Source organism: Myotis nattereri (genome assembly GCF_964212035.1).
Source record: "Myotis nattereri genome assembly, chromosome: 3".
NCBI lineage: Eukaryota > Metazoa > Chordata > Mammalia > Chiroptera > Vespertilionidae > Myotis > Myotis nattereri.
Genome location: NC_138077.1, coordinates 171,252,640 through 171,374,535, shown reverse-complemented (window position 1 = coordinate 171,374,535; position 121,896 = coordinate 171,252,640). Strand labels below are relative to the sequence as shown.

General features: G+C 44.5%; 1 protein-coding gene across 4 annotated transcripts; it reads left to right on the top strand.

Annotated features, from left to right (window-relative positions):
• Positions 1 to 2,785: 2,785 nt before the first annotated feature.
• Positions 2,786 to 59,418, top strand: PGM1 (phosphoglucomutase 1). 4 transcript variants are annotated; one of them, XR_013995664.1, is made up of 12 exons: positions 2,786 to 3,174; positions 28,784 to 28,946; positions 29,297 to 29,443; positions 30,891 to 31,016; positions 34,433 to 34,623; positions 35,737 to 35,891; positions 39,081 to 39,196; positions 49,224 to 49,359; positions 52,877 to 53,060; positions 55,585 to 55,719; positions 58,459 to 58,687; positions 59,147 to 59,367. XR_013995664.1 is itself a non-coding variant. In XM_081086286.1 (11 exons), exons 1-11 carry the CDS (start codon positions 2,929 to 2,931, stop codon positions 58,546 to 58,548), a joined length of 1,689 nt encoding a protein of 562 aa, XP_080942412.1. In that variant the 5' UTR covers positions 2,786 to 2,928; the 3' UTR covers positions 58,549 to 59,418. The 4 variants fall into 4 exon arrangements, 1 of the variants encoding a protein (XP_080942412.1); XR_013995665.1 differs by having other exon boundaries at positions 52,400 to 53,060; XR_013995666.1 differs by having other exon boundaries at positions 52,400 to 53,060; positions 58,459 to 59,367.
• Positions 59,419 to 121,896: the final 62,478 nt, after the last annotated feature.

Genomic DNA, 121,896 nt, shown 5'->3' with positions numbered 1-121,896 from the left:
GGACTGTGGTTGACAACCAGCAAAGAAACAAGGACCTCTGACCTACAACTGCACAGAAATGAATCCTGCCAACAAACTGGATGAGCTTGGGAGCAGATGCTTCCCAGAGCCCACCCTAGCTGACACCTTGATTCCTGAGCACTCAATCCAGCCAAACACACCCAGACTTCTGACCTACAGAACTGTGATAATGAGAGGGTGTTATTTTAAGCCACCAAGTCTGTGGTAATGTGTTACACAGCAAGGAAAGCATGATTACCAGGAGACAAGGATCATAGGGACCACTTGCCACAGAAGCCCAGCCAAGATCAGCAGTCTTGCCCAAATCAGCAGACCACCCAGTTAACTTTTAAAATCATGAGCAATAATAGTACATGGTGCTTGTATTAAGCCACTAAATTTAAGAGTGGTTTGTTATGTAGTTAAAATTAATTGTTACAACTTCTGAGGTGAGAGAAGTATGGAACAATTCCTCTTAAATGAAAAGCCCCATCCTGCCAGAGCTGACCAGGAGCCCCTGAACGACAGCTGAACAGATTACTCTGACACAATTTACTGTGAAAGAGCGGCTAAGGGACGGCCTGACTGAAGTGACCAGGCTGCCCTGATTGCCTGCCTCATTAGGCTTTTATTGGAATTTTTATATTTAGGTACAATCAGTAGGGTGAGTAACTTGGGAGGACACATGTGTTTACATTGTCCTCTAGGCAAGGGCATCCAGGGATTAAGCATAGGATTCCAGTAAACACCCGGGGGTCTGCACATGCACAGGCTTGTTTGGAAAGGTCAAGGAATAATTAGGGGCGCCGCCTTCAACACTCCCCTAAGTCAGAATTCTGATAAACAGAGCAGGCGGCCTTCCACACACTTCCCTTTTCTCAGAATGTCCTCCTTACAAACTTTCCAACCAAGTCTCATGTGCTCCCCAACGCCATCCTAGTTCTGAAGACAATGAAGAATGTACTAGTAGAAAGAGCATGGGATCTGACTGAGCCCACCACTCTATAATAATGAGTTACCGTTTATTGAGTACTTACTAGCACTGTGTTAGGAGCTGTATGTTCAGTAGTGATTTAACTCATACAACTCTGTGAAGTAGGTATTTCTAAGACTCAGGGATTCTATGTTATATTTTCATATTGTAGAGTTAGATACCTTTAATTACATTAACCATTTTATCAATTCTCTAGCCTATAAAATGGGTTGATTATAGAGCTTAATTCACAAGATGATACTACTCTATAAGCTTTGTGAATTTTTGTGTAAGTATTGGAAATCCTTACCAGCAGTCCAGGATTTAGTTTTCATGTTATTTGCCCGGAAAGTCATCTACGGTGACAATATAAAAATTTTTCTATATTGACAAAACAGCTACTGAGCATGTATATCAGCACTTGATTTCTGAGAGTCAGCATTCATGTGTCTGTCAGCCTCTCTGCTTGATCAAGAGATACCAGTTAACCATTACAAGGGCATAAATATAATCAAATCCACAGATTAACGATAAGTTCTAGTTTTGGAGCTGGGGTTGGAGAGCTAATATTTTTTGAGGGCCTCTATGTGTCAGATACCATTCCAGGAGATTTACTTACATCACCTGATAATGATTGGATCTGTCTGGACTGGAGCTGAAGAATGGATAGTTTATAAAGTGTATTGGGTGATTCTACTGTGTCTCCATGATCAAAAACTACTGACATACAAACCCCCAATGAGTCTCACAGCAATTCTCTAAGATAGGTTTTATATCAATTTATGGTAAAGAAATGGATGCCTACAGGTATTAACTAACTCACCCAGGTCACACCTGTAATTAGCAGGAGAAAGTCCGTTTTTTCCTACTTCACCAAGCAGAGGAGACAATCACTCTCGCCAAATCAAGGGGGTTGCTGAACTCAGGATCCCTACTCAATAAACCAGTCTCCTTCCCTGACTCTCTATCGACCATGAATCCTTTCTGGCCACCTCAATCCTCCTTGATCTCTTCACCAAATCTCTGTTACATGAATAACTGGCATGTTTTGATGATAATATACTCAGCCTTACCTTTTATTTGTACCCACATTTATCAAGGCCTCCCAGTACATTTATGTCCTGGTTGTCAAACCTGGCGAGACAGGCAGGCAAATCATGGTAAGAGCCCTGGTTTTGGAGCCACACCCACGTGAGTTGGCCTCCTCCATGTGCTTATCTCTATGGCCTTGACAAGCCATTTGTTTTTTTTTTGAATCTCAGTTTTGTAAGCATAAAACTGACCCCTGCACTTTAGCAAGGATTAGAAACATTATATTCAGTAAAACCTTACTTATTAGTATACCCACCCTAACCAATGGAAGTAAAGTGACATGGAGAGTAGGAAGAATAATTAGACCTTTAGAGTTATTTTTTAAACACGATACCCTAATATTTGGAGAGAGAATGAAAGAACGAGGAGTCAAAATCTAGTTAAGGCTGCACTTTTATCCCTCAGAACAGGTTTCCAGAAAATTATTTACTGGAAAATTATGATAATGTAGCTGAACTACAGGAAATCGTTATGCTCTGTATTTTTCTCACCTTGCCTCAAGTTTTTGTCCTATGACCTGGGCTTTGCCCTCCATTACTGGAGGAGTTGAGGATTTCATTTTAGGGTGGTTTGGTTGGGGTGGGGTGGGGAGTAGGGCAAATCTGAGAGGCTCCACCCATTTCTCTAGAGGCCGGGAGGTGTGCGCACCCCATTCCCCTCCCACTGAAATCTGCCGGGAGGTGGGCGGGCGGCGGAGGGAGGGCCCGGTCCCCTGTCCCTTTAAGGAGAAGGGCCGAGCGCGGCCGGAGAGCCGGCGTTGCCCCTACCCCGCCCGCGCCCTCACCCAGAACAGCTGCAGCCTCGGCCCCGGCCGCCCCTCGGTTCGCAGAGTCCGCTCGGGCTCCAGGCAGCCAGTCGCCAACATGGTGAAGATCGTGACAGTGAAGACCCAGGCGTACCCGGACCAGAAGCCGGGCACGAGCGGGCTGCGGAAGCGGGTGAAGGTGTTCCAGAGCAACGCCAACTACGCGGAGAATTTCATCCAGAGTATCATCTCCACGGTGGAGCCGGCGCAGCGGCAGGAGGCCACCCTGGTGGTGGGCGGGGACGGCAGGTTCTACATGAAGGAGGCCATCCAGCTCATCGTCCGCATCGCCGCCGCCAACGGGGTAAGGGACGCGCCGGCCCCCGGCGGCCAGCGCCCGGGCGCGGGGCCGTGCGCTACGTGCGGCTGGTGTCGCCCGCGCGCCCGCCCGCCCGCTGGGTGCCGGCCACTTCCGTGCGCGGCCGCCCCCGTCTCCACCCCCAGCGCCTCTGCGCTCGCTCCCGCCGGCCTGGAGGCCCGGGGAGGTCGCCGCGTGCGGGGAAGTGGCCGCTTAGCCGCGGCGCTGCTCTCCCGACTCCCGGTGGGACAGGGAGGCGCGGGCGGGGGAGCAGGGCTTGACCTTGGGGAGCCCGCCTCCGCCTCCTGCCCCTCCCATCGCTCCTCCTCCCCTCCCGGGGCCTCTGACATTTACGGGACCGTTTCCTGCGCCTAAAGATACGGTTACAGAGCGGAGTGCGGTGCCTGAGCCGGGAAAGGTTAGAGGCCGCCGCCTGGCTCAGAACCCCCTCGCTTCCAGCCCCGGTTGCCTTCTATTCTGGTCGGGGACTGGCGCTCCCGCGGGCTCCGAGCCCGATGCTGGCGGCCGGGGTGGCCCACAGGCCTGCACCGCGGAGTGAATGGTTGGCTCATTCTCCACCCGGCGGTTTGCGTTGGGACAGAGCTTTGCGCGGCCTGGTTGCTGGGACCCAGGGTTTTCAAAGGCTAGTCTTTGCCCAGTGGCGTCTCTGGGTCTTTGCCCAGTGGCGCTTCTGGGTCTGTTCCACCGAGGGGGCTGGAGCTGAATTTTCACTGGAACAGAAACTGCGTACCCAACGGCGCTCTTGTGCAAGCAGTTCAGGAAATTAATGCAACACCGTGTGCCTTCTCCGCCCCGTCCTCCCCCCCCCCCCCCCCCCCCGACGTTAACTGGTTTAACTGGGCAGGTTCACTCGGACAGGTGAAACTTTGAGAGAGACTGCAGTAAACCCGATATACGGGAAAAACGCATTCACAACATAGGTAAATCAGGGCTGATTGTTCACTCGCTTGTATAAAACGTCTTCTAACGAGTTTTTTTAAAGACCAAATTTCCTTTCTATATTTAAAATAAGATTTGACCTTTACGAACTCTTGTGAAACTCATTCCAATATTTTAATTCATTTTAGTAGTACTTTATTTATCTCATTAACATAGAGTGCCATTTTGCCAAGCACCTTGAGAAGCCCTTTACATGCAGTATCTCATTTAACCTACTGCAGCCCTGTGTGGTCGATGCCACTATGGGCATCTTCAAGTTGCCAAGGAGAAAATGGGGGCTTAGGCAGATTAAATCATTTGCAGGCTCTGTAATGGCAGCACTGAGACCGAAGCACGGAATTTGCACAGCTTCCGAGAACAAAGGGACCCTTACATCTGAAGATCTGTTTTCTAGTAGTTTCCCAACCTAAACTGGACCTAACCTACATCTGCCTCCCTGGGCCAGACCTTGTCTGGGTTTTTCTTCATGCTCACGTTTTCAGACAACCTCAGATTCTCTTGAAAGAACAAACTACTACATCCTAGGATAACCCTTCATTTAGTTAAGACTAAGAAATTATGTTCTTAAAACCTTTTCACCTTTTAGGGACTGCCCTATTGCTTTCCTCCATTATGCCAATCTTTGTAAGACATGTTTGTGTTCACCATCATTGATTTCTCACCTCCCATGCCCTCCCCACCCCACTACAGCCTGGCTTCTGCTTTCTCTATCACTCCACTAAAATTTCTCTCACCAAGGTTACTACTGACTTTCTGGTTGCTAAGTCCATTTGAACATTTTTTAGGCCAAACCCGCCAGTGTGAGGATCTCAAACACTGCAGGGAGCTCACGAGGAACCTGTCAGTTAAACTGCGCTGACTCCTGGGATAATGCCAGAACAAGCCAAGCCCAGTCAGTCCTCACCCACTTGGGACTTAGAGTCAAGAAGGTTTGTGTTGGAGGCCAGATGGGTTACAGACAGCAAACCAACAGCTGCTACAAGGTGCAGTGAGAGCTATGGAGGTGAGCAAGGCAGGCTATGCGAGCAGAAAAGAGGTGCATCTGATTCAGGCATAGAGGCAGGGAAGTGACAACTACACCCAGACTTGGAGGTGAAGAGGAGAAAAGAATATTCGAGGTGGAACCAAATGTGAGAGAGCATAGCATGTTGAAGAGGTAGGTTGGAGGCTCCCCCACCTTCCAACTCTGTACTTTTGTTTCATACTCTACAAGAATTAACTGCACTAAAAACACACCTCATGTATATTTTACAAAATACTTTCACACGCATTGCTTTATTTCCTCCCTAAAGCAGAGATTTCAGGTGTCACAGGTCACAGTCAGGAACACAGACTAGGAACGGCCCCCTCTGTTCCTAGGATGGAGAGATGTCACAGAACAGACACCCCAGGACTGGGCTCCAATTACTGGGTTCCCTCTGGAGTGGCCGAGGACACTGCCAGTCTGGGAGAAGTTTTAAGTAAGTGAGCATTTGGAGAGGAGAAGTGTGCCGACCTTGCTACTGGGGGTGAAGCCACTCGCTCGCTATTAGATTGAATTGAAACCAGTTAATGGAATCGCATGAGGCACAAGAGGCAAAATCTACATCAAGACATGACTGGTTTTCTCCCTTTGATGACTCAAATAAACAATGAAAACTGAGCCAGTAGAATATAATGCTAGGACCAGCTGGCCTCCCTGGAGCCAACGGGGGCAAGTCATCCAATGAATACTGGGAAGTCACATTTTACCCTGGGATGATGGAGTCTCAAGTTAGAGTGGAAGGTCAGACTTTAGTAGAGTCAAAGTCATCCTGAAAAAAAATCTTAGAAAAGTACCACATTGGAAAACAAAATATGCCATGCAATACTTAGGTCTTTAAATCCCAGAGGCAACTAGAAATTTTTGCCATGGACCACTCTTTGGCCATGCAGATAATCATGCCCATTCTCCTTTCCACCCATAAAACACATCACACTTTCACAGGGGAGGTGCCCGAAATCCCTTGCAATAAATATATGGAGTTATAAGTGGAGCATTCGCCAGCCATAATGTTCGCAATCCACAAAGAAAACCCTTTAGCAGAGCCACGACCTCTGCATCTGCCTGCAGACTGGCTCATCTTTGCCTGAGCTCCTTTCTGTATTGTGGCAAGAAGCAGCCACCTAACACTCCTCTCATGAATTCTCCCAACCATTTGCCTAGAGCAGTGATGGCGAACCTTTTGAGCTTGGCTTGTCAGCATTTTGAAAAACCCTAACTTAACTCTGGTGCCGTGTCACATATAGAAATTTTTTGATATTTGCAACCATAGTAAAACAAAGACATATATTTTTGATATTTATTTTATATATTTAAATGCCATTTAACAAAGAAAAATCAACCAAAAAAATGAGTTCACGTGTCACCTCTGACACGCGTGTCATAGTTTCACCATCACTGGCCTAGAGCTCCAGGTTTTGTTGGCTAGTGGTCTGCCTCCTAAGGTGGCAGTGGTAACACTTTTGCCATGGTCTAAAAAAGTATGCTGATGCCACACACTTTAGATTCTGTTTTGGTACAGAATACCAAGTTTTATTATTAGTGTGAGGATCACTGGTTGCTATAACCATTGGCTGCTATAACCGTTTCAAAACAAGTTACTTAACTAAAACAAAAGCTCATAGTAACAGAGGTCTTTCTAGGAGACTTCCCAGGACCAATATGGTGGCTTCATTGTGTAAGGGGACCCATGTTTCTTTCCTCTTGTAGCTCAGCCTTGCATAGTGACTTGCTTTTATCTGTAAGACCCAAGATGACTGTGTACCCCCATAGGGTGGGTCTGGCCAATAGGGCGGGGCAACAGAGGATCAAAGGCACTCCTTTTTCAGAGACTACATAATTTCACTTGTGTCCTGTTGGTCAAAACTTAGTCTAAGGCAGCCATGGGCAAACTACGGCCCGCGGGCCAAATCCGGCCCGTTTGAAATGAATAAAACTATTGAAAAAAAAAGACCGTACCCTTTTATGTAATGATGTTTACTTTGAATTTATATTAGTTGACACAAACACTCCATCCATGCTTTTGTTCCGGCCCTCCGGTCCAGTTTAAGAACCCATTGTGGCCCTCGAGTCAAAAAGTTTGCCCACCCCTGGTCTAAGGCCTCTTCTAGCAGCAAGGGAAGCTGGGAAATATCAGTGTTATTCTGGGTGCTATGTGTCAGGCTAAACATGGGGGTGTCAAGCTAAATGAAAGGGAGCATCGATGTTGAGGGACATCCGCCAGCCCTCACTGTCTTAAGTTTGGTGATATCACTTTCAAGTGATACTGGGGGGTGACTGTCTTCACCCCCAGTAGCAGACAGAGATGACAGAAACTTAATTTTCTATACAGAAGTAGATTTTTGGAAGAGACCTTGACTATTATTTATTCTAACCTCCATCTTAGAAAGACAACCAAAGCAACCAAGGTACAAATATTCCCATTGTGGAGGACTTTTAAAGTAAACTACTTTATTGAGATGTAATTCACATACCACACAATTCACGCATTTAAAGTGAACAATTCAATATTTTTAGTGTGTTTACAGATTTGTGCAACCATGATCATGATCTAATTTTAGAATATTTCTGTGACCCTAAAAGAAGCCCCATGTATTAGCAGTGAATCCCTCTTGCTCCCCTATGCTTTGGGACCTAACTAAGCAACCACCACCAGTCTACCCTAGGTCTCTAGAAATTCACGCGGATGGATCTTACATGTGTTCAGTTTTGGTTGCCATGCAGAAGAAGTTCATTTAGCAAGTGCAGCCCCTGGGAGCATGAGAAGCAGAGGCAGAGGGTTTGTGTCCAGAATAGAATTAGTGTTCCAGGCTCTGTCTGCACTGCCTTGTGCATGGAGACACAGAGTTGAATCTGATCCCATTCTCAAGGAATCTGAATGGGAGAAGATTGATATACACATAGAAAGGCAATCGCCACTATCTAGTATAAGAACTAATAATTAAAGGAAAAGAGATGGCTGTGGGAACTCAGGGCAGGAGCCCTTGCCCCAGCCTGAGGTGGGTCTCTGTGTCGAGGGGGTAGTGTGGCCAACGAAGGCTTTCTGCATGAGATGAGTCTGTTTTTCTCAGCAGACTCCCTGTCCAGAGCAGACAGGCTGTCAAAAAAGGAGGAGAAATTTCTCCAGGAGAATAGCTTCTTTATTTTCATGAGTGTAAGCAATCAGATTTCCTTTTTTACAAACATATTTGAACTTATATATCCACATTAGTATTGTACCCTGCCAAATCACCGTTCTGGGAACCGTACGCTTATCCCAGCGATGCGTCTAGTGCTCCTAGCATTTTGAAACTCCTCTCTGGGAATTATTGCGCAGCCAGTCGGTTTATGGGTCACCTAGGAAAACCAGTCACATTATTTTAGAGTCATGCCTCATTTTTCACCTAAAACGATGGAACAAGATTTGATCACCCACTTTATTCATTAGACACGGCTCCAACCAATTTTTGTCTCTTTCCAAAGTTCAAATCTATTCTCCAAGGATGACATTTGTTATGACTGAAGACTTTCAAAGAAAGTGCCACAGACTGTAAAGACATTTGCCCGAAAAAGAGTTCCAGAAATGTTAGTGCGATGTCAGCGTTGTTTGAACAACTACGTTGCTTCCCACGGTGATTGTGCTGAAGGAGGTAACATTAATTTAGATGAAAATACTCTGGCATATCTTTAAAATGAGTTACTGTGTTTTATGTTGTTCTAGCACACTGCCCCGTCGAGAGGGTCTTAGAAGACAGTTCATGCTGAGAGATGTTTTGGCCTCCACTTTCCTTCTGCGGTCTACCGTGGTGGCCTGGGGACACAGTTCTCTTCCATGCTGGTAAACAGCTAAACATGCTTGGGTTAGGCATTTAGAAATTGTGCACAATGGGGAGGTTTCCTAAAACAAAATGGCCCTGACCCAGGACGAGAGTCCTGTCAACTCTAAGCCACACAAACCTAGATGGTAAGCCTGTGCCCGCCTGACTCTGAGAAATTGCCCCATGGTGGCAGAGTCCAGAAAATGGAGCTGGGATGGCATAACTGGGTGGAGATAGGAAAGATCTTTGGTTTTAGTAGGAAAACTACCATGTTACACCACCTCCATGGGACTTTGAGAAATGCATTCTGTGGAGCAAATTGAAATCCACTTAAAAAAAGAAACAGAAGGGAAATACATAGGAAATTCAGGTGGAATTGGGAGTAAGCTTTGTGCCTGTCATGAAAGACAAACTGTCTCTCTGAGCAGGCTGCTTGGGTGGCGCCAAGCCCTCTGCAATCAAATCCATGAGAAAAACACCACACCATTTACCCAGTTCCCCGCATGTAGATTTGGTATAAAAAGACTAATAATAATATCTGCCTTGAAAGATTCATGTGAGGATGGAGTAAAATTTGTGAAGCACTTAGCACAGAGCCTGACATGGTGTTTAGTAAACAGCAGATTCTGATGCGTCTAGCAATTATTATGATTATTCCAAATGCTGAGGCCATCGGAGGGCAGAGGGAGGGCCTTCTGTGTCTGCCACAATCCCACCACCTAGATGTCCTGTCCTGTCTTGGTCCACACAGTATCCCTTGAAATTGTCCTGTGAGGCAGAGATCCACAGTTGCTGTAAGTCTCAGTTACAGGCCCGTTGATGTCAGACCTTCACCTCTTTGGAGCCATGAGCTAGCAGTGGGTAGTTGAAGATGGATAGCTTATGAGGATGGGCCCAGGCTGATGTCATGTTCCAGACTGGAAGCCACAAGAAATGTCTGCAGGCATTGATGCAAACCTCCAGGGCTGCATGGGTTTATTCCGTCCACAGCATTATTGAGCACCTTTGTGCACTCTTTATGCTCCAGGCACTGTGTGAGGTGGTTGGGGGTAAAAGATGAGTAAGACAGAGTCTTAGGATGCTCATGCTAGTAGAGGAGCATCCGTAGGTGGTTACAAAGATACGGCGTGAATACTAGTGTATTAGTTTCCTCTGGCTGCTGACAAATGACTGCAAACTGAGTGACTTAAAACTACAGAAGTGTATTTTCTCATAGTCATGGAGACCAGAAGTCTGAAATCAAGGCGCTGGCCTCTCGGGGGGGATGCTTCCTTGCCTCTTTCAGCTTTTGGTGACTCCAGGTGTTCTTGGCTGTGTGGCTGCCTAACTCCAGTCTCTACCTCCACCTTCACGTGGCCTTCTCTGTGCGTCTTCTCCTCTTCTGTCTCCTTTAAGGACATTTATTATTGGATTTAGGGCCAACTTAGATATTCCAGGATGGTCTCCTCACAAGATCCTTAACTTAATTCCATCTGCAAAGACCCTTTAATCAAATAAGATCACATGATCAAGTTCTGAGTGGATTATATCTTTGGTAGGTGGGTCGGGGGTGGCTACCATTCAACCCACTGCAACTAAATGAGAGGAGCTATTCAGGGAATCGTGGGGACACAGAGGAGAGACACCAGCTCCACTTTGAAGGGGAAAAGAAGAACAAGGATGTCTTCTCTTCTCAGATCAGGTGATTTTTTAGGCAAACGATAATGATAAGGAGGAATCAGAGGAAACTTGGTGAAGAGAGAAGTGAGGGTGGAGGCAAGGCCCAGCCACTAGTTTAATACATATCGCTAATACCTTTGTTGTCCTACTTAAAAGTATACCAATGGTAATAATTGGCAAGAAGATTTCAGAACTCCATGATCCACTCTTGACATAGTGCCAAATGGAAGACATGCCACTCGGGGGCTCCCTGAACATTACCAGATAACTTGAGTTCACAGTGAGGGGTTGGAATGGAAAGGTTCAAATCTCAGTTGTACAATTTACTGTGCAGTATCATGTATTTTTCTTAATTGATCTAAAACCCAGTTTTCTCACTTGTAAAATGGGATTAATTCTAATTAATATCTGCCCTACTAGAGTGTTTTATGAAAATTAAATAATGGGCATGCAAAGGTTTGGGGAATTCTAAGGTGCAACCCAAAGGTGAGTTGTTATGTTTATTTGGAAATTGCTCCAGAAAAGTAACCCCACTGGACTGATGTCAACCTCCTGCCAAAACAAATCTCAACGTGCAGTTTTTATCTGGCATCTCTCAAAGTCCAAATCTGAAGATGGCTAAAGAATAACCCAAAAGTAAAGCCATCACACCATTTTGAGGTTAGCGGGACATCAAAATAATGTCTTTTACATTAGAATTTCATTGCAGTATAACTTTGGTGTCAGACAGACTTGAGTTTGATTCCTGGATATGCTGTTGTTTATTAGCTAATTCATCTTAGGCAAACTGCCTGAACACTTTTTGTTTTTTTTCTTTACTCACTGGTAAAATTAAAATACTATGTCATAGAGGTGTGTTCAGAAAATAATAAGACAAGGCACAGGAAGTTACCTAGCCTCATGCCTCACACATAGTCATAATAAGCGGGCTGCTCCACTGGGCAGTGGGGATTTTGATGGGAAATACAGACCCTTTAAACCAGTGGTTCTCAACCTTTTGTTCCTTTAAATACATTTCCTCATGTTGTGACCCAACCATAAAATTATTTTTGTTGCTACTTCATAACTGTAATGTTGCTACTGTTATGAATCGTAATGTAAATATCTGATATGCAGGATGGTCTTAGGCGACCCCTGTGAAAGGGTCGTTCGACCGCCAAAGGGGTCGCGACCCACAGGTTGAGAACCGCTGCTTTAAACTTTTCTTTGCTGATAGCCCCCCAGCCACCTTGCACCTTCTCAGTTCCACTTTTCTTCTTCTCACCTGTGTCATGACCTGTCAAGGTGCTCCACACCTGTTAGCCTGTAAGATTCCACACAGAAGTGTCTTTTGTTTAGGGAGCGTTTCATGCACGGGGCCTCGGGTGGAGGTCTGGGACCTGTTCTGCATAACCTTAGGTTTTCAATAGTATGTTATCTGCCTGATACTTAGTGGTATCATCTCAAAAGGACACCGTGACCAGCCCCCAAATAAGCAAAATTGTCCCTGAGTAGCTTAAGTGCTAGTCAGAGTGTCTGGTGTTTGCATCCCAGGTCTGCCCACAAGGGTCTTAGGGTAGCGGTTTTAGTAAATAGTTGGTTGAATCTACCTGCTCCAGCAACTTCTCCCGAACAATATTTGAAGGGGTGCTTTCCATTCATCAGCCATAACTGAGCATTTTCTCATTTCTCTCTATTGTGCTGTGCATTTGGGGCATACACCGTGCGTGCAGTCTCCCACTCTCTGTGGAGCTTGTCACCCAGTGGGCGCTACAGTAGTGTGACAGGTGCCTCCTGGGGTGTCATTGAGAGCCCTTGGAGAGACACATGGAGAGGTGGTCAGAGGAAGTCTCCAGGGGAGATGCACTTGAGCCAAGCCCTGAAGGATAACAAAGAGGAAGCCAGGAAAAAGTGGAGACATTCTAGCAGAGGGAACAGTGCAGGCAAAACAAAGAGGCCATTGTGGGAAGTAAGGGCTTACTTACTTAGACTTTAAAACAGCACTGTCTGAGCTCCTGCATTGCAGGGAGGGAGGAAGTGGCTGCAGCATGATGAGTTATTACCACACGGTCCTTAACCCCTGAGCTCGCTTTACACAGGCCAGCCTAAGACGCAGCCTTAGTATGGGTCAAAATCCCCACTGTCCATCTTATGTCCCCCAAATGGGAAGGGAGAATCTTGGAGACTTAGCTTAGCAAATGTAAAAAGTAATTTATAAGGAGGACTGGGTCATAGTACTTGTCTGGTAATAATACATTAATGCTCTAGCAGTGTGCTGAGACTATCTTTTTAAAAAAATATTTATTTGGAGTAATATCGGTTAATAACATTATATGAATTTCAGGTGTAGAGCTTGGTAACGTGACATCTGTATACTCTATTGTGTGCTCACCACCTGAAGTCTAGTCTCCTTCTGTCACCATACATTTGACCATCTCTACCCTCTTTGTCCTCCCCAATCCCTTCCCCTCTGGTAACCACCTTCTGTTGTCTGTATCTGTGAGTTTTTTGAGGGCCAACTACTGTCTGCCACAAAACTCCAGGGAGCATGATTCTCATTGTATTCCAGATGAAGGGGCCCCCTAGCATGGTGCAATGTGTCTGGAGCCAGTTCGTGCGCCCCCTGGTGAGGCTGTGGGAATGCTTGCTTGTTTTTTCCATTTTCTACCACAAGAGGGAAACATATAACCATGAATGATTTAAAAATAAAGGAATTTTTAGGATAAACCTGATTTCACTAGGGGATTTTAAGATGTACATAGTTCTTGGTAGTATTCAGAAGAAGGAAAATATTCTGTTAGCTCCAAATGAATATTCCTAAAGGATTTAAATGAAAATTGTATTGAGGATGTTCCAAAAAGAAAACAAGATATATATGAATGTGAATGTTATATGAACCATATAAATTGCTGTTTCTATAGGTCAAAATTGTTCAGTATTGGTGATATATATATATATATATATATATATATATATATATATATATATATATATATGCAAGTGTTCCCTCAGGAGTTTGACCAGGAGACCAGGAGTTCGATCACTGTGATGATGTGTGCTGACCACCAGGGAGTGGCACAGAATGAAGGAAGGGTCCGGCAGCAGCCAGGGAAGGAAAGCCCCGGCTGGCAGCCAGAAGGCCCTGATTGGCCCTGATCGCTGGCCAGGCCTAGGGACCCTACCTGTGCACAAATTTCATGCACCAGGCCTCTAGTTTCTAATAAAATAGGAGTCCTCCTCACATGTGCATTATGTGTGAAAGGGATTATTAAGCCCTAATAGAATGATATATGTGAATTATGCCTTAGTTTTTTTAAAACTTAAATTCTTTATTGTTTAAAGTATTACATAAGTCTCCTTTTTCCCCCATTGACCTCTCCCCAGCTGCTCCCATCCCCCAGCACATGCCCTCACCTTCCTACTGTCTGTGTTCATTGGTTATGCTTATATGCATGCATACAAGTTCTTTGGTTGATCTCTGACCTTCCTCCTCCACCCACTTTCCCTCTTAGGTTGGATGACCTGTTCGATGCTTATTTTTGTTCATCAGTTTATGTTGTTAATTATATTCCACAAATGAGTGAGATCATGTGGTATTTATCTTTCTCTGACTGGCTTATTTCACTTAGCATAATGCTCTCCAGTTCCATCCATGCTGTTGCAAATGGTTAGAGTTCCTTCTTTTATACAGCAGCGTAGTATTCCATTGTGTAGATGGACCACAGTTTTTTTAATCCATTCATCTGCTGATGGGCACTTAGGCTGTTTCCAAATCTTAGCTATTGTAAATTGTGCTGTATGAACATAGGGGTGCATATATCCTGTCTGATTGGTGTTTCTGATTTCTTGGGATATATTCCTAGAAGTGTGATTACTGGGTCAAGTGGGAGTTCCATTTTTAATTTTTTGAGGAAATATACCTCAATTTTTTTCAAAATGCATCTCTTACCCAGCCTATGTGGCTAAGTGGTTGAGCATCGACCTATGAAACAGTAGGTCACAGTTTTATTCCTGGTCAGGGCACATGCCCGGGCTTGATCCTCAGTGTGGGTTATGCAGGAGACAGCCGATCAATGGTTCTCTCTCATCATTGATGTTTCTATCTCTATCTTCTCTCCCTCTCCCTTCCTCTCGAATACACACACACACACACACACACACACACACACACACATATACACAGACACATATATATATTGCATATCTTAAAGAGAGTTAAAAAAAGAAAATAGTACCTACTCCTTAGGTTTGTTGTTTACCAACAAATTAGCAAGATTGTTTTTAGATTTAACCACACAAATCCAGACTGACATTTGTAGAGAAGGGGAATACCTTCCATAGTTTCTCTCTCCTCTGAGCACTCATAGGTCCCTTGCAAGCTCACAGGTTAGCACTTTTACTCCATTTTTAAATGATTTGTTGGCTTACCTATCTCTCTTTTAAGACCAAAAGTTTTTTGAGAACTTGAGCCTGTCATCCTCCCGAGGTGCCTGGTGCCTGGTGAGATGACTGCAGGAAGTTCATGTATGCAGTATCTGTCGAGTACATGGATGGATACACAGATGGACAGCAGACTGATGGATGCTAAAGGATGTACATGCTCTGAGGCAGCTGTTTTGTTTTTAATTTCAAAATATGCTCCAGGAGTCTTTTTGAACCTGAGTTTCTGTAAAGCTCTAAGCCATCTGGCCCTTGTAATTCTTCTGGCCTTGTACCTTCTTTACGGTTGACTGTAATTTCTCCTTTTCTTTAAAGAACATTTCCTAACTCTGTTAAAATGCATATACCCACTCATAGGTATGAAGCACAGCTACATTTCTCAGGTTGATTCAGGACAGTAATAAAAGCTAACACTTATGTAGGGCTTATAAGGCCCTATAACCAGCCGGTGCGAAGCTCCTGACCTTTATTAACTCATCGTATCTCTACATAACACACCAATGCAATAGGTACTATTTTTTTAAACTGTCTTTAAGAGATGTGTTGTTTTTAAAAAAGGAAGTGTAATTCATATATATCATTCTATTAGCTTTAGGTGTACAATACAATGATTCAGTATTTGTATGTGCTATGAAATGGTTTCCACAATGAGTCTACCAGTAAGTAGGTACTATTTTCAATCCCATTTTATTTATTTATTTATTTTTTTACATTTTATTGGTTTTTTTTACAGAGAGGAGTAGAGAGTTAGAAACATCAATGAGAGAGAAACATCGATCAGCTACCTGCTGCACACTCCCTACTGGGTATGTGCTGGCAACCGAGGTACATGCCTTTCACCTGAATCGAACCTGGGACCCTTAAGTCCACAGGCTGATGCTCTATCCACTGAGCCAAACTGATTAGGGCTTCAATCCCATTTTAAAGATGAGAAAATGGGGGCACCCAGAGGTTAAGTGCCTTGCCCAAGGTCACCCACCTAGTAAGAGGTACTCTTGCCTGTCTCCTTGCTGTTGACGGGGGTTGCTCAGAGAGAAGGGGAGGGGTCTCTTCTCGTCCTCTTCTTCCCCGGGTGGGACAGCAGCGGGTGGGGCCTGACTCAGAGCTGGCAGATAGGAGCCAGCCCTACAGAGCCCCGCTCAACACAGTGACAGTGACAGAAATGCAGTGACCCACCAAGAGGACTGTATCATCAGCCCAGAGGGATGTCTCTTGAAAGCCAAGGGTGGGGTGTGCAGTTGGGCCTCACCAGAGCCTGAGATGGGAGGAACCCAGGCTGCTACTCTGCTTCATTTTCCTCTCTCTGCTGATGCACTTGGTAATATAAGTTGGTGGTTGTGTGTGTGTGTGTGTGTGTGTGTGTGTGTGAGAGAGAGAGAGAGAGAGAGAGAGAGAGAGAGAGAGAGAGAGAAAGAGAGAAAGAGAGAGAGAGAGATAATATATCTTGGTTATAAATTCATTTCTTCAAACTCCTATGAATATTTTGAGCTTATAAATACGATATGTTTATTTATTTCTTAAGTTCTTTGTCTAACAAGCAAAATTTTGAAAGTATTCAAGTCGTTTTATGTAATCTAGCAATTATAACAGCAGATACTTGTGCAGGGCATCCTATACCAGTGTGGTTTTAGGACTTTCTGTATCTTACCTCATTCAGTCATGACTGCAACAAGTGAGGTTAAGGGGAACTGTTATTCTCCATTCTTATAGATGAAGCAATAGAAGCACAGAGAGGTTTAGTAACTTGTCTGAGTTCACACAGCTAGTGACTGGCAGAGCTGGGCTTCCAAACCTGTCACTCTGGCCTTAGAGTCCATTCCCTGAAATATTACAGCAAACCATCTACATTTGCTGATTTAAACTTGTAAATAGGGTACATTCAAAGTTTTCTTGAGTGTTCCAATAATGTTTCTAATTTTGATAAAATTCTCTTACCCCCTTAAACTTAAAATCATAAGTAAAAATAAGTTACTCAACTACACATTATAAATTAGATTTACAAGACTAATCTGTTAAACTAATATCTCAGATGTGCTAATGTACTTAAAGTATACTTAGATTTTCTTCTAAACTTGTTACAAACATAATAATACTATAAGTTTGATTTATTTTTTCTGTATACTCTGAATTTGCTTTACTTCTTCTGGTCTATACTTAATTCTAAATCTTTCTATATTTAAAAATGCCCACTTCAAACCATTCTCTCACTCAAGCAATTAGTAGTTACCTTCCCATTGAATTGGAGGTGACATTGTCAGTTGGCTGGAACCACCGTAGTCCAGAACAGCAGTGCCAATTGGGAGTCCTAAGGGGCTGTGTTCAACCACATTCCCTGATTCTTATGTCTCAAGCATCTGAAAACCCTACTCTCTTGAGAAGATTCACCTAACCCAGGGGTGGGCAAACTTTTTGACTCGAGGGCCACAGTGGGTTCTTAAACTGGACCAGAGGGCCGGAACAAAAGCATGGATGGAGTGTTTGTGTGAACTAATATAAATTCAAAGTAAACATTACATAAAAGGGTACGGTCTTTTTTTTCAATAGTTTCATTCATTTCAAATGGGCTGGATCCGGCCCGCGGGCTGTAGTTTGCCCACGGCTGACCTAACCTATTTTCTTCTTGAATCTATTCTAAATTCTTTTCCAGTTCTTCCCATACATCAAGCCCAAAACTTTTAGAGATGACTAAATGATCCAGATCCTCCACATGTATCCTCATGTACTGTCCAGTCATCAGTCACAGTTCTATGGAGAGTCTCATGACACGACTGAATCTGACTAATACCCTGGTTCTAGGTTGCTAGGAGAGAAAGTATGGCTGAGCCAGCTTTGGTTAGGTGCCCACCCCTGGAGATCATGGTCTGACATCAGAGTCCTGTAGTAGCAACATGGCCCCAGGAACCTAGTCCTGTGGGCTGGGGTGGGGGGCCAGTTTTCAGAGAAGAGAGGAAATGAGTGGAAGACAGTATGTGGAGAAGGGGTCAGAGGAAAGAGAGATGTTTGGGTAGTGTCTTCATGTTAGAACAAAAGAAAACCCAACTAGGCTCAACTGGCCCAAGGACTCAGAGTTAAAGTCAGATGTAGGAGGCAGCAGAGGAGCAGCTCTGAGCAGGATCACACTGACCAGGCGAGGAAGGGATCCTTCAGAACCACCACAGCTGAGGAAGGAGCCCTTTTGCAGTCCTTGGTTAGTCCGTTTCCAGTCTCTGCTACTCTAAGCTATTCAGTGCACCTCCAGAGCCACTCAACTTTCCAAAAAAATGTATGAGTTTACATTCCTCCTGCTTAAAAATTTCCATAGCTTCCGGTGCCTACAAAATAAACTTCAGTGTGGTTCATGAGACTCTATAATCCTTACCCCAACTGTTTCTCCAGTCTCACCTCTTTTTAAAAAAAATATATTTATTGATTTTTTTACAGAGAGGAAGGGAGAGGGATAGAGAGTTAGAAACATCGATGAGAGAGAAACATCGATCAGCTGCCTCCTGCACACCTCTTACTGGGGATGTGCCCGCAACCAAGGTACAAGCCTTTGACCGGAATCGAACCTGGGACCTTTCAGTCCGCAGGCCGACGCTCTATCCACTGAGCCAAACCAGTTATGGCCAGTCTCACCTCTTGAGAGCCATAGCCCTGTACACGCACCTTTGGGGCCCTGCCAACGCCACCATGCTGTGGTGGCTCCTTTCTGGTATGATCTTCTAAGAACAAAGGTCCGTCACCTTTTTTACTATTCCCTCCCCTGCTCAGAATGTGAAAAACATTTTTTTCATATTTTACTTTGTTTTGTAGTTCACAGAGGCTTCCATAGACATTCAGTGAGGTCATTTTCACAAAAACCTTGTGAGGCAGGCATTGTTATCCCACATTAGGGGTGAAGATACTGAGAGTCGGTAGGGTGAGGGGACACACTTACTGAAAATTTGCTGTGTGCCAGACACAGTACTGAGTGTTTTCACCAATGTTTCCTGATTCGATTTTCAGAACAGCCTTGAGAGCTATCCCCATTTTACAGGCTCAGTTCAGTTGAGTAACATGCCCAAGATTGTACCTCTCATACATTTTAGAGTCAAAGGGTTGAGTCCTGCATGTGTCTGGCTCCTAAACCTATGGTCTTCCCATTATCCTGCAGTGCCTACCCTGGGGCTGGCATTTAGCACATGCTTGCTTATTGGAGAAATGAATGACTGTTTCCCAGCTTGTGTGTCCTGTCACTGGGCTCAACCAGCCCAAGCAGTCAGGGGCAGGCACCTGCAGCCAGTCACGAGCTCAGGGCCTCTGATCTGATGATTCCTACTGCTTTTAGCCCAATTAGTAGCTTTCTTTCCAGTGCTTGTGCCCAGCTACAGGGTTAGCAGTTCTATCCTCGATGCCTACTCCTGGGGCATTTGCTAAAGAAAGACTCTTGGTATGAAGAGGTGAATCTGTTTAGGCCCTGGGCTCAACCTTCGCACCAGCCCGGTGGCATGGTAGTTAGCTACCCAATAAATATTTATCGGCGGAAAGAAACAAAGAAAGATAGAATGAATAAAGGCTTGGCAAGCCCACCATGTCTGCCGTGTTCTACTTGGAAGACATCCTTGCTGATCAGAATGGGGGCTGGAGTCTTCGTGAGGCCGGGAGCGAAGGGGTTCATAACTCTGCCATTGTGAAATTGATTGGACCCAAGACCAGTATGAAAGTTCCTTGTCTGAAGGGAGTCATCCTTAAGTCCCCCATATGGTTTAAATGTAATTTGTGTCATTGTGAAGGAGTACTGGCAATGCAGGCGGATTCATTAGGCCAAATTGGGTTTGCTATGCTCGACAGTAACATTCCCGAAGATGGAGTTCAACCTTTGCTGGAGAACTCCAGCAAATGAGCTTCTTAATAGCTGCCCCACTTAGTCCGAGCGCCTGCGGGAGCTTAATGTTTTTAATGCCTCTCCTTTTTTTACCACACTTCACAGTCCATCTAACATTGCTGCTTCTGGTAATATTTTTATATGGGGTTGAGTACTTTAGTGGCCATAAAATTATGATTCAGGCCCATTCTTAGAATAGAAGCTTTTTTAGGGCAAGGCTTATGTCTTTTTTGGTCTGGGCTTGCATATTGACAAACACCAGGACAGACATAAGTAGTTGCCGAAAATGTTGCTCTCTGTTTTGGATACAGAACTCTTTCCTTGGAGCCTTAGATTGGGGTGCACTTAAATGGCTGGGTGTTCATCCACGTGTGCGAGAGCCACGAGAGATGGGAATCTTCCCCAGTCCATGCCTGGCTGTACAGCTGGCTCGTATGCAGGGAAGTGAAAATGTACCTGTGCCCACACAGATATTCCATCCAAGAGGGGAACCCTGGGTTTACCTAGTGACCTCTTTCCATAGACATATATGACCTCTCAATGCTCACACACTGTGTTAAATAATTATTTCAATATGAAGATGACCAATTGGGGTGGTACATTTAAAAATCTCGAAATGAAGAAGCAAACCAATAATGAACTCCAAGGTGACATATCAAGTATTTGGAAAGTTAAGAAATGGAATAGCGCCATTATTATTAAGTTTGCAGTAAGTGCTTTAGAAACATTATTTTAACCTTTGAAAATCAGAATATTTACATTTGGAAGACTTTCTGTATCAGTCAGTTTTCAGATTGTTAGAAACTGGCACGAGGCCCAAGCGTAGGCTTAATTCTAGAAACAGCAGTTACAATGTGAAAAGATATTTTAAGAAGCAAGTTTTGGAGCATGTGAACACACACCAAGAAGCTGAGGTATCCTGGTATCGATGTGGATAAGGTCTTCAAGGAAACAAAGCAAGCATTCACCATCCTTTGAAACAAGATCTGTTGGAGCTCATGCTGCATATGAACCCACTCTTATGTGTATATTTTTTGTGTTGAATATCTATTTTGAATTTGTACACTTACGCCTTGATTCTTCAGAATTTCTCATTTTATGGAATCAATTAACCACAAGCTATAAATGAAATAAATAAATGTGTGGAGGAAAAACCCAACAAAACGTGATTCTTTGAGCTCTACCTTCGGCAAGAGCGTCATGGGGATGGTGGCAGACCACCAGCAGAGAGCGTGCTGGAGTGTGTGGGCGGTGGGGCACCCTTGCGACCCAGTATCCCTGGACCTACCCTGGGATTTCAAGACCTCATTCAGAAAACTACCAATTATGTGGTTGGTTGTTCTGTTTTTCCCAATGAAAAGATTATTGGGTTGATATTTCATGAATCTGCATCTATTATTAAATATGTCAAGATGCATATGCTGGCTTAATCTGCAAGCCTATCTAAAAACCAGAGGAAACTGGGCACCGAACTTAAAAAATAGGAATTTAAAAAAAGGCATTGTAGTAAGTTGAAAAACAGTGGATGTGTAAACTGTTAATAGAGCAAGCTTACTTTGTAAATTAACGCCTAAAGAATTTTAGTTTTAAAAACTATAATGAGCAAAAATAAGCTACAAAAAGTCATTGTCTTTTGGCCAACTGGTCTTCAGCTGGATAGCTGTGTCTTGTGAATTGTTTAAATGTTATATCTCCAGGTCTCCCCTGCACATGGACCAGCCCCATGTGTCATTGGAAGGAAAACAGGCTCCCTTGCCGGTAGCTGCTTTCTGCTCAGGGTGCTGCTGGCTTTGCTGGTCCTGCTCAGAGCAGACCCGGACACGGGCATTCATGCCTCAGAGAGAGCAGCCTGCTGCTCTCAGCAGTAGCTCTCTTTCGGACCCTACTGAAAATCTGGAAAATACTCAGATTTTGTTTTTCAACAGATTATTCACTTTTTTTCTTGAAAACTTTGACTCCTCAGTGCATGTCAAATTCTCCAGACATGTGGTGTAACTAGTCCTGGTTTACTTTTTAAGCATCCTTAACAAGTCCACCAAAACCTTGACAGGGGAGCTTAATTCACAACTTCTGCTGAACCAGATAAAGAACGCATATGCATGCATTTAAGTAGATTATTAATACAGTCTCAGGGATCAGATGGGGTGGGATGTCAAATTTATTCAGGCAGTATGTTTCGAAACATTTTAGGTTCTTCAAATGCAAAGGACTTAAACTGTTTGACTAAAAATGTTTTCTTAAAAGTCAAGACTATTTGAAACTGAGAAAATTAAAACACAGAATTTAATCTTACGTTTGTAGTATTTTTCTAAATAATAACTTGGTCAAACCTCGTACACTCAAAACACATACTTTCCCCCCTTCTCCCCTGCTTACATTTTCAAGGGCTTGGTGCATCTTCATTCCCACTTTTCAAGGAACCGACCAAGCTGTCAGTCATTCACGGCATATTTGTAGGTGTCTGTTCTTCTAGAACTGAATACTATTTTGTTAAATCCTTTGTGGTCAGTGAATAAATGTGTTCTGTTAAATGATTTTCCCCCCTTTTAACTGGAATTGCATGTGGGAAGTAAAAAAATCACTTGGGTATCAAAGTGACAGTGATGTAAGAAGTCCAGAGGTCACTGATTCCTCACTTCCATTTTAAGATTGACCTTTAACTTGCTAGATGGCGTGGGACAGCTTTAGCTTCAGATGGCCTTCTCGGTGATGACTGCCCAGAGACGCTCTGGTTTAAGGGGTGTCAGGAGCAGCGGGAGCCACACCAGGGTGTCTTATTCACAACCTGCTTCCCGGGTCTGCACTGGCTGTCTTTGCCTGGGCTGGGAGAGTGGAGTCTGGCAGCCATCTGGTGTTTGTAACTGAAGTCTGCTGCACACAGCACCCTGCGCAGCTATCTCCACCCTAACGGGATATGAGGCAAAAATAATTGAAGGGTATTTGGCTTGGTTGTGTGGGCAGAAGTGTCCTCATCAAAACAACTTTGAAGATTGCTTTGTGTGTGGATGTGGGTGGGTGGTGGCCCTGAACTCGTTCACAAGGGGCGACCACAACAAGGAATTGAGCCCGCTTCCTCCCTGAAGCCATTGTCCAGACAGGACGGCTATTTCAGTTACTCAGAGGATACTGTTGCAGCTTCAGTTTGTACAGGACTGTTTGGGGAACGCTTCACTGCTTTCTGGATACCCTCGCTGAGCCAAGTGGTGGAAATGAAAGATGAGTGATTTTGATGACTGGATTTTTGGGAAATACAAGAAAATGGAAGAAGGTCCTCTCCCTCTGTTGACTTTTGCTACAGCTCCCTACCATGACCAGAAACCAGGAACTAGTGGATTACGGAAGAAAACCTATTGTTTCGAGGACAAGCCAGGCTACCTGGAAAATTTTATCCAGAGTATATTCTTTTCTGTAGACCTAAAAGATCGCCAGGGATCCTCACTGGTGGTTGGTGGAGATGGGCGGTATTTTAATAAATCGGCAGTAGAAACAATAGTGCAGATGGCGGCCGCCAATGGGGTTGGTATACCGTGTGTTGTTGCGTGTCTGGCTGTCCACATAACCTCTGAATTGTGCAGAAATATACAAAAGTACAAGGACTTGTTTGGGGTACGCACCTCAGTTCTACTAACATCCAGTTAAGTTTCGCTGTGACTTCAGAGATAGACCACTGTGAAAATACTGCTGAAATTACATGCCACATTGCGGTACAGGGACGTAAGTTCAACTTTTTGTGTGCTGTGCTCTGTACCTATTGCTTGGACAAGTACCTGTTGCTTATTAGACATTTAAAGCGCACCCCCAGCCACAAGCTCTCCTATGTACATTCTAACTGGTTTTGAGGTTGCTCTGTCCTTTCTCAGAAGGCTCTAACGTGCAGTGGAGAGAGGAGGATTTTGTTTTCTTTCAATGGCTTCCTTGTTGAAGTTCAGTCACTTGTCAAACAGGAAAACAAAAGCCAGGGCATGCTGTTATTGATGAATCCTGGGAGTCATGCGAATTATGAGGAGGGGATTGGAAAATGTTAGGTGTGAGCCTTCCCAGAGGACCTGTTACAGGGGAACCTGCTTATAATGACCTTGGACACAAAGAAGCCCTGTGTGCGGTGAACGTGTGCAGCCGAGTAGAGATAACTCCTGTGAGACTATACGATAAGGAGGCTCTGCTAACGCTTTGCATTGGGAGAAACCTTGTTGGCCGAATTAACCAAATCAGAAGGAATCTTGTGCCAGAAAGCACTGATCTTGATAATCTAACAGTTTGCAGAGTCCCACTGATTTATAGGAAGGTGGGCAGCAGCACATCCCTGTCTTTGCTCTGCAAATCCCTCTGTGAGACCAAACATATATATTTTTAGCGTTTTAGATTATACTTAGCAATAATTTGGAGAACAAAGTCTTTTAGTACTTGTAAATTTAAAAAATCTTTTCTACTTCCTCTCTAGAAGCGATTCTGTTACTGGGACCATAATTTAGCATTGCCATCAAATGTGTTGGGCATTCATTTTCTGTCTATTTTAATCATATGCCAAGCAGGTGTGATTGCAAAAGCCAAATTAAACAACAACAAAAACACTATTGAATTAAAATTTTAAATGTTTGTAAATCCTATTGCTTATAATGCAAAGTTTCCTTTCTACCTAGTTTCAGAATCTGAATGCCTTTCATGTAAAAATTGCTGATAAAGCACTCACATATGAAATTATTATGACACATACCCATTTTTAAGATAAAATGTGACATGCTATAAATTTCACCTTTGAGGAGAGCTGCAAAGGGAATGGAATTAAGATGCTTTTAATCTTTTGAGGGAGAATGAATGGAACATTATTTCCCCGCATATATCTGGGCTGTTGAGTGCATCTGGTACACTGTCCCCTTTGCTGTGATGTATTTGGCTTCATTTCATTTTTGTGTGGAGCTGAAGGATGTGGAAGAGGTGGTAGGAATGTGTAATTCAGGCAGACTCTATAGACTCTCTCAGTTTTACAATCTGAAGGTTTGCTCAATTATACATTTAAGTGCTAATCATTGACTAAATATGGTAACTGCCTATGGTGTGGCAACCAGCGCAAGCAATATTTTCATGCCTTTGCAAGGGCATTCTTTATTCAAAATAGCGTTGCCTTTAGAGCAGTTCTGTTACCCAAATGGATTACTTAACACATTTAGTGGGCCAATGCAGCACTTTAATCTGGTAAAGCCTCTAAAATCCTATATAATTTGATTTCTTTGTCTAACAGATCCTAAATTCGGACTATTTTAGCATCCCTTTGATTGTGGGAGGAAATCTAAAGGAAAGATAATCTTCTACCACAGAGTTCAGGAGAAGTCAATGTTCCTTCCTCGCCTTTTTCCATTCATGAGCCAGTTCTTGGGAGGACTTTTCAGCCTAGTGAGCTAAATGGAGATCATTCTTTTGTTTTTCCTTCTTCTCTTTAGTACACTTTTATCTGGTGCATTTAAGGATTATGGAATATAATTTGCATTTGTTAGTTTCCCTTTGTCTTTGTTTGCATAAAGCTGTATGCAGTTATAGGGAATTGTAATGTACAAAATAAAATATTGGTGGTGCCGCATTTCTAATCCTGATATCTCATATGGTCCCCAGAGCTTTGAACTTAGAGGTACATTTAGAAATGAGACTTGAACCCGTGCATATGACTAGCAGGGCAAAGAAAATGGATCTTGTCTTTTGTGAAACATAAGAAGACACAAGGCCCTATTTTCAATTAAAAGGAAAGTGTAAGTTTTCTCCCTGTCATGTCTGACTATAAAATATTGGGGAACAGTGAGGTATCCAGTTGGTGGTGTGACATGAGAGAGGCAGGCGGGAGTAGCAGGAGAGGAGAAGGGCAGGGAACGCTGGTGGAAGAGGGACTCTCCGTGCCAGGCTGAGGGGGTTCCCTCTGAGTCGGTAGACACTGGGACATCAGAGATCAGAGCAAGATGCATCCTTTCTTCTTCTTTATTTTTTTATGGCCAATCATACATAACAAAATTTTGCATTTTAACCATTTTTAAGTGCATGCTTCAGTGGTATTGATTACATTCAGTGTTCTGTCACCATCATCATTATCCCTTTCCAGCACTCTTTTATCATCCCATCCAAAACTCTATACCCACTAAACAATCACTCCCCCCCCCCCCCATGCTCCCTTCCCCCTAGCCCCTGGTGACCTCTGTTCTACTTTCTGCCTATGAATTTGACCACTTTAGGTACCTCATATAAGTGGAATGAGACAATATCTGTTCTTGTGTGTCTGGTTTATTTTATGTTTTTAAGGTTCATCCCTGTTGTAGCATGTATCTGAGTTTCATTCCTTTGTAAGGCTGAGTATTATTCCATTGTATATATATATACTGCATATTGTTTATCCATTAACCTGTTGATGGATATTTGGGTTGTTCCCACCTTTGGCTGTTGTGTGTAATGCTGTTATGAACATGTGTGTGTAAGTTATTTGTTTGAGTCTCTGCTTTCTTTTGTGTGGATATCTCAAAGTGTAATTTCTAGATCAAATGGTACAGGGAAGCTTTTTGAGTTGAGGAGGGACACAGGACCATAGAAAGGCGAACTAGGCAAGCCCGAGGAGGCAGGCTCAATTCGGCCAGGGTAGAGCAGCAGAGGTACAGGTGGGAGAGAAGCCGGGGAGATTAGAGTTAGGAGCTATTACAGTTCTCCAGACTTCCTTAACGGAAGGACAGTAACAGAGTGCTATTTTCCCAACATCAAGTTTACAGTTAATATTCCTGAGGGTGATGCATGGGAAAGAGTCTGCTTTGGAAGGGGATGTTTTGGCCAGCTGTGCCTCTTCTTGGACCCAGGAGAAAGAAGCTACTAAGGGCTTCCCTGCTTCTCTCTCTCAACTTTCCTTTTTACTATTACCAATTCAATTCAATCATACTTTCCATCCACATTGGGAAAAGAATATAAGTTCAGTTTAAAAGGAATTCTAACCCAATGAGAAGACTTCTATAAATTAAAATGTTTAGTCTCTCAGTCTCGGGCCATGACTGACTGTAGACATCACCATAAGGGATGGTAGGATTAAGGGGTGATTTGGGTGGCATAGATTCATATTCATTTATCAGTCTCCCCTTCCACACCAAATACATACAAAATCTAAGTAAAAGTCAGTATGCTTCAGGTGCAAATACAATTTCCAGATAACTCCACCAGCCTCTCTGGCTGATTAAGTTGCCATTTCTAAGCCTTGCCTATTGAAATCATGGAACCCCTCAACCATAGTCTTATTCTCATCAGAACCACACCTGGAAACTGCTGGACATGTGAGATGTTTCCATTCCCACTGTATTGAGTCAGGAAGTTTCAATGCTTTTGCCAGCTATTGCCACTGGATGCCATGTGACCTTGTCATGTCATCTATCCCAATGTCTACCATAGCACCTTTCCATAATTGCTTGTTGTTCTTCTGTTAGGTGGATCTAAGAATGAGCAAATGGGCACGATTGTGATAACTTTGACCTCAGCTGCTTCATCTACACAATGGGAGGAGCCCTTGTGAGAATGAAGGGGAAGTGCCGTGGGCTGTAGAAAGCTCTCAGAAGCTCAGGATAATCATAATATTGATTTCACACCATCTTCAGGTTTCTCTAGTTTATAAAGAAGCCTATTTACAGCCCCTACCCTGGTCGTTGGCACTTCCTGAGGGAGGCAGGATATAACAAAAATATTAGTATAACAGAAATTGTTCGGAGATAGACTTTCGAGCCAAGAGGTGACTGAAATTGAACCAGCTGCTTCCTGGGAGGTGGGTGGTGGTGGAAGGGTGGAATTATAAGGCAGTGACCGATGGGAGGGTGACCTCTGGGAGGATGGCAAAGGTGACAGTCACAGAGAAACTTTCCAATGGAATCTCACTGGCGTGTTCACCGTGAGAAACACACCTACTCTCAAGTTGTTTCTTCGGCCATATTTATCTCTGATGGGCCCGGAGGAAATAACAAATGGAAAATTTCAAAGCATCCCCATCCCTTTCTTGTCTCAGAAGGGAGAATGGAGGGAGGCCACAGACTCCTTACTTATAAATCTTTTTATGTGGCAGTCACATCTTCTCCAAGTATGTCAGTCTTCTCCGTGTGTGTCCAATGTGGGTCATGTTGAGACAGACATAAATGACTGTCATGTTAGTGAAGGAAGATCTAGGAGCTGTGCTGATACCATCTTTGAGAGATATGGGAAGGTGAGTTAAGGACACAACAAAACTACTACCGGTAGCCCTTTCGTGTGGGTAGTTCTGACTGGTTTACCCAGTACTAACTCTCAGCATTCCAGGCCTTGGCCCAGAGGTCACTCATACAGCACCTGACAGGCTACTGTATTAACACCTAAGCTTGACTGGAAATGTAAATTCTGAGGTACATTCTGTAATGGACTTCATATAAAGTTTGCCATTTTTTCTTTTCTAAACATTTTAATTTATAGAAGTCTTCTCATTGGGTTAGAATTCCTTTTAAACTGAACTTATATTCTTTTCCCAATGTGGATGGAAAGTATGATTGAATTGGATAAAAATGTGGGTTTTCTCACACTCTTTCAGTGTATCCAAATTATGAACCTGGTCTGGAAAGACTCTGTTTTGCATATTCTTATGTTTTCTTGCCGGAGTCTTATAGTACAGATTATACACTAAAACTGCACAGTCCCCTAAAACTACTTGAAGGAATAGCTTTGTTCAACAATAATGATTTTACTTTAATAATAGTATTATTTGTCAACAGTAATAATATTCCACTTCAAAATAATAATAACCACCCAAGCTGTAAATATTCATTAAAGAACACCTTTCCTGGTCCAATAGGATAGTTCTTGGTTCATCTGCCTGTTGTACTGGGGTTTCTGTGTAGGAGCTCTGGACTCACTGATGCGAAAGTGTGTGTTCTGGATTTCTTCTAGATTGGCCGCTTGGTTATTGGACAGAATGGAATCCTCTCCACCCCTGCTGTTTCCTGCATCATTAGAAAGATCAAAGCCCTTGGTGGGATCATCCTGACAGCCAGCCACAATCCTGGAGGGCCCAATGGAGATTTTGGAATCAAATTCAATATTTCCAATGGAGGTGAGTGTGCTGTCATTTTGAGGATGGTCAATGTTATGTTCAGTAGGATAAACCACTGATCAATGCCGTGGGAGGCCAGGGTTCTGGTTCTGGTCCTTAGTCAGGGGGCTCTTTGTTTCCTTTTGGTGGAAATGAAATGCTTCTCATTCTGCTGTCCCTGAGTGTGAGAAGCCAGGCATGAATGGTCACTAACATGGTATTTTCTTTTAGAAAACCCTGATCCTTTGCTGCCTGGATGATGAGATGAATGGCAGATGTGCGAGTGAAGAGGAATTGATGAGTTTTGTATTTTTTGTGTGTTTACATGTCAGCTGTACAAAACAACCCACTGTTTGCTATTTGGTTTCCAGGTCCTGCTCCCGAAGCAGTAACTGATAAGATTTTCCAAATCAGCAAGACAATCGAAGAATATGCAATTTGCCCTGACCTGAAAGTAGACCTTGGAGTTCTGGGAAAGCAGCAGTTTGACCTGGAAAACAAGTTCAAACCCTTCACAGGTATGTTTACCTCCCCCTTCCTCCAACCCCTCCTGCCCACTCCTAGTTCCAACTTGAGCGATTTGCCTTTCCAGGTGTTAATAATATGGGTGTTCAGCTTCAGAAAGATTGTGGTCACTGAGCCTTGCATGCATTAATTAGCAGATCTGGAATTGGGCTCTAGAGAGACCTGGGCTCTCTGGGCACTGCGGGTGATCAGCAGTGTGACCCTGGGTAAGTCATTTCCAAATCTCAGGGCCTCAGCTTCCATATCTATAAAACGAATTTAGCTAGAAGACTTGTAAGATTATATTCATAACTAACTTTTATTGAGCTTTTTTAATGTGCCAAGCGCTTACCATTTATTATTCCGCTTTATTCTTTCAGTAGCCCTGTGCGGGCAGCGCTGTCGGTATTCACTTTTTCCAGGTGAGGAGACAAAGGCTGAGAGAGCTTGAGTAACAGACTCAGCTCACACAGGGAGTGAGTGGTAAGCCAGGATTCAAACCCAGGTGTGAATGATTCCAAAGCCTGGGTTTTGATTTTTTTTTCCCCTGCCCTAATATTCAGTAAAATCAAATTACACCATTTTGGGGGCTAAATTGAAACCCCCTGTGTAGGCAGTAGTGTTAATCATTTTGTTGTTAAATATCAAGGTATTAAATTACAGTGATTGATGGAGTAAATGTGAAATTATTCATATTAATCAAATAAGGGTGAGATGGTTGGCAATGTGACTTGCATTTCAACTTTGCTCTAACATGTATTCTTCCCCCTGGACTGCATTTTTTGTTTGAACCTACCCATGGAGAGCGGACAGTTGCATCTTAACAAAGAGAAGGTGGTACTTTGCCACATCCTGAAGACCTGCTTAGGGTTTAGAAAACATTAGTAGAGGATTTCTTAAATTCTTAAAGTCTTGAAAATGTTCAGACCCCTGAAAATCCGGCAAGACTAAGTTCTTATATTTATTTTATTCCTTTAGTGGTGCATGTGAAAATGATTCATTAATAAATACTTTTTTTTTCTGCTTTTTATCATTAAATCGTGATGGCAATGGGCATGGAAAAAGGAAAGTAGGTGTCACTTTTTCTGTTATTTATGACACCAAAACACACTTCTCATGAAGATGGATAGGGAATCAGTGTGGCAGAAAAGCTTGAGTTTACCACCAGGCAAACCTCCGTCAAAAATCCCCTTTGTGCCCCATCCCAGCTGTATGGACAAGTGGTTTAACCTTACAGACCTTGCGTTTCCTTATCTACAAAATAGGATCAGATCATTTACCTTCCAGGAACATTGTTAGTGTTGAATTCGGGATCCTGTACCGTCCTGGCGTCTGGGGGCTGCTCGGTAATTGGCATTTTAACACAGCCATGGCATGTTTACAGCAATGCCATCATTGCAGAGGAGGACATTTCTAAATGTGCTTAGTGCTTCCATCTTTCAATATTGCCTCTTCCCGCAGTGGAAATTGTGGATTCGGTGGAAGCTTATGCTGCGATGCTGAGAAACATCTTTGATTTCAGTGCACTCAAAGAACTGCTGTCGGGTCCAAACCGACTGAAGATCCGCATCGATGCCATGCACGGAGGTACGGCCGCTCCCCTGCCACGCCCTTCTCCCAGACACGAAGCTGCCCTCTGCTCTGTGCATCATGATGCTTTAACAAGCCTTTTCTTAAGACTCCCCCTGGCTCTTCTCCCCTCATTTTTAATTTAAATTTATTGGGGGTAACTTTAGTTAATCACATTATATAAGTTTCCGGCATGCAACCTTATTAATACATCATCTGTATATTGCAGTGTGTTTCCACCACCTAAAGTCTCATCTCCTTCTGTCACCATATATTTGACCCCCTGTACCCTCTTCATCCACCCTCCACGCCTTTCCCCCCTGGTAACCACCATACTGTGGTCTGTGTCTATGAGTTTGTTCGTTGCTTTTTGTTTTATAGCCCTCATAGGCCGAAATCATACGGTTCTTGTATTTTTCCATCTCTGGTATTTTTTAAACAATTATTTTGCAACCATTTCAACAATACCCACAGAAATAAAAATCTGACTGTATGCAGCAGGCAGTAGAGACAGTCCCCACAGCAAGGCGGTGTGAAGGGCAGCGTCTTCACATGAAGCATCGGGTTTGTGTCATGTGCAGCCGTGTTTGTGGACTCTCCCTGCCTCTCCGAAGATACCTTACATTCTATTCTAAATACCGCTCTGTTTCCAAGGGGGCGTTTTGTCATTTACTAGATGTGGTGAACACGCTCCTGAGCCCCACAGCCCCTCTCACCTGCCCCCGCATGCTCCTTTTCTTAGAAGCGGGCAGAGCAAGCCCAGGATTAAATTCAGGGACAACAGGATGTGTGTCTCTCCCTCTTCTTCCTCTGGGGGTTGTGTGGCCAGGTCAGTAGAGACAGCAGCTGTCATTGTGAAGTGAACCCTGAGGTGTTCTTGCTTGTGGGAATACGGGAATTCCTGAGCATTTAGGCTGTGCATTTGTTTTGTAATAATTTAGAATTTTGGGAGCTTTGAGCAGCAGGATTTTCCTTGGTGCTGGAATCCAGCTGCTGGTCTGGCTGAGAAAGACGTTCTGCTGTGCTGAACCCTTTTGATGATGCTGGTGAGAGCCTCCTGTTAGCACTGCATGACCAGGGTTAGAAAGCCTTCTCCTGGAGGGCTGGATCTCCCCTCCTGGAACTCCTCCCCTTGGGCCCTAACTTGGCTTTGGAGTCCCATGAATGGGTCTACTTTTTTGTTAAACCTCACCAGAGGCCATGCTTAGAGAGATTAAGGGAGATAGATGAGAGATAGATAGATAGATGGATAGATAGATAGATAGATAGATAGATAGATAGATAGATAGAGATAGAAATAGAGGTAGAGATAGAGATAGATAGAGAGAGAGGAACATCAATGTGAGAAACACTGATCGGTTGCCTTCAGCACAGGCCCTGACTGGGAATTAAACCCGTAACCCAGGCATGTGCCCTGACCGGAAATTGAAGCAACAACTTTTTGGTGCACAGGACAGTGCTTAACCAACTGAGCCTTTCCAGCTGGGCTGGTGTACTTCTTTATTCAGACAAAAGCTTGTCTGTTTTTTCGAACCATGCGACACACATGTATTGAGCACCTACTATGTGTACGCTTGGTGGGTAGGCCTGGACTCAAAGAGCTTGCAGTGCCTGGAGTGATGAGATGGGTAAAAAACTAACATCACCAGGCCCTAGCTGGTTTGGCTCAGTGGATAGAGCACCGGCCTGCAGACTGAAGGGTCCTGGGTTTGATTCCATTCAAGGATACATGCCCAGATTGCGGGCTCGATCCCCAGCGTGTAGGAGGCAGCCAATCAATGATTCTCTCTCGTCATTGATGTTTCTATCTCTCTCTCCCTCTCTCTTCCTCCTTGTAATCAATATAAATATATATTTTTAAAAAAACAACAACACAAAAAGACTAACATCACCAGGCCAACAAAATGAGGATTAGATAGAATTTCAAGTATTCTCTTTGGGGTGTGGAACAAGGTATAGTTTGGCAAGGCAGTATTAAGCAAGGTTTCTTGGAAGAAGCGGCAACCAATTTGGCTTTTATGTAAGGCAGATCGAGGGTGGTGGAAAATCAAGTGATGGCCATTCCCAGTGAGGCAGTGGCTGTAGCAAATGCACGAAGTTTTATATTTTTAAGATGCCACATTAGACGAGTGAGGAAAAGCCTATGTTGGCTCAGGAATGGGACTTATAATGGAGTATTTGCTGAGAGGAGCTGGTCGTGAAGTAGACTTCTTTCTTCAGGCCTTTTTGTAGTTCCTCTAATGCAGTGGTTCTCAACCTTCTGGCCCTTTAAATGCAGTTCCTCATGTTGTGACCCAACCATAAAATTATTTTCGTTGCTACTTCATAACTGTAATGTTGCTACTGCTATGAATCGTAATGTAAATATCTGATATGCAGGATGGTCTTAGGCGGCCCCTGTGAAAGGGTCGTTCGACCGCCAAAGGGGTCGCGACCCACAGGTTGAGAACCGCTGCTCTAATGCCTCCGTGTCTATATCCTTTACAGCCCTGGCTGCCTAGATCTCATTCTGTGTTGTGTCAGTCGCTTCCTTAACATGTGGCTCCTAATGGGAGATACACATTCTATTCTGTTCTCATCTCTGCAACATATATTGGTGTCAGTACCTTCCGTGAGGAAAACACATTCTCAATATTTTAGAGATGAATGTTCTTGGTAGTTATGCTGGATGTCACCATAACGTATGGGACTCGTTTTTCCTGATGTTCATTGTTGTAGTTACTGTTGTTATCTGTACTCTTTGGATCAGTTTGTCAGATAGCGTGATAGACTAGAAAGGTTAGGGCTCTGAACCCCAGCTCCCACTCCTGCCGTGCAAGCTTGGGCAGACAGCTTCATATCAGAACCTCGGTTTTCTTTTCTGTAAACTGAAGGTGATAGTCATAATGCAAACATTCATACCATGTGCTGTTTTCAGTGTTTCATATTTATTAACTCTCTTAACCCTGCCAGATAGCTACTACAATTATCCTCATTATGCAGATAGAGGAGACAAAGACACAAAGGGACTAAATAACTTCCCCAGAATTTTACAGCTGGTGACTGGCAGAGCTGGGATTTGAACCTAGGCACTCCGATCCCAGAGTCCATGCTCTTAAACACTGAGTGCGCCACCCTGTGGGCCTTTTCAAGGACTGAGTGAGAAAATGGTTGAGACGTGTCTGGCACAGGTGTGTCGTAGGGCCTTCATGATGGTCAGTTCCTTCCCTTCTCCCCACTCTTTCCTTCATCAACTGTCCCCACCCTTTCCGACCTAATCTCTCATTACTCCTTTTCTTAGAACCTCCTACTCCAGCCGGGCTTATGTTTCCACTAGCTCCTGCATACAGTTTGCACATTCTCATTGTTGTGCATGCCATTTTCGACCTCATCCCCAACCCTCACGGACTTTCATAAGCGTTATTTTCTGAGTCTTCATTTCATGCTGGTCGCAGTGGTGGGACCGTATGTAAAGAAGATCCTCTGCGAAGAACTCGGCGCCCCTGCAAACTCGGCAGTCAACTGCATTCCTCTGGAGGACTTCGGAGGCCACCACCCTGACCCCAACCTCACCTACGCAGCTGACCTGGTGGAGACCATGAAGACAGGAGAGCATGACTTTGGGGCTGCCTTTGATGGAGATGGGGTGGGTATAAGTGCCTTTACGTGAACTCTGACGCAGGCTAGGCCTGATCCTACAGAGGAGGAAAAGTGGGCTGCACCTGCCAGACTCTGTGGACCTAGTGAGTGAGAGTCAAGACCTTTCATTGCACCTGGGGTCAGGGCCAAAAAATTAAAAGACCTTCTCAAACAGAAATAAGAGTCCTTGAAATTAACCCATATTTTCTTTTTTAAAAATATATTTTTATGGATCTCAGAGAGAGCAAGGGAGAAGGAGAGAGCAATAGAAACATCAATGATGAAAGATAATCATTGATCGACTGCCTCCTGCACACCCCCTCCTGGGGATGGAGTCTGCAACCTGGGCATGTGCCCTGACTGGGAATCAAACCGTGATTTCCTGGTTCACTGGTCAGCCCTCAACCACTGAGCCACAGAGGCTGGGCAACCCATATTTTTAATTTCAGACATTCATGTTTGCTAAGAGTGGCAGGATATTTAGGGCCTTGTTAGGATCTAATGACTAGTTTCTATTCTCACCTAAGCTGCTTATTCAATCTCTGGAAAGGATTTTGGAAATATAATATCCCCATTTATTCATTTACAACAGCTGAATGATGGAACTATAATGAGAGCATTAACCTTTTATTCCCTCTCTATAATTAAGATTTTTAATATCCACTCTTTTATTTACATTGGTAAACATATATCAGACAAGGAGGAAATGTGTTTTAGGTTTGTATTCTTGATATCTCAGAGATAATAGGCACTACACATGTCTACTTCATTGAAAATATGTATATTCTTTATTGTTGTTTGTTGTTCTTTGACATTAGCTAGATTTATTATTTTCCTGAAATATAAATTTTCCCAGATCAAAATTTGGGGAAGTTGAAGGGGTCCGGAGCAGACACTATTTTGCAATGCATCTTTCTGAGGCAGTGCATGATGGGAGTGGCAATGTACAGATCCATTCGAAACAAAATCCGGTATTTAGAACCCACACTGAATAAATGTATCAGTTTTAAGTTTTATAATTTAAAGTTTCATCCCCCCCCCCCCCCAGCATGTAGGATAGTTTGGTTTCTTCCACAGTTTGACTAAAAGCTCTTCCTTTGAAACCCCCTCTCTCTCAAAGGATCGAAACATGATTCTGGGCAAGCACGGCTTCTTTGTGAACCCTTCAGACTCCGTGGCCGTCATTGCTGCCAACATCTTCAGCATTCCATACTTCCAGCAAACCGGGGTCCGCGGCTTAGCACGCAGCATGCCCACCAGCGGGGCCCTGGACAGGTAGGTCTCTCCGTTCCCCTGGCCCTCCGCAGGCCCTTTTCTGTGCTTGGAACACTCTTCCTCCCCTTCCAGCCAGGGCATCTGATGCTAAATAAGTGCTTATTTTAGGAAGGAATGGGTGAAGTTTTTTCTGGGTGAGATGTCCCATCTCTGTGATCCCTTAGCACCCTGCATTTCTTCCACCCCAGCATGTACCACACTGTGTTCTGGTAGCCTGCATTCTTGACTGTAAACTTCTACAGAGAAAAGACTGACTAATTCACCATCTTAAACTCCACCTGACCATAGTGTGCCTAGCACATATATAATAGGGGATACACACACATGCACGCACACAGTTTAGAAAATGAATGATTGAATGTTAATGAATTAATGAATGGATGGCCCTCCCACTGTAGTCAAGACATTATTCTGAAGAGCCATTTCATGTGCAGAGTGTGGGGAAAGAGCAGTTTGAAGTAAGATCAGTGTTTCAAAGAAGCATTCCTCATCCCTCCCTCATCGGATACCCATGTACATACAAACACAGCAAGTGTTCACTCATCAAAAATTGAAATAAATAGAAAGCTCAAATAGTTAAAAAAAATTACATTCAGATTTTATGAGAAAGGACCCAGTGACAATAAACAGTGGATATCTGTGATTTGCTTATTTATTTATTGTATATAACCTCATTTATAAAGGCTTTAAGGTGAGTTATAAGATCACCTCTAAAATTATTGAAAACTATCAGTAATAAATAACAAATGAAGGCTAACCAGGGAGAATGTTAATTAGAACATTAGGTGCCTAGTACATGCTGAATGAGTGAATAAAGGACAACTGAATGAATAAAAGGCCATAGCAGGTAGGTAGGAAAGCAGAACACACATATCTAGGCTCTTATAATAATAACTAATATTTATTGAGCATTACCTTGTGCTAGACACTGAGTACTTGATATGCTGTAAGTCATTAATTCTCAGACCAACCCCATGGGGTAAATGCTATATAAACCCCACTTTACAAGTGGGAAAACAAGAGGGACAAAGAAGTTAAGTAGCATGCCCAAGGTCACCCAGCTAGTAAACGGCTGAGTCAGGACTTAAACCCAGAATCTTTGCTCCTAACCACTGGGCCACGTAGCAGTTTTCTATTGTGGGTTTTGTGTGCATGTGTGTTACAGAATAGTGCTGACGTCAGCTAACAAGAGAATAACGATTAATATTCATATAGTGGTTTGTGTTTTACACAGTGCTTTTTGACATTTACCATCTCCTCACAGCAATCTTTATTTTTTCTTGTTAATCCTCACCCAAGGATATTTTCCCATTGATTTTTAGAGAGAGTGGAAGGGAGTGGGAGAGACACAGAGAGAGAAACATCAATGTGAGAGAGACACATCGATTGGTTGCCTCCTGCACAAGCCCCAACCAGAGCCAGGGATTGAACCTGCAACCTAAGTACATGTCCTTGACCCTAATCGAACCCGGGACCCTGCCGTTCTCAGGGCCAACACTCTATCCACTGAGCCAAACAGGCTAGGCCAGTGATGGCGAACCTTTTGAGCTCAGCGTGTCAGCATTTTGAAAAACCCTAACTTAACTCTGGTGCCTTGTCACATATAGAAATTTTTTGATACATTGGGGCCTTGACTTACGAGTTTAATTCGTTCCGTGACGGAGCTCGTAACTCAAATTACTCGTATGTCAAATCAAAAAGTGAATGAGTGAGACACGTGATGCTGGGCTGATGTTGTGGCGTTCACTGTGACGTTCGCTGCCAACTAACGATGGGGTATCTGAAGCTGGCTCATAACCCGAATTTTAGCTCTCAACTCAAAGCAAAAAATCGGCAGAGAGACGGCTCGTATCTCGAAAAAGTTGTTAGTCGGGGCACTCGTAAGTCAAGGCCCCACTGTATTTGCAACCATAGTAAAACAAAGATTTATATTTTTGATATTTATTTTATATATTTAAATGCCATTTAACAAAGAAAAATCAACCAAAAAAATGAGTTCGCGTGTCACCTCTGACACGTGTGTCATAGGTTTGCCATCACTGGGCTAAGCCATAGCAATCCTTGTTTTTAAGAAGAAGAAACCAAAAAAGAAGTTAGCTGTCTTGTCTAGGACCCCACAGCTAAATAAGAGCTTGGATCAGAAGAACCCAGGGTTTCTGCCTCTGCATCCTCCACCTAAAGTCATGAGCTGGTGTGTGGCCACATTGTACATTAGACCTATCAGGTCCTGAAATACTTTCTGCATCATCCAAGAACAGTTTAATTCTAACTTCTGGAAAAACTGATAATCCATATATAGAACCACAATGGAAACACCTCATTACCCAGAAAAAAATTCATTGTATTTCACAGTTTTCAAAATCCTAGATTTCATTTTCCTCAAATGTTAGAATCGAAGCTCGACACTGTTTTGTTAGCATCAGGCAGGCGTTCTGGCAAGCAAACCTCACCAAAACAGTGAATGAAATGTGGTAACTTCCTGTTCAAAGGGAAAGGCATCTAAAAAGAAGTTACTTAAAGAAAGTTTCAAATAATCTAAAGAAATATAGGGAGAAGTAAAAGATGTGTTGGAGGGGACAGGGGACCATGGGTCAGTGTGGATGAAGCTGGTGCAAATAGGAGAGCCTGCTGGGCACTGTCCTTGTGGGGCCTTCTGGTGAAATGAAAGGAATATTCGACTGGCAGCTGAACAGCAGGCACTGGGCATCCTGGCTGTGTGACCTTGGGCTGATCACACAACATTCTGCGCCCTCTTTCCTTCTCTATAAAATACTGACCTCCTAGACCCCATATTCTATTATTTTGTAATTATAAGTACATCAAAACATCATTCTTTTGTTCTTTATAGAATAGTTATAGATGTTGACTATCTCCAAAACATGTGCGTTTAAATAGCCCCCCAAACAGCCTTGCACATTTTGCTCCTGTTGCTTCTTCTAAGATATTAAAGTCAGTGAGCTGAACTATTTCTTTCTCCTTCCTCTTCTACCCCCTCCTCTGAGTCCACATAGAATAGCTCATTGTGCACAAGTTTTCTCTGACGCTTTTCCACCAATCCTAGAATTGTGTCTACCTCTGAGCAGCGCTAAATGGGACCCTTGATTACAATAATGGTTGCTATTTTCCATCCCTCACATGGCTATGCTAACAGTCCTGCTGTGATGTAACTTTGATTTCATGCCTTTGAAGGGTGGCTAATGCTACAAAGATCGCTTTGTATGAGACCCCCACTGGTTGGAAGTTTTTTGGGAATTTGATGGATGCAGGCAAACTGTCCCTTTGTGGGGAGGAGAGCTTCGGGACCGGTAAGTGCACAGCCCTGCGCTATCCCTTTCTTTTCCTGTAAACACTACCTGCGGTGAAAGCTTAGACTGCTAGGGCTGCACTGAAATAGCTACGGTAGCTGATGCATCCTAAATCAGGATGCAACTTATTTCTAACAACCCTGATGAAGTGTACACGTTTGAAAAGCGGGAAGCACGTTCAGCCAAGGAGGGCTAATTTTACTTTCAGGAGGATCACATCTACTGAGACAGGAAGCTTGGGGCCCTCCTCGGCAGCCTGGTCATTGAGTCTGTGGGGACTCAACAGAGTGATAAACATATTTTTCTTCCCTCGGTGGTCAAGGAAACCTTTATAAATGTTTTTATTTCTAGGAAGAAATATGGTAGAGCGAGTCAGTTTTTCATTTTTATTTAAGGGAAGGTTTCAGCACAGCATTAAATCATTCTCTTTAATAGGCCCAGGTTTTCTATAGCAACGAGTTGTGATTTATTGAGGTTAAATGAAGGGAGACCATTAGGGTGGAACTAAGTTGCTAGGTGATCAAGAAATTAAAACTACTTTCTTAACATTGAGGATGTATGTGTACATTGTGGTATAATGAAAGAGTGGGATGTGGTATGCTTGGGGGATGCCCAAACACCCTTACACCCCACTTTCTGTGCTCTCCCTCCTCTTCCTTACCTATCCGATGTTTACCTGAAGTCCCACCTCTGTGACCTTCCCCACTACCCATCCTACCTACATCGATCTCTCTGCCTTTCCAAGCATCCATTTCGCTGTGTGGCCCTTTCCTACGCGTTAGTCTCCAGCTAGGTTGCAAGGTACTTCAGTGGCCATATTTCTTCTCCTCCTGTTCCCTCTACCCCATATTTTGAAGTAAAAGGACCAATGTTCTTTGTCCTTCAGTATTCTACTTCCATTCTTTAGCAAAGAAAAGAAGACCAAAATCTAGTGTTCTGTGAGTCTCGCCACTGAGTTGCAGTTCATTTGAGGTTAAACAGAATAGAATGCTGATTTCATTTATTATCCCACAAGTCCTGGGGTAGGGTGGAAATTTTGAGACACCTATTTATAAAATTATAAGCAATTTAATATCCTTGGGGGAGTGGCAATACTTCTTGGTATTGAATTGGCTTGATAGAATTGTAGGGTTTTAAGAAAGATGAATGAGTTGTAGCATTGAACAGTATCCACAAAGAAGGCTGGATGATTTCCCAAGGTTCTAGGTCCACTTAGGGTACCGGTCCAGTGATTCTCAACCTTCTGGCCCTTTAAATACAGTTCCTCATGTTGTGACCCAACCATAAAATTATTTTCGTTGCTACTTCATAACTGTAATGTTGCTACTGTTATGAATTGTAATGTAAATATCTGATATGCAGGATGGTCTTAGGCGACCCCTGTGAAAGGGTCGTTTGACCGCCAAAGGGGTCACGACCCACAGGTTGAGAACTGCTGGCTTAGACCTTTCCTACCTCATAAGGTATGGGTGATGCTACATTACTCCACAGGACACTAGATGAATAACCAATGAACCTGTGAGGTGGTCTCCCATGAAATTCCCCCTAGTGTTACCCAGAGCAAGCTTGGTACCAGTCACTCTTCTTTATGGATGAAGCTGTCTTTGGAGGCAAACACTATGTCTAAATCTTTGGTGTTCTAACTCTATGTACTTGTTTCAAATGAAAGAGAAAAGTCTAGAACAAGGCTTCCCAGGGTGTTTGGAAGTCTAGAACGACGTTTCCCATGAGAGGGCTCTGAGTTCAGTGATGATTGGGAAAATTGGATACACCTCTCTATCTTGGCGATTCACATTATTAGCATAGGAAGATTCCAAAACATTCCACTGTAAGAAATCCTGTCTGTATGGTTTTAGCTAAACTGAGTCAAGTGCCTGCCTCTTTTATTTGGTGATATATCCAGTAACTTCTTGCTCCACAGGCCCCTGTGGGCATCACTGGTCCAGGTGAGTCAGAGCCCTGGAGCCCACTAGGCATCCCCTGTATTGAGTGACCGGGGATAGGCTTGAAGACGGCACAGCACAAGCTGCTCCGCTTTCATGTGCCAGGCCTACAAGGACTGGAAGGCAGCCCTCAGGTTCTCTCTTCTCCAGGCCATCCTCATGTCACATTACTTATCTACCCAGCACCAGCTTCTGGGTGCTCCCAAGTTCACCAGTGCTCCTCTTAGGAAATCAGGTGCCCACTGGGCCTCCAGGGCTGACTGGTAGGTAAGAAATAGAGTGGGATGATTATTTCCAGGGAACTGGGCTCTGAACTGTGCTTGATATGACCTCCACTTATGTTAGCTTTTAGGACATTTTATAATACTGTTTGGCCCATATAATGTTATAGATAATTACACCCCTTTGAGTTTTTACTCAAGAGCATTTGGCAAGAAAAGTTTCCTATGTGACATTTGTGGAATTGATTTCTTTAAACCCAAGTATTTGACTTAAAAAAATATATATATATATATTTTTTATTGAGTTCAGAGAGGAAGGGAGAGGGAGAGAGAGAAACATCAAGGATGAGAGAATCATTGATTGGCTGCCTCCTGCATGCCCCCTACTTGGGATCAAGCCCCCAATCCGGGCATGTGCCCTGACCAGGAATGGAACCATGACCTCCTGGTTCATAGTTCAACGTTCATCCATGGAGCCACACTGGCTGGGTCCAAATATTTGACTTTAAATTTCCTGTTAATGTTTGTTCTTGTTTATTTATTTGTCAACCCACTCAACAAATACTAAGTGCCAACCATGGTTCTGTCTTCCCTTAGATATCTTTTTTATTCAAATAGAATGCATCATGAGAAGAATTCGTAAGCTCTTTCTCTCTCTCTTTGAAAAAAAGAAAATTATTTTGTAATATTTCTGAGATAAACATTTTAGAAATCAGACTGATAGCCATGGGTCTCCACTGCTGTGAATGAGTGTAGCTGAACTTACTTAACTTCTGTTCTCCTAACTTATAGAGGAGTTAATTTCTACCTTCCACATCCCTTGATGGCAAATGTTTCTAACAATTTCTTTACAGAGTTTCTCAGGGTTGATATTAGTGATTCTAAAAGCTTTGAAATATTTGAATTCTGTAGCTTAATTGAGTATAGGGTCATTGATTTCTGCATTTTCCCAGGCCAGATCAGAGGCAGTTTCTCAGAGAGCCTCCCTAACCTTCCAGAGTGGGTCACATCCCCTTGGCACCACACACTTCTCCTTTGTTGCACGTATTGCAGCTGTAATTTTTACATTTATTTATGATTACTTGATTAATGTCTTCTAGCTCCTCTAGATATAATTTCCACGAGAACAGGAGCCACATTTTGTCTGTTTTCTCCACCATATCCCCAGAGCCTCCTATACAGCCCAGCACATAATAGGTGCTCAGCAAACATTCATTGAACGAATGAGAGAATGCACTATTCATGTGGCACCCTCTTTTACAAACAGAATCCTGGTGTTAGAAAGGAAAGGACTTTAAAAGTCACCCGATGCAATGTTTTATGTGTTGCTGGAATCGTAAGTGGCCAGTCAGTGTTCTTCTGCTTAAACACCCGCCTCAGTGGAGAACCCCCACCTCACCCTTGCAGCAGTCCCCACCACCCACATTCCATAGTCCAGAGTTGGGACCAAAGGTCTTTGTGAGGAGAGATGAGCTTTTATAGAAGAAAAAGGGTACAAAGGAGTCAGACTTCAGAAGAACTGGCTCACCAAATAAAACAAACCACTAGCATTTAAAAGCCCAAGCCCTGCTATTACTAATGTTACCAACTATACATTGGTTTGTTTATGTTGGAGATACAGCAACTATCTCACTGGATTATCATAGCCAAAGAGGCTGGGACGCTCCCTCTGACGTCAGCATTACAGACACTAGGGATAAAGGTGTGTTTTTGTTACGGACTCAGACATGGGCACTAGAACTAGACAGCGTGGACCTGTTATTTTGGTTGATCTCAGGGTGCAAAGTTATTTCCCCCCCCCCAACTGTGGATGATGATGTACATGTTTATACACAATGGCAAAGGGCAAGGTGGTCAGTTCTGTTCCACCTTGAACTTATTGGGAAGGTGATCTAAAGTGAAGCCACTGAATAGAAAAGACAGTCACTACTTTGAAACTCTTCCTCAGGAAAATGGGGCCTTGGGAAAGAGGGATAGGGAGCCAGGTTGAATATCAACTTGATGTCCCATGAAACTATGCCGGTAAATTACGATCGGGCCAGGTGTAGAGGTTAGCATCATTTCCCCCTGAACCATCTTTATAAGGTCCTAGTGCCGATCCATCAGATAGGAATGATAACTTGAAGAAGTGCACCATTCGTGCTTTGCAAATTTTTTTTAATTTTACCTCCATGAAAAGACCTTCATATTTGTACTTCTTTTCATCAATTCATTCCTCAAATATGTATGGAGTTTCAACTGTACCCCAGATGCTGGGGGATGCTCTGGGGGCACAGTGTGGTCCTGGTGGAGGGCTCTGTGGAGTCCATATTTGGGGAAGGAAGTCAGATCCTGGCCAGGTAATTACAGGTGTGCAAAATGATAGAAGGCATGGGAGCTTTATTCTCAGGCACCTAACTTGTTTCTGTTGTGTAGACGATCAGATTTTCGACCTAGTTCTCTGCCTGTTCTAATCTGCAATCTCTTGAGCACATTTCCCTGTGGGTAAAAACCCACGGGAAGGTTGGCACATCCCACCTCTGAAGTTCCCAGAGATAATACCCCAATAGAATGAGGCTAATACGCTAATTATAAGAAACTCAGTTCAGTTGTTACCTGCACGTCTGTCTCCCTCACCTGTATGTCTGTGCTCATCTATGAGGGCAGGGAGCACGTCGTACTCACCTTGATATTTTCTCATGTACTTGGAGCATGAAGGCACTGATTCCTGTTTCTTGAGCATAAAATGGAGTTTGGGTTAAGACACAGTTCCTGCTCGTCAGATGCCTACTATGTTTCTCCATAGGAAACCAAGTTCCAGGGGGCAGTCCCCAGCCAGTGCGGGATTAATTACTAAGTGGAAAGTTTGGGGGTGACTGGGCGGAGCCCCTCTGGGGCTGGTGTGATCTGGAAAAGGCTTTCTGAGGAGCTTAGCTGGCCTTTCAGAGTGAAGTCCTCTGTGCAATGAAAGCCAAAGAGGACAGGACTCCTGAACCTCCTAGCCAGTCTACTGGGGTCTGACCATTGTTTGGGGAAAACCTTATTGAGAGCTGACTGTATGCCAGGCACTAGCCGGGGACCACTCACCGTCTAGGGTGGGGTAAGCAGAGACAGGCTGGGATGGAATACTGGTAATCACAAAGGCGAGAAGGAAGGCATGCTGCATTGAGTAAATTTTAAAGTAGTTGGAGAAGTTGCTAGCCAGGTACATGTGGAGTAGCAATTTCCAGGCAGAAAGAACAGCATATTTAGGAGACTGCAGGAGAGCTAGAGACGGGCAGAGAAAGAGAGAGACAGAGAGAAAGACAGAAAGACAGACCCTAGAGCTTTCACAGAACTCCGTGTGGCTCTTTTTTAACTGCCATGTCCCCATCCGCAGGCCTGTCAGTAGGAGGGGACAAGAGCCAGGCCCCTCCTGAGATGCCTAGACTAGTCAATGGAACCTAATCCCTAAACCGTTAGCTTTTGGCTCCCTCTGCAAGGGTTGACATTTTTCTTGGCTGAGGCTCAGAATGTGCCCTGACTGAGCCGAGTTTATACTTATCACAAGGTGCTGATTAGGCTGAAGTCAAGTGACAGGTGGTTGAAGATGCTGAAAGAGCAGAATCCCCATGTGCTCAGTCGGTCCCTGAGCTAGACCACGCAGGAAGAGACCTATGTGACACCCGCGGCCGCTTTGTGTCAGCGGTGCTTGCTGACAGTGCTCTCCTCCTTCTCACAGCGAAGTGAGCGCAGCTTTGCTTAGTTTATTTTAAATTTAAAGAAATCATATCAGTAAATCACATTTATAATGGGAAAATTAGATAAGGAAGAAGAGAAAAACATTGCAATCCCACTGCCAGAGAAAAGAGCATATTGAATTGTATTCTTTCATTTTCTTTTCCAAATGTACATTTAAAAACATCATTTTTGAAAACTTAATAGGGTAGTGGAAAACCATAATTTCCCCTAAGCTTTTTTTATTGGTGCCCTTATTCATAATGGTATCCTATATTTATGAAGTACTTGGCCATTTATAAAATATTTCCACTCTATCACAGTAATGCCTTAAAATTGTGTGAGAAAGGGGGCTTTATCCCCATTTTATAGTTGAAGAAACCAAGGTTCAGAAAAGTTAAGTGACTTGTCCAAATGTCAACAGTGTCTAGATAACAGTCTCAAATTTAGGTTTTCTGATTCTTACGTATAAAGCATTTCCATTGCACCACAACTGCCACAATTGTAAAAACAATAGCTTTAGGAACACCTTTTTTTTTCAGTAGTAACTTGTCATCATTCATGAGAACCTCAGGAAAATGAAATTTACCCAGACTTCCTGAGTATTAGAGTTTTGATACATCCAAAGTGATCAGTGTAATTAATCAGAACTTCCAAAGAGACTGGAGATCACACAAATAGAATAGAATATTTGTTTATGTTACCCAAGGCAGATATTTTTTGTATAACATTAAGTGTGTAATTTAGTTATCTTCAAGTAACTTGATCAGAGTTGGGCAAGATTTTTAGATTTTCTTATCATTTTCACATAAAAGAAATGTAAATTCTTTATTTTGAGCAGGAAAAGCACAAAGGAACATTGCTTCCTATACTTTCAGTTTAGCCTAAAACAAAACAAACAAAATAAAAGAAAGGAAAAAAAAAAAAGAAGGAAGGCAGAAAAGAAATCTGAAGAGTGCACAGACAAGTAATTCCAACCTATATGCTTCTGTGAATTCTTGGTATGTATAATGGGGAAGCTCCCAGGATCTTGCTTCCCAGCATGAACTATTATAAAACACTAGAGGCCTGGTGCACAAATTCATGCACCAGTTGGGGTCCCTCAGCCTGGCCTGTGGGATCGGGCTGAAACCAGCTCTCCGACATCCCCCGAGGGGTCCTGTATTGTGAGAGGATGCAGGCCAGGCCAAGAGACCTCACTGGTGCACAATCGGGGTCAGGGAGAGATGCGGGAGGTTGGCCAATGGGGAGGGACTGCAGGAGGGCTCCAGGGCATGTCCGGCCCATCTTGCCCAGTCCTGATCGGCCGGACCCCAGCAGCAAGCTAACCTACTGGTTGGAGCATCTGTCCCCTGGTGGTCAGTGCACGTCATAGCGAGCAGTTGAGTGGCCTTGGTATATCATTAGCATATTATGCTTTGATTGGTTTAATGGCAGACCAGTCGACTGGACACTTAGCATATTAGGCTTTTATTATATAGGATATCATTATTTGCAAAAGCTCTAAGAGTCAGAGAGCTAACTTTTTATTCCTTGAAATAGCAGTAAAGGCAAATAAAAGTCCATAGATAATAAAATTAGGTAAACATTTCCAAAATATGTTATACAATGCACTAAAAGTCTTACCTAATATCTCTAGATTTGCCAGCATCCAGGTTTTAAGAACTGTTATTTCTAAAAGCAGTAACTTATTAAAGAGAAAATCTTTTTTTTTATTATTATTATTAGTTAAGGTATTACAAATGTGTCCACAAAAGAGAGAATCTTTTGAAAGAAAAAAATTGTGTGTTTTTATGAGCTGAAAGAGAGAGAAAATGTTGGAGTAGATTAATTAATTGATTAATTTATTCATGCACTTCTTCACAATTAGCTATTTATACAGTGTTTCATGTGCTATGTTAATTAGCAGACTGAGTTACAAGGATAAATAAGAGATGCCTCCAAGAAATACATGGTTGGTGGGCTGAAAGATTCATAAATAGATGATTGAGGCTCAAGGAAGATGGGGCTGCACCAGATGTTTTGAGTAGGTCACTATCAGAGAAGAGAGAGAAAGTAGCTCATAACTGCCTATGGAAGCTGGGAGCTCGTCTCAGAGATGAGAGGTTACTTTGAGCTGGGTCTAAAAGGATGAAGAAGGAAGGAAACAAACCTACCACATGCCTACTACCTAGCTAGCACTGTGCTAGATACTCTGACAATTCTAAGAGGAATAAGACCCAGTGGGGAGTTGAGAAAGGCAGACAAGCCCATAAATAACTCAAGGCATGATAATATGCAAAGCACTATCAGAGAGGGATCTTATGGAGTCCTATTCAAAATCAGAAAGTAGAGATCAACATTTTTTTTAAAATATATTTTATTGATTTTTTACAGAGAGAAAGGGAGAGAGATAGAGAGTTAGAAACATCGATGGGAGAGAAACATCGATCAGCCGCCTCCTGCACATCTCCCACTGGGGATGTGCCCGCAACCCAGGTACATGCCCTTGACCGGAATCGAACCTGGCACCTTTCAGTCTGCAGGCCGACGCTCTATCCACTGAGCCAAACCGGTTTCGGCTGTTTTTTAAGAATAAGGACGTTTATGGCAAAAAAACGAGAGTCCTGTTCCACATGGGGCTCTTGGTAAAGGATTTCCATGCATATAAGCACATCCAAAGCATTCAATTTGTTATTTTGGCTAAAGATTTTAGCCAGAGACAGATGTACCATAGCTTATTTAACCAAATTCTTATTGATTAAAGAAAGATGTCTTAATATTGGAGTAGCTGGATCCACAAGTAGGTCCGTTTTTAAGGCTTTGATACTTTTTGCCAAATTGCTCTCCAGAAGGACTTTACCCCTCCCAGAAACCCCATGTTGGAGTTCTATTTCCCTCACCCCTCTCCCAATACGTGGTGTTCTCATTTTGAAATCTGTGGCCACTTGTCAAGCAAGTGGCAGTTTCTTATTGTGGTTTTAACTTTATTTTCTCAAAAACAGTGCTAGCTTTTTATTTTATTAATTGGGAACCTGTATTTTTTCTTTAGTGAGTTATGTATTTATATCCTTGGCCTGTTTTTCTATTGAGGTTTTGCTTTCTTGTTAAATATAAGAATTTTCCTATTCTGAGTATATTAAACATCTACTTTACATTGCAAATGTGTGTGTTTTTTAAAAATATTTTTATTGATTTCAGAGAGGAAGGGAAAAATATTTCTATTGATTTCATAGAAATATCAATGATGAGAGAGAATTATTGATTGGCTGCCTCCTGCATGCCCCCTACTGGGGATCGAGCCTGCAACCCGGGCATTTGCCCTGACCAGGAATCGAACCGTGAGCTCTTGGTTCATAGATCGATGCTCAACCACTGAGCAACACTGGCCAGGCTGCAAATGTGTTTTTTTAAGTTTTCAAATTACCTTTTAGTTTTATCTATAGTAGCTTTACTAATAGAAATGCTAATCTTTATGTACACTAATACATTGATTTTTTTCCCTTTATGAATTCTGAATTTACATGTATTTATTACCACCAAGGTTTTAAAAAAAGCATTTATATATTTTTATAGTATTTAAAGGTTTCCAATTTTTACATTTGAATATGCCATCTATCTATCTATCTTTTTTTTTTTTTTTAGTATGGTGTTTTATTGGGGGAAAAACTTGAATTTTTTTTTTTAACTATCTAGCTACTTAACCAAATATTATTTAAAAAGTAATCCATTTTTCTCCTACAGCCCTGAAGAGGTACCTTTCTGATATATTCAAATCTCATACAGACTTAGACCTCTTCCTAGGTGCTTTATTTTGTTCCATTAAACTATCAAATTATTTTAATTATGGAAAAATTTTAATGGTTTTATTCTCTGCTGTTTTTTTATTTATGATTTGTTTTTTTCAACACTCACATTAACACTTTATCATTACTATATCAAATTTCACCAGGTTATTCCACTGACATTTTTATTGACATTTGCATTAAATTTTTAAAATTACTTTGGGAGGCATCAACTTTTCAATATTATGTTGCTCTATTTAATATGTGATTCCTTCCGTGCACCCAAGTTTTTCAGTGAAGTTTTAATTTCTCTTTGGCTGGATCTACATGTTTACTGTTGAGTTTATTTCCAAGTATTTTGGAGAAATCATGTTTCTCAAGCTGTTTGCTCTCCCCCGACCAGGTTCTGACCACATTCGTGAGAAAGATGGTCTCTGGGCTGTCCTTGCCTGGCTCTCCATCCTAGCCACCCGCAAACAGAGTGTGGAGGACATTCTCAAAGATCACTGGCAGAAGTATGGCCGGAATTTCTTCACCAGGTAAGCCACAGCCTGGCTGGGGGGTGAGGTAGGGTGGGGAAGTGGGCAGAGGGAATTCTCCTGCATACAGATTCTTTCCTGTCTTAACCGATAATAAAACTCTAGTTCATCCAGCCTCTACCAACTGGGGATTTTAAAAATAATTCATTTGGGTCAAGATGAAGTCAGCCTTTATGTTATCCATAAAAAACGAGGCTTACAAAATTTAGTTAACATTATTCAAAAGAATAAATGTTTTTAAAGCCTTTTAAATGTACCTCTCAAGTGGACATGATAACAGTGCTGGATTTAGATTCAGAAAAATGGATTCAAATTTTATTTCTGCCCCTTAATAGATTGGGAAGTCATTTAACCTCTCTCTGTACTCAGTTTTCTCATTCGTGGGAATGGAAATAACAGTCCAGCTATTGAGTAAATTAAATGAAATATGAATCTGAAAGTGTTTTATAAACTCTGGGGCCCTAAAAGTACGGAAACTTTTTTCTGAAATTATGGAAATGACTATGCTTAGTCCAAATTAACTTTTCTAACTCATTAAAATAGGTCCCCAAAGGCTGTGTACTTGTTAATACTTCATTCATTGATTCAACATATATTGATTGTGTACCTACTTTCCACCAGGCCACTAGGGATTCAGCAGTGAACAAAATATTTAAAATACTTAGCAATTCTTCTGTAACGAGCATACTTCTATTTTTAAACACATTCACTTATTATTATTACCAGTAGTGCTTTTCATTAGTTTCAATTTCCCTTTCCCCAATATGTGTGAAGATTTAACAGAATTTCTCCTGGACCTCTAAGGAAAGGAAATATGAGAAAAAAAAGATATTAGGTAAATTATTAATCTGTGAAAAACAGTTGTAATTTCTCTGGACCTGTTTGCCTTTTCTATAAAATAGGCGAGTTAAATGAGAGAATTGAAAAAAAATATCACAGGTATGAGAGTCCGTGATCTCTGGATAATAAAAAAGAATTCAACCTTTAGCAACTTGTCCTCCTTCATCAGAATTCTTTCATCAACTTTGGACAAGTTCAATGTTCTCTTCTTCCTCCAAGTTACTCTTTTGTGGGAGGTATAAGTAATGACTGCCACACGGTAGCCTGGGAAGGCAAGGATCTCCATTCTCTAAGGACCAGAAAAACCTGGTAATTCAGAACAGTCGTCATGAACTCTCTAGAGCAGGGGTGGGCAAACTTTTTGACTCGAGGGCCACAATGGGTTCTTAAACTGGACCGGAGGGCCGGAACAAAAGCATGGATGGAGTGTTTGTGTGAACTAATATAAATTCAAAGTAAACATCATTACATAAAAGGGTACGGTCTTTTTTTTTTTTTAGTTTTATTCATTTCAAATGGGCCGGATCCGGCCCACGGGCCGTAGTTTGCCCACGGCTGCTCTAGAGCATAGAGTATCACAAAAGCAGAACCCCGTCTGTTGTCATGCTCCATGGTATCATCAAACACCTAGCTCATAGTTGACACTTGTAAGTATGCTTTGAATAGACAAATGAATGAGTTAACAAGCAAACAGTAGTCAAGGTGGAATAATGTTAGGAAGGCTTGTTTAGAGACTGGGTCCCTCTTAACTGAGTTAAAGTCTCTATCTAAAAACTATTTTAACATATTTTTATTAATGTCAAATAACTGCTAACCAAATATTGCAATAAATGTTGCAAATAAAGTTCTTAGAACCTGCACTGATTGTTAGTTAAGACGCCGTTGTAGTCCACTTTTTTTGTTGTTGTTAATCCTCACCCGAGGATATTTTTCCATTGATTTTTAGGGAGAGTGGAAGATAGAGGGAAAGACAAGAGAGAAATATCAATGTGAGAGAAACACATCGATTGGTTGCCTCCTGCAGTATCCCTGACCAGGGCCTGGGCCAGTGAGGAGCCTGTAAACAAGGTACATGCCCTTGACGGGAATTGAACCCGGGACCCTTTGATCCTCAGGCTGATGCTCTATTCGTTGAGCCAAACCAGCTAGGGCCGTTGTAGTCCACTTTTGTAGAACAAAAGTGCTAGGCACGTTTGCACACATTGCTTCATGTCAGCCACAGAACAGTTATTAATAAGGCAGCTGAGATTCTGAGAGATGAAGCAACTTGCCCATAGCTCCACAGTTAGTCACCAACAGAGTCTGGATTCATAGTTTGTTCTGTCTGATTCCAAAGCCCACATTCTTTCCATTATACCACTCTGTGCCTAGGATTTATAGAACATTTCCCCTGAACACCCAAAGGTCACAGATGTAAAGCACAAACACCTGGTTGTAATTTCTGGCTGTTTATCATTTTAACTGGGGGAAAGAGCTGACTCCAAGATGAAGGCGACTGCTGTCCTTGATTCATAGAATCCTGGAGCCAGAATAGGTTGTCCTCCATTCCCTGGTATTTCTCATGTCTCAGAGGTGTCACCTTGCGCATGTCATATTTGTTTCACTATTGCAAATAAATATAGACTCTGCTATCGTGAGCCTCTACAAAATAACTCTCTCAAGAGGGTGTGTGCCACTAGATCAAGAAAAGCATCCTCCTGAGAAAGAAGTCAGAATAGTTCTCGGAGGAAAAACAGTAGTCATAGAATTTCATTCTTGGTGCACTTTTTTTTCTTGGTTCTTTTAAAAAAATTTTAATTTAATTTTAAAAATTTATTTCTTAATCCTCACCCAAGGACATGCCTATTGATGAGAGAGAGAGAGAGAGAGAGAGAGAGAGAAGATATGAGAGAGAAACATCAATTGGCTGCCTTCCCATATGGGCCCAGACTGGGGATGGAACTCACAACCTCAGTATGTGCCCTGACCGGGAATCGAACCCTCAACCTTTCTGTGCATGGGGCAACGATCCAACCAACTGAGCCACGCAGTCAGGGATTTCTTGGTCCTTTTGCATCCACTCCAGGTCACCTCTGTCAGGGTGAACCCAAAGCAGTTTTGATTAAAATCACCTCTCACTGAAAGGACGGAGGCATTTCAGATGGAAAGAGTTGGGGTTTGGCTCCTTCATCTGGTCAATAAAAACTTGGCCCTTCTTTAGGAAGCTCCTGTGGAGACTGGAACTCTCCTTCGCCAAAGTCTCAGCAGCCTCGGGCCGGTCCCAGCCTGGGAGCAGTGCCAGCGCTGATCCCACAGAAGCTCCAAGCGTCTGGAAGAGAAGCTGCCTGAGTCACGTGCTCCTTTGTGCAGAGTTCCCGAGAGATAACAGGGCTTTTAATTCTACCTCCTCAGGATGTGATGGTTACACGTTAGATAGTATCTCTCAAAACCCTTTGAAGCTCCTTCGAGCTTTCTTCTGTGGAAAAGCTCCTAACCCTTCCCTGAAATCCTCCGATCCCTTCCTTTCATCCCTGGCCTGCTCCATCCCCGGGGACTGACAGGCTCATCTTTTTGCCAGCTTCTTCTGAAGTTAGGTGGTTTGGGAGAGGGCCAAACACATGATGAAGAAAGTGCCGATATACATTGGTGGGATCTGGAGGCAGCCCGCGGGTCTCAACTTCGTGACTTCTTCTTCCAGGTACGATTACGAGGAGGTGGAGGCCGAGGGCGCCAACAAAATGATGAAAGACCTGGAGGCCCTGATACCTGATCGCTCCTTTGCGGGGAAGCAGTTCCCAGTGGGTGACAAAGTTTACACCGTGGAGAAGGTCGATAACTTTGAATACAGTGATCCGGTGGACGGAAGCATTTCGAGAAATCAGGTAGGAACAGACTTGTGTGGGAGAAAAGCCTTAGAACGCCATCTCTGAAATCTCAAGGGAAAAACAGGAAAAGGCCTTATGGTCATTTCTCTCCTGCTGCCCTGTTATCCAGGGTAGCTCTTCTCAACTGGTTTTTGGCTGCGTCACGCGGTGTGCACATGTTCTCACAGGGGAAGTGGTTTCGCCCAGGTTGTTTGCACTCCCCTCGGCCCTCATCCTGCAGTGCTTAGCCTAGTGCTTAGCCTTGTACCTCTAGAACAGTGGTTCTCAACCTGTGGGTCGCAACCCCTTTGGGGGTCGAACGACCCTTTCACAGGGGTCGCCTAAGACCATCGGAAAACACATATATAACTACATATTGTTTTTTTGATTAATCGCTATGCTTTAGTTATGTTCAATTTGTAACAATGAAAATACATCCTGCATATCAGATATTTACATTACGATTCATAACAGTAGCAACATTACAGTTATGAAGTAGCAACGAAAATAATTTTATGGTTGGGGGTCACCACAACATGAGGAACTGTATTAAAGGGTCGCAGCATTAGGAAGGTTGAGAACCACTGCTCTAGAATCACATGCAAGATGTTGTGTTGAGCGTGTGTTCAGAGAGGAGCTCCAGGATCTAAAAACAAACAAACAAAGAACTGCAGCCTTTGGAATCAACCCTCCTCGTTTCCTTCAAGAGATTATAGCAGAGAGCCGGCGTGAGAGTCATTTTTATAGACTGATATATTCCAGTTTCTAAGAAAGAAGAGAAAGAGATAAGCCATTCACAGAAACATTCACTGTTATTATCTGCAGCACGTGACTCACAGCCAACCCTGACCTCACGCCTGCGACCTGGGCCGTGTCTGGATGGAGATAGCGCGGTTAGGGTTTCCCGCTTTGGGTGTCAGGGACCAAGGCTGCAGGCTGGGTCAGCCCTTCTCCAGGCTTCTCACAAACACTCAGGGCCCACGGTCCTCTCTCTTCTGGTTCCTCTGCCGAAACAGAATGAACGCATTTCTCATTTAGAAACAGATAACAAAGTGCCTGGGGTCTCCCTTTCTCAAAATTCTAACCCAGCAGCTTTTCTTCCCTATGCCTTTTCACCATCTGTGAGAACTTTGGGTCTAGTACAGGCGATTGTAAATTATGTCTGAGATAATTAGAATAAGAGAGGCCTGGATGGAGGAAGGGGGTGGTTACAAAAGGGAGGGTGGGGCCCAGGGGTGGAAGAGTAGAAGAGAGCAGACGTGTTTGTAGCAGAGCCTTCAGAGAGGGAAAAACAACCCCCAACCCTGCACGGCATCCAGCAGCTGTGAGGAGGGAGGAGGGGAGCGGAAGAGGGCAGGAGGGGTGTCGCCATGAACCCCGGCCCTGCTCTCTACTCTGAGGAGGAAGTCAGCAGCTCCACATTCTGTAAGAAAATCTGAGTATTTAGATGGAAGACCAGGTAGGAGGGAAAATCTGAGGTAGATGTAGCATCTGCAATCAAGTGCAAAGAATTTAGAAACTTCACGTTGAAGCTGTGGAAGAAGGAGACGGATCCTGGTGTGTTTCTAGAAAGCAAGCCCTGGTGAATGGGGATGAACTACATCTTGCCACGATGACCAACCTGGGACTGTCCTCTGTATTTCATCTGCTGTCTCCACTGCTGAATGGCAAACACTGGATGGGGTTTGGTGATGACCAGCCGGTGTGGCGTGGTGTCTTGCCTTCTGGCCAGACTTTGGCTTAAACAAACCTCTCCTGTTTATGGAAAAATTCCTAAAGACTGAAGCATCTTCAGATAACTGTCCTGCCCAGTCTCCTTACCTCAGGCTGTGCCATATCTACCCAGGAGTCCCCATCCTTTTCCTCCGAAGCAAGGAGATTATTGAGGATGAGAGATGCGTCCAGGGAGGGAAAGGCAAGGGCAGCAGAGAGAGGGGGCTGGGCTTGGCATTGCACCCACATGGACCGCTTTTAGCCCTCAGACATCGGTGGTAGACTGGCCGCTGGATCCTGCTTGATGGGTGGGGAGTAGCCTGTCTCTGCCTTGTGGGGCCTGTGGCCTCCTGTTCTCTTTTGGAGCCTCTCCATCAGTCTTTTGCAAAGAGTTCTTCCCCTGGTCCGCCTGAAACATCTGCTCAGGTTTCAGTTCATTCTGTCCATGTTTCCCCCCAGTCTGGGGGTTGACTTTTGACATTTGCTGGCTTATTTATTTATTTGCTTTATTAAGCTTCAAACTGGAATGGTTAGTCCATAAATCACAGTGGAGCAGGGAGGGAAGATGGGCCTGGCATCACCCAGCCCCCCTGGCATCAGGTCTCCTGCCCGGCCTTGCAAATGCTTCTCCCCCATGAGCTCAGCCTCCATTGCTTGGATGCAGAGACGGGTTGACTGAGGGCTCGGCTGCTGCCATTGATCAAGGATCTAATCCTCTGATTGATCAAATACCAATGAGGTTAGATCTCCAAATGCACGCCTTGTAATTTGCTAGCCTTCAATCTCCCTTCCGCATATGGGGTGGAAAATGTGTGCTTATCTTTTCCAGGGCTTGCGGCTCATTTTTGCTGATGGTTCTCGCATCATCTTTCGACTGAGTGGCACTGGGAGCGCAGGGGCCACCATTCGACTGTATATCGACAGCTATGAGAAGGACATCGCCAAGATCCACCAGGACCCCCAGGTAATGCCCAAGACCTGGACCCTGACTAGTTCTCTCTGTTGGAAGGAATGATAGTGGCTCCATTGTCAAATAGGTGCTCTCACTTTTCTACATGTCTCCTTCAGTTTGTCATCACAACAGTGACAGCTGACAATTATCTGAGCATTTGCTATTTGCCAAGCTCTGTCCTAAACCCATTACACGGGTATACTCATTTCATTCTCAAATGAGGTAGAATCTGTTATTATCCCTACTGCGGATAAGGAAACTGAGGCACGGGAAGGTTAAGCAACAATTAATAGGTTCGCACGCCTGGAAAGTGGCAGATCTGGGACAGCTAATCTTTGAATTGGCCCCTCAGCTGGTCATTTGCTGCTTTTCCTGGTCCGATTGCCTGCCCTGCAGGACACACACTGGTTCTAGATTTGCTGGTGAGTGAGTTTCATGACACAGCAAGAAATGTCTATGAAAAAGTCTGTGGACTTATAGTCTGGTTGCTTCAGTTCCCAGTTCCATCCAAAGAGTCTCCAGAGCCTGGCCAGCATGGCTCAGTGGTTGAGCCAACGTTGACCTATGAACCAGGAGGTCAGGGTTCAAATTCCAGTCAGGGCACATGCCTGTGTTTCGGGCTTGGTTCCCAGTAGGGGGCATGCTGGAGGTAGCCAATCAATGGTTCTCATCATTGGTGTTTCTATCTCTCTTCCTCTCTAAAATCAATAAAAATATATTTTTTAAAAAAACCAACAGCAAACAAAAAAAGCAAGGAGTCTCCAGAAGTATGTCAGAGTGTCGAGGGACCCTGGGAGCCAGGGACGGGACAGAGACCTTAGAGGGCAGACGCCCGGTGGGGGAGCCTAGGGGAAGCAGTGACACAGGGTACAGTGTTCCCAGGTGCAGTCCTTGTCTTGGCGGATGCTCCCCAACCAGAGCTCCGAGCTGAAAATGATTAGGACGTGCTGTGCGTTAACCCCTTTTTGGCAATTCACAACACACTGCTCTGAGAAGAGACACCTGTTCAAATAGCATTCACCGTGCTTATTTTTCCACAAAGCTTATTTTTCTTCTAACACCTAATTAAAATTCTCTGAAACTCACTTGAAAATCCCTGGCACCGTGGTTTTGAGCATACGTTTTGGAGTTAGAGAGATCGTGCTTTTCTTTTTTTTCTTTTTAATATATTTTATTGATTTTTTTACAGAGAGGAAGGGAGAGGGATAGAGAACTAGAAACATCGATAAGAGAGAAACATCGATCAGCTGCCTCCCGCACACCCCCACTGGGGACGTGCCCGCACCAAGGCACATGCCCCTGACCGGAATCGAACCTGGGACCCTTCAGTCCACAGGCCGACGCTCTATCCACTGAGCCAGTCCAGTTAGGGCGAGAGAGAGTGCTTTTCATTCAGTGTCTGCCACTTAGCTGCCTGTCCCTGGGTAAGTCGTGTCAGTGTTCTGAGCCTTGGTTCCCTTGTCTGTGAAATGCCAGAATACTGCCTGCTTCATAGAGTTCTTAGAGGGATTTAATGAAACAATGGATGCAAAATTCTGAACACTGAGTCTGGCACATAGGATTAGCTTTTGAGTGGCCCCTGTAGTTGTTTTTATTACAAAAAGAGGGCGGTGGGAGGATACTTCTCTCTACACTCTTCCCAGACTCCAGCTCAGTCATCACCAGATCTCTGCAGGCATCCCTAAAACTTAAACGAAAGGCATTGCTATCTGCATTGTAGACCCACAGAATAATGTAGACCCACAGAATAACAGAGAAAGAGAAAAAGAGGAAGGAATTGTGTTTCTTTGTCCTAATGACTGACAAAGAATGAGTGAAAGATAGATTTCTTCTGGACCATAGCCGAGAGGAGATGGGAGGGCACCGAAGGTCCAGGATGCCCACAGTGCCCAGTGTGCCACCATCCCGGCTGGGGAGATGCCTCCCCTCACTCTGGAGCTGCTGGGCCTCAGCCCCAGTACTTTGTTGGGACTGTGGGAGCCCCAAGGGGAAGTGGCAAGTGGTGTGGTCAGCATGTGGAGCCGGTTCTCTAGTTCTCACCTAGGTAGAATGAGCTGGTGGATTCAATGAGGAAAAGCAACAGTGGGCAGTAGAAAATGTGCTTCTTTGGCTCCGCCCTTGAGTAACCTGGTCAGACCTCCTCTTTGGATATCTTTTTCCTCATCTGTAAAAAGGGCTGTTCAACTAGATAAGTAGTTTTTATTTTTTATATTAAATATTTACTTAAGCAACAGGAGAATTTTTTAAAGTGAGAGGAGGGTGGGGGGGGGGTGTAGTTGCATTTTGAAAAGACCTCTTTGGGTTCAGGGTGGGAAACAAAGTGGAGGATGCAGAAGTGGATCTGGAAGCACCAGTATTCCAGGTAAGAGAGAGAACATTGATTTAGCAAGAGTTTTGGCTCTGGGATGGAGACAAATGGGTGCTGTTGAGAGATGTTTAGAAGGAAGAAAACCCACAAACTTATGCTTACTGATAGATTGGAAAAAGGTTTGTGGGAGAAGAAAGGTCAAGAATGACTCTTAGTTGTCCCTTTGCTTTATGTGATAGATTGTAGTGTTGATCCACTGCAGCAGAGAAAGCTGGTGGGGGAAGAACGGGTCTGTTTTTAGACTGGTGGAGTTCAAGGAGCCTTTGGGACACAGGCAGTCGGACAGGTGGGCCGGGAGCTCAAAGGCAAAGTCAGGGATGGAGCGAGGGGTCTGTGTCTAGAGAAAGTGATGGAAAAGGCTCTTCTTTTTCTGTCTCCCTCAGGTCATGCTGGGCCCTCTGGTTTCCATTGCTCTGAAGGTCTCCCAGCTCCAGGAAAGGACGGGGCGCACCGCACCTACCGTCATCACCTAAGAAGACAGGCCAGATGCAGTACGTCTCTCCACCCCAGGACCCTCCAGCGCATCTGATTGAAGAGCATGGATAGAAATAACATGTGTTCACCCAGGCTTTTTAGGATTTGGTTTTCCCACTAACCAGTTTCTGATGAAGGGTATGTTTGCAAAGCACTGCCAATCCAGATGCATGGTAGGAGCCATGTGGGAAAGGGGCAGCAAGGACCCAGGGCTTATGTTAATGTCAGTCCTTTTCTTTTTTGATATTTTTATTGATTTCAGAGAGGAAGGGAGAGGGAGTGAGAGGTAGAAACATCAATGATGAGAGAAATCATTGATGGGCTGCCTCCTGCATGGCCCACACTGGGGATTGAGCCCGCAACCCGGGCATGTGCCCTTGGCCGGAATCGAACAGGGGACCCTTCAGTCCGAAGGCCAATGCTCTACCCACTGAGCCAAACGGGCTAGGGCAATGTCAGTCCTTTTCATGCCCCTGCCCACTGCTGCTGTGTGGGTATTTGCCTCCTTAGCACCAAGTTCTGTTTACACTACAATGCGAGGTGGAGGTTGAGCAGAGCGTCTCAGCACTAGCTAATGAGGCCACTTTTCATCTTTAGGATGTGCCAGTGAAATGACAGTGCAACCTTCTTCTCCTTGGTGACCCTTTCCCCCCGTTTGTTGTTTACACGGAGTCCAGCAAAACGCAACTCCTGGTGCCTTCTCTCCAATCAGTTCTTCCCTCAGAGTGAGACGTACTTGTCTACAGATTTCTGCCTTGTTTTGCAACATAGTCCTATTCACGCAAATATTTTGGGATATTAAAGCAAAATAAGCTGCTATTTCTTGATGTCTTTTATTTCTCAGTTATAAAATTCTTGTTTTGTTTCAGAAAGAAAACAGATTTGTTGTTGAGAGGGAGGAGAGTATTTTGTTTTGTTTGGATGTCCTAATTAGAAAGAAAGTTATCTGTGCTAGGCTTAAAATCCGTACACTGAAAGCTGATCCTAGCGGGGTTGGTGTAGGCTGGGTCCTTCCGAGGTGAGGACAGTCAGTGTGGCGTGGTTAGCTTGGAAGGAGAGAGAGGAAGGTGATTCTCAGGAGGCCTTACGTAGCAAAGCACCGCCACGCGCCTGGTGGTGCCGAGATGTCAGGATACCTGTGGAGGGGATGGAAGCAGAACTCTCAGAACCCGAGAGCAAGATTACTGGCATTGGCCTGGATGTCTTAAACCCACTGGCATCTTACTCATCTTAGAACACTCAATCCACAGGTGTATTATAGTGGTTAAAAGCATAGGCTTGAGAGCCAACAGACCTGCGTTAGAATCCCATTTAGGACCTTGAGTCACCTTTGAATATCTTTCTCCTCCTCTTTAAAATGGGGGTGAAAATAGCTCCAACTCTATAGTGTCATTGAGACCCTTAAGTGAGTGGGCCTGTGAGAAGCAGTGGGCACAGTATCTGATTCATGGTAGGTTATCAGGTAAGTGGGAACTAGGACTACGCTTATTGTACTATTGTTTCTAGATCTTTAAGCATTGGAAAAACAAAAACCGTAACACTAACATTTGCAATGCATTTGATGGTTTCCAGATGGGCTATTCCAGAAACAAAGTTCAGCTCTGTACCCCTCTGCCACCCAGAATGGAGTCCCTGTTCCAGGTGGCAGGGTCTTTGTCTGGGGTGAGATGTCCAGTGTTCCTATTTAACATGGGGTCCAGCCCAGCAAACACAGCTGAGCTTTGGCAATGATGAGATGAAGATGAGTACTTACTGAACAGTAAATGCCAGGCTTTGTTCCAAGTATGTGGCTTTCCATGTACTCTTTAAGTGCTCCCAGTACCTCAGCGAGGTAGGTACTTTGAATAGTTCCGTTTGACAGATGACCTTGCCCAAGGTCACACCACTGGATAGTGGCGGCGTGCCCCCAGGCAGGGCAGCTCAGCCCCACATGGTTTACCAATACTTCGTATTGCCTCTTCCACGGACTGGCTGCTTCTCCCGGGTGGAAGAAAGGTGTGCAAATACCCCTGTTTTGTACTTATTAAGGGGTGATAACTGTGCCTTGGGTGCCAGAGACTCTGTTAGTTTTAGCATTATTGTCTCTACCCTGCCCCAGATCTCGATATCTGGCTGTATCAGTCATCCAGGAAACAAGTACTGACCCACATTAAGTGTGTGATGCTATGGGAACAAGAGAATGTATAACACAGTTACTGCCCTCCAGCTGCCTGTAAGACTAGCCAGGCGGATGAAGTCCACCGCCAATAGACTGTATAGGCTGAGTGCCTTATGAGTTGTGTGAGCAATACCTGCAGTTAAAAGCCAGATTTCCCAGACACCTATTCTGCTTCAGGTGTTGGGCTAGACGCTTTCGAGTAGCCCTCCAAGCGAGGCGTTATTATTCTCACTTTGGAGTTGAGGCAACTGAAGCTCAACAGAATTAAGTAATTTGCTCCAGGTTCCCAGCTACCATGTGGTGGAAGTGGAATTTTGACCTGAATCTCACTCTCTTTCCATGACCCTTCCCTGCCTCCCCATCTGTTGAATCAGCTGCAGACACTCCCAGGTCTGTGGCCCCTGGAATGGCTTCACAGATTTCCTCCTCGTCCCTGGTCATAATTCAGCTGCTTCCCCTGACCCCACTTGGCTACAGGTTTGGGAGCTAAAAGCTCAAGGGAGGAAGAGGGAGGTGGCTGGGGCCCTAGAGCAGTGGGGGTGGGCATGGGTCAGAGCCGTCTTCCCTCCCTTTGTGGCTTCCAGAGAGACACCCCAACACACGTGTCCCTTGGACTAGCAGGAGACGGAGCCCTGAGAGGCTGGCCAGCAGCAGCAGCCACGCTTCCCTGCCCCTCAGCATTGCTGTGGTCTGTGAGTCAGGCCTGTTTTCTGTGGGCTGTGGTGAGCACTGCAGTGAGATAATGGGGTTGGAATTGTTTGGGGCCCAACTCTGAAATTTCACTTTTCTCCTCTCTCTTGATGCTCAGCTCTCACTTAGGAGAAGCCGATTTCTGTTCAGGAATGTTCCTCGGATCCAGGAAATGGCCAGGCTTCTAGGGGATGGACCCTGCCTCAGAGAACGAAAGCAAAGGCTGAGCTGGCTGCAGAGAGAGGAGGCAGGCATTGGGGCTGGGTCCCTCTGCCTCCTCCACCCCGAGTTCATCCTTGCTGCTTTCTGCTGCATTTCTAGTTGACTCATTAGACCAGTGATGGCGAACCTTTTGAGCTTGGCATGTTAGCATTTTGAAAACCCTAACTTAACTCTGGTGCCATGTCACATATAGAAATTTTTGATATTTGCAACCATAGTAAAGCAAAGACTTATATTTTTGCTATCCATTTTATATATTTAAATGCCATTTAACAAAGAAAAATCAATAAAAAAAAATGAGTTCGCGTGTCACCTCTGACACGCATGTCATAGGTTCGCCATCACTGCATTAGACAGATATTGGCCTTATCCTCTGTGTAAGAGACGCTCCCCTTGTGTTTTTCACATTCCAAAACCCAAGCAGAAGAGGTTGGACAGGAATCGGAGCGGCCATCGTGCATCTCACCTGAGTTATGGCCGAGGCCTCCTCAAGGCCTCTGGCCTTCGTTCTGCACCCCTGTTCCATTTTCCACATCATCAGCTAGCTACGTGTCCTTTGAAATGCTGAAGACCAGGTGTCTTTGTCATGCAACCTGCCAATAAGATCATGCAACCTGCCTGCCACCTACCCCAGCAACTCCTCTCCCTCTCTTTCTGCCTTTGGTCCATGCTTCAGCCACATGACCCATCTGCAGTTCTCTGGAAATCCTGTGTTCTCTCTTGTCTCCAGGCCCTCGTATGTGCTCTTTGCCTGCCTGCGTCGCCCTCCCCCTGCATCCCTCCCTCTACCAACTTCCCTCTACCAAGTTCCCAACTCCTACTCACTCCTCAGGTCTCAACTTAAACATCATCTCCTAGAAGCTTTTTCTGAGCCTCCAATGTCTTGGTTTGGGAACTTTTTCAGGTATCCCTATAGCACCCTATTTATGGCCCTTCCCACACTCTATGTTCATAGCCTGTTTATTTTCCCATTCCCCCTACAAGGCAGGAATTGCCCTTTTCATCAGCCTTTGTCCAGGATCTAGCCCTGTGACTTGCACAAAGTAAAAGTTTAATAAACAATTTTAGGAAAAAAAGAATGAAATCTAGTTGCATGGCCAAGTGTTTTCTATCGCTGTGGACTCCCCCGTCAAATGAAGTATGATTGTCTTCGTGTTGCAGGGCTGAGGGAGCTGGCCAGCTTTCACAGCTGGTGAATGCCTACCTGTGACCCTCACAGCTTTAGAGGTGGAAGGTGCGAAAGCACCAGGAGAGTCCGGGTGGATACTAGCAGCAAATGGGAGGTCACTTCAAATAAAAGTTGATTTAAATGTTAAGACGTATTTTATCTCCCATTGCTACAAAAGTTAATTGGGTGGTAGCTGGGGTAGGGTTCACCAGATTAGCTTGAATATGGAAAGAAGTTATTTTTCAGGGAAGAGAGTCAACAAAACCTCTAAGCCCTGAAGCCTCCTCCCATCCCTACATTGAGCAGATTCACAGAAGGGAAGCCACGAGGGGCCCCCGGTCCTGGGCCTCACATGGGCAGGGCACACAGCGTGTACTCCTGGACGGCTCCGAGCTCTTCTAGGCCCCCATTGTCAGAGCCAGGAGCATCCTCACACCTTGGCTTGTCATTATACCGAAGAAGTGAGGTCACTGCCAGCAAGAGCATGTCTCAGGTCTGTCTGCTCGTCCTCGGGGAACCTCTGAGCGCTTTGGTTGGTTTTCACCAAGTGTGAAAGCTCTACCTAAGGGTTGTGGGTGTGAGGTAATGACTGTTTTTTTAAAAGCCTGTCATCTGCTTCAGAGTGCTGCTGCTCCCCAGCTGCTCTGCCGAGGCAAAGCAGAGGCCACTTTGTATAGACAAAGTCACATTTCTTTCTTGTCTTAAAGCAATTTAAATCCAGCTCTGACTCCCATTCCACTAGGCCAGTGATGGCGAACCTATGACACGCGTGTCAGAGGTGACACGCGAACTCATTTTTTTGGTTGATTTTTCTTTGTTAAATGGCATTTAAATATATAAAATAAATATCAAAAATATAAGTCTTTGTTTTACTATGATTGCAAATATAAAAAAAATTTCTATATGTGACACGGCACCAGAGTTAAGTTAGGGTTTTTCAAAATGCTGACACGCCGAGCTCAAAAGGTTCGCCATCACTGCACTAGGCTGTCAGGATTTTTGTTTTAATTGGATACTTTACTCATTTAATACAACCATAGAGACAGTATGATTTTATTCCCATTTTCTAGATGAAAAAGCAGAGGTTCAGAGACTTTATGTAACTTGCTCAAGGTCAGGGTGGTAATAAGTGACAGGTCTCAGATAAAATATAGGAAGTCCAGTCCTTACTTTTCATCATTATTGCTCAGATTTCATCTTGGTCATTGTGATGTACCAATGAATGAGGAAGAAGATGCTCTTCTGACCTGTAACTCCCTTCCACCATCGGTCCCTCCCCTTCCATGTTTCTTCAGCACTTATTTCATTCATATTCAATTTATGCACACCTTTGCCAGTGTGATAATTATCACACCTGCAGTGTGATAATTCAAGGTAACAATGAGGACTTCCCTGGGGCCGGGTGCTGTTCCAGGGAATGTGGAGAAAAAAATAGTTAAATACGGTTGAAAATTACATATTTTGAAATATTCAAGTTGCTGTTGGTTCAAGAATGGACTTATTTTTGAAGTCCAGATGCTTTTCTCCTTTTGAAAAATTACACTTTGAATATATTTTTATTGATTTTTAGAGAGAGAAAAGGAGAGAGAGAGAAAGATCGATGAGACAGAAACATCATCCATCAGCTGCCTCTTGCACCCCCCCACTCCCCCACTGGGGGTTGAGCCTGCAACTGGGCATGTGCCCTGATCAGGAATTGAACCGGTGACCTCTTGGTTCCTGGATTGACGCTCATCCACACTGAGCCATACTGGCTGGGCTGAAAAATTACACTTTGTAGGAAAATTTTCCAGATTGCCAAGTCCAGCCCTTACATGCTTTCCTTTGAGAGTCGTGAAGTGGTATAGGTTCCAATAATCAGGATACTTTCTGTAGGTCATGTAAAGTGTGACGTGACAAAACCTAAACAGTGTGTTTATGAATGTTTTTTAAATGAATCTTACTCTTAACAGACTCTGCGTGGTAATTTAAAATTATTTTGTGATGCTGCCCATTAAAGCCACACTGGTCAGGTCTTCATGGTGAGTGAGCGAGCCTCTTTCCACAGTGCTCCGTGAGATGATTGCTATCATCCCCAGTTTATTGATGCGGAAACCGAGGCCCTGAGAAGGTGTAACCTGCCCATGGTCGCAGAGCTATACGTGATAGGCAGTTAGACTCAGGGCAGGGGTGGGCAAACTTTTTGACTCGAGGGCCACAGTGGGTTCTTAAACTGGACCGGAGGGCCGGAACAAAAGCATGGATGGAGTGTTTGTGTGAACTAATATAAATTCAAAGTAAACATCATTACATAAAAGGGTACGGTCTTTTTTTTTTTAAGTTTTATTCATTTCAAATGGGCCGGATTCGGCCCGCGGGCCGTAGTTTGCCCACGGCTGCTCTAGTCTTTAAAAATTTAGCTATAACTCACATACCAAAAAATTCACCCGTGTAAAGTGTACAGAACCTTTAAAAAACCTGGTACCCATTAGCAGTCGCTCCCCATTCCCCTTACCTCCAGCTCCTGGCAACCCTAGATCTACTTTCTGTCTCTGTGAATTTGCCTGATGGGGACATTTCATAGGAAGGGAATTGTAGGATGTGTGACCGTTGTGTCGCTTATTTTAACACAAAGCAAATGCCCCTGGGCTGTGAGCCCCTCCAGCATGAAGACCAGGGGTCCTCAAACTTTTTAAACAGGGGGCCAGTTCACTGTCCCTCAGACCGTTGGAGGGCCGGACTATAATTTAAAAAAGAACTATGAACAAATTCCTATGCACACTGCACATATCTTATTTTGAAGTAAATAAACAAAACGGGAACAAATACAATATTTGTATTTGCATGTGGCCCGTGGGCCGTAGTTTGAGGACCCCTGATGAAGACTGTTCTTTGTCTTCATGGGGCTCTCAATCCACGGTGCTTATTCAGTGACTGACTGACATGAATTACGAAGCAATTACACACACAGACGCTAAATAAACTGAGTCTGATGTTTGCTGAGCGTCCTTGGCCTGGCACGGTGCTCAGTGCTTTGCAGAGGTGACTGCACTTCACCCTCCTAACACCTTTCATGAGATGAGCACTGTAGCAGGCCCATTGCATGGATGGGAAGGGCAGTGAGGTCAAATAACCTGCTGCAAGTCCTAGACAGCTGCGGTGGAGCCAGACTTCGAGCTCCTGTCCCTGGTCCCTGCGTCTGCACGTCTCAATTGGAGGCACAGGAAAGCCCTTTGGAAATAGGGTCTCCTCTCTTCTGTCTGCAGCAAGGAAACGGAGTCTGTAATGCACTTGCAGCCACGTACTGAGCTCAGATCGCATGTCAGCCAGTGCATGACGATGAAGGGCTCGCTGTAGTCAAGAACAAAGGTAACTCAGCCACCAGTGGCCATGCCCTGGGACAGGCACTGGGGTGGACGTCAGTGTGCCTGAAAGCTGGGGAATGGCGGTTCCAAGGCCACTTGCCCCGGGCGCACAGCCAAGGGCCTGAGCCAACCTTTCTCAGCTCTGCTCTTAGCAAAACACATCTCCATGCGTGAGCTCACGGGGCTCCTCCTCGCGGCCTCACCACCCCGAGGGCTGCCTGGGAAGGATGCCTTAACGTGGTGGTTTTCCCAGCCTGGCAGGGCACAGGTAGGGAATGGCGCCCTGGCGCTGGCTGTGTAGGCCCTGCCTTTGTGTCTCAGGAAAGCAGGCAGCGGGCTGGTCTCTCCCCTGCTGCAGGCGAGGGCGGAGCTGCCAACCAACGCCCTCAGTGCTCCTGGCCTGCTAGTCGGTTCTCCTCACAAAGACTGCTCTTTGGATCTGTTTTGCTAAGTCAGACAGTTCACTGATTTTCACCTCGGAACTTGGGGCCAGCATTCCATGTTGCCAGCCTCACCGCACAGGCCGTGATGGAAGAAGGAATGCGGGTTCCTGGAACAGGGCCGGAAACTGCGCTCCTCCACTGGGGGGACAGTCCGGAGAGGCTTCCCATGCCCAGTGTCACCGGTGCCACACTTGGGCCTGATCAGCAAGAGGCAAAAGGGCTCTGGTGTCCGGAGGAGCCAGGCTCCACTAGGCCAAGCCCCCACCATGCCGTACCACAGATTGGCATGAAGACCAACCCAGTGCTTGCCCCAACCCCCTCCTTCCTTTTCCCTGTTGCCCTGTCTCGGTCTAGCGTTCAGGTTCAGGGCAAACTGTGTGTGGGGTCCTGCCATGACGCAGAATCCCAAGGCCAGGCTGGGCCCTAGAGGTGGAGAGAAGTTGTCAGTGGGGGCAGCCAGGGGACCTCATAACTAAAGGAAACCCCAAACTAAGTGGAGAGGGAGGCGGAAGTTCCAAGCCAGAGAAAGGATGCAGCTGTCAGAGCTGTAGCTGGCTCAGTTCTGGCCTCAGGCAGGAAGAGGGATCGTGAGGCCAGAAACCAGGGAGGTCAGAGACAGTTTGGAGGGTCAGGAATGCCCCGGTGCCCAGCGGCCAGTTAAAGGCCCATGTGGTCATCACAGGGGAGAAGAGACGGCTGCAACCTCCGCTTGGGCTGTGAACGTTGCTCGGTGGATCTTTCTCCGGCTGCATCCTAGATTGAGGGTCTCCAGAAAAGTTCTGGGTTGGTTTCTCCCAGGCCCACCCAGGGTATGACTAGTCTAGAACCCTTTGCAAAGTTGAAGATTTCGGGACCATACAAGAGGAATGAATTTCACCACCAAATCCATGAGAAGACTCATGTTTATATTGTTTCAAAGGAGAGGATTTTCCCACCCAGAGCCCAGGTTTAGACACAAGTACTTTCTTATCATCTCTCCATGGAGACGGGCACATCATTTTTGGGGTCCATTATTTCCCCATTTATTGAAGTGCCCAGCTTTATGTGTGGTATGGGCAGCAGGAAAAGATTCTCAGATCTAATCTCATTTCATTTAAGCCAAATACCTCCCCTCTTTTTCACACATTTGTTAAAATGTAAGTCTCAGCCCTGGCCAGTGTTGCTCAGTGAGTAGAGTGTTGGCCCATGCACAGAAGGGTCTCAGGTTCAATTCCCAGTCAAGGGCACTGTACCTGGGTTGCAGGTTCAATCCCCACCCTGGTTGTGGTATGTGCAAGAGGCAATAAATCAATGTATCTCTCTCACTTCGAGTTTCCCTCCCTCCTTCCCTTCCTACCTCCCTCCTTCTCTCTCTCCCCGCCCTCCCTCCTTCCTTCTCTCCTCCTCAGTCCCTTCCACTCTCTCCAAAAACATCAATGGAACAAATATCCTTGGGTGAGGATTATCTAACTAACTAACTAAAGTAAGTAAGCCTCTTGGTTACCTATAATTGGAAGAACTTTCTAAGGGACCTGCAGTTTCACCTACTCATTTGTTTTTCAGTGTCCTACTCGTCTTTGCCCCATGAGGATTTCTCACACTTTCTTGCAGGTTCTCCTGTGCATTTAAAAAGATCTCTGCTATGGTTCAGTGAGCATTTTTAGGTACTTTTTAGGTAGTTGGGAGGTGTTTCAGTTTGCCTAGCATCTGAAGTCCTTTCTGCTTCCATTCTTTCCCCTTCCATTCCAGTCTTACAAGAGCCATCGTGATCTTTTAAAAAATAAACTTTTTCTTGTTTTCACTTGCATACAACCCTTCAGCGGATTCTCATAGCTCTCTGCTAAGTATGATAATGTTTTGTCAATGTTTTTTATGTCCCACGATCTTTCCCATTCTCTTTTATAATCAGCATCACTTTCCCTTGGGGGAAACTTCTTCCATTTCATATTGTCCTGGGGCTGTCAGTCATGGTGCCTCCCCTTCTCCTTTCTTCACCCTTCACCCTCATTCTAGCTGCAGCAGTAGGAACAAGGCCCGGGTTAGGCTAATCATTGTACCATATCCTGGTAGACACAGTGATTGGTTCAATATCTAGGCATGTGACCCAGGTTGGGTCAATCAGAGTATTTCCCTGATTTTTTTTCTAAATGGAGATGGAGGGGTAACTTTCTCTTCCTTTCAGATTGTAGTTGGAAAGCTATAGGTCTGGTAAAAATCGGTGACTATTTTCTTGCCAGATTGACAGAATCTGTCAGTGCAGGAGAAAATTAGGCCAATTAATAAGAAATGCAGAAACAAGCAGAGACAATTAATTAGTTGAAAAGAAAGTCTTGATATTTGAGCTTCTGGATCCAGCCATATCTGAAGCTTTAACTTCAGACTTCCCAACTATATGAACCCAAAATTTTTCACTTAAATTAGTTTGCATTTGGTCTTTGCCATATGAAACAAAAAAAGACTTGACCAAATACGGGGCCAAATCCTTAACATGGCATTGGAAGGCCCTGTGAAATCTGGTTGCTGCCTATCTCTTAACCCTCTCCTCACACCACTCTTTTTCTCTTTTGATGACTCATCAGTACGTAACTTCACTTCTTCAAATGTGCCAGACTCCTTCCTGTCTCAGGGTCTTCACACATGTTGCTCTCTTAAGTCACTTTGCTTGGCTAATTCCTGCACATCCTCCAGGTGTCTGCACGTATATCATGTGCTTAGGGAAGACTTTCCTGACAGACTGAGTAGGCCAGAGTCCTCCTCTTCCCTCTGCATTATGTACATCCACAGCACCCTGCGCTTTTCCTTGTAGACACTGATCACAGAAATAATGGGCACATTCTTGTGTACAATTCCTTGTTGATAGCCCATCTGCACAATAAGCCTCATGAAGTTAGGGACCATTTGTCTGGATCATCATTGTGTGTTCAGTGCCTAGCCCAGTGCTTAGCACAAAATAGGTGCTCGGTAAATACTCGTCAAGTGAAAAAAAAATGGTTCAGTGTTTGACTTGGAAGCCCATGCTTTCCATCTCCGTGGGCTTTGTTAACCAATAAAGAAACGCTGGCAGCCCCCATTCCTTATGTGGCTACAGAAGGCTCCCTGGGGGGAGTGGAGAGCCTGCCGTGCCATTGGGTCAGGTTTTCTGAGCTGGATGTCCGCCTGGCCAGCCTGAGTGGACCTTGCTCCCAGGAGATGGCAGTGTTGTGCAGTCTCTGACTCTCCAAGGCTCCTACGTAATTTCACTTTCCTGAGGCCCTGGAACTACCAGGCTGGACCTTGACCCCTCCTGGCCTGGCAGCCAAAATCCATGGCCCTTTGAAAAGAGCCGTGTGTACAAAGCCACTCAGAAGCAGAGTCTTTGTTCCAGAGGCTGGCAGTCCCTCGAGCCAAGATAAACAAGCCCCGGATTGATTGATGGATCTGGTTTGGTCCCTGTACACTTGGCCCCACGTGTGCAAGAATTCCATCTTTCTCAGGGTGGCTCCCAGGCTGCCTGTCACCTTCATGCTCTGCAGTCTCATAGGAGAAAAGACGCAGGCCAGAGTTGGTACCTCCTGGGGCTGTGGAAGGTTCTTCCTACTCTTAATTTCTCTCAAATCCAGAGACTGCTACTGAGGGTGCAAAATAGCACAATTCCTAACGCGGATCCACAGGTAAGCAGTTCAGATCCTGGCTCTAGCACTTACTGGGTGACTACTGGATAAACACCTCACTTTCTTACAATAAAAGGATAGTAATATCTACTTTTCAGGCTTGTGCTGAGTGATAGAGCCAACAGTGTGGAGACCACCTGGTTTCTTGCCTAGAGCATAGTAGATGCTTAGTAAACATGTTCCCTTCCTTCTCCCTCTCCCTCTGCCATCCCCAGCCCCGTGGGGCCATGTGTACATGGAGAAAACATGAGAAAGCCTGCTCAGTAGGTTTTTACTGGCAAAGTCTAAAAACAACAACCTTCTTCACTTCCCCCAAGCACCTTCCTATCCCCATTGTGACTCTAAAGCCAGATTAAAAAGTGCCCCAGGTCACTGGAACAGACGCCAGTCAGATAATCCGCATCACGGTCCCATCCCGGGCTCCGCTGGGGGGAACCAGGTGCTCCTGGGAACCCGGCAATCTCCCCGGGCCCAGAGGCCTTGGCTCCTTTTCAGTTCATTTCTTTCTTTTGTGGTGGAGCATCTGGGCCGTGGAGCTGGAAGTGTTTTGGCCCTGGTGCGGGGGCCCTTATCTCCGGGCTGTGTGAGCCCCATTCCTGCCATGTCAGAACCCATTAGAGGCCACTCCGCTGAGGCTTTTGAAGGAGTAATCGGTTTGTAGAGGGAAGGGGCCGTGCCAAGCCAGGCCAGATGGAGTAAGTAATGAAGGCCCCAGATTAATCTCACTTGTCTCTTTTTTCCAATATGAAGGCTCAACCCAAGGGCTTGGCAGTCTCAAGACAAATTATACTTGTCAGCTTCAAAGCACAAGCTCCCTTCCAAGTCAGCATGTTTGTGCTTTCTCTTTCTCTCTCCCCGTCTCCTTCTCCCTCTCTCTTGAAATAAAAAACTGGAGTAAAAAATGGGGTGCATATGAAATGTTGTGACATTTTTGCATCATCGTGAATAATAAGAGCTTCCATCAGGCATTTACTAGGCAACATACTGAGTCCTCTACCTGCGTTCAACTCATTCATTGCTCAGCATAACCCTACAACACAGGAATATACTAGTAGCCCCCTCTTACAGATTAGGAAACTGAGGCTCAGAGAAGATGACTAACTCAAGGTGATACAGTTAGTAAACGGAGCAGCAAGGGTGCAAACCTAGGTTTATGTTAACTGACCAGCACACTGTACAATGCGTTCTTTAGTTTTCAGAGCTGCTGATCTCCCTGATTTAAGTCTTTGCCTGAAGGGAGAATCCAGCTCGTAGCCAAGCACGCATTTCCTACTCCTTCCCATTGTTAAAAATGCCCCCTGGAGTCTTGGGCTGACAGCAAGGAAGGGGTAAGGATTGGGTTCCCAGAGAGGCACTTCCCGAGGTGTACTTAATAAAATGCTAGTCTTGGAGATGTATGGGAACAAAGACCCTGTGGCTACATAAATTTGGGGAGTACATGCTATAAATAATGGATCCCTAGAGTCATAAGGCATGTGAGCAAGCAAAAAGTCCTGAAGGTTAAAAATAACACCCAAATCTGATGAGCTTTGTTTTACCCACTGTTCCCCCCAAATTATTTTTCCCAGTTATGTTTTCCAAGGCACACCTAGGAACATCCAGGGAACTATGTCCTGCGCCAGAGCCCTGCTGCTTAACGCGTTGTGCTCAGACCAACCCAGCCACCTCACCTGTGTGCTCGCTAGAAATGCAGAATCTCAGGTCATGCCCCAGAACCCCCCCCCCCCCCCCCCCCCCCCGCCGCCCGGAGGTGATGTGAAGGCCCTAACACCTGGGAAGCTCTGCTCTGGGTCAGAGTAGCCACACTGAGGTCAGACTAGGTAGCTCACCAGGTAGATAGGTCTCATCCAGCCACGCAATGATGTCAACACAGGTGTTGTACATTTGTTTTGTTTGTTCGTTTGTGTTGACCATTTGTAAAACTAGATTAGAAAAAGCTAGTTTCTATCTTGTCCAAATAGCCCCACAACTGAACATAAGATGGCATGGAGAAAGAATGCCCTATTTACCTGGGCCTGCCAGTAAGTTTTTGGAAATTCCTCCTTAAGAAGAGTTAGCTCTATGAAGGGTGGTTTTCTCCTTCATTTCATACATGCTTGCTTCAGCACTGAGTTCTTATCATTTTGGATAAAAAATCCAGATGTCATCCTGGCTGGTGTGGATCAGTTGGCTGGGCATCCTCCGGTGCATGGAAAGGTTGCTGGTTCGATTCCCACTCAGGTCACATGCCCCCGGTTGTGGGCTCAGTCCTCGGTAGGGGGCGTGCAGGAAGCAGCGGATTGATGGTCCACTCTCGCATAAATATTTCCCTTTCCCTTTCTCTCCCTCTGAAAAATCAATTTTTAAAAATCTTTTAAAAAATCCAGATGTGTGAGCTGAGCCAGATCTGGCAACCCCACCATCTGCCACGCTCACAGCCCTGCCCAAGTGAAAGTGCTCTGCCCAGAACCCCTGAGGGGGAGACAGTCCTATGTGCCACAGCAACCCGGGCTGTGCATGCCTCCCAAATTTCAGTCGGGCCGGGGCAACTGGGCCGCAGATGGGCACTTGACTAGGGCAGCCAACCTATTCGCTGACTAGCAAACGGATGTGCCCTGGGGCAAACTGCAAACTATTAAAAGCAGTGGCTGCCTAAGCGAAAAGGCTCTAATACAGAGAAGTTGGACAGGACATGGGCAGGCTAAGTGTAAGCCAGCATCTTGATAGAGCAGAAGCTGTGAAGGAGCAGAGGCTGTGAGGTGGAGACGAGATATAGCAGCGGAGGAGAAGGGTGAAGAACGGAGCAGATGTGTGCATGGCTGGGCATGCTTGACGGCAGCAGTGGGCAACGACTCATACCTGGTATTGGTTTCCTGTGGCTGCTGCAACAAATGACCACTAACTCGGTGGCTTAAAACAACAGAAATGTATTCTCTCATAGTCCTGGAGCGCAGAAACTTGAAATCATGGTGTCTTTAGGCCAGGCCGCCTTTCTTGCCCCTCCCATCTTCTGGTGGCTGCCGGCTCTCGTTGGCTTGTGGTGGTGTTACCTGAAAGGAAACTTGGCCCTGAGCCTGTAGTGTGTGGGTTCTTGACTTCGAGCAGGAAAGATTTCACGGCATGGTCCAGGTGGTTTTGAGAGCACATTTATTAAAGCTGGGACAGTGAAACAAGGAAGGGTGTAGCATAGAAGAAGCCACAGTAGAGCCGAGGGGGGGCTGCTCTGGCTCACTGAGAAGTTAGAGCAAAGAGGGCCTTGGAGACAGGTTCAGGGGGTGAGCCCGGGATCAGTGGCCACTTCCCTGGTTGCAAGTCTGCTAGAGACCCTTAGATGTTAGGAGATGCAGGCATGTGGGGGAACACGACAGGGAAGAAAAGGGCATGGGCGTGCTCCTAGGAGGGAGCGCCTGTGCTGGGACCTTCGTTTTTGAGGGTTTTTTAAAGGCTGGGAGTTTAGAGGAGGTCTTAGGGGCGATTTCAGTAAAATGTTCACCAGCTTTTCCAGGTGTGCCCTTTCAGAGTGACGGTCTTCACGGATGGGTCAGCGTCGGAGCAGGGAGTCATTAGTCCTTGGTCAGTGCAGCTGGTCCTGGCGTCACCCACCTGGTTTTGCTGCTTTTCTGGGCCCGGAGCTGAAATGCAACGGAGGCCTAGATGTTATCTCTAAGGAGGGAAGGTCAGGGGGTCTAAACTGCATGGCCAGGGATATGCCAGGGGAGGAAAGGCCACCATGGGGTGAGGTCTGGTGCCAGTGTTGCCCCTTACCAGACACCTGGGGCTTTCCACCCTGGTGACCTTCCGTATCTGGCTGTGACTTGCTCAGCCGGTTTGTTAAGCTGTCTCAGTTTCCCCATTCCACTTGCCAGGGAATGTTCCTGGCTTCTTACTGTCCTGCCTCAGTGGCATCACTCCGACCGCGGCCTCCTTGGTCACATTGCCTTCTCCTCTGTGCCAAATAACCTTCTCTCTCTCTCTCTCTCTCTCTCTCTCTCTCTCTCTCTCTCTCCTAAAAGACACTGGTAATTGCATTTAGGGCCCACTGGGATCATCCAGAATAATCTCCCCATCTGAAGATCCTTAATTTAGTCTCATATGCAAAGTCCCTTGTCCAATTAAGTAACAGCTATAAACTGATTTTGTATCCCTCCCCTGCCCATCTCCCCCATTCTTATGTTGAGTATCTAATGCTCAGATATTCAACTATATTTGGAGGTAGCTTTTAGGAGGCAATTAAGTTTAAAGGAAGACACATGGGTGAGGTCCTAATCGGATGGGATTGGTGGCCTTAGAACAGTGATTCTCAACCTTGGCTGCATATTAGAATCACCTGGGAATCTTTTTAAAATCCTGATTTCTGGGCCCCATCCTCCAGAAATTCTGTTTCTTTGTTATGGGGTGGGGCCACAACATTAGTAACGAAGAAACAGAATTTCTGGAGGATGAGGCCCAGAAATCAGGATTTTAAAAAGATTCCCAGGTGATTCTACTGTGCAGCCAAGGTTGAGAACCACTGCGTTAGAAAAAGAAGAGAGAGGGCTCTGAAAAAAGCCCGTGAAAGGCCGGAGAGAGCCGGCATCTGTCTGCCAGCAGGAAGAGAGGCCTCACCAGGGACCAGGTCCACCAGCACCTTGATCGTGGACTCCCAGCCTCCAGAACCGTGAGAAATAACTTTCTGTTGTTGAAGCCGCCCGGTGTGCGGTGTTCTGTTATGGCAGCCTGAGCTGGGAGTGGTTCCAGGTGCCATTAGGATGTGATATCTTTGGGGGTCATTATCCAGCCCACTGCTCACCTCAAGCCCAGGATCCTCCCCTGGGGGTACAGTGGCTTTCCAGTGTCTGTTCACGCTCAAGTCTGGGGTCAGAGCTTCTTGCTTGCTTTTTGTGTTCTGTTTGGAGGCTTGGGGCAAGTCTCTGTTCTTTGTGATCCAAAGTCCATCTGACCCAAAAGACTTCTACAAATTTATACAATGTGTTAGAGGAGACCAGTTGTCCTAAATCTCACCTCTCCTCTAAAGCAAAATTCCAGTATTTCATTCCTCCATGACACACATTGCCCTCAGCCTATATTTTTCTTTTAAAATGAGCATACCCCTGGGAAAGATAACAGATTAAGCCTATGTCCGTCAGAGTCCAGTCAGGAAATGGAACTCAATAGAGAGGATTTAATTCAGAGAATTTGTTACGGAGGTGTCTGAAGGGCAGAAAGTGCAACCAGAGGAAGGCAAGGTGACCCAGAAATGAATGAATTTATGAGATGGCCCCACCGGAGTCCCTGGTGGGAGCTGGATCCTTGGAGGAGGATGCTGTCTGAGGGGCCTCAGGCCTGGGCCATCAGGTAAGAGCCACAGCAGTGGCTGCCTGACAAGAGCCGAGACCACGAGAGAAGGGTGCTCCATAGGAAGTGGACCCCAGAGGAGATGCAACTAGAGGTGCTGCCTGGAGCCGAGAAAGGGAGTAAACACCCTGGCTTCTCCCCTCATTTTTCACTAGTGCCTCTCCTTTTCTGAACTCGGCCAGAGTCTGGTGGACAAAGGCGCCTAAGAAACATTTGCAGGGATGGCCATGAGATTCAGGATAGAGCAGGAGATGGGTGGGAGTAGATCAGAGAGCCAGTATACGTCTCCCTAACATTTAGCACGGTGACTGGCACAGAGCGAGGTACATGAGAAATAACGTTGAATTGAAATAATCATTTGCAGCCCTAGCTGGTTTGGCTCAGTGGATAGAGCGTCGGCTCATGGACTGAAGGATCTTGGATTTGATTCCGGTCAAGGGCACATACCTCAGATTAGGCTAGATCCCTGGCCCTGGTCGGGGCTTGTGTGGGAGGCAACCATTCGATATATCTCTCTCACATCAATGTTTCTCTTTCTCTGTCTCTCCCCGTCCCTTCCACTCTCTCTAAAAATCAATGGGAAAATATCCTCAAATGAGGATTAACAAAAAAAGAAATAATCATTTGCATTCCTCCTATGTCAGTTAACTCATTACCTTATCTCTCTCTATCCAAGCATTATTGGAGTTTACTTTCAATGTTATGAGCATGTGAAACTAAAATTGAAAAAAATTGTGCTAAAAACTTAGGCTGGGGACAGATTTATTTTATTTTATTAAAAAAATAGTTTAATTTGTTTTTTCTAGAGAGAGGAAGAGAGAAACATCTATTTGTTGTTCCACTTATTTATGCATTTGTCGATTATTTCTTATGTGTTCCCTGACAGGGAATTGAACCCACAACCTTGGGGTATTGGGACGACACTAACCAACTGAGCTAACCAGGCAGGGCTCAGTTTTATTAATCTTACCTTGTGCCAGGCACTGTGGTAAGCACTTTCTATGGATAATTTCACTTAATCCTTAGAACAAGTATTAGGCTGAACCATATGGAATTGTTATTTCTATAGGTCAAAATGGTTAAATAGTGAAATTTTCATATGCTTCTGTCCTATACATAGGTTAGCTCTTATTATTGTTATTCTCATTATACGGAGGGAAAATCAGAGATGTGAGAAGGTAACCTAACCATGGACTCAGAGTCCTGTGCTTCTCAAACTGTGTTGCAGAGGAATCCCTGGGGACCTTGTTAAAGTGCAGATTCTGACTCAGTGCGCCGGGGGTGGTGGTGGTGGGGGGGGAGGGGCTGAGACTGCATTTCTGCAAGTTCCCAGGTGGTTCCTGCTGGTCTGTGGACCACACACTCTGAGTAGCAAGGAACCCCAGAGGAGATGCAACTATGATTAATTGATAGATGCAAAAGGAATAATTAATAGCCGATGTGAGCTTACCTGACCCTTAGAATTGAAATCAGGGGATCAGGTAAAAAGACTACCAAACAAGTCTGTATGATATTAATTTTTTAGAATGGGACTTTTCTCTCATTCAGTTTTATTGAGTGCCTACTATGCATTGAACATATGCTAGAAGACTCCCCTTCCTCCCTCCTCTCTCTCTCCCTCCAACCCTCTTTCTTTTTTTCTTCCTTCTGTTTTTGCTTTCATCTATCTCCCCCCCTCCCCCCCCACCACTGCCCCCTTCTCTTTTCCCTTTGGCTGCTATTATATTAATTTTTTTTTCAGATGCAAGTAACAGAAACTGATTGGGGTTTTTTTTTGAGTCAGAAGAGAAATTGGTTGGAGGACTATGCAGGCTCACAGAATTTCCAGAAAGTCTGGAGGACCACACTTGAACAACAGGTGCTAGAACCAAGACAGCTCCCGAAGGCCAAGAAGCCAGAGCCCAAGCCCATGGCTAGAGGGAGCTCTGCTGAGACACTGCCTCCTAGTGCAGACAGGGCCACTCGGCCAAAGATGTCCCTCGCTCCCCACAAAGCTGCTGGTAGAAAACCGTTGTAATGACCGTTCACTTTCCCACCATCCCATGAGGAGTCCAAGTCCAGGGCGAGAGTGTTCAATTGGCTAACTTGGGTCATATGCCAGACCAGGCTGCCGGAGGACCAGGAGGGGGTGGAGCACTGCCAGGGGTGGGCTACCACAGCGGCCTTGCCTTAATGGGAAGGGGATTTATGCTGGACAACCTGACGGCGCATGTCCCGGCAGCTATGCAGGGCGGGGCTCCTTTAGTGAGCCTTTTAGAAAAGCGAAAATATCTCAGCTGCCCTACAATGACTGAAAAACTCAAGGAAAAAAGTGAAAAGGACAGCCTGCGCAGCCGAGAGGCTGATGACCACAGTTTAAACAACACCGGGATTTTTTTAATCTGCTCAGCTGCAGGAGAAAGGGAGGAAGGAAAAACAGTTTTTACCCTGATTTAGAATCTACTGATGAAAGTTCCCAAGCACTTGCTGATGACTAAATGGTTCTGTAAGCCAAGTGGTTCTCTGTAGTTCACTGTGAGCAGAGGGGCTGTAGGAAATGTCTGTCTTTCCTTTCTCCCCATTCCCTCCCTCTCCCCGCCCCCCTCCTTTTTTTTAATGCTTTCATTAATTTATGCATGTATGTATTTAACAAACTTTTCTTGAGTACTTACTATGTCTCAAGACCTGTGCTAGGCGCAGAGGAAATGAAGATGAACAAAATAGAATTCCTTAGGGGGATCTCTGAGCGCATGAGATGGTAGGATATGATCATGGTAAACGAAACTATTGTACAGTTAGTGCTGGATGGTTCCGGGAATCGGGGAAATGTTTTATTTAGGTGAATAAAACGTGTCTACCTCCAACTGGCAGTTTTACTACTGAAAACAAAATGTTCTTAGCTGTAAAGGCATTGGGATGTTTTCCAGGCAAGCAGCTCCCAGCCTTCACCTTACAGAGCCCATCACCCACCATTTGTCACCAGTAGGGGGCGACAACACAATAGATTAAACGGGTCCACGGAGAAGAAAACCTACAGGAAGCATTTAACCTCCTCAAGTAGAAGCCGGCAGTAAAAAATAATTATATCTTTTCTTGTAGAAAGCTGTTTCAAAACTTTACAGTCTGTTCTCAGGGAGTAGGTCCTTATGTTATTGAGGAAGGAAATTCACATAAAATAATCAGGTCCAGAATAAAATCAATGGGATATAGGCTATAATTACAAGAGCCTTGGGGACCAAAAACCTAACAAAAATATTCCTCGGTGTTAAAATATAATGTGTCTTTATGGACCAATTGATTAGCGGTATTTATAGAGCAACTACTTGGTGGTGTTCTAGGAACTGGTATGGCATTCAAAGAAGGCAACCTACCTTCAAAAGAAATGTAAATTTTAACTTTTTAAACTGAGCACATGACAATAAGATTAACGGTTTTGGTCTGAGATCTACTTTACATGGTGTTGAAAGCAAAGGAGTCTTCAACTTTGGTTTGCTTGCTTCCACAAACCTCTCCGTACTCAAGAAAATGTAAAATTATTTCCACCGTTGAGTTGTCTCATCAATCAATCAATTAGTCAGTAGTGCACAAGCACCCATGTGTTGGAAAACAGATAGATCCTGAGATCTCAAAGGCATGTTTTCTGTCCAGAAGTCACTTACAATCCAGCTAGAAAAGTAAAACATGGGGACAAACATGCTGTTTAATAAGGAGGGAAAGAGCCAGATGGGTGGTTTGGATGGACAGTCAGGGTGATGGAAGACTGTCTACTATGGGGATGAAGAGTGGACTTCTGGTGAGCCGGCACCCTGACTCTACCTGTGGTGGGGGTGGGTTGTGGGGGCTGGGCAAGTCTTCACCCTCACCAGGAAGTCCATGGGGCTCTAGAGACAGAATACTGGGTTTGATTCTGGAACAAGACGCTTATCTCTGTGGGAACTTGGGCAAGTTCACCTCTCTGAGCCTCAATTTTCTTGTCAGTCAGGTGGAAAAGATAGTAAGAGTGCCAACTTAGTGGACTGGTTGTGTGGATAATCTAGATAACCCATGAAAAGTATTCAGTCCATGGTCTGGTGCATCATGAGATTGTGTTATATTTATGGTATGCCTCCGTTTCTTTTTCATTGGCTCACATTTCATAGGGCTATTGCAAGGATTAGGTGTAATGAAGGATGCAAATTAGTGAGCACAGGTTTTGGCACATGACAAATATCCAAGAACTCCTGTGAGTGAAAGAGATCACTTCATGCCAGTGGGGTCAGGGGAGGTTTCTGGAAAAAGGGAGTCTTGAAGGATGGATATGGATTTTGGAAAGAAAACAGAAGGAGGCTTTGTAGGCAGGGGCACACACACATAGGCAAGGCCTGGAGATGGAAAGATGAAAGGCGTGCTCAATAGAGAGTAGGGTCTCTAAATGGAGCACTTGATCAAATCAGAATCTTAGAAAGGCCAGCAGATCCAAGGATTAGATTCAATTTTGGCAACAGCCAAACTTGTTGCTAGGTCATGAGACAAATCACTTCAACAAGCCACTCCTTTCTCTGGGTCTCAGCTTCTGGGCTAGAAGGGTTGGACAGGAATGATCCCTCATCGGGGACTCTTCCAGGGCTAACATTCTCTTCTTACATCCAAGATTGGTCCACAGAGGATTAAAATACATATGTGAGCATACATGTTTATCCAACTCCAGAGGACTTTGGAATTCACGTGCGAATATTTCAGGGCTTACACCAGGAAGCAAAGTTTCCTTGAAGTTGTTCATTGATTTTTTAAATTCCTCCAGCCTTCTATTCCTCCATCAAGTGCTTACTGAGTACCTACTATGTGCAAAAACACTGCTCTAGATGCCAGGGATTTTTTTTTTTCCTAAAACCAATATCTGACCATGTTACAGCCCTGCTTCGATGCTTTCAATGACTTCCCACTGCCAAGTGCAAACTCCAGGTCACATACACCATGTACTTGCCCATCTGCATGCTTTTGTTTGTGCAATTTTCCTTCTCTGGATTGTCCCTCCTAGTGACCCAGATGCTTTTGAAATGTCCCTTCCTCTCTGAAGTTGTCAGCAAACCTGTCGAGGTTCCCATCCCTGCCCTGCACTGGCATATTCTCTGTTCTCCGTGCTTATACAACATGTTGTGTCATCTCTGTTACTGCACTTGTCGCTGTTTGTTTTAGTTCATTGTTTGTGTAGGTTTTTCTCCTACTAGATTTTGAATCCAGTGAAGCAGGAACAGTATTTTATTCATCTCTGAAACCTCAGCACCTAGCATCCTGCTTGGCACCCGAGAGATAATTAAATATTTGATGAATTCACTGGTTGAAACTTTGGAAGCAGATGAGAATGGTAATATGAATAATGACAACAATAGTAACTACTTTATAGCACATATTTCTTATATACTGAACTCTGAGCCAACAGCGTTATTTATATCCATGATCTGTTCAGTTTTCAACCCCGTGATGTCTGGGAGGTAGGGGCACGGAGGACTGGCAAGGTGCACGGTGTCTCTGGAGTCAGAGAACTGGGGTTTGAATTCAGCCCCTAAGTACACTGTGTACTTCTGCTCTTCGTGCCCTTCATAAGAGGGTTTACTAGTACCTAAGAGGGCAAGTGGAGCTAAATGCTCTCTCTGCTTGCAAAGCCAACGAGCTGCATCTGCCTGGGGGAGGGGGTACCTTTTCTGTCTGTAGAAAAAAAGCACCCTGTGGGCAGGCGCTGGCCTCATCTGGCCCCACGCCTTGCCAGCTTGGCCTTGCACAAGTTTCTTAACTCTGCTTTTTGCCTTGATTTCCTCATCTGTACAATGGAGTTATAGCACTGCCATCCTCAGAGGGTTCTTGTTAGGGTGAGGTGGGACAATGTGTGATATGCTTGAATTCATCTAACATATGTATTTGATAAATACTAGCTATTGAGAATAGCAAGAGAAGAGAGTTGGCAGAGAACAGAACATGGGGCATTTCTCCATTCAGGAGCATCAGCAGGAATCAGGAGAGAAAAGGGCTGAAGACAAGCAAGAGTTTGAGGAAAAGGTGATTAGGTGTTCAGTGCTTCTGAGAGATTAAGCTGGAAGAGGCTGAGAAAAATCCCCTGAATTTGACTGTGAGAGATCGTCAATGACCTCTGAATGAAAAATAACAGAATAGCAGAGGAGAGGACACCAGATTGCCTTGTGTTAGGGAATCAATGAGTGATAGGGTAGCTTTAGAAGAATGCAGCATGGACTAACAGCCCACTCCCACATACTTTATTTAAAGAGATAGGCATCCCCTTCAGAGGGCCCGATCAATGGAGCTCTCAGGGAACATGCCCCTCCTGGCTCCACCTGAATCCTAAATGTGTTTAGAGAAATCAGGCAACCGCTCCAGACCCCTGGAATGACAAGGAGGACGCCTTGCCCCAACTACCCAGCTTCTAGATGGGACTGTCTTTAATGTAAAGAGAGAGGAGAGCTGAATGGTTTTGTTTTGTTTTGCTTTTTTGTTCTTTAAGTAGAGGACTGTCAACAGAATGCAAGTACAAAACAGATAGGGGGATGGGATCAAGGACCCAGGTGAGTTGATTCATCCTAAACAGGGAGGGAGGGTATGGGAAACACAAGGGTGAAGACACATAGATGGCAAGGATATAGCAGAAGGAAGTTGAAGGACCGTGGAGGTGGTCTGTTTTCTTAGAACAGGAAGAGGCAAGTTCTGCTGAGAATGTGATGAGTGAAAGGCGAAGGCCTTTGAATGAAAATACTGTCTTGTCTGCATCTTCATCAGCCAGGATAGGTTACATGCTGGGACAGACAACCCCTGAGTTTGAGTGGCTTAACGCAATTTAAGTTTCTTTCCCCTCACATCAAGTCTGGTCAGTGTGGGTTCAGAGCAGCCTTGGTTCTGTGTAGTTATCAGTGACCCAGACTTCCTCCATTTTATGGCTCCTGTGGCATCTCTGAGTCCTGTTCTGGGCCGTCTGCATCTGCTGGCAAATACAAGACCTGAGAAGCCTGCAGAGGCTTGTGTGGGAGACTTTGTAGGTCATTCCTGGAAGTCCTGCACATCACGTTTGCTCATGTCCCACTGGCCAACCCTAACTGCAAGGGTGGCTGGGAAATATCAAACTATGCACAGTATTGTCTTGTCTGCATCCTCGGTGCCTAGCACAGTGTCTGCAGTAGAGTGGGTGCTCAGTAAGCATCATGGAATAGATGCATGGATGCACATTGTCTCACTTGTTCCTCCCCACAGTTCTCTCTCCCTGTGCTCTGCTTGAGGTTCAAAAACCACATAGACCTCACGTCCCGGGTATGAGCTAACGGCTGGGCTTGTGCTTGGAGCTGTTCCTGCTGTGCTGCTGATGTGCTGCAGGGCTCCATTCATGCTCTCTGCACCTGTGTGGTTGCCACCTGGGCTTGGCCTGAAGTCTGTGCTAGTAAAGCTGGTAGAGTGAAGCTGGCTTGCTCTCAGGGAGATAAAGATCAGGGTCTTTTTTCCAGAGCCCAGTACTATAGCAAGTTGAACTAATCAGTCAGGAAAGTACATTAACCGATACCTGACCTACAATTTCCAGTCCAAATATGAGCTAACCAGCCTGTAATTTTGTTAACCAGATCCCACCTGAACTATCCAGCCCTTTGCTAAACTAGCCAGTCCCAACATGATTAAAGAAGTCATTGACTGAGCTAACCATCTCTCAGTTAAGCTAACTAGTTTGGAATCAAGCTGTCGGCCACCAGTTACTACAAACTCATCTGTGCTCTACAGAGAATGATTGCAAGCCCGGACTGGGATTAATCTTCTCCATAACCTTTATAATGGCTCTTTTTATGGATACCATAAGCTCTGGAAAGGGAACGAAAGCTGGTGATATGAGTCATAACTTCCCTAAAGGGCAAATAAAGGGCTCCTTATCGGGCTGGCAAAGCTCGCTGGCAAGCAGAGCCTGATGCAGAACCGTGTCGGGCAGGGAATGCCAGGGATATTTTTATAAACAACTCCAGAGATATCAACAATGTGGGGCTGGTGCAGAGATTCCCATATTTGCAGATGAAATTTCATGAACAAGGGTGCCCGCGAATGAGAGCGCGTGCCAACAAGCCCAAGAAGGAAGAAGGAAGCAGAGGCCGACGGTTATAAAACAAGTCACTGCTTCAGACCTGGGGAGACACAGAGGCTAGGGCCCACGTCTCTGGCTCAGCCAGGCTGGTGTAGGGCAGCAGAGGCGGGCCTGGGGAGTAGGGTGCTGGGTGACTGTGAAAGGGGACAGCAGCCCTTCCCCAGCAGATGGAAGGGACCATGGGATGAGGGCCCTGATGGTGAGGAGATGGACAGATCAGGAGAGCCCTCATGGAGCATGATCCCCCTCCCCCTTCTGAACCTGAAATCTGTCTGGAGAATTTGGCCATCTCTCCAGACTCCTGAGATAGCAAAGAGGATGACTTTCCTCAACTCCCCAACTCCAGTCAGGACTGCATTGAGCTGCTCACGGTAGAGCAACTCACTTCAAAGCAGTCGTCGTCCTCTCGTGCTGTCACAGGAAGTGGCCAGGCTTTGTTTAGTGAGTTCTAATCCCTCCAGTTACCTCTCAGAGCTAGTGGCCTCAGGCAATTGAATCAGGCTCTTTGTGCCTCAGTTTCTTCCTCTTTAGAACAGTAATTCCACTTTGCAGGTTAGTGAGGTCTCAATGAGATTGTGCACGAAGAGTCCAACCTTCTGTCTAGAAAGCCATAGGTGCTTATTATAAACGTTCCTTCCCGCCCCTACAAGCCCTACTCAGTGCCCTCCTGGCCAGGCTTAAGCCTGAGCTCATCACAGTGGACCGGCCTCTGGCATCATTCCTGCAGAGACAGCCCTGACTGGCCTGCCCTGGCCCGTGTGGGCCTGTGATGGCTCCAGCCTGCCTGGAGGAACTTCCAGCTACTCCCAGGCTGTGATCAAGACCCAGGCCCAACGTACTTATTCTTCTCTGATTCTGGGAAAGTACAGGCAGGCAAGGCACTGGCATGTAAGGAGGCAGGGATGGAAGCTGGGAACCTGCACCAGATTTCACCTGGGCAACCACAGCTGGCCTCACGAAAAAGGCAGTGGTAGCTGGGGGCCCACTCCCTCGTGCCTGTACCGAATAGCGTTCAGTTCTGCAGAAGGAATATTCTGAAATTCTTGACCTAAAGAAGGGCTGAAATCCAGGCGCATTTATGAGCTGAGCAGGTATGAATGAGAGCTTGTTCATGGGCAACCAGGGAGCATTCTGCATTCTGGAGTCAGGCTGGGATGGTGTTGATTGTGGTCCAGGGAACCTTTAGCACATGCAAAAGTCCAAGCTAGTGTTTACTGGGGGGAGGGGAGAATCTCTGGGTTTCCTTTCACGGCACCTCCATGTTAGAATTGAAGAACCCCAACCTTTCTTCTTGACCCCATCTCCTCCTCTTCTTCCTACTTGAACTCTACAAGCATTAGCACCTGGAGTCTTGTTCCCACTCTTCCTCCTGCCTGGGGCTCTTCCCTCACCTCCTCAGGACTCCCCTTATCAGAGAGCCTCTGACTGATTACCCTTTATAAAATGGCAGTCCATTTCTAGCATCCTCTATTTCCTTATCATGATGTTTTTTCTTTTTAGAATGTAGCACCAGGCCTATTTGTTTATCACCTGTCTGCCCCCACTGGAATGCACGCCCACAAGGGCAGTATCTCCTTTTTTTCACTGCTGTCTTCTGTTTCTAGAACAGCCAGATTCGTAGTAGGCCGTTCATAAATACTTGGTGGATAGATATTGAAATTGACCTTCAATTTGGTCTGTTGTCAATATAGTGAATTAGATAGAAAGTTGTCCTTAGTTACATTATACAGATGAGAAAATTGAGGTTCAGAGAGGTTCAGTAACTGCTCAGGGTCATCAACTAGTTAGAGACAAGGCCAGAACCAGAACCCAAATACCCCGAGTCTCAATCTCATGCACGTGCTACTAGCCACTTGTGTCTCCTTAATTCTTTAGCCTTTTTTTTCCCCAAAAGAGAGCCTATTGCATTGCCTTAAAGACCACCCTTCAATGGAGTGCTGACTCCATTTTAGCACATGCAAAAGCCCAAGCTAGTGTTTACTGTGGGGAGGGGAGAATCTTGATTGATTTTGCTCATGGACTTGTCAGAAAACAGAATCTAGAGGTAATAGGCAGACTAGGGTTTTTTTTTTAGTAAAAATCACTCTTCAGTTCACCCAGCCTCTGCTCTGAACTGTGTTTATTTCAGGTCTCATGCAGAAAATATACGCACTAAAAAACAAATTTAAAATAAACGATAAGTGAGTTAGAAACTGCCCAGGGCTGTCACGAACTTATGCTCCATGCTATGTGGGTTTTGAGTAAATATTTGCTTTGCAAGCCAAGAAGCAAAATGTATTTACCGAGGCAATCTCCGGCTGAAGGGCACATATACTACTTCTGGGATTTGGCACAATTTCTCAGAGAAGTGTGTCTCAGCACCATGGAGTTCAGAAAAGGGGAGGCAACTTGGCATCATGAGACCAAGGTTCCCCTTTGTGCTCTGCTCTTCTCTTGTTGGGTAAATTGGGGCAACTTATTGCTCTCTCTTGACCTTTAGCAGAATCCTATGACTTTAAGAGAGAATGTCAATAGTTTTCTTTTTTAAAATTAATTTATTTTTATATGAGAAACATATAAAAGAAAGAGAGGGAAACATCAATTCAAGAGGGAAACATTGAGCAGTTGCCTTTGGCACTCGACTAGGGACCAAGCCTGCAACCTGGGCATGTGCCCTGACCGGGAGTTGAACCAGCAACCTTTTGGTGCATAGGATGACACACACAGAATGACGCTCAACCAACTGAGCCACACAGGCCAGGGTGAGTGTCCATAGTTTTCTAATCAGCATGTGATTCAAATGAGAGAGAGAAAGATGTAACTTAGCAATCCGTTTCTTCTGTCTTTTCCACCAGGTTGACTCTTTTTCTTTCTTCTTTTTTCCCAACTCAAGCATCTCTTTTTCTAAGAGTGTGTAACCTATGCTAGAACATTCTGAGAGTTTTTGCTCTCTTCTTCAACAAGCGCTAGTACCTGTGTCCAGGGCCCTCTGGGCTCGTGGAGTGGTTGACTATGTGGCTTCTCTGTCTGAAAACATCCCTCATCGAATCCCACAATGGTGGAGACTCTTGGTGAACACAGTCATTCAGCAACTTATTGACCTTTGGTCACAGGGACACGCTAGGGAACAAAGCTCAGTCCCCACCCTCATGAAATGTGAGGTCTGGTGATGGAGAGATAGTTAAGGATCAGGTGCATTTCGTGCTCCCATGACACCACTGCAGGCAGCTATATCCATAGGAGGCCCAACCAACTTGTTCCTCCATCTTCAAGGGCATGGTTCTGGCAAAACCTTTCCTAATTAAATGAGAGCTAAACCAAGATGTGCAATGGGGAGAATAGGACGTATTCAGGCAAAGGGTGCAGAGAGAGGAAGTGTTCGAGGCTGAGGGTGTGAGTGTAAATGCAGGGGCCAGGGTGGGGGTGGCGTGTGTGTGTGTGTGTGTGTGTGTGTGTGTGTGTGTGTATGTGTGTATGGTTGGAGGGGGGAGGTTGCAATCAAGGCAGAAAGCCTAGTGGCTGTGGTCTGGAGTGTGAGGGGCAGGGTAGGGCATGGGGGCTGAGAGGAAGTGGGGTGCCTAGGTCTTGCCTCCAGCCTTGTGAGCCCCTTGAAAGAGCTTGGATTTTGTGCCCCTGGCAGTGAGGAATTTCTGGAGCCGCAGGAATTTCTGTCACAGTCAGATTTTTATTATAGAAAGGTCACGGTCACTGTGGTGTGGCACCCTCCTTGAAGAGAGACAAGGCTGGAGGACCAGAGCTGTGTGGCTGGGTAAGAGCTATAATTGTGCAGAAGAATCTTTGCCCTCTGAGAGCAGGTCCAGGCTTTGGAACTTCTAGAACAAGTTGTGGCTCCTATCCTTTCTTAGACCCCCATTGTTCCTTTTCTCCATGAAACACAGCATTCTTAAAGTTTATTTCAGTATGTTCTGGGGCTTATGTCACATTAGAACAATAGGCGCCAAGCCCTTTGAGCATGAGGGCCCTTAGTGGAAGTAAGAGACTCCACCCCCACATCACAGTCATTGTGCTCTCAGTATCTGTTACTTTAGAAAGTACCTAAAGCACAAAGCCCCCAGTAAATGTAAGCACACTTGGAAAGCATGCCTATGTATATGTGGGAGCCAGTATTTAGCCAGTCTATTGACATGGCTATGGTAACATACGGATCCCCAGAGCCATCTGAAAGCGGTCTACATCCCCCAAGGGGTTGGGAACCACTGCGCCAGAACACGTGTGTTAAGAAGCCACATAGACATCTGTCCCCAAAGAGCAGTGCATGGCTGCCTTCTCCATAAACGGTGGGGTGCATAAACTCAGCTGGTTCTAATTGCACGGGGCATGCCATATTGTTGCCCGATGTAATGTCAATTTTTATTTATTTGTGTTGTGAAAAGCAGGCCTGATTAGACCACTTAAAACTACACAGGCTAGTTAGAGCCAGTCTGGCGTTAGTGATTTCAGCTGCCCTCCCTAAAGTCATCAGCGCTCCCCGCTCTCGGCCTCCCTCTGAGAATGTAAACTTGGGGCCTGGTGCTATCATGATTTCTATTTCATCCCGACTCTTATAAACTACCATATAAAAAACAGCCGCTGAAGGTTTTTTTTTTTTCCAATTTCATTTTGAGGCTTGGAAAATCACAAAATAAAAATAGCCCTGAGAGTGGAAAGTTTGGGGGAGTTTGTTTAGCTTTCTTTGAAATACACTTTGTGAAGGAATAAGTCAGTCATAAGATCCCTCTTTGTGGAGTGCTTTACAGTTTATGTAATTTTCACATCCCTTTTCTCTTGTTTGATCCTCACGAAGACCCTGTGAGGTGTGGATTATTACTATCCTCATTTTACAAATGAGTCAGAAGCTCCGGAAATGGCAAGATTGGCTAGGCCAAGACCACGTGACCAAGTAGATCTTTATTCCAAATCCTGGCCGCCCCCGGCATTCCTCAGTCTCTTCTAGAGCCCTCACCCAGGCCAGCTCTTGTCTTCTGCCCTCCTCAGGGCCATCCTCATGAAGGCAGGTATCCAGGCTATGTCTGGACAAGCACAGGCTCCATGATAGTCACCCAGTGTCTCCTTCCAGATTAAGGGACCTACTGCTCAGTATAATACTTACTTACAAGCCTGTCCAAGTCCCCTCACGAGCTGCTAACTCCTGGAGGGGAGGGCCTTTTAGCCTGTCATCTCTGTGTCCTGAGGGCCCAGATCGGGGTTTAGTACATAGTAGACGCTCTATAAATGTTTTCTAAACTGAAACATCATTGAAGAAGAAAGTTGATTTTTAAAAATCATTCTGTTTCATTCAGTTTCTGTTCTCACGTATGAGTTGGCCGTGGGAAGACCGATGAGAGTCTTGAAGTTATTACTTGACTCATCATTTCCCACACTGTGTTTTGAGGAGTGTTCTGAGGCGCGTTCATAGATGTTCCAGAAAAATGAACAGTTCCATAGTCGTATAAGCTTGGGGAAGACTGATTCAATAAGTTCAACAGATTTTTTAAATTGCAATTTCTCTCAAAGCATAGATTCTCTTTCAGGTCTGGTTCCCTTCAAGCTCTCCTCATCTGTGTGAGTTTCAGGCATAGCTCTCCATCCTCATGATTGTTTAATGAGTCACTTTTTAAACACACACATCTGCACTCATGCACAGGCCCAGAGTTCTCAGGGCTGTTTCTCTCACGGTGTTGGCAGTTTTCAGCAAAGGGAGGGGAGTGCATGATCCTCTCCATTTTATTTTATTTTATTTTATTTTATTTTATTTTAGTTTAGTTTAGTTTAGTTTAGTTTAGGTTAGTTTTGTTAATCCTCACCTGAGGATATTTTTCTATTGATGTTTAGAGAAAGTGGAAGGAAGGGGGAGAGACAGTGAGAGGGAAACATCGATGTGAGAGAGACACATCAATTGGTTGCCTCCCACATGCAATCAAGGTACATGTCCTTGACCTGAATCGAACCCAGGACCCTTTAGTCCACGGGCCGATGTGCTATCCATTGAGCAAAATTGGCTAGGGTGATCCTCTCCCTTTTAATCTCCTGAGCATTCTACCCATCTTCGGGCCATAGACCTCCAGATAGCTGAAAAGCTCCTTTTCCTCCACTTCTATCCCATTAGCCTAAAAAGTGCTCATGTCTCTTTTTAAATATATTTTTATTGACTTCAGAGAGGAAGGGAGAGGGAGACAGAAACATCAATGATAAGAGAGAATCATTGATCAGCTGCCTCCTGCACGCCCCTTACTAGGGATCAAGCCCTCAACCCCAGGCATGTGCTCTTGACCAGAATCAAACCAGGAGCCATCAGTCCACAGGCCAATGTTCTATCCACTGAGACAAACCAGATAGGACTCATATCTCTCATTTAAAGAAATCTTTCCTTGACCACACCATATCCTCACGCTGTGGTTCCATTTCTCTTCTCTTTGACTTGAAACTTTGTGAACAGTCACTCAGCCAAGGTCACAACCTCTTCCTGAGGACAGTCTGCACCAAGTGAGTAATGAGTGCATGGGAATCGAGTCAGCCTCCTTGCCTTAATTCAGCATTACTCTGCAGGTCCATCCAAGTTCCAGAGATCCACCCAGAATTAACTGAAAACTTTGCTGTGAGTGCTCTAATACCCCAACTTCTTCCTCTGTTCAATTCTTTTTCTTCAGTGTCCTTCAAGATGTTTATTCTGAGAGTATTCCCCAATAAGTTTCCCATATGCTAATGTCTACCCAGTATCTGCTTCCCAGGAAATCTGACCTGCAGCAGTTGGTTCCTGGAATATCCCGAAATGCATATGTTAATATGAAATTTTTGAGCTGGACACTGGTGACAAGATGGAACTAGTGGTAGATGGAACACAGATGGCTCCTGGCACAATTTAAACATTGCAATTGTTAAAAATTTTCCCACAGTGAACTGGTAAGGTATAGAAGTATATTTCTATTAGTGGTATGTCAGGTGTTTGGGTAATACTGTATAGAGGAAACAAGCTACAAAGAGAATGGAATTGGATGGGTATGACTTGGAATAATTGATGCTTTGGAGAAAGATAATGAAATTCTGAGGGTAAATATTCAGTAGTAAATACAGAGACTCTCATTTCCTGAAGTCTGGAAAGGAAAGAACTGATGATCAGGCCCAGGATTTAGTTATAAGAGTAGCAGAGATTCTAAACCCAGACAAGATCACTCCATCAATGTCAAACCCTGATCAGTAAGGAATGGGACCCTGAGATATAGCAGGAGAATATCTGAGTTGATGCAGTTGACAATCTCCAGATTTTCCTGAGTCTTCCAAGTCTCCAGAAGTAGCCTACCACTCCCGTCAAAGGTTAGTGCTTCCCCTGTGCTTGAGGACAATGCAGAGGACTTTGCCTTGCAAGAGAAAACACGACACCCCTATTGGTCACAGGACCAAATGAAAAAAAAAATAGAAAGAAAAAAAGGATTAAATCACAATATAACTCAGTTAGGGAAGTGACCAGCCTGGTAAAGAAGAAAGAAGCTATCTCCCAGCGGAGCAACAGAACCAAGCCAACATGTACCAACAGAAGTTGGGAAAGTGCACCGAACTGGATTCTGAGGGTGCTTGATCAAGGAGTGTTCAGACCATGAAACTGGATAAGGGAAAGTCTATAGGTACTAGGACCCTGGGAAAAGGTGCTAACACACTTCAGGATAACTCTTAAGAAGTTGAAGACTATCTTACCTACAGAATGTGAAGTTGACATAAAATAGTTGCTACAAAAGATGTTGGAAGGAAAGATCAAATGGACCCTGGAAGTATGCAAACTAGAATGAATGAACTGTGTAAGGCTGGGAAATCCATCAGAAGATTGTTGCACAGGTTGGCCCAGAAGACACTCCACTTGCCAAAGCAATGGGGAAAGCACTGGCAAGAGTAAGACCAGTTTCATTGGGAAGCTCAGTGGTGCTGACCTCTGTAGGCCAGAGCTGATGCTAGGAGAATTGGGTTCCTAATAACAGTGGAGATTATGTGGGCCCCAAAATGGGGGACAGATTTTAGCATTTAACTATCAGAATCAAGGAAGTTGCAATTATCATGAGTGGCAGTACTGAAGGGCCTGATTTGCAGAAAGTTATGGAGATGATGCGGTGTCCGTAATAGGTTGAATAAGTGAATCTGGAAACCAAGGGTTTTGTGTGTGCGTAATCTCCTTACCATCTCTCTCAGTTACTTGGGGAATTTGTGCTTCATTCCCACAACTCTGAACACTACGGGCTTAGAGGTCTTAGCTTAAAAAGGGGGAAATGCTTCCACCAGGGGATACAGCAAGAATTCCATTACATTTCCAGCTACATCTTGTTATCTCATCCTTTCAGGCTCCTGGCAGGGGTAATTGATCCTGATTATCAGGGAGAGATAGAACTGATGTTACACAATGGGGGCAGGGAAGAACATGTTTGGCACCCAGGTGATTCCTTGATACTTCTTTACCCAATTTTGATGGTAAATAGACAAGTGCAGCAGCCATTGTCTGTGAGTTTAGATCCCCCATACATAAGAGCCTGGGTCATCAACCAGGTAAGCCATCTAAACCTGCAGAGGTGCTAGCTGAGGATGAGGGGTCTGGAGAGTAGAGAAAAGAGATGTTGAGTATCTGCTTTGCCCTTGATACAAGATACAACAGTCAGTGAGGTAGTTTATGCCATAACTTCCTTTTTAAAAAGTATCTCTAGAAAAAGAAGTCCACTAGAATCCTGAAAGATCTGCTTCTAAGACATATACCAACAAATGGATCTGATCACATGAGGGATGAACTGTAATGGATGCTGGGATATACTAGCCAAATTCTGTCCCCATTAAGACCAAATGACTCATTCCCCAGCTACTATGAGTGCTGGCAATTGACAAGGTACAACTGTCAACCCCCAGAGATTGCCCTCATCTAAAGAGACTTGCCTTGCCCAATGTCACACACCTTTCTTGGGGGCAGCCCTGCCCAATGAGTCATTGCTGTGGGGCTATAAAGGCTCAGTCCTATTACTCCAATTTGGGACAATGCTTCAGGGCCAACCAAGTGCCCGAGTTCTCCTTGGGATGGGCTGAGGCTATTTTTGTGGCTACATCATAACCTACCTTCACCCTGTGCCCAGTCCTTTTCCTTTACTTTGTCCACAAATCGTGATCCTGAGAGCCCTCCCAACAAGCTTTCCACAGGCTGTTCTTTCACTTGGTCTGCTTTCCAGAGAACAAGGCATGCAATAGAAACCGATCCTTAGAACCCAAACTCCAAACTGGATTTATATAATTTCTCTCTCTCTCTCTCTCTCTCTCTCTCTCTCTCTCTCTCTCTCTCTCTCTATATATATATATATATATATATATATATATATATATATATAATGTATATATAGATATAGGTAGGGATAGAGATAGAGATACTAGATATTGATATAGATATCTCCAATATCTCTAGCTGGGAGAAAAACTTCAGAAACACCAATATCTTAGCCAAGAGAAGCTGCTAGTAGGCAGGGCCAGACTTTAAGCCCTCACCTTTCTCCCATTAAAAAGTGAATAGGGAGACTGGTTCAGACACCACATAAATATGAGTGTTTGGCACATGTTGGGCAAGTGCTCATAAATGTATGTATAATAAAAACAATAAATATTAACTTATTTGAAGGGTTTCTCCCAGCCTTCTTTACCTCCAGACCAATGTGCTTAATCATATCATATCTTAATCCCTGAATGCAGAGAGCTTTATCAACCTTCACTCTCCCAACCCTGCATCCCTACACATTCCAGATCTTTGTCTTTCTTCTCTATTTAGTCCATATTTCCTAGCACTTAGTGCCAATTGTGGGATGAGAGTCTGGGAATGGTTTCTCTAGTAGGGCTTGTGACAGGAACAGCAGTGGCAGACGGAAACCGCCCATAATATCTACCACATATGTAGGGCTTTCCCAGCTGACAGCCTTCTTAGAAAATGAGAATCCATCTGGCAATAAATAACAAGGGCTACAAAGCTGTTCCTACTCTTTGACTCAGTAATTCTACTTCTGGGAATTGACTCCAAGGAAATAACTTGGGGGGCGGGGGAGTCATCTGTCTAAAGAGGTTCATACCAGTCCGATTCATAAGGAAGGAAAATGAAATAATCATAGAAATTCCCCAAATTGGGGGAACAGCAGAACAAATCATGACATTATCACAGTAGAATACTCTATAGCTATTACAAATGACAAATATACACAGTAGGCAAATCTTGGAATTGCACTTGCAAAGAAAACATTTGAGTGTCTATTACATGCAACACCTTCCAAATCCTGAAAGGTGATACAATCCTCTGATTCTCAGGATGGAAAAACTGAGGCTCAAAGGGTTTAGTGATCTGCCTCGAGAACTGGAATTTTAGCCTGGATCACTCTGATCCCAAAGTCCACATCTTCCTATAAATGCAGCTCCCATCTGTGTCTAATTTTCTAGCAAACATCTAAAGGGAACATAAAGTGATCCAAGGAGATTCAAGTTTATTTTTAATTGTCTTATTAATGAAAAATTGTTTAAATTTAAGTTAGAAAAAGGGGGGAGGGATAAAATGGGATCTGTCCCATGAAGGCCAGGCCTGACCGTAGCTTGACTGGCAGCCCTCTCTTAGGATCCTGGTAGTGGAGAAGCCCACACTAATTATCTCCCCATTACGTATCCAAATCACTTGAGGGGCTTTTCACTCCACACATGCTTTCTTCCCTCTGCTCACATCCTGCCTTGAAATTCTATGACTATGCCATAGTGAGTTACTGCTCCTGGTAGAAGAGTGAATATTGATTTTTGGTATGTTTGGAGTCTAAAACAAACACTAAAAATCACCAGTAAAAGCATGGTCTTCAAAAGGTCCCTGTGAAATCTCAGGAGTTTGTATGTCAGATGGGAAGAGCAAGCACTTTCTTATTTTAAACGTATCACCCATGCAGGTGACATTGTGTTGGATGTATGGTATTTGTGTGGATTTTGGATTAAGGGTGATTTGGGTTCAAGTTTTGGCCCAACTATCATGGTAGTTAAGACCTATTTCACAAACACACACACAGACACACACACACACACACACACACACACACACACTCCCTTGGCTTGTCCTTAGAAACTCTTAGAATGGCACATTTATCTTGCCTTTGACTCTAATAAAGTTGAATTTTGTAACCAAGAAAATGTCCTGGTTCTTAGACTAACAATATGTGTCAGCAAAATATAAGGATTAGAAATACTTTGTTCCTAAAGGTCTTCTGTTCCTTGGCTGCTGTGGATTGAGTGTTTGTGCCCCCTCAGAATTCATAGGTTGAAACCTATTCCCCAATGTGATGGTATTAGGAAGTGGGGCCTTTGGGGATGATTAGGTCATGAGGGCTCTGAATGGGATTAGTGCCCTCATGAAAGAGACTCCAGAGAGCTCCTTCCTTTTATTCAGCCGCATGAGAACACAATGAGAAGACAGTTGTCTATGAACCAAGAAGTGGGCTTTCATCAGACCCTAAATCTGCCAGCACCTTGATCTTGGACTTCCCAGCCTCCAGAACTCTGAGAAATAAAATGGCGTTGCTATAAGCACCCAGTCTATGGTGCTCTGTTATAGCAGCCTGAATGGACTGAGATGTTGGCTGATGCTTGCGTTTTTACTCCTTGTTTTTTGCCCTAATGCCCCCTCCACCCAAAGCTGCAGTGGTAGCAGTTATCCTCATTTTCCCCAAGGCCGCCTGCACCTGCAGTCCAGCTGGCTGACTGCACCACCTCCTCCTTAACTGCTCCTGACTGGAGCAGCAATCGGATCACAGGCTTGAACTGACCAGTGCATAAAGGGCACGGGGCCATTTTGAAGTGGTAGCCTCCTGGTCCTAAAAAAAAACTATAAATCAATCCAGGTGGAAAAGTGATAGTGGTCTCCAGGTTCAAGGGCAATAAATTTATAATCAGAATTTAGCAGCCATGGTTTATAGAGGCTTCTGACACATAATGCATATCAGGGAAAAGCCTCATACTGAACTGCCAAGCCTTCTGCAATGTATTCCTGCTTATCTGAGCCAAACCTTATAAAGGAGTTCCTGGAATTTATTTATTTATTTATTTATTTATTTATTTATTTTTATTTTTTTTTTAATATATTTTATTGATTTTTTACAGAGAGGAAGGGAGAGAGATAGAAAGTTAGAAACATCGATGAGAGAGAAACATCGATCAGCTGCCTCCTGCACATCTCCTACTGGGGATGTGCCCGCAACCCAGGTACATGCCCTTGACCGGAATCGAACCTGGGACCTTTCAGTCCGCAGGCCGACGCTCTATCCACTGAGCCAAACCGGTTTCGGCTATTTATTTATTTTTAATTCTTTGTTGTTTAAAGTATTGCATATGATATTACATATGTCTCCTTTCCCTCCAATGACCTCTCCCAGGCCACCCCCACCCCCCACACATGCCCTCACCCCCCTAGTGTCTGTGTCCATTGGTTATGCTTATATGCATGCATACAAGTCCTTTGGTGGATCTCTTAACCCCTGCCCCTCCTCTGCCTTTTCTCTGAAGTTTGACGGTCTGTTTGATGCTTCTGTCTCTGGATCTATTTTTGTTCATCAGTTTATGTTGTTCATTATATTCCACAAATGAGTGAGATCATGTGATACTTATCTTTCTCCAACTGGCTTATTTTGCTTAGCATGCTCTCCATGTCAATCCATGCTGTTGTGAATGGTAAGAGTTCTTTTTTTTTTTTTTTTTTTTTTTTTTTACAGCAGCACAGTATTCCATTGTGTAGATGTACCACAGGTTTTTAATCCACTCATCTGCTGATGGGCACTTAGGCTGTTTCCAAATCTTAGCTATTGTAAATTGTGCTGCTATGAATATAGGGGTGCATATGTCCTTTCTGATTGGTGTTTCTGATTTCTTGGGATATATTCCTAGAGTGGGATCACTGGGTCAAATGGGAGTTCCATTTTTAATTTTTTGAGGAAACTCCATACTGTTTTATTTTGATCAGTGGGCTGAGGCCTGCACTAACCAATCAGAGCAACTCCATAAGGACTAATTAGAACATCTACTTCTGACCAATTAGGACAGTGCTATTCAAACCAATCAAACTGTGCAAATTTGGATTCCTCACTGCATAAAAATGGACCAGTCAGGGACTCAGTCCGTGCTTTCCCTTTGTCTGGGGGAGTGTACTTTGAATTTTCACTAAGGCGAGTTTCCCAAGTTTATAAACTGTTCATGCGAATAAAGTTTCTCCTTTTACTGCAGTCCAGATTGGAGACGTCTGTTGGCATTGGCGACCTTTTATTGACATTACTTAACCTCTTTGATTAAGAGAAGTTTGGTTTTGCCCTACTGGAGTAACCATTCCCAGACTCTCATCTCACAATTGGCACTAACTGGTAGGAATTATAGACTAAATACAAAAGAAAGTTAAAGACCTGGAATGTGTAGGAATGCACGGCTGAGAGAAGTGAAGGTTGATAAACCCCTCTCTGATCTTGAGGTTCCTTATGTGTAGAATGGGGCTACTTCTTCCCAGTGGCAGCATTGTTATAAAGATTAGAGAGAATCTAACGTGCTTGGATATCAATAGCTACTAAGTGAATGAAATTTACTTCATTATGGTTGTGCATTGGTCTGTCGGACTCTCTTCCTCTCTTTTTTGCTTCCACCGGTGAACTGGCAGCGAATCGATGGAAAAGCGGGCATGACAAGTGTCACCAGTTGAGATGGTTAATTTTGTGCACCAACTTGACTGGACCATGGGGTGCCCAGACATTTGGTCAAATGTTATTCTAGGTGTGTTTATAAGGATGTTTCTGTGAATATTAACATTTGACTTGATAGACTGAGGGAAGCAGATTGCCCTCCTTATTGTGGGTGGGCCTCATCCAATAGAACAAAGATGCTGAGTAAGAGGGAGCTCCTTCTGCTTGAGCTGGGATGTCGCTCTTTTCTTGTCTTTAGACCTGAACTGAAACATTTGGTCTTCTTGGGTTGCAGATCTGCTGGCTTTCAGACTGAAATTTACACTATGGTCTCTCCTGATTCGTAGACCTTCGGAATGGGACTACAAGTATACTGTTAGCAATTCTGGGTCTCCAGCTTCTTGATTGCAGATCTTGGGACTTCTCAGCTTCCATAATCACTTGAGCCAATTCCAATAAAGTAACTAAATAAATAAATACATAAACAAGTACATAAATTTTTTTTAGGGGAGGACCTACAGAGCCTCGAGAGGCCTTCCATACTGAGAAAGAAGACCCAGCTGCAGGGACCAAGAGCAGGGATGATAAGTAAGGAAGGGTAACTTTGCTCCTTTCCTTGGTTGCCAGCTTTAATCTAACGTGCTTGGATATCAATAGCTACTGAGTGAATGAAATTTACTTCATTGTGGTTGTGCATTGGTCTGTCGGACTCTCTTCAGAGTCTGTCTCTGCCAGAGACAGCCTGACCTGGGCTGGCTCCTCTTAGTATTTTAGGAGTGGTCCCTGTTTGGCTGAGCCCAGAGTGGCCTTAATATGGAGAACAGGCAGAATGAAGTGTCCCACCTTCCGTGTGCCCTGAGCACTTTGTTCATAGCAGGACTGTGACCATGCAGTATCCCACTGTGTTTTAATTACACGTCAGCTCTCTCACTGGTCTATGAACTCTGTGCAGTGAGGGACTGAGTCAGAGTCCTCTCTATTTCCTCACTTCCTAGCTCAGGACCTGGCACCCTGCCTCACTCAAAGTGGACACTTTTGTACTTTGAAATTGTAGATTAGCATTTGGGTGGTGGGAACACCTCATTCTTTCCTCCTTTCCTGCACATTTGCCTTCTCTATTTCTCAGATGTAAAGAAATTTAAACCCAATAGGCTTTAAATTTGGCTGGGCTAGGTTGTGTTGCACATACAGCCCACTCTAAAATGGCAGAGACTTAATGCAAGTTTGTTTCTGAGTCATGCAAAGTCCCCTGTGGTTATGGGCGCCCCTCCAGGGCAGCTGTTCTCCATACAGTGGCTCAGCAATCCTAGACTCCTTTGATTTGGCATCTCTATCATTTCAGTACAGGCAGGGCAAGAGCTTGCAGAGCAAACACACCCTTCCGGCTGTTCTTCAGCCCAGAAGTGTCCGCCGTCACTGTCTCTCAGAGCCCTTGGCCAGATCTACTCACATGGTCAAACCTCACTGCAAGATTGCTGGCGTGAGTAGTTTTCCATGTTTTAAGAAGAAGGGAGGCCTGGATATTGGTGTGTACTAATCATGTTACTGTCAGGGTGCAAGATGAAATGCAGGGTAGCCTAAATTAAAAGTGGGAAAACTACCAAAATTTTCTTATTCTTGTTATGATACTTTATTTATTTATTTAGTCATCCAGTGAATAGTTATTGAGCACCTACTAAGCGGTAAGCATTATTTTAGGTCCTGGGACACAGTTATGAATAAAATAAAGGCTCTGACATCACGGGCTTGCATTCCATGAGAGACATATAATACATAGGTATATGTATATAATACATAGGTATGTGTATTATATCTATATATGTTACATGAACTTGCATTCCATGAGAGACATATAATACATAGGTATATAATCGCTCAGATTATTATATGTGCTATGAAGGAAAATATAAGAGAGCAAAAGAGTAGGGAGAAATAAAGAAAATTGCTATTTTGGTAGTAGAGGAGGTTCTTGCTGATAAGAGGTTTGGTGACGTGAGGGAGACATGCCAATACATGGGGGGAGGGGAGATAGTATTACAGGCAGAGGGAAGACTCAGTGTAATGATCAATTCATTCATTTAGTTCATTCATTCAGCAAACACTGAGCTCTTACTACTGTGTCAGGCACTCTCTACAGAGCTGTTGACACAAATATGAATGAAACCCAGACACTGGCCTCTAGCCGCCCACATTTCAGTAGGAGAGACTGATGTGCAAACACATATGTACAGTGAGAAGCAAGGGGTCAGAGAGAGCACAGAAAAGAGAACTGCAGTTTCCATTTGGCTGTACAAGGGTCAAAGAAGATGCTATACAGGAGGTGACTTGATGGTCTAAAACAGAAATGAGGAAAATCAGCTATTAATATAAAAGTGTTATATGCATTATCTATTGTTATGTAACAAAATATCTAAAAAAATATCTCAAAATCGTGGCTTACAATCACAACATTTTATTATTTCTTATGATTCTGTGGAGTGGCTGGGCTCTGTTGGGCAGTTCTTCTGGTGCATGTGATACTGACCAGATCACTCATGTGGATCATTCAGCTGAGAAACCTGGCAGGGGCTGTGTATACATGATGGCTTTGTTCACACGCCTGGTACTGCAAGGTAGCTGAGACAGTCTCTCTGTCTGTCTGTCTCTCCCTCCCTTTTTCTCTCCCTCATCTATTTTGACTTGAACTTCTTTACATGGTGACTGGAACACAAGAGGGTGAAATGTCATTTCCACTGTATTTTATTGTCAAAACTAGTCAACAAGCTTGCCCTGATTTGAGGGGAGGGGAAACAGACTTGATCTGCATGCCTGTTCAGGGCTGAGAGGAATGGCAAGAGGCCATGTTTTCAGACCCGCTACTGCAAGTATTAATGTAGGAAAGCAGGCACGTCTGTGTGCTCCCACGCTGCCTCTCTCTGCGACATGAGCTGTGACAAAAAGCACTGATTGCTCCCAGCACATTTATCTGCTGAGCCTTCCCAAGTCAGCACCCCAAGCAGATTGGCCAGAGTCAGGGCAGCAGATGAAACCCGTTTGTCATCCCAGCCATAAAGGAATGTGGCAACTGCCCAAATTGTCACTGTGATATGATTATGCTAACTTTATAGCTATTGTGAACTGGGGATGGGGACACGTGTTAGGATTGTGGGTGATACTTTGTGTCATACTTTTGTGATATACAGTTTTAAATGCCCAAGGAGTGCAAATATTAAAAAAAGAACAAAGACTTTGAAAAAGAAGATTAAAAAACAAAAACAAAACCTCCAGAGAGGGGACTGGGTGAAGAGCAAGCATGGCTGGCCTACAGGGAGGGGAGTTCAGAGGCATCCAGGAAAGGAGGCTGGTGACATAAGCATTTCAAGGGGTTCTAGAGAGAATAATTGTGGTTTGAACTTGAGAGACTGTACTGGTTTCCAGCCAGAGTGAGCGTGGCACTCCCCAGCGCTGGGGCTTGTGGAAATTGTCTAGCTGGGTTTAGAGGTGTAACAGGTTGGAATGCAAAAGCACCTTTAGGTGTCTAACTCTAGCTGAATTCTACAGCAAAGCTTGGTACCTGCATTTGACCTGCTTCTACCAGGTTTGAATCGATCCCCAAATACACCATAACATGCTGAGAGTGTTATATTTCAGGCACCTCATTGTGAAAGGTTACAGGACAACAGTGGGTCTGCTTTCATAAAGATAGAGGCAAAAGAGGATAAATATTTGTTATTGCCCTTGGTGGTGGTGGTGGCAGCTAAATTAACGAGACACCGAAGTGAGGGGGCAAGGGGTTTCCTAAGAGCTTGCGTGCTTATGGTGTCTTCCAACCCTTTAATTATAGATATTTTTACTCTACCCCTTTCCGTAAAGCCAAATCCTGATGTGTGGGCCCTGTGTGTAATGTAAGGCAGAATGTCTTTCCCTGTAAACCCCTAGGCAGTGGTGATGTGTGGGAAGCATGTTGAATCTGGAGTCAAGAGGGGTACTCCCTCAGGGGCATCTGCAGTGCACCGTGGGCTTGGGCATCATCAACACGTGGACTTGAAGCCAGACCCTGCCATTTCCCAGCTCGATGGCTGGCATGATTAGGTTGACAAGTTTGTACAGTGGTAGTAACAATGCCTTCTTTTCAGAGATGTTGTGAAGATGTAAGTATCTTCAGAGTACCCATGGTAAAGGGTGCTTGCCATCTACGGGCTCTCATCATTTTATTAGTGTTTATCAGCCCATGGGTCTTCAAATGAATGAGTTTCATTCTTAGCCAAAGACGTTGAATTCTGCTGCAACTTAAAGGGAGCTGGTCCGGTTGCTGAGTGGTCCCAGATGTAGTAGCCCTGGACCCCTCCCTACCAAGTATAAAGAGATCCTTTTGTGTTGAGGCTTCAAATTGACTATCTCTGAGGCCAAATCACTACAGGTTCCGGAGTTCAGGGAAAGAATTTTCCCCAGGTAAAATAGAAAATTGCCTTTCCTGACATCTAAGCCGCCATCTGTGTTTCCTTCTACATGAAGGATCATATTTTGGCTACTGTACCCTGTTAAAACATTTACTACAAGCTCTACGCTAGGGTATTTTGAGGCCCTCCCCATAAAACTTCCTAAGCAGAAATATCCTTTGGGAATACAAGGGATGGTCATGGATTAGGAGAAGGATTGAAACATTTCAATTTATCACCCGGGAAACCTTCACAAAGGTATTTTATTCAGGAATTTCTTCTTTTGTTTTATTGTCAGTGTAACGTCATTTGTGCCCAAAATATTTCCGTATTGCCATCTGCTGCAGTGTTCGTTGGGTTTGTCTGGCTGAGAGAAGCTCAAAGCTTAATACATATTCTCTCCTGGACATTTTAGAAATACTCCCATTGTTTCTTTAAGGCATTTGCCATGGAGTTTCAGTCTTTCATTCACTCACTGTGTTCTGGTAGCAACGAGGATCTGGGAAGTTACCTATTCATCAAACACCCATTGAACGGTACTGTGAGCCAGGCACTTTGTTGGACATGGGATGCAGAGAGCAATGAGACAGGTCTCGGCTCTTGAGGTGTTCAGTCTAGTGATGGCCGACCTCTGACCAAGGGCCTGTATTGTCCTCAGAAAGACTGAGTAACCTATATGTACCTTACTGATTTATTGACTACCTGCAAGGTAGAAGGAATTACAGTGGGGCCTTGACTTAGGAGTGTCCCGACTAATGAGTTTTTTGAGATACCAGCTGTCTCTCTGCCGATTTTTTGCATTGAGTTGATAGAGTAATTTGAGTTAACGAGCTCCTTAACGAGCTCGGTCTCAGAATGAATTAAACTCGTAAGTCAAGGCCCCACTGTATGTTTTACAGCAACTCAGAGCCTGGCACTTTGGCCCCATCTACCATATTTAGTTAAGGTAATGCTAGATGCTGTAGCAAATACTGCACCCCCCAAAGTGTAATGGACCAATAGAATAGAAGTTCATTTCTTGTTCATATCAAACCCAAGTGTGTGTCTCTGTTTACCCAGCTCCTCTCCCAGCAGAAATGCAGGGTCCTCAGGATGCCCGGCTTCCCACCAGTGAATGGGGAAAGCAGGAGTAGAGAAGGCATACCCACTTCTTAAACACTCCAACCCAACCCAGAAGTGACAGGCGTTACTTCTGTTCACGATCCATTGGTGAGAAAGAATCACGTGGCTATATCAAGACGCAAGAGGAAAGGGAGACCCGGACCTGGCAGTCACTTCCCAGCAACTTCTCTCCAACGAAGGAGGGGAGCATGACACTTGGTGGGACAGCTCGCAGTGTTCGTCACTTCTAACTTCCAGGAGCCGGGGAGAGAACTTGAACCACCTTCTCATTGATTTGCCTGTCTCACTCCTTTTTGTATATTTGCGTTGCTCCTGTGTTTACTCTTGTAATTCCTTGCTTGTGTGGTGGGCTTGAAAGAATTCTGAACGGGGAGTCAGAAGATCTGGGTTTAGAATCACAAACTCCGTCTCACTGGGTGATCCCGAGCAAGTCATTCCCCTCACCTGCCTCAGTTTTTTTATCTGTAAGATAAAGACCATAAGGCCTATCAGTCAGGGTCTGATGAGGATTAAATGCGATGCACATCCAAGAGCCTAGCACAAGTGCCTGACAAATAAGAGAAGCGCAACATAAATTTACTTTTTGAGAAAATTCAAATTCTTTGCAGCTCAGCAGCTCTGGCTTCAATTCTGGGCGTCCTCAGGAGGCTTCAGGCACCTCATCCAACCATCGCAAGCTTCAGTTTCCTTTTCTGCAAAACGGGAGCAGTAATCTTGCTACCTTCTGTCCCTGTCCCCTTTCATCGCAGGGTGGCTGAGAGGCACTAGCATAAAGGCTAGGAGGTTAGGCTCTGGAGCAGACTCCCGGGGCTTGTGTGACTGTAGGCAAGCTATATAGCTCTCTGTGTCTCAATTCCCCATATGTAAAATGTAGACAATAATAATTCCTACCATATATGCTTATTGTGAAGAATAACTGGGTTCATTTATATACAATGCTTAAAGGAGTGCCTGGCACAAAATAAACAATCAACCACAATAATAGTTATTATTATTAATAATTATTAAGTTATAATAGTTATTATTAGCAGTATTATCAGGAGAATTAAATTAATGTAGAGTTGTCTGATAACTCTAAAGCCACAAATAATAGGTTTCACTAGTAAAGCAATGGGCCTCCCCCTGTCCCCACCCAGCTCTGTTTTCTGGCCTCTTTGGATTCGTGGAAAATTGTAGAATGGGGCACCAGCTTGACTTTTATGCTCTGGTTCCTGTGGCCAGAGCTGGTGGGCTTCTTCCAGGCAGAGCCTGTGCTCTGGTGCTTTTGCTCTGTTGTGGTTGGAATACACATTCCTTCAGCACAACTCCTGTATTAACAAATGTATTAACAAAAGCATTTCCCACCATGTATTTACACTGTCCCTGGAGTGGAGGGAACTGGCCCCAGGCCAGCACCCCAGACCACAGAGGAGAAGCTGGGGTTCCAGGACCTCTGTTGGCGTGAGCCGTCTTCTGATCCTCCACCCTGGGAAGCGGAGGAACGCGGAGCGAGTTAAGAGAAAGACCGTGCACCCAGAGGCTGCGTGTGGGGCTTGTGGTCTGACAAACCTGCGTTTGACTCTCAGCTTTCCCTTTCCATTGCTATGTTACCGTGGCTCATTGATTTCCCCGATTTGAGCCTCAGTGTGTTTATCTATAAACTGGGGGTATTAGTATCTACTCCACAGAGTTGTGGTGTGCATGGAGGCCATGATTCAGAGGCTGACACATAGCAAGCACTCAAAGGATGTGAACGAAATAAAGCCGGTGGGCCAGGAGGTCAGCAAAACGGGCTCCTGATAAAACTTCTGCTACAAATGTTCTGTGAGGCATTTAATTTCTCTGGGTCTTAATTGTCTTCCTCTGTAAAGCGGGCGTGGTGACTTTCTAACTTGTCAGCCTAGGTAAGCGGGAATCATGTTTCCCAGAATCCCCCTCTGCGTGGATGCCATTTAGAGCTGGCTCAGGACAAACCTGTAGAAGTGAGGCGGGACCATCGTTATGCAGGAGCAGGCCCCGCAGGGCTCACAGACATTGTTGCTCATCTGCTAGCTCAGCTCTTGGTGCGCTGCACTCTGGCCCCAGGCTCCTTCAACTCCTACTAACTCCTCCTGCAGCCTTTTCAAGTCCTGGGTCCGAGTGCATGTAGTTGTATGCATAGGGCACAGCTTTTCCTGTAGCTCATCCATGGCACTGAGGTTAGAGGTGGTGGGGGACAGACGAAGGGTCCAGGTGATCATCATGAGGTCCATATTTTCCATGTGGGTTCAGGTTTGTCTTTTCTCTCTATCACTCTCTGTCTAGCTTTTCTTCCCGACTTGCAATTCAACTGGCCTATATCAACTTTAGGTACAACCACCAGCACAGACACTTCTCCAGCAGCTCACATATTGCAGAAGGTCTAACTTCTATACTAAATCTTTATTCTGTCAACCACAGTGATTCCACTTCTCTGCTCACATCCTAACAGACACAGTGGGGATAGAAGCAGCCACCTCACAAGACTGCTTTAAGGATGAAGTGAGGGAACGGGTGAGGAGTTGCTTTGAAGAGTACAACACGTGTTGTATTTTTTTTTTTAAAAAAAAAAACCACAATGGAAAAATTTCTTAATAAAACTCACAAGTATAATTCTTTCAAAAAAATTTTTTAAAGCAGAGCTTCTGGTCTCCCTAAGATCTTCTCTACTGTCTTTGTCCACTTGTTCAGGCCAAAGTCTTGGGTCATCCTTGACATCACTCTCTCCTTCACATTATTTTTTATACCCAGAACCCATTCACTTCTCATCACCTCCACCACTAACTCCCTGGTCCGAGCCTCCATGCCTCTTGTCAGGGTTATGGTCTCCTCAGTGGCCTCCCTTGTAGTGGGTGTGTAGGAGGCAGCAATTTTTTAAAAATAAATTTTTATTGATTTCAGAGAGGAAGAGAGAGGGAATCAAACTGTGACCTCCTGGTTCATAGGTCAACAATCAACACCTGAGGCACACCAGCCGGGAGACAACTTAGATTTTAATTATTCCAATTCATGGGAACATCTCTTGTCTCTGTGGCTATCCAGGGTTTTCAAAGTCCTTTCACGGGGATTATTTTATTTAATTCTCAATATCAGCACTAGCGGTTGGGTAATATTTTCCCTCCTGGGCACAAATGAGTAAGAACCAACCAGATTTCAGACCCTCAGTTACTTTTCACCCCGAAGCTATCCCAAGACACTCCTGGGACATCACCTTGGGCTTCAAGGACGAAGTTTAATTATGAAGGTTTTTATGTTGCCTCTTTGTTTTCTAATGCTAGAAATGTAAGCCGTGGACACAGTGAAAACGAGGGAAAAGATAGTGTTTACCATAGTGACTACAAGAATGGAAAAGGACACAGTGTCCAACACAGTAGTTGCTCAATAAATATTTGTTGAATGAATGAATGCAGCTCATACAGAGGGAAAAAGACTTGGAGGAAAAATAAAACCAAACCTCTAAAATGTTGGTATTGGTCGGTGATAGTTTTAGTGGTGATTTATATATTTTTTCTATCCTCTCTAGAGTTTTGTATTGTGGTAATAAGGTTATTATAATAATAGGTAATTATGACCAAAAGGAAATTAGAGCCAAAATTAAGGGATCATTTTTATATGAGACAGAAGCCTGCTTCTAGAACCTGCAGTTCAGCTGTGGGGACCAAGGCCCATTGAGGAAGGATACATTTATAGATCATTTTCACCTTGGCTCCTTCTCTCTCTCTCTCTCTCTTTTTCTTTCTCTCTTCCTTTCTTTCTTTTTTTATAAGTTCAGCTTTTTTATTTTTATTTTTGGCTCTTTCTCTTAAAAAAGAACTAAATCTCTTCCTACTCCAAGTGAAGGCATGCCAATCCTCTTTACCCCAAATTAATTAGTACTCAAGCTAAGATCCTGCCAAGATTCTAAAGAGGGGAGATTTTTGTAGTAGTTGATTAAGACATAAGGCTTTAGAATAGACAGATCATATGATTTAGTTATTTTCTCACACTATAAGAGCAAGTTTATTTAGAAAGTCACAGAGGTAGAAGAAGTGAACTGTAGAAGGAATGGACTCAGAAAACAAGTTACAGAGGTAAAAGGCAAGCCTTGGAGCTTAGGAGAGAGCAGGGTGAAGGTAATGCCCTGGGGGGAGGAAAGGGGGATGGGAAAGGCCGTGGGTGTGCTCCACAGAGGGAGAGGGCGCCTATAATAGACAGATTATTTTAGTGTCTTAAAATGTACTGTTAATTCTGAAAAAACAAAAACAAAAAAACAAACTCCTCATAGTACATAATTTTTCAGAAAGCACATTTTCTGATTTTAACCTTGGGTTGTGAACTACATAAATTTCACAGTAAACAGTTAGCTTTTTACTACAGACTGGGATGGTACAAAAGACGGACTGTTGTCCAACCAGGGATAGATTAGATTCGGGGAAAATCCTCTCCCAGACCTCCCTGTTCTTTTATGAGGAGTTGGTCCTAAGATATTTACCCTTTATCTTCTAACCCATAACCCTCCAGGCTAAAATAAAGCCTGCCAAGGGAGCTGTGGCCATTTTAGGATTAGGCCAGAAGAGCCTGGCTCCTGTGCTATCTGGTGACAAGATTCAGAGACAAGGTGGCATCACCCCCAGCATCTCCTAAGACCTGGTCACAAACTCCATGTGGCATGGGGAGGGATGGTTGCTATGGTGATAAGCTGACAAAAGCACTCCATAAACAAAAGTGGCATTTAAAAGAGTTTCACCTTTCTTTAAACTACTCAGAAACCCTCTTAGCCACAGAGTCAAGTTGAGGTACTTGAACTTTTGAGTCAAGAACAGGTCTAAGAAGTCCTGATATTGGAGATTCCTGGAAAGCAGCTTCCGCACCAGGGAATTCCCACTCCATTCCTACTGGGCAGTTGCCAAGGGGGTCTTGGTTTTATTCCTGGCTCTGCCAAGAACTGATTGGATGACTCTCCTCAGTCACTTTGCTTCTTTGGGCCTCAGTTTCCTCATCTGTAAAGTAGGAACAATAATTCTCACCTCATAGGGTTGTACTGATGGAGTGAGATAAGGTAGGTGTGAATGCCTGACTGGTGGACACTGCTCAATCATTTTACCTTTCCCTTTCCCCCTTTTTTTGGTTTGTTAAATCCTCACCTGAGGATTCCCATTGCTTTTTAGAGAACGGATTTCCATCGCAGGAAAAGACAGAGGGTGAGAGGGAGAGAAAGACAAACATCTATGTGAGACAGGCACATCAATTGGTTTGTCTCCCGCAAGCACCCCAACCAGGGCCAGGATCGAACCTGCAACCCAGATGTGTGCCCTTGACCAGGAATCCAACCAGGACTCCTCAGTGCATGGACCAATGCTCTAACCACTGAGAAACACTGCCAGGGTTCTCTCCTCCTTCTTTTACTACAAAGAATCAGGACAGTGCCTATTGCACTCAAGTTGGTCAACCGCTGCACCAACCTAAGCTAAGTCCCTCCACATATCCCATCTGAGTCTGAGGTTGTACTGAATGCCGGGTGCGCTGGGGCTCAGTCTGTCACAGCCCGGGAGCACTCAGTGTGTTTCCTCAAGGATTTAGTGCAGGAGCACTCTGGGTAGGACCCGCGCTGCTCTGAGTGCCTGGGGCCACACCCTGGTGTTTGGGAGTTGGTGGCGGTAGTTGCATTTGGTTGTTGGTTTGTTTGTTTTAAAATATCCACATCCTGTCCAACAGCTGGGGCATAAAATCAAGCTTTAGTTGTGGGATTTTTGTTTACTTTATTCACTAGCTGGGCTGGTCAGGAGTTGAACCAAGGTCAATGACTGCATGTTGCTTGGATCCTGCAAAGAGACTGCAGCAGTTTCTGCGCCTAAATCTGCTGGTGTACAAAGAAGGAACTTAAAAAAAAAAAAGTTGACCCACACATTCTGGTTGCTTTGAGGATAATTCATTTTTGTTTTGCTTAAAAAAATAATAACAACAAACTTCTAAATGTTTATATGTTTTTATTTTGCACAGGCAGCTTTGGCAATGGGGATTTTTGTTTAAAAAAAATAAAGAAATAAATGTGGCAGCTCTCACAGCTGCAAATCATTGATTCAAATCCACTGAGAGTTGAGAGAGAGAGAGAGAGAGAGAGAGAGAGAGAGAGAGAGAGAGAGAAGGAAAGAGAAAACAAAAAAGAAGAGAAAAAGAAAAAGGCACCTAGCTTTATTGCCAGAGGATGGCTCCCTGTCAGCTCCATAAAGTCTTCCTCACGTCCATTCTCTCAGAACAGTTCAGAAGTCTGGAAAGCATTTGATTTGTAAAGGCTGAGAGTAGACAAAATAGAGCTTCTCAAAATATTTTTTCAAAATTTAATAACACTGTATACTGTTTCTGTAATAAACATAATACATGTTCATTAAAGAAAAAATGAGAAAAGATTGAAAAAATGAAAGGGAAAGAATTCCTGGCTGTTCAAACACAACTGTTACTGATGTTTTCGTGTATTTTCTAGCAGCCTTTTTCCTTTACATATGTTTCCTCATTTGTTTCTCATAGATAGAATGATGGGAGGGGGGTGTGCTTTTGTGCCCTGCATCTGTCACATAGCAGATAATAGCGTTTGTGGAAACCTTGCTGTGTGCCAGGTACTGTCTGCCATTACTCGGTATCTCTAAGCCAGCCTGACAATCTCAGGCGTCCATCATCACCATCAGCTACATAAACATGGTTAAGTTCCTGTCTGTTCCTTTGGCATCTCATTGTGTGAAAACAGCTGGATGAAGTTTCACCCGATTGGAGGGGCATTTGAGGATGGTCTTACTTCAGATCTGAGCTACATGACATGAGATTTTTCCCATGGGAAGCCTTGGGCGCAGGGGGGCCTCCTCTTTCTTATTTCCACCCGGAGGGAGTATCGTGACACTTGATCCTGAAGATTTCACTGCGTTGAGTTCAGACATTTATGCTTTTAGAACTCTGCTATAATTGTATGGGTAGGTTCAATACACTTAAAAAAGAATCATCATTTTCCCCCCAATGGGTACATATTAGAAATTATATCTGACCCAATGCCCTCTAAAGGAATTAATTCAATGTCAAGAATAATTTTTTTAAAAGAGAATGTTAAAAGAGTTTAACAGCTTAGTCACAATGGGATTGATGTTTGAAATCCAGAGAGGGGACATGCCATGAGACTTTTCTTCTTGGCAGTTGGTCAAGAGAGATCCATTTTTCCAAGGGCATCTGGGGCATATGTCTAACCTGAAAATATTGAAATACCCAAATCCATACGTTACGTCCATCAGAACAATGTAACTGAGGTACAAAGAGAGGCATCTGTGATGCCAATTGGAAGAGACAGGCCATTGGATTAAGCTGCCATGGACATATAAAACCAACCGTGGTTTCAGATACGAGGCTTAACCCCAAATTCCTGTGGACAGATACTCCAAGATATAGCAATGAAGCATGGCATTGTACATATATATAAACTTGATGATTTGGGGTGAGACATAAAGATGTATTTCCCTTTATATCTCAATCAATAGGCCAACAAAAGTGTATATAAAAACAATTTTTTAAACCAAGTCGAAATTATTAGAGGTTTGTTTGAATTATTACAACTCTACACATTAATTTTTAAATAGGTTCTATTAAATGTAATGATTCTCTGGAGCAATTTCATATAATAATAATACAGTTTGAAATAATAATGACTACACTTATTAAGTTAAAACACTCCCTAATACTCAATACGAAGTATGATAGATGGCATGCTTAGTACTGCGTGCTTCATTTCAAATAATCCTTACAATAATCTCATAGATAGAAGCCATTATTATCCTTATTTTATAGATCTGGGTCAGGACCAGGGTAAGCCAAGTAAGTTTCCCAGGGTGCAAAATTTAAGGAGGCACTCACTCTCAGGCTCTTTAAATGTTGCCAGCCCTATGAGTGAGTGCTTCCTTAAATTTTGCACCCCTGAGTACTTCAGTTGCTTCACCGTAATCTTTGTAGTCCTCATGCCTCTATAGATGCAGGAACTGAGGTCTAGGAGGTTAAGTAATTGTCTGAAGTGCTCAGCTAATAAGCGGCAGAGTGAGGATGCGAGCCTGGTCTTGATCAGCCCCAGATGATTTCAGTTCTTCATTTACTAAATATCGACTGATGATTTTCTATGTTGGGCACTGAAGAAACACAACCTCTCCCCTTAAGAAATTGGTAGACACCAGGGGTGGGGACAGATAAAGGTACAGTAAGAAGAAATGTGTTATCTTAACAGTAGGTATCAACTGGCATTCTTTTAAGGGATAAGCATTCTTTGTTTGCAAAAATTTCTTGATCAATGATGGAGAAGGAGGTAAAACTGTGTGTTGGTAGAAAAATAAAGAACAAATAAAATGGTTAAGCTGTTCATGGGAAAATGAGAGAGAAGAAGGAGGAGGAGCAGGAGGAAGGGAAGAAAAGAAGGGGAGGAGAAGGGAGGGTTGAGAGGATCTGATGAACTAGTGTGAGGTTGGGGATTATGTAAGAAGAAGTGGCACTAAAATTTACTGGTGGAGAAGGTAAACAGTATTTTAAGAATAGAAGTGACCTTCATCTCCCCCTGCTCCCACACACATCCCAGGATTGAAATAGTCTTCCTATCACAAAAGCTTCCTATAAGAGGGGTTAGTATTGGACATTTAGGAAGGGCACAGGCCACTGCTAACCCACGTTGTACCTTTATGCAAATTAGTAAAAGAAGCCCATTCTGGGTGGATGCAGAGGGTGAGCAGGGGATAGGCTGGTGTTCAGACCTCCTTGCCACCGTAGCTTGGTGCCTTTGATCAGGGTACAATCTATATAGCCCTACGTGATGGCTCTGGTCAAACCTGGGTCAAATTTTGTAGACTAGAGGCAGCAGGAGTAGAAGCAGGAGCTGCATACTGTGGGGTTGGGGGTGGGGCAAGGGAAATAGACCCCTGGGGATTCACAGAAGCCATAGGAAAAGCTTCACAGGGCATAGGTTTGGAATTCAGTGGACCTTATCTAGCTTCATGGGCCTAAAATCCGGATTGCCTGTATAGACACACAATTATAATATGGGGAATGTGCTGTCAGAAATAGGTACAAAGTGCTGTGAAGTCCAACAATAGCTTGGGAGGGCTGAGGAGGCTGCCTGGAGGAGGTGGTGTTTAAGATGCTATTCACAGACTGAGCTTGCTGAGAAGAGAGGTGGGAAGAGACATTTCATGGGGAGAGGTTCAGTTTGATTACTGCAAGGCTTGTAAGTGTGGAAGTAACAAGGCATGGGAATAGAGGAAAGCCACTCTGAAGGGCATAAGTGTAAGGTTTTGACTATCCTGTGCAGGGGTGGGGAACCTGTTTTCTGCCAAGGGCCATTTGGATATGTATAACATCATTTGAGGGCCATACAGAGTCATCAGTGTAAAAATTAGCCTGCTATATTTGGTCAAACAATTAACTCACCCCTAATGCTTGGCAGGGCCAGACTAAATCATTTCTTGGATCTTAGAGGCCCAGCGGGCCTGACGTTCCCCACCCCTAGGGACTGGGAAGCATTGGCTAGGTAATTAGCAAGCTTTCTCTGACATCAAGGGAGAGGATGAAGCTGGAGAGAAGGTTTTCCATGTTCCAGGATGAGACCAGAACTTAGGTAGTAGCAGTAGGGCTTGGGGAGAATGTGCTACTTTGAGAAAATATCAATTAATTAGGCTTGCTAGGACTTGGTAGGGGGCTCTATAAGGAATGAGTCACAGTCAAATTGAACTGTGTAATTTGGGATACTGGGCAGTCCTCAAACCAAAGAGCACTTTGTTATGTTTCGAGGGCCTCGCCCTCCTGCATACCTGGCCCTGAGGGTTGTTTCTCAGTCTCTTTGGGCCCGGAGTCAGACAAGGGGACACTTCGGGAGGTAAAGACTCCCCAGGGCATGAAAGCCATGCATAACTTGGCTGTTTCTTACACCGTCAAGAGCAGAGTGGCTGTAGGTCAGTTGAGGTAGATGTCCTATCTTTCCTGATGGTGGCTGATGGAACAGGGGGAGGGCAGGAGTGAGGAGCCCCTCCACGCACTTCCACCAGCCTCCCTAAAGCAGAACAAATGCACTGAGCTAGCACCTAGCATGGATTTGGAAGAGCACTGCTAGCACTGAATCTATGAGATGGTTAATGAAATAAAGCTAGTAAAAGACTGAATCCTTCTCGCCCCTCCCACGCACCCTATTTCTGTGGTTCTCCCTGAGGCAAGGCTTGGCTCCAAGGGCCTCTCAGAGGTAGGAAAGCCCATCTGAGGTCTGAGGTTGAAGGATCCAGGAAGGTGAGAGCTGTAGGTCTGACAGATCATAGTGCTCCCATCTTATAGACGATGATATTCAGGTTCAGAGAAGTTAAGTAACTTGTTCAAGGCCCTCCAGGCAGCAAGGGTTAGAGTCAATCATTATAGGCAACCCTCTGCTGGTGGGTACTCTGTGCAGCATTGCTCTCAGCATCTCTTCTCACCACTTTCATGGGATATAATTGACATAACATTGTATTAGTCCAAGGTGTACAACATAATGATTTGATATCTGTCTATATTGAGAAATGATTACCACACTAAGCTTAGTTAACATCCAGCACCTCACATAGTTACACATTTTTTCTTGTAATAAGAACTTTTAAGATCTACTCTCTTAGCAACCTTCAAATATACAATATAGTATTATTAACTCCAGTTGCAATGCTATACAGTAGATCCCCGGACTTATTTATCTTATAACTGGAAGTTTGGACCTTTTGATCAACCTCACCCATTTCTCCCACTTCACTCCCTGCTTCTGGCAACCACCAATCTCTTCTCTGTATCCATGAGTTTCGTGTTTTTCTAGATTCCACATGTGAGTGGAACCATACAGTCTTTCTCCGTCTGACCTATTTCACGTAGCACAATGCCCTCAAGATATACCCATGTTGTCACCAATGGCAGGACGTCCTTGTTTTTGGCTCATTAATATTTCATTATATTTATATACCACATTTTCTTTATCTACTCATCCACTGGTGGACACTTAGGTTGTTTCCATATCTTGGCTATTGTAAATAATGCTGAATGAACAAAGGAGTGCATGCATCTTTTCAAAAGAGTGATTTTGTTTCCTTGTTTTCAGCATCTTATTTGAATGATGTCATCCTTGTGAGGCTGGTACTGTCGTATTCCCATTTTATAGGCAGGGAAACTGAGATAAAGAGAGCTTCAGTACCTGGCCCAGGTCATAAAGCTCGTATGATGGAGCTGGAAGTCAGCTCTAGGCAGTCTGACAGCAGACTGGATGCCTGTCCACGATGCTTCTTTGTCTTCAGCACCAGCCAAGTCTTCTGATTCCAAGCCCACTGCCTTTTCCCATACATTGTAACAGTCAGTTCTTGGCATGCAAATGTCAAATATCATGCAAATAGTTTCATATGTGAGGGATTTCAAAGGTATACCTCTGGGGAGCCTATGATCTCAGCCACATTGTAAGGAATAAATTGTTGGAGTTTAGTGCCTTAAACTCAGATCACAAACACAGTATTAGCAGTGGGGTGGAAGTATTAGTAAAAATTCATCTTATTAGATGAACATCTGCTTTCTGGAATTTAACAGCATTCCCATACATGTATGGCTGGGCTGGGGTGGCTTACTGAGAAAGTTTAAGTAGACTCTCTATTGCAACTTTCTTAGTTATAAAAACTAGAAGATGAAGTCAGTGGGTAAGCAGTCTGAATTTTAGTATCCCTTAAAAAAGAAGGCATTCTTTTATCTGCCTAAATCTACAGTCATTGCATCTCTCTCCCCAGTCTAGTGCTAAGAAGACACAGAAAGATTGGGCAAATAAATAGCACTTAGTGGGCAAAAGGCAGGGAAGCGGGCATGGCCCAGAATTCTGGGAAATGTCACTGCTTTTCATCTACTTTTGGGATTGAATCCTGTGGTAGACTGACTGCAAAATATATCTGCAATTCTTCAAGTACTTTGCAAGGTGACCCTGCCAGCCATCAAGAGATGGAGTCTATTTCTCTACCCCTTGAATCTGGGCTGTCTTATGACTTATTTGCCAGTAGAATGTAGCAGGAGGGAGGGTGTATCTAAGATGTAGTAGAACACTTCTACCCTCTCTTGTTCCCCTGCCTTCATCATAAGAAAATTTAGCCCGCTGAGACATGAGACACCATGTGGAGCCAAGCTGTCATTCCAGCTGAGGCCATCCTAGATCAGCCATCCCCAGCCGACCTTCCACCTGGTGGCAGACACATGGGCAAGCCTAGCCCACATGATCTGAACCTGACCCAAGTCAGCAGAGCTGCTCAGCCAGCTCTTAAATGTGTGAAATAATAAATATTGGGATGTTTGTTACACACATTATTATGGAAATAGATAACTGATAAAAGTACCAATGGCAAATCTCATCAGTGACAGGAAGTCCGTTCATGTCTATCATGCCCTCTTTCCCTACGGCCTTGCTTGCTTCTTCTGCACTGCTTCCTACAGTGGCTACAGCTCCATCCTCACCCAGCCCCATAGAAAACCTGAAGTCCAGCCATGGGTTACATACTTGGGAAAGGTGGCCAACTCTTACATTACAAATGCACAGAGGAAACCACACTCATGCTCCCCCAGCCTAGGAAAAAAAAAGTCACCAACATGGAAGAAATCCAGACCTTCTTCCCTTGTTCCCATCATGCTTCTATTTTAATCTGTTTCCATTTAATTCCCAGCTATGGCTCCACTTTCCATTTTGAGAGGTAATAGAGAGTTGGGAATCAAGAAACCTAGAGTCGCTCACATCTGGATTCAGACTCTGGCTCTGCCACTTACTAGCTGTGTGCCCTGAAAAAGCCCCTTAACTCATTGAGCCTCAGTTTCTTTGTATATAGACAGTGGGGATGATTATCTATAGGGTTATTGTGAAGATTAAGTGAAGGGTACACTTAAGACACATTAAGTGCTCAATAAATAGTAATTATGATTAATTTGTTGATTATCCGACCTCATTCTCTCCAGTTCCAAACTCTGGGGCTCTCTCTCAGAACTCTGGTTTTGATTCACACTGCCTGCTCCACCCCCAGGAGTACTCCATGGACCCTGGTTTCCTAGGCCCTGAGTCCAATCTCTAGTCCCTGTGAGCACCCAGAGCAATGTACTCGTGTGTCCCCTGCACATTCATGCTGGAAGGCCACAGAACAGAATCAACGTCCTTCTGCAAACAGGTCAGTGGGCAAGGCCGCCTCCCCTAACCCCCAAGCTCCGCTGACCGCTTGCGATTATTTTCACATGATGCAATGCTCCCTCGCCCCTTTGGAGCAGTATTAAGTTTCCTCCTGTTCCCATACGCTTCAGAGACTGCTGCCCCTCTCACATTTCAGACGCTGACCCGCTCTCTTGCACTTTTCCCCTCTGCTTGTCTGGAGCCCTGCATAATGAAATTCAGACAGTGGTGACTGCTGAGCTGTCTCGCTTCCCCTCGGCATGGGTGACGGGGCCTGGGCAGCTCAGCCTTGCAGGGAGCGTGCTTCCCCCGGGGCCCGGACATAAAACTGGGCGAGAGCAAGCCCGGTGACTTCATTTCTTTTTTTGTCAGATCAGAGGTTCCTCACTCTGAAGAGAAAGGCAAACACGTTTGATCTGACTGTGGGGAGGTGGGGAGAGAGGGTGGAGTGGAGAATACATGTGATATATAAAATGAAACAAGCTTTCCAAAAACAACAAGGCTGAATCATAATAACTTACATTTGTGGAACACTAGCTTTTTCACACGCGGTGTTTCGTTTGCTTCTCGCAGCAGCCCTGGCCAGCAGACAGGACAAGGATTAACATCCCTGTTTGACCATGGGGTCACACAGCGCGAAGGTGACAGAGTCCCAGCCCACACGCAGGTTGCTGGACCCCACACCCAGTGCTGCGTCCCCTGTGTTATTCTGTCCTCTCTCGTGCACTTCATCCCATGACTTAGGCCCAACTGTTTGCAAAACTTTCCCGTAGAAACATCCCTTATGGCAGAGGGGGAATGAACATCCTGGAAATGCGAAATTACTACCAGATCCTGTGTTTTATCTAAAAAAATTCATTCACGCTATGAGTTGTGATTCATTAATTATATCATATTCACATTAAATATACAGTTGCCTCTTGAACAACGTGGGCATGACGGGCACCTCACTGCATGGTTGAAAATCCATCTATAACCTTTGACCCTAAAATTGGCCCTTCGCATCTGTGGATTCAACCAACAGTAGTTTCCGATCTTGGTTTGGAATGCCAAAATACTGTTTTCTATCTGCAGTTGGTTGAATCAGCAGATGTGAAACCCCTGGATAGAAAGGGCAGACTGTATGTATTGAAAAAAGTCAGCGTATAAGGAGACCCGTATAGTTCAAATGCGTGTTGTTCAAGGGTCACCTGTATTATATATTCTTAATATAAAAGTAAGGTTTTATTCTAGCTTTCTTCAGATAAAATAGATGTTTCAGGAAGATGGTTTTGCCTAGCCCCTGATAACCTCAGGGGTTTGAGGCACCATGTTCTAGATGCTTCCAACCAGCGTGCAAGATGGGTGTGCAACACAGGCATAAACCACAGCAAGTGCCTGAAGAAGTGCTTCATTTTAGCTCCTGCCTCGGTATGGATGCTATTGTGCAATTGGCACTGTGGACTGGGGCTTCCTTTAAACCATCTGCCCCAGACTTTCCATCCTGTGTTTCTGACAATGAAAAGACACATGTTGGTAAGGTATGTTTTGTGTCTGAGAGGCTGAAGGAATGAGCTGTGGGGCTTTCCCAGAGGCACTGAGTGCATTTGCAGAGCAGAAAACATGCACTCTAAGCAGGAACCAAAAATGGGGAACAGGAAGAGCCAGAGGATCAGCAGCGGGGGGCTTCCAAAGGGGGTGGAGCAGAAGATCGAGGTCCTCAGAATTGCTGTAACTATGCAGTGCCGTGCATCACCCTCCGGGCGCTCTCTCGATGGCGCCTTGAAGAGGAGCACTCTCGCTGGGAACACTATTCTCTCTACTCCCCGCAGGGGGCCAGGGAGCTCTAGTTCGTCACTCTGACGCCAAAGGGCCCTGCTGGCTCAGGTTAGCCTTGCCAACCTTTGCTGTCCACCCAGAGCCCTCGCTGGTGGGCTGCTTGCTCCCGAGACGTCTGCTGGTGCCGGCAATGTGTACAGGTGGCGGGGACAACTGCAGCACGTTCATGGGAACAGATGGGATCTGAACCCGAGCCGAGGTGGGGAGATCATCACGGGGGCTGACTCCTTTGGTGTGGGTTTCAAACAAATGGGAATATGGTCTGGCAGTTGGTTGCAACTATGGGTTGAGATTTGCTGAAAGAAAGGAAGAAGGATGATCTCAATAGCTAGCATGCACGAGAGCCTCATGCCTGCCAAGCGCTGATCTAAGCATCTTAAACGCATTAGCTTATTCCTACGAGGTAGATGCTGTTATGATCATCCCCTTACACAGATAAAAACACTAAAGCACAGAGAGGGTAAGTAGTTTGCTCAAGGAAAACAGCCAGGATTTGAATCCAGGGTCTCCACACTTTGAGCCACCAGGTTGTGCTGCCTACACAACACACTCATAAGTAATAGTAACACAACCTTCTTTTGCCTCATTTATGCCAGGCACTGTGCTAACCACTCGGTGTGCAGTTTCCCACAGCCCTTACAACATTCCTGAGGCTCAGGGATGTTAACTTGCCTGAGGTTACATAGCTAATAAGTGACTCAGAAAGTCCTTACTCTTAATCATTCTGTTTTACGGCCTTCCACGTAAACTGCATCAGCTATAAAAAGCGGAAAACAAATGAAAAGGTTTACAGGGAGCCTCCTTCCATTCTAGACACTAAATCGGTACAATTTCCTTTCCAAGAAAATTTTACAGGATTGGAGACCTAGCAGTATGGTGAAACACAAAGAGCCCTGAACTTGTGGTCAAAAGATCTAGGTTCAAGTCTCATCTTGGGCACTCAGGGTTCCTCCCTCAGCTTCCTCATGTGTAAAATGAAGGTGACAACAAAGTCTGCTTGTGGGAATTGAATGATAGGACTTTCGTGGGGCTTTTGAAAAAAAATGTTTTTATTGATTTTTTTTAGAGAGAGAGGAAGGGAGAGGAAGAAGGGAGAGAGAGAAATATGGGTCCGCTGGTTTCTGCACACCCGCTACTGGGGATGGAACCTGCAACCCGAGCATGTGCCCTGATCAGGAATTGAACCTGCAATTTCTTGGTGAATGGGTTAACCCTCAACCACTGAGCTACACCAGCCAGGCATGTGTGGCTTTTATTTAACACATGTAGGGTGGTATTTTTTTTCCATATTAAAGTTCACTCTTGATATTGTACATTCTAAGGATTTTGACAAATACATAATGACATGTACCTACCATTATAGTATCATACAGAATAGTTTAACTGCCCTGAAAATCCTTGGTGCTCTGCCTATTCATCCCTCCTTTCCCCTTAACCCTTGGCAACCTCTGTGTTTTTTTTTTTTTTTTTTTTTTTTTTTTTTTTTTTTTTTTTTTTTTTTTTTACAGTCTCATAGTTTTGCCTTCTCCAAAATGTCCTATAATTGGAATCATACAGTATGTAGGCTTTTCAGACTGGCTTCTTTCACTTAGTAATGCATTTAAATTTCCTCCATGTGTTTTCACGGCTTGATAACTCATTTCTTTTCAGTGCTAAATAATATTCTATTGTCTGAATGGACTAAAGTTTATTAAGGGTTGTTTGCTTTTTTGTTTTTTAGCTCGCTTACTCTCTTCATTCTATAGACAAAAAACATGAATGCTAATGAGGTTAAAAAACTGGCTAAAGTCCCACAGCTATTTCATGGCAGTCAGAAAACAACTCTTCAACCTTTAGTCCAGCACGTTTGTGACTTGCCTGGGCTGATTTTATAGAGCTTGTGCTTGACAATTCTCCTCTCATTACTTGTGTCCATTTGCTAAACTACTACTTCTTTTGTATCTGTGGAATTAGGGGCGGAGAAGACCTTGGATAAGGTTATGCTCATTCTCTACTACCATCTCACAGGCTTACAGTTTTCCTTTCTTTCCTCATGTAGGAGGTTTAAAGGAGCAGCTGTGGCAGGTGGATTTCCATCTCCTCGGTCTCCTGCTCATCTTTGGAGGACATACCACCAAATGAGGATGTGAACGAGGAGATAAGGGAGGCACGATAAAGTCCTTTAAGGTAGTCCTGTCTGTTGTAAAGGCAGGTGTGGTATAGTGGAAAGAGGGTATTATTAAAGTAGAAATCTAACAGGTATCAATAGAAAGTCCTACACTTTGTTTCAAAAAGTCATTGTACCCATGCATGGTATAGTCGATTAGTCCACACAAAAATGACCTTGGGTATTAGGTGTAGAAGCTCAATACGAAATAATATTGCTATGGGGTTGCCTAAGAAGTGATTGTACTCTTAGAGTGTGTTAATAGAGCTGCTCTCTAGCCCTGACTCTGTCATGAACTGAGAGACTTCAGCAAGGTTTTAACCATCTCAGAGTGAGGAATACAGAGTGAGGAATCCCTCTGCATTTTGTATTTGAGATGCATGGGAAGGCCAACGTATTGATGTCATCTCTAAACCTTGTATGGAGAAGCTGGAGCACAGCCAGAGGCTGCCGAAAGGAACTCACCTTTGTGGGGGCCTTCCATGTACCAGACACTGGCTAGGACTTACCTACAGTTGCCTCTAGTCTTCGTTAACCTTCACACCAGCCCTGACAGGTAGTTTTTCTCATATATATTCTTTTTAAAAATATACATATTTTTTATTGATTTCAGAGAAGAAGAGAGAAGGAGAGAGAGATAGAAACATCAATGATGAGAGAGAATCATTGATTGGTTGCCTTCTGCACGCCCCCCACTGGGGATCAAGCCCACAACCCAGGCATGTGCCCTTGACTGGAATTGAACCCGGGACCCTTCAGTCCACAGACTGATGCTCTATCCATTGAGCCAAACTAGCCAGGTCATATATAATATTTAGGGGAAGAAATTTACCCAAGATCACTTTCCTTAAGAGTGGCAGAGCTGGCTTCCCCCACATGTCTTTCCTACTACCAGGACAGTGAGAAATCTAAAAGCCAGATCAGAAGAGGACAGCTGTGGAAACCAGGCACGCACAGATACCCAAAAATATTTGAAGGACTATCAAGTGGAACAGAGCATTAACTTTATTCCAATTTGGTCCCCCCAAACCCCTCAAAAAATTAGAGCCACAGGATAAGTGATACAGGGAAGCACATAGGTAGCTGGTGTCACGAAGAACTTTCTATTAGATAATGGTTCAACAAACAACCCAGCTGCCTTAACTCATCCTGAGTAACTCCCCACTGAAGGAGCATTCAAGGAGAAAAGATTGGCCAATGGTCAGGGATGTTATTCATTCATTTAACCAATATTTACTAAGTGGATATATGTCTCATGACCATTTTAGGCCTTGAGGATTTGGCAATGAACAAAATAGATAAATAATAAAAGTCTTGCCTTAATAAGGTTTATATTGCAATGGAATTTAGTAGTAGAGAGAATTCCATCATTCTCTCATACATTAGACTAATGGATAACCAAGGCAGCAGTCATAGATGCTGTCTGGGCCTGCTGGTGTCCCACAGCTGATACCACTGTTGGGCATGCTAGCTCAATTTTCAATTACCAAATCCCCTGACTCTTTGCCTAAGGGCATTCTCTGGTCACTGGAGCCCATTCTACCTGAGTGCTGTAAGTGACAGGGGGATTAATACTTCCCCCAGCAATTGTCACCCAATGACTGATTGGAAAATACCCCTGCCTTCTTGTCCCATAGGTGGAATAACTCTAAGATGCATGATCTATGCTATTTCCCAGAGCTCCCCAGCAGAATGACACCCCAGTTGTCCGTGGTAGAAATTTGTTTGATGAGTTTCTTCTCTTCCCTATCTCACTTCTAATTGCCCAACCAGTGGTCCCTGAAATTACTGCCCAAATAAACCACTTGCACTTGAATCCTTGCCTTACAGTTTGCTCTGAGGGATCCCAAAGTAAGGCAATCCCTATGATTCATGAGCACTGGCTGAATGTCAAGGGATTTGACTTTTCATTGTGTTTCTTGGCTGTATGCTCTTAGGCAAGTTGCTAATCCTCTCTG

Excerpts from the sequence above, each read along its gene's own strand:
- PGM1 (XM_081086286.1), top strand. The coding sequence starts at position 2,929 with ATGGTGAAGATCGTGACAGTGAAGACCCAGGCGTACCCGGACCAGAAG. Across the intron at positions 3,175-28,783 it reads GCATCGCCGCCGCCAACGGG|ATTGGCCGCTTGGTTATTGG; the intron begins GTAAGGGACGCG and ends GATTTCTTCTAG. Across the intron at positions 35,892-39,080 it reads ACCAGCGGGGCCCTGGACAG|GGTGGCTAATGCTACAAAGA; the intron begins GTAGGTCTCTCC and ends ATGCCTTTGAAG.